Source organism: Saccostrea echinata, unplaced genomic scaffold, assembly GCF_033153115.1.
Source record: "Saccostrea echinata isolate AGI-Se365-2 ecotype Australia unplaced genomic scaffold, CSIRO_AGI_Sech_v1 ptg000009l, whole genome shotgun sequence".
Classification (NCBI taxonomy): domain Eukaryota; kingdom Metazoa; phylum Mollusca; class Bivalvia; order Ostreida; family Ostreidae; genus Saccostrea; species Saccostrea echinata.
In genome coordinates, this window is record NW_026889758.1 from 42102695 (window position 1) to 42246873 (window position 144179).

Below are 144179 nucleotides of genomic sequence, written 5' to 3' on the forward strand. Positions count from 1 at the left end.
TTTAGACGATCCATAGAAGTATAAAATAAACTGATATATGAAGCTTTATTACCCGAAAAAAAGAGAAATAGGATGATCAGGATCAATGAAATAATTAGTCTAGTATTCAGTAACAACTCTTTAAAAATTTTGGAATAAGCACCCTTGCTCATCATAACTATGCACTTTGTTTATCTGCTCAATACCCAGGAGCAGACAAGATTATAAAATAGAATTAATGCATATTACTCTATTATCAATAGATCCCACCCTTGCACCAGAACATCTGACCCAGGGGCAATGAAACTCACAATTCTGGAAGAAGCCTCCTTGTTCATCAAAACTATACACTTAGTTTCTGTGCTTTACAACCAGGAACAGAAAAGAATATTTTCAAAGAAATTATGCATTTTTACTATTTAATGCACTTTGTTTATCTGCTCAATACCCAGGAGCAGACAAGATTATAAAATAGAATTAATGCATATTACTCTATTATCAATAGATCCCACCCTTGCACCAGAACATCTGACCCAGGGGCAATGAAACTCACAATTCTGGAAGAAGCCCCCTTGTTCATCATAACTATACACTTAGTTTCTGTGCTTTACAACCAGGAACAGAAAAGAATATTTTCAAAGAAATTATGCATTTTTACTATTTAATCAATACAGCCCCCCCCCCCCCCTCCTCTTTCACCAGAACCCCGGACCCTAGGATCAAGAATTTGTTTACATAATACCCAGAGCAAAGAAGATTTTCAAAGAATTAATGCATTTTCACTATATATTCAATAGAGTTCCCCCTCCTCTTCAACACCAGGAACCCTGACTCAGGGGCCATGAAATTCACATTTTGGAAGAGGCACCCTTGCTGATCATGACCATATACTTTGTTTACATAATACTTAGAACAGAGAAAAAGATTTTCAAAAATTAATGCATTTTCATGACACAATCAATAGAGCCCCCTACCAACACCAGGACTCTGGAGACATGAAATTAACAATTTTTGAAAAAGGCACCCTTGTTGATCATAACTATATACTTTGTTTGTTTACATAATACCCAGAAGCATAGAAGAAGATTTTCAAAGAATTAATGCATTTTCACTATATAATCAATAGAGCCCCCCCCCCCTTCAACACCAGGACCCAGGGACCATGAAATTCACCATTTTGGAAGAGGCACCCTTGCTGATCATGACCATGTACTTTGTTTACATAATACTTAGAACAGAGAAAAAGATTTTCAAAAATTAATGCATTTTCACGACACAATCAATAGAGCCCCCTACCAACACCAGGACCCTGGAGACATGAAATTAACAATTTTTGAAAAAGGCACCCTTGTTGATCATAACTATATACTTTGTTTGTTTACATAATACCCAGAAGCATAGAAGAAGATTTTCAAAGAATTAATGAATTTTCACTATATAATCAATAGAGCCCCCCTCTCCCTTCAACACCAGGACCCTGGGACCATGAAATTCACCATTTTGGAAGAGGCACCCTTGCTGATCATGACCATATACTTAGTTTGTTTACACAATACACAGAGCAGAAAAGATTTTCAAAAAATTAATGCATTTTCATGATACAATCAATAGAGCCCCCTACCCAACACCAGGACCCCTCACCCAGGGGGCCATAATATTCACAATTTTGAAAGAGGCACCCTTGCTGATTATTACCATGTAATACAGTACTTAGTTTGTTTACATAATACCCAGAGCAGAGAAAATTTTCAAAGAATTAATGAATTTTCACTATATAATCAATAGAGTCCCCCCCCCCCCCCAACACTAGGACCCCAGGGGCCATGAAATTCACAACACTGGAAGAGGCACCCTGCTGATCCTAACCATATACATGTACTTAGTTTGCTTATAATAACCAGAAGCAGAGAAGATGATTTTCAAAAATTAATGCATTTTCACTATATATTCAATAGAGCCCCACCCTAACAACCGGAACCCCTGACCCAGAGGCCATGAATTTCAAAAATTTTGGAAGAGGCGCCTTTACTCATTATAACTATATACTTGGATTGATTAATAGACAGGAGCAGAAGAGTAGATTTTCAAAGAAATGATGCACTTTCACCATATAATCGATGGAGCCCCCCTCCCACAGAACCCCTCAGCCTGAGACCACAAATTTCACAATTTTAGAGGAACCCTTGCTCATCAAAACTATGTACTTAGATAGTTTGTTTAATACACAGGGGCAGAGAAGATTTTCAAAGAAATTTTCACTATATCATCTACATAGCTCCAGAACTCCTTACCCCGGGGCCGTTAATTTAACAATTTTGGTAGAGGACTCAATGCTTATTACAATCATGCCAACAGTTAGACTGCTTGTTGTCCAGGAGTAAAGAAGACTTTTAAAGATTGCATTAAATTTGGTGGTTTTAGCCCCACCCGTCAGGCCCCCCCCAGGGGGTAGGGAGCATGAAATTCAAATTCACATTCACTCATAAATGCTATATGCCAATTGGAATTGGCAGCAGTTCCAGAGAAAAAACTGAAAATGTTAACACACTGTGCACAACACACAGGGATGGATGAAAACGGATAGCAATAAATCACCTGAGTGACTCAGATGACCTAAAAATGAGTGCATGGTTAGAAAGAGCATGAATCTCTCTACTAAAATACTGGATTCAGGCTGCAGAGTGGGGCTAAGTTTGTCATATGTTGAAAATGTACTTTATCTTCTGAAATTTTTATTCATGGACATTTAGCAGGCAAAATGTTTGCTTGCATGATTTTAATGAGTACTTGCCATTTAACATGTTTTAGAAATTCATGACCCTGGATTTATATTATAAACCCTTATTTATCTCACCTAGAGGGAGACTCACCTATTTACTCAATGTTCTTCACATTGATAATCGGAGAAAAAATGAACAAAACTGTTTCTAAAATTTATCAAAATTGAGAATAGAGGTAACCAGTTCTTGGTGCAATACTCCCAGAACATATCTTCTTAAACGAAATGTGCATTCCAACCAAGATATACATGCCAAAAAATCCCATGCCTGAATCCTACAAATACAAAATTCTAAAACCAATCCCAACTTTTTGATCACTTGAAATTCAAAGACAATGAAAATTTGATAAATACAACTTTATTTTTATTCTAAAAAATAACATGCCAAAACAACAAACAAATATTAATATGATCTATTACACAACCATATTCTGATCTCTAGTCTGAAAAAAATAAAATGAACTTTTTTTCTATCCATGTTCAAATTTAGCACATCAGTCAGATATTAAGGCAAACTACTACATGTATATACAGGGAAATTTTCACCTCAACTTTATTTTCGCCCCTTCAACCCTGGTTGTCAGTGGGTGAATTCAACAGAGACTGTTATTTCTAGATCTGTTCTAACACAACCGTGTCTGTGCAAATTTGAAATCAGATAAAATCTTTTGGAAGTGTGTTGGGGTGAAAATAACACAGAAAAAAACTAACCATGTATGCATGTACATAGGCCTTATATGTACATATTGTAAATATGAAAAATCAACATTTTGAAAGGAAATTTTTTTTAAATACTACAATTACTGCACTTTTAAAATTGGAATACCCCCAAATTTTGTGTGTTCGGTACATTTAAAAATTAAATATTGTCTAACTGGCAATTTTTGTGGCTGTCCAAATAGAAATGCATATATACTCCTTTTAATAGAGATAACTGTTTATACATTCTAGCATTTACAGTTAATTACATTCTTTAAATATACAACAAACACTAATATATAGTACACGTATGATACATCTTCACCTTGAAAACAAAAGCAAAATCTCCATGTAATTTTTTAAGAGCAATCAAATCTTAACTGCTCTAAAATAGTTATCATTTAAAGTTCTTTAAATACTAGCATCTGAAACAATGTAATTGTTCCTCAATGCTACCATGCTAGAAAAAACAATGCATGTGATTTAATCCATGATCAAAAACATTTACTCAGTCATTGTGATAGTCTTGAAATCCTAGTGGCCTATTTTTACCCCATCCATCTGCACAGGGCTGCGTTCAAGATCATATTGGCTAATCTAGCAGCTAGGTTGTAGGTATCTATCTCTATTGAATGGACAGCTAACCTAGCCGCTAAGTGTTAAATTTCAAATATAAATATATCAGTATAAACTTATTTTTGGAGCAAAAAAGTTTATTTCAAGCGAAAATATGTATGTTAAATACATTTAATATGCTAAGATGTACAAAATAATTCCCATTTAGTTAAAATCATATGTGCTGCAAAGTTGTAACTAAGGAGGCCATCTTGGATTTGGTACTTAGCATCAAATATTTATGCTCGCTCTCCCTACATAGTGACTAGGCTAGCTCTCTATTCAAGAGCGTAGCTTTACGTAGATGCTACTGTTAAACAACCCAGATTACATGGAGTCTTGAAAACCTTGTAGTCTATTTTTACCCAATCCATCTGCACAGATTACATGGAGTCTTCAAATCCTAGTGCCCTATCTTTACCCCATCCATCTGCACTGATTACACAGAGTAGAACTGAGTAGCAGCTGAGGACTGCACCTCCACCTGACCCAGTTTGAACTGTATGCGCTTCAGCCATGTCAACAAGATATTAAAGGACGCCTGGTCCTTAGATGTACTGGGGGGTTTCCAATTCTCCACTGTCTGGAGTCTCACTTGTAAATGACCAGGCAACTGTGAAAATGAATAAGTAGCAATATAGAAGCCTGAGTCATTTTGAACAATGAGGCCCAATAGTCTGTAGCATTTCTATCAATAAGGCATAAGGGTCTTCAGACTCTCATGATGCAAATATTAATTTTGTTTTACCTTTACAAATGAAATAGATGATGGATATACACTATACTAAAACCTAACAATTTATGCCTATGAATCATCATATTTATACTTAGGAAATTGGCTAAAAAAGAGTAATGTAAAGGAAAAGAAATATATATAGGACCAGACTGAAAACAATATACTCTAAATCTTCAAACTTAGGTAAAAATGTGTCTGATGAGCACTATTTATTAACAGAATTCCTTACCTGTGAGTGGTAGGTGAACAAAATTGAGGTCCACATGGGGTACAGTTTGGCCAGAACAGAAGAATTGCACTCCCTTAAGGCCTCCATCAAACTTAGGAAATGGAGATTGACCATTTCTGCCAACTGTAAATGTAATATACAGTCAAGTACTATACATAAAGCTGTTCATCTGCATCTCAACAATATCTTTTAACCAACAAGCCCCAAATGTCAAGCACAAAAAAATATCGACCAAAACATCTGGATTTATACAAAAAATGCAAAGATATTTTTAAAAACAGAAGAAAAAAAGGCAAGGATTTTAGCTCAAACATATCAAGAAACCCAGATTTCCCTCATATACTACTAGTGGAATATTCCTCAATCACAAAACATTTCAAGGGAAAATTTAAAACACAGAACACAATAACCTTTGAAGCTTTGCTACAAAAAAATTCACTGGACCATACCATTTGAAGATGGGTCATCTATTGTCATGCATTTTTAAATGGGCAAAACATCAAACAAACCTGTCTCTGTGGTCTCTCATGCTATAAACCCCATGGTGCAATTAAAAGAGCAATACATGACTTAATATATTTTGAATAAATTGTGGTATGTTTTCTAAAATAAATCCTTTCTGTAAAATTATTTTGGTAAAGACAAGGGCTGCCAGAAAATAATGTATTCAAGAATTAGACATTTGAGTAAGTTCATATATGTATGTTATTGTGTTATTGTTTCGTTTAAATCAGTGACAACACTTAAAATTGCCTCTTTAAAATCTAATGATTTACCCTAGAAGCTAAATGAAAGTAATTATACCTCTTTAGGAGTGTTTAACATCTGCAGAATCCCTGGAGTGACACGCCCCCAAAAGTCCATCACCATTGTGGAGGCCAGTTTGTGGTTCTCACTGTCCACAGGATACTGGGCAGCAGTGGACTCGCAGTACATTGTCCACAGCTAAAAATAAATTTTAAATTGAAAGGAGTCTGTGATCCACGTATTACCAACAGATGTATCTTGGAAAATTATTATGGTATTGACTGTTTTATTATTTATGTTCACAATACCTGGCAGAGAATAAAAGCATGGAACAGGGAACTCATGTGCAACACCGAGTCCTGAAATCAGAAAAATAAAAAATGCTGTAACAAGTTTAATTTTACTTATACAGGTAGCATTGGGTACATTCAAAAATGCACATGCCATTAGAAATGCTAAAGCTAGCATGATTTACTAATAAAATCATGGCACTGATATAGGGTACATGAATATATAAATCTTAGTTTAATATACAGAGTCTGTTTGCTCATTATGCAAAATGAAACAACACAAATCTTTAAATAATGGTATTTACAAGAAATGGACTTATAAAATACATTAAGTTTTCAAATTGTTTTCCAAAAGAAGCAAAGGTTGAAAAAAAGAAGAAGATTTTATAGATCATCAAGTCATCACAGTGTATCAAGATTCTGTGTTAAATGGTGCAGTACACTTAGTTGACTACAAAAATACAATATCATTCATACCTTCATGTCCTTAAAATATGAAAATGCAATTTTCAAAATTAAAATGAATACAAAATTCTTAAATGTTAGAATTAAGTGTAAACATAAAGACATAACTAACACTATGATAGAAATGAAAAAGACAATAACATTTACAATGAACATCATAGATACTTAGTCAAATAATTTAATAAGTATTAACCTTTGATCTCTCATCAAAACCAGTCATGATAACCAACACATGTTCTGCAATGTAGGAACTAGCATCCAGAGGAATCGGCTGACAGGAAATGGGGGCAGTTCCTTCTGTCATTCCTGTGTGAGTCAGGGAACCAATCAAAAGCCAAGAAAGAAGACGTATGTGGCCAATACAGTCTGTAAACTCCTTTGGACTAAAATAAGGATATATTTATTAACTTCATATAAGTATCAACAATTCACACAAATTTTGCAATCAGATGGTAAAGTATATCTAAAACAACAGCACCACAAAATATCCCATATCTTATCTTCAGGTTCTAAAACATGTCATCTATACTTTTTCATTAGAACCTTCTCACTCTTGACACTGTTCAACTGTTATATATCCTTAGCATTGAACCTCTGTTGTAGAAAATTACTGTATCATCAGAACCTTACCCTTCTTGTACAGTAATATATCATCAGAACCTTATACTTGTTGTACAGTAATATATCACCAGAACCTTACCCCTGTTGTATAGTAATATATCATCAGAACCTTACCCCTGTTGTACAGTAATATATCACCAGAATCTTACCCCTGTTGTACAGTAATATATCATCAGAACCTTACCCCTGTTGTACAGTAATATATCACCAGAATCTTACCCCTGTTGTACAGTAATATATCACCAGAACCTTACCCTTGTTGTACAGTAATATATCATCAGAACCTTACCCTTGTTGTACAGTAATATATCATCAGAACCTTACCCTTGTTGTACAGTAATTTATCATCAGAACCTAATACCCCTGTTGTACATTAATATATCATCAGAACCTTACCCCTGTTGTACGGTAATATATCATCAGAACCTTACCCTTGTTGTACAGTAATATATCCCTAGTGTATAGTAATATATCACCAGAACCTTACCCCTGTTGTAAAGTAATATATCCCTAGTGTACATTAATATATCACCAGAACCTTACCCCTGTTGTACAGTAATATATCATTAGAACCTTACCCCTGTTGTACAGTAATATATCATTAGAACCTTACCCCTACTGTACAGTAATATATCATTAGAACCTTACCCCTGTTGTACAGTAATATATCCCTAGTGTATAGTAATATATCACCAGAATCTTACCCCCTGTTGAAATTAATTTATGACCAGAATCTTACACCTCTTGCACTGTAGTTTATCATCAAAACCTTACCCTTGCTGTACCGTTGAGGGGGGATGATAGAGCCAGGGTAGGTATCGAGAAATTGCTCTGTTGTCACGGCCATTGCCACGAGTGATCTCCAAGGCAACAAACTGAGCTATCCCCGACTTCAGTTGATTTCCAAGTGTGTCCTCATTCAGATAGCTGCTTCCTCCCCCTTTCATATTGTTCTGCAAATACATACCTATATACATATATTTAAGAAATGCACTGTCATTAGTTTTCTTGTAATGTGTCCAAGTAATGGGTAGCATCCAGTTCTAATCATTATTAAAAATATCTTTTCATGTTCACCTTAAACAGCCCAAGGTAAATGTGTCTGGATATTAAAAGTATGAGCTGTGAGTTATGAAACATTTTACCAGGAACAGTTGCTTAGTTCCATATAACTCATTCTATAATAATAGTTTTATAAAAACAAAAAGTAAATTACAAATTAGAAGTTGACCTTTATTTTGGTAAGTGTATGAAGATCAGCCACAAACTCTGTACATTCATGTAGGTGGTCCCTCATACACTCTGCTGCACAGGTGCTGATCAACATCTGACTCTGAAGATTGTACAGCATCAACATCTCACTAACGATGTTAGTGGACCCTAGTGTTCCTCCTGCATCTAACACTACAAACTGAAACAAGACACAAACACGAGTTAGTGGACCCTAGTGTTCCCCCTGCATCTAACACTACAAACTGAAACAAGACACAAACACAAGTTAGTGGACCCTAGTGTTCCCCCTGCATCTAACACTACAAACTGAAACAAGACACAAACACAAGTTAGTGGACCCTAGTGTTCCTCCCGCATCTAACACTACAAACTGAAACAAGACACAAACACAAGTTAGTGGACCCTACTGTTCCTCCTGCATCTAACACTACAAACTGAAACAAGACACAAACACAAGTTAGTGGACCCTAGTGTTCCTCCTGCATCTAACACTACAAACTGAAACAAGACACAAACACAAGTTAGTGGACCCTAGTGTTCCTCCTGCATCTAACACTACAAACTGAAACAAGACACAAACACAAGTTAGTGGACCCTAGTGTTCCTCCTGCATCTAACACTACAAACTGAATCATGACACAAACACAAGTTAGTGGACCCTAGTGTTCCACCTGCATCTAACACTACAAACTGAAACAAGACACAAACACAAGTTAGTGGACCCTAACGTTCCTCCTGCATCTAACACTACAAACTGAAACAAGACACAAACACAAGTTAGTGGACCCTAGTGTTCCTCCTGCATCTAACACTACAAACTGAAACAAGACACAAACACAAGTTAGTGGACCCTAGTGTTCCTCCTGCATCTAACACTACAAACTGAAACATGACACAAACACAAGTTAGTGGACCCTAGTGTTCCTCCTGAATCTAACACTACAAACTGAAACAAGACACAAACACAAGTTAGTGGACCCTAACGTTCCTCCTGCATCTAACACTACAAACTGAAACAAGACTCAAACACAAGTTAGTGGACCCTAGTGTTCCTCCTGCATCTAACACTACAAACTGAATCAAGACACAAACACAAGTTAGTGGACCCTAGTGTTCCTCCTGCATCTAACACTACAAACTGAAACAAGACACAAACACAAGTTAGTGGACCCTAGTGTTCCACCTGCATCTAACACTACAAACTGAAACAAGACACAAACACAAGTTAGTGGACCCTAGTGTTCCACCTGCATCTAACACTACAAACTGAATCATGACACAAACACAAGTTAGCGGACCCTAACGTTCCTCCTGCATCTAACACTACAAACTGAAACATGACACAAACACAAGTTAGCGGACCCTACTGTTCCTCCTGCATCTAACACTACAAACTGAATCATGACACAAACACAAGTTAGTGGACCCTAGTGTTCCACCTGCATCTAACACTACAAACTGAAACAAGACACAAACACAAGTTAGTGGACCCTAGTGTTCCTCCTGCATCTAACACTACAAACTGAAACAAGACACAAACACAAGTTAGTGGAGCCTAACGTTCCTCCTGCATCTAACACTACAAACTGAAACAAGACACAAACACAAGTTAGTGGACCCTAACGTTCCTCCTGCATCTAACACTACAAACTGAAACATGACACAAACACAAGTTAGTGGACCCTAGTGTTCCTCCTGCATCTAACACTACAAACTGAAACATGACACAAACACAAGTTAGTGGACCCTAGTGTTCCTCCTCCATCTAACACTACAAACTGAAACAAGACACAAACACAAGTTAGTGGACCCTAGTGTTCCTCCTGCATCTAACACTACAAACTGAAACAAGACACAAACACAAGTTAGTGGACCCTAGTGTTCCTCCTGCATCTAACACTACAAACTGAAACAAGACACAAACACAAGTTAGTGGACCCTAGTGTTCCTCCTGCATCTAACACTACAAACTGAAACAAGACACAAACACAAGTTAGTGGACCCTAGTGTTCCTCCTGCATCTAACACTACAAACTGAAACAAGACACAAACACAAGTTAGTGGACCCTAGTGTTCCTCCTGCATCTAACACTACAAACTGAAACATGACACAAACACAAGTTAGTGGACCCTAGTGTTCCTCCTGCATCTAACACTACAAACTGAAACAAGACACAAACACAAGTTAGTGGACCCTAGTGTTCCTCCTGCATCTAACACTACAAACTGAAACAAGACACAAACACAAGTTAGTGGACCCTAGTGTTCCTCCCGCATCTAACACTACAAACTGAAACAAGACACAAACACAAGTTAGTGGACCCTAGTGTTCCTCCTGCATCTAACACTACAAACTGAAACATGACACAAACACAAGTTAGTGGACCCTAGTGTTCCACCTGCATCTAACACTACAAACTGAATCATGACACAAACACAAGTTAGTGGACCCTAGTGTTCCTCCTGCATCTAACACTACAAACTGAAACAAGACACAAACACAAGTTAGTGGACCCTAGTGTTCCTCCTGCATCTAACACTACAAACTGAAACATGACACAAACACAAGTTAGTGGACCCTAGTGTTCCTCCTGCATCTAACACTACAAACTGAAACAAGACTCAAACACAAGTTAGTGGACCCTAGTGTTCCACCTGCATCTAACACTACAAACTGAATCATGACACAAACACAAGTTAGTGGACCCTAGTGTTCCTCCTGCATCTAACACTACAAACTGAAACAAGACACAAACACAAGTTAGTGGACCCTAGTGTTCCTCCTGCATCTAACACTACAAACTGAAACAAGACACAAACACAAGTTAGTGGACCCTAGTGTTCCTCCTGCATCTAACACTACAAACTGAAACATGACACAAACACAAGTTAGTGGACCCTAGTGTTCCTCCTCCATCTAACACTACAAACTGAAACAAGACACAAACAGAAAATATTCTAGCATACAAGTGAGTAAGTTGGGGTGATTTTTTTTTAGCTGCCTCAAGGATAAGTTCATTTTTAGCATTTTTCTTTTTGACCAGAGAGTTTAAGGTAATTTTAGATCTGCTTTTCTTACCTGTACCAAGAGCAGGAAATTTTCATCTGGTAAACTGTGTTTAAACTTGAGAGCCTGGGCAAGCTCAAAGATTACAGTTCTAGTCAAGTACATCTTGTCTCTCTCCTGTTCAACAGAAACAAAACTGTTACCCAAAATGTTTTATGGATAAGTTTGTATATGAATGTACCATTGTAATATCAAATTTATCACATGTTTGTTGGAAATATAATGCATCAGCATATCCCCTACCTTGACAAAGACCCTGTTACATAAGGAACAAATGTCCAGCACCTGTTGCAACTTGAATGAACAGTTCAAGATGGTAAAACTCAAGAGTTTGGAAAAGGGCTCCAATATTGACTGCAAAAGAAAACAAACCATACCTAGTAGTCTTTAAGTCTAATATGCACATCTTAAGTTTCTCTGTTACAATGTAAGAGCCAAAACACAAAAAAAGAATAAAGAGGTGGATGTAACACTGACAAGGTTATACTCCTGAATAATTTCTTTGTGTGAATAATAACAAATCAAGGACAATTTGTCAAAAGTCCTCACACTTTTATATCATATCATATACTAGTATTTCATTATTTTCATAGATGAACTTCTCCTGATAAGGAGTTATCAGAATTTCTGTAAAACCTACCCTGGAGTTACTAATCCCAGACACCTTCAGGATAGATATCATGATTTTCAAAAGTGAGGATGGATCAAAAGGTGTTGGCAACACAGTGTACAGCTTTCTCAAGAAGATTTCAAAACTACCCACAATGCTGTTCCACATAGGAGCAGACGTCTCCAAGGAGATACAATTCATGTAGTCTGCCAGATTGTTAAGCAATAAGATGATGGTATCAGAGGGCAGACTCTTCTTATTGTTCAGACCCTAGATATCAAACACAAAAGCAATAGAAATAGTATACACACCTCTGTCATACTCAATTCAAAGAATATGAATCCTGCTGACAATTTCTTTTGCAGTTCAATCAAAACTGCAAAAAAATTGAATTGCAAAATACAATATATCCAAATCTATTATGTTGAATGGCAAGTGAATATATGTTGTAGTTGCAAAAATTAAAAGCTACATTTATAATTGCTGCATTCAAACTTAACATTTTAGCCCATGGGCCTGAACGCTCACCTGAGTAACTTTGGCCCTGCTGTTCTTCACCAGATTTTCCCCTTGTAATAAATATTGTGTCCCCACCCTATCCCCGGGGGTCAGGATTTGAACAATTTAAAATCTACACTACCCCAGGATGCTTCCTTGTAAGTTTCAGAAGAAGATTTTTAAAGATTTTTCCATATATTTCAATGTAAAACTTTGATTCCCCATTGTGGCCCAGCCCAGCCCTACCCTGGGGGTCAAGATTTGAATAATTTAGAATCTTCACTACCCTAGGATGCTTTCACATAGGTTTCAGCTTTTCTGGCCCAGTGGTTCTTGAGAAGAAGATTTTTAAAGATTTTTCATATATATTTCAATGTAAACCTTTGACTCCCTATTGTGGCCCCATCCTACCCCCCGGGGCCATGATTTGAACAGTTTAGAATCTACACTACCAAAGGATACTTTCACATAGTTTTCAGCTTTTCTGGCCCAGTTATTCTTGAGAAGAAGATTTTTAAAGATTTTTCCTATATTTCAATGTAAAACTTTGATTCCCCATTGTGGCCCCACACTACCCCCAGGGGTCATGATTTGAATAATTTAGAATCTACACTACCCCAGAATGCTTCCATGTAAGTTTCAGCTTTTCTGGCCCATTGGTTCTTGAGAAGATTTTTAAAGATGTTTCCTATATATTTCAATGTAAAACTTTGATTCCCCATTGTGGCCCCACCCTACCCCCAGGGGTCATGATTTGAACAATTTATAATCTACATTACCCCAGAATGCTTCCATGCAAATTTCAGCTTTTCTGGCCCAGTGGTTCTTGAGAAGAAGATTTTTTAATGACCCCACCCTATTTTTGTCTTTTCTTCATTATCTCCCCTTGTAACTGGGCTTGACCCTTCATTTTAATAATTTACACTCCCCTTCACCCAAGGATGCTTTGTACCAATTTTGGTCAAAATTGGCCCAGTGGTTCTTGAGAAGAAGTTAAAGGACATATGCACCATAGTTTGAACTTTATTGTCTTCTTCCCTGGAGTTGAAGAGTTCTAGTACTTGAAGGAACTGTGTGCTACATTTTTATGTCTATATATGCTATTGTACATTTCTTCTAAAACAAGTTTGGATAAACAAAACACCTAGAGTATATGTTAAGTAAATTTTGTTTATTTTTCTTTGAATTTTCATCAATTGATATCTTTTCAAAACCCCTGGTAATGTATGCTGATTTTTCGTCTACGATCATCTAATGGCACTACTGTAGATTCCTAAATATACGCGAGGAATAAATTATCGCGTAATTACGCGAGAAGCACCACTCGCGAAATAAAATTACTCGCTTTTATTTTTATTGTGCTTTAATGTATGTAAAATCTCTAGATAAATCACCCACTCGCGAATTATTGTTCTCGCGATTTGACGCCATTGAGCCATTTCGCGATATTAAGTACTCGCGTAAAATAAGGAATCTACAGTATATAATCTTAAATTAAGAATATCTTGAAAAATTATCAGTACGTAAGGTACATTAAAGTGTCCTTAAAATGTGAAAAGTTTACAGATGGAAGGACGGATAGATGGACGACGGACAACTGGTGATCAGAAAAGCTCACTTGAGCTTTCAGCTCAGGTGAGCTAAAAAACTGCTGTCATGTGAAAAATATTTATATCTTTTTGAATTATAAGGGTTTTAAATCTATGTGCAAAAAATAAACATTTTTCTACTGATGCACTGGATGGCAAGTACACTGAATGGCAAGATTTCTGAACACACCTCCAGAAGAAGTTGTATGGGGGCATGACAGGGAAGCTCTGTAAAGTCTGCCAAAGCTGCAGCCATAGTCTTAAAGAAGTCTACATCTGAAAAAATGATTGTGAAGATTCAGGGTAATATGCTCTAACACTTGAAAATACAAATGAATTCCTTGGGTGCTATATCCTTCATAAAGAAACTCACCCTCAAAATTACTCTGGTACAGCATTGGGAAGATTCCATTGGGAGCCAGTTGGTGCAGCACACACCTGATGAACTGTCTGGCAATGCTGACACTATTTCCTGGGACCATGACATTGCTGAAATATTTCAATGTTATTCTTATAATGCACTTTTAAAATACTTTCCAAGACTTTTTTTCAAGATTAATTTCACATTTCATGGCCATGTCAACCATAACTTAGCTAAAAGCAAAACATGCTTATTTCAAAATCAGTAAATTAACAAAATAATATAAATATGGTACAAAATTTATGTGAAATTAAGAATATATAAATATTGAATAATTACCTGTCAACCTGCCAAACATATGGGCTGCTTGATGCAATTCTAGAGAAAAATTATATTACAACATAACTATCGTTGAACAACCTTTTTCTTGCAAACAATTCTAAACTTGTTCTAAAAACAATTTATCAAATAGTGGGTTAGTTTTTTTATGCTTTTAATTTTGGATTGTTGGCCAACATCTTAATTTTTGGCAACAAAATCCCAATTGTGATTATTTTATATATCAGGATTTCAACTATTTTATTAGTTAAAATACTGACAGAGAATGGTAAAAAATCATAAAAACTAACTTTATTGGCATACAACAAAATTAAATCAACAAAATTAATCATCTTTCAAAACATAAACAGTACTAACCTGGCCACACATTGCAGAGTCTCCAACAAAAGAGGTGTAGCTAAAGCAGGTTCTCTGTGTATGAAGGTTGCCAGGACGATGATACAGTAACCAATAGTATCTTCATCATACTGCTCCAGAACAGCATTGCATTCTGGGCAGCGTTCTACCATGACATTCTCTCCATATCTAGAGGATGAGGCTTTCTTGGCAGCTTTTTGTTTTGAAAGTAACTCACTTTTTCTAGCTCTTCTCCTGGTATTGAAATATTCTTGTTTATTTTTTCATAAACTATTCATGTAAACATATCTATATAAATAAAATATTATACCCTCATTATAAACCTTCAAAAATTGTTTATCAACAACACATATGCCCTCACCCTCCTGGTTTGATGACAGCCTCCTCCTGAAGCTGTTCATTCAGTTCTGGGAAGGCCTTCTGTAGCTCTACTGTGATCAGTCCTGTTTTTCTGGGCTTACGGGCTCTGAACCTGGGCTGACTACCTTTCAATACACTTGATGTCCGCAATAATGCTGCATGTATGAAAGTAATTTGAGAAAACTAATATTTGTCTTTAGTTCACAGTATGTACATATGGAGCAGCTATTACTGTTGATTTGATATTTAATTGCAATAATATTACTCTAAATATTATCTGACAACTGTACCTTTACCCTCCTCAAGTGTGTCAGCATCCCCTGAGTCAGTGGCTCCCCCTGTGTATTTCTCTCCATCAGTGTCTGATGTCGTCTGCTTCTCACTGTCTTCTGCACAGCTCTCCACCTCAGATGTCATATCATTGCTGTGTTCAGTAGTAGAGGTATGTCCAGTCAGCGTGCTGGAGGCGTCAGTCACACTGCTGCTGAACACAATTCCTTTACTAGTGTCTGTTGTCTGAGAGACCTCAGGACTAGTTAAATACGTATCTTTGAATGACCTGTCCTCCTTTTCACTGAATTCTTTCAGCTGTTTGGCCATTATAAGGTCCACTGATGGAGTGTCTGCCTTCACGTCAGAAGTGTGGGTCGTCTCTATACGAGCTGGGGATGAGGATCTTTCCGGAGTGGACATAATGTTCTGCTGACCCCTTCTGATCTCTGCAGCTCTCTAAAAAATTCAACAGATTTGCAAATTTCAACCCTATTTATTCTTACAGACCATCTCTCATGCAATTTATTGTTCCAGTTACTAAGTTTATGTAACTACATGTAATTCTGACAAAAAATATCAAATGTACAAGAATTGGAGAAGATAAGTCATTTAGTTCAGAAAAGCTGCAAAACTTCTCAGCTTCATACCCTTGGTGACTGTTTTCGGGACTTAAGACTTTTCTCCCCCTCAGGCTCTGTGTATTCTATAATCCTTCTTGGTTTCCTTTGTTTGGAGGGTCGTTTGGGGGTTTCAGACACCTCCTGCCCTTGTTCTTCCTCTGAAGGAGACACACCCCCAGTGTTATTTGTTTTGTATTGGACAGTGCTATACTCTGGAGGTGACATCAAGTTCACTTCTACTGAGTCCTTGACCTTTGGACTCTGTGGAGGTGTGTCCGTTTCCTGAATTTTTTCCAAGTCATTCAATTTTGTCGAATCTGCAAGAATAAAAATGTCTATGGAAAAAACTTTGTTTGGAAGTGCACACAAATTTAAACATGATTCCAAAATATGAAGAAAAAAATAATAGACATAGGGAAATCTTGAAAATACTCTACTTATTTTCTGAATCAGGCATAGCACTTAAACTCGAACCATAATTCCAGACATTCCTAGTAAGCATCTGAAATTCTCAATTTTTACTAAATTCAACTTTCTGTCACTGACTAAGCTTGTTCATGTTTCTGTAACAGTTTTCACTCTACCTTTACTTCTGAGCATAGAAGGACTCGGTGGAAGGAACCCCTCCTCGTGAGATTTCTTACAGCGGTGATGTTGGGCATCAATTGTGTTGATCACAACTCTTACCAGGGTCTGAATTATGGCAGACACTGGGGATGTGTAGAATTGGTACTGTGAAAAAGAGGCTGTTCTTATGTAATTACACAATGCACAATGGCAATATTTATTGAGCATTTGCACATGTATATGAGCTACAGACTATGTCATTAGAAAGGGTTTCAAAACTGCTTTCTCTTACTGTTCTTTCCCAGATATGTCAAATATCAATCTAACAAAAAAGTTTTCTATGCCAACTTGGGGAATAAAACTGTTCTATATACTGTACCATCCCTTGTACAGTTAAATACCACATACAGTGTATTATTAGTTAGAGTCAGTTTGGGACCTAATACAGAGTCATTCTGGGAGTGAAATGGAAATCTGTATTGGGCGAGGTGAAGACCTTGTGAAATGAAATCTTTGTACCGACCTTATACAGTATAACCAGCAGTGTGGTTAGCCAGGATATGCGAGTATAGGGCTCCATGTACCATAGTGTGTAGTTGGGGGGCTGGTAGTCACTGGCGTATCTCTGGGGGGAGGGTCCATACTGGAGTAACAACAGTGTGATGGGGAGTATCTGGTTCCCCAGGTCAAAATTACGATCCAGTACCTACAAAAGATAAGCTAAGTTAAAATATTCTAGGACCTAAAAGAACTAGGAAAATTGAAAATTTTCATGAAAGATTTGGGTAAATTGAAATTTTTCATGACTTTAAAGTTGAATCATGAAAATTGATTTCCTGGAAAACAACAATCTTCATTGCAAGAAGTGCTTGTTTACATTGTGAGATCTTCATGAAATGAGGAAATCAATTTTAACAGATTTTTTTATCAAGGAAATATTACAAAACAAAATAGATAACTCACAAATGGAACTCCACTCAAGAAAGCATTAAAAACAGCAGATGATCTGAAATGTAGAATTATGGAAGAAATTTGAACAGGTTCACAAAAATATGATGAGACGTGGATATGAAGGAGTATTTATGAGGCTATAAAAATTACAAGTAGTAGTTATACTGCTCTGTACCTGAGTTTATGAGGGGGTACACTGAAGGATTTCTCTGTCTGGTTGTATCCCAGGAGAACATTCAGGTGTCGTAGTACAATGTTCTACAAATTTTAGTGAAAAAAAGTACCGTGGGTTAAACATTCATTCTACACTTTTTTCTAGCCCATCTCTGCATTGGCAATTGTAGGATCAACCATAATTAACTGTTCATCCATCCTTATATTATTTTTACTAGGGTTTTTGAGAATGAAACTTGGAAATATTTGATTAGGTGTATTGTTGAATAAAGCATATGAGGTTTGTGTTGAATTCAGTTTTGCCTCAATTATGGCCCTTTATTACCCCAGGCCCATAGGAAGCAATTTCAGTTGGGGGGGGGGGGGACACACCCATACATTTTCAGTTGAGGGGGGCACAACCAACTACCAAAATTTCCTTGACAAGCAAAACAGGAGGGCCAGGGGCCACATCGCTCACCTGAGCACTATGGCTAGGAAAAAGCAGAAATCAGTTCAGTCTTGAAAGGTTGAAAAGTTTAAATATAAAAGTGGTTTGGGGGGGGGGGGGTTATGAATTGAACAAATTTGAATCTACACTATCTGAGGATGCTTCCATTTAAATATGACCAATCATGGCTTTGCTGTTCTTGAGAAGAAGATTTTTAAAGATTTTTCCTATATATTCCTATGTAAAACTTTGATCGCCCATTGTGGCCCCACCTGACTCCCGGGGGTCATGATTTGAACAAACTTGAGTCTACACTACCTGAGGATGCTACCACATAAATATGACCAATCATGGCTTTGCTGTTCTTGAGAAGAAGATTTTTAAAGATTTTTCCTATATATTCCTATGTAAAACTTTGATCGCCCATTGTGGCCCCACCTGACCCCCGGGGGTCATGATTTGAACAAACTTGAATCTACACTACCTGAGGATGCTACCATGTAAATATGACCAATCATGGCTTTTCTGTTCTTGAGAAGAAGATTTTTAAAGATTTTTCCTATATATTCCTATGTAAAACTTTGATCGCCCATTGTGGCCCCACCCGACCCCAGGGGGTCATGAGTTGAACAAATTTGAATCTACACTATCTGAGGATGCTTCCATGTAAATATGACCAATCATGGCTTTTCTGTTCTTGAGAAGAAGATTTTTAAAGATTTTTCCTATATATTCCTATGTAAAACTTTGATCGCCCATTGTGGCCCCACCCGACCCCCGGGGGTCATGAGTTGAACAAATTTGAATCTACACTATCTGAGGATGCTTCCATGTAAATATGACCAATCATGGCTTTTCTGTTCTTGAGAAGAAGATTTTTAAAGATTTTTCCTATATATTCCTATGTAAAACTTTGATCGTCCATTGTGGCCCCACCCGACCCCTGGGGGTCATGATTTGAACAAACTTGAATCTACACTATCTGAGGATGCTTCCACGTAAATATGACCAATCATGGCTTTGCTGTTCTTGAGAAGAAGATTTTTAAAGATTTTTCCTATATATTCCTATGTAAAACTTTGATCGCCCATTGTGGCCCCACCTGACCCCCGGGGGTCATGATTTGAACAAACTTGAATCTACACTATCTGAGGATGCTACCATGTAAATATGACCAATCATGGCTTTTCTGTTCTTGAGAAGAAGATTTTTCCTATATATTCCTATGTAAAACTTTGATCGCCTGTTGTGGCCCCACCTGACCCCCGGGGGTCATGATTTGAACAAACTTGAATCTACACTATCTGAGGATGCTACCATATAAATATGACCAATCATGGCTTTGCTGTTCTTGAGAAGAAGATTTTTAAAGATTTTTCCTATATATTCCTATGTAAAACTTTGATCGCCCATTGTGGCCCCACCTGACCCCCAGGGGTCATGCTTCCACATAAGTTTCATATTTTCAAGCACAGTGGTTCTTGAGAAGAAGATTTTTTAATGATGCCATTAATTTTTCACGAATTCTTAATTAACTCCCCTTGGAAGAAGGCGTGGCCCTTCATTTGAACAAACTTGAATCCCCTTCACCCAAGGATACTTTGTGGGAAGTTTGGTTGAAATTGGCCCAGTGGTTCTGGAGAAGAAGTCGAAAATGTGAAAAGTTTACAGACGGACAGACGGACAGACAGACGGACAGACGGACTACAGACAAAATGTGATCAGAAAAGCTCACTTGAGCCTTCGGCTCAGGTGAGCTAAAAAAAAAAAAGAAGGTCATCAGAGGTTTTTATTGAGGGGGCACAAGTATATACATGTAGTATCTATGTTTTCTATAGTACTCTATATATCAGCAAAATTATTGGAAGGGGGCATGCCCCCCCCCCCCCCCAGTTCCTACGGCCATGTACCCCTCTTCATGTAACTTCTGTTTTTGGCCATCCTTTTCAGATCATTCAATTTTAAATTCAATTTTTAAATTTTTTCTGTGTTTTCAAAACAAATCCAACCTCGCTCATGCAGTTTTGAATTGGTGGTTTTCTTCCATTTTTTCTATTCAGCTTTATTGTAAAACTATTTTCAAAACAATCTTGATATTGTGTTATTGTTCCTTTAAGAAAAAAGAGAAAATAAAATCGAAATGAAAATATAGCACACTCGTTCAGCTCATTCTACAGTTACAAGTAATATTTCTGTTTTCAGAAATGCATCATATTATTTAACCTCTTTAACATACATGCATTGCAATAATCTGATAGGGCCAGTAGTGAACATGAATTGCTTTGGCTCGATCAACTGTCAAAATGCTTGTTTGACTTGACAATTAATTAAATTACCTGAATTCTGTTATCTTTCTTTTTGTCATCATTTTGTTTCACTGTTACCATGAACTGAAAAAAGTGATACGAGACTAAAACATGTAAAACATGGAGCATTAATAACAACATCCACAGGCGTTTGCTTCAATATCAATTTCATAGTTCAACTTTTTAATTAAATATTTAAAGAACTATACGTACGACAGTAGCATTATACAAACTGTCCCCATATAAAATGTCAAATTTTGTAAATCTCTGAGAATGTGCATATTAATGGTATAAAGTGTATAAAAAATATGTATTAACAAAACATATCATGGATTGGAAACAAATAAATTGACATTTTTTTAGCTCTGTTATGACACAAATTATAAATTGGAATTTTGGACAAAATACATAAAGTTTACTCAATTTTGACCAAAGTATTTCCAAAGCACAAACTTGCTCAGGTATTATATTACCATAATTCATCGATATTATCATTATACATATTACTGTAAAAGTTGAAACTTTGACGAATTTATAATTATCGTCAAAGTTTCCACTCATCAACTTTCACATTCCTATTAAAGTGTACTGTTACCGTAAATACTAGAGAATCATTAAAGTTCCCACTCGCCATTTTTATAATATACCGAAATCATCAAACTTTAACAATTCAATAGAACTACTTTTACTGTATATCAAAAGATCTAGTCTGAGCACATCTGCACTAAATATTTTCAAATTAAAATATCCTTGTAAAATACATTATAATTTTTTTCAAAACCATTGAAATTTTTAATTTAGGTTATTTCCTTATTTCTTGGCGTCATACCGTAAATCTGGAAATTTTTACTGTAGATTAATTTTCAGCAAATTTGCGCTAGCACTGCATTCGCAAAAATATTTTTCTTAAAAATAAATCAACAAATAATGTAAACAGAAATTTTGCTGACAGTTGATGTCTTTTTTTTAACCCGATGAACAGGTGTTCGTAAGCAGTGGTCATTTTAAGAAATATGTTTATACTACAAGCTAATTACCCGTGATAATCTGTGCCTTAACTATATTCAATATCGTCCGATAGTTTGACAGGCAGTCGGTCTCTTTTTAAATTATTTCTCCAAGAAAGAAAGTCCTGTTGTTTTATCTAACGATGAATCCTTAGCACGACAGATTGTTAATAAAGAATTTACTCTCGTGTATTATGAAACCCCGACAAAATAAAGGAGATTACATATTTATGCGTAATTCATTGTGTGCACATACGTAACTTATAAACTGTTATGAAACGTTTAAGTGCTTTTTATTTTTAGCGCCAATGATAATTCGCAAAATTTTAAAACGTAAAAATTAATCAACACCTTTTTGACCCAGATTTGCAAAAATAAATCGACGTAAAAATTTCCAGATTTACGGTATCTAACTTGTGACGTCATGGTTGATGAAAACATTTAATGCTTTGAAGTATGCAAAAATTTCCCTTTTCTAGGACATAATTAAAGGTTTATTCATCATGGTTTGATTTTGGGGGGCAGATATTGGCCATTATACAGTATAGTTATATAGCATATATAGTTATTTAATATAGTCCCTAAGTATTCATTTAGCAAATTTGATCATCACAATGACTGATAGATACACTGTATACCAACCTTCATCAACAGAGCCACTAACTGGTACACTGTGTCTCGGTCAATACCCTCCAGATCCATGGCTTTCTGTAGGAGGGCAGTAAAATTACTCTCCTCATCTGTAAACTCCTTGATGTTACCTCCTTTTTAAAAACATCATGATTTTCACAAATTAATATAATTTCATGTTTACATAACTTTATTCCTCCAAAAAAATATACATGTATATATTAACCAATCTAATTAGAATTAGATCTTTCATTCGCTCCCCAATTTTTTTATGTCGTGACATATAAAAAACCGGGGAAAGTATGGAAGATCTAATTTTACTTAGATTGTAATATTAACAAGCCTCAATTCACATCTTAAATGAAATAAGGTCTAATAGAAAAAAAAAACTGTTCCTTTTCAACATTATATAACAAGGAGCTCATCATTCCTGGACAACCTAAACTTACTGAATTTTTTTTAGATCAAATGACAATAATGACTATCTGGTTTACATAGATTGTTTCTCTGCATTTTGGAATTTTTAGATGTGCTGAATTGAAAGTCGGTGCATATTTAACTTACGGAAAATGAGACAGGATCATGTGATCATTTTTGCATCGAGCTTATTTTCTTTGGGCAACTTAAAATCTGCCAAGATAACCTTATTGTTTACCCAAATCGTAAGTACCAAAATAGCAGGGGTGTCTACAAAGTCATAATGGATACTAAACCTGGAAAAATGTTACTAAATGCTCCAAACTGCATCCTGGTGGTCATTCGCCTCCCTAGATTGAAGTGAGGAGCTGACTGTTGTCTAATGCAGGATTTCTCTTTAGCTTGTTCCACTGAAATCAGGTATAGATACTTAACTTTTAAACAATAGTATTCTTGTGCATCATTCAAAACTACACTGTTTTGAACTTGTAGAACCAGTGCAAAAAATATTTAAATAATAGGATTCATTTTTACAAAATAATATTCATGAACAAGGGAAAAAATAACATGAACAAAGATAAAAAAAAACATGTAAAGTTACCGTAATTCATTATAAAATAGACAGTATCAAATATTAAACCTTAAAGTACATTACAGTGAAACAGCAATACAAACTGGGGCCAATGTTCAGTTTCGTACCACAGTATGAATGCAGATCACACAATATAAAGTTGGCACCACTTGATATTAAGTTGGTAAGTATCAAGGCAAGTTGCTAAATGCTATTCGAAACCAAGGGTTCATTTTCCACAGGCATATTTTGACCAAATGAATGTAAACAAAAAGTTCCAAGCAATTCATATTTGAAGTCCTGGTAATAAATTTGTTCAGATCATTTTGACCAAAGTTTTAAGGTGAAGTAATATTTGACAATTAGCAAAACTTAAGAAAACCTGTAAGACAAACATGCCCCCTCCCTAATTGAATTCTTTAAAATAAAGATTTAAGGGAGCCGACTGGGGTTTTATTGTGTGAAAACTACTATAGAGAAACTCTTTAATTTTATACCATGTGTATATTACATTGATTTTAGTATACATGCCAAGTTTAGTGAAAATCTACTGTCTGGTTATTTTTCGGGGACCATCTCAATATACAGGTACATTTACTATGATAGGATTATATAGGAAAATACTATTTTTTCGCATTTCGGAGCAAATTATACAAATGCTACTATAGACTTTTTGCTCGAATTATATCATTTGATGAGTAATACCATATTGTACATTTTATGCAAGAAACACAAAATTCTACCGTCTGGTTTCCAGAGGGGGCATCTGAAAATGTCAAAATTCATGATATTTTCCTGTTTTTATGGAGTACTACAAAACATGATAGATACCACAGATTTATATAAAAAGAATTACAAAAATGATTGTGAGATTCTCAATTTCCTGTTTAAAATTTCAAGAGCATCTATTTTCATGAACTACCGGTACATGTAACGATCCCTCTTAAAAACTTCGATTATTCATAATGTCAAAAAACACACTATTACGACGTCTATCTACCCATCATTTAAAAAATCGTTTTAAAAAATCAGTTTTTTAAAAACGTAATTAGATTTTTTAACCTCAGATTTCCTAATTTTGTTAATTTTAATAAATTATGTAAAAATAGTTGCCTTAATTAAAATAGTAAATACGCTTTACTTTACTATGCTGCGCGAAATATTGTGCAATGAAAACCCCAGTCGGCCCCCTTAATTATTACTTATTTGACAAAGCAAGCCTGTTTTTGAAGTTTGGTAACTAAAATCATCAAGCAAAACATTCCTATGATAATGGGACAACATTGGATATTGTACGTAGCAGAGAAATCTGCCAACCTTGTCCAGAAAATCAATGATTCACCTTATAGCCAACAAAGTGTGATGACTGCCAAGCAGGAATTGCCAGGAAATACTTAGTATTATGGGATGGATTACATTTGATGTTGGAATTTATGTTGAATGTAGAAAATCATCTGACCTGAAAATCAATTTAACTAGGGCATCAATCTAACACAGCTATTAACCAGTGCATAAAATTGGATTACAATCAAGCAGAGACTTCTATACTTATTGGTCAGAAACTGCTTGCTTGATATGGGTAAGTATGACATACCGAGTATATCAAAGAGGTAAACTGCTTATAACGGCCAACCTATGTAGAAAGTTTGTCTCTTAACCAAAGACTTCTAAGAAAATTGGTTGGAAATCACTGTTTTCCTAACATTTATGTATACAATAATCATGTCAGACAGACAAAACTTCCACCTGACTGATTATAAATCAAATTGATGTAGCCATATTTCATGGTTCATATTACTGTACAAAGAGAGTACTGAGAATTATTTTAACAAATTAACTCATGGTCAAAAAACAAACATTCAAGCCCAAACACTTTGCAATTTATTGCACAAAATCCAAATGCTTAAGCACAAGACACAACCTTTGACCTTATAACCCAAAAAGCAATACTAGCCTTGTCTTCATCTCATCAAATAACCTTTAATAAATTTCCTTACTGAAACCATTCTCTGTGTGGGAGCTAAATGCAAACATTCACATGAATTTACGTGGAATATTGTTTAACATTTACTCTTTCTTCATCCAATGAAAGTAACTGTCGGACTGCATCCAACATTGTGTTTGACTCTATTGGATAATTTCAAGAGTTAACGCACATGAAACTAATCCTACTTTTATGAGCTCTAATTTTGAACAGGTATAGCAAACCAATTTTCTCTCAAGTTACCTAGTACCCCACCAAGGTAACTTATTTAATATATATAGTCATGCACTGAAACTTATGCATTTTCTGATTGAACTTTTTTCCTAATTATAAAAAAGAAAACAAACCACCTTTTGTATAAATACAAAGTTTTTCAATTTTTTTTTTCACATGCAATGGCATTATTACACACTAATGCCATATAAAACAGGCACCAGGATCATGAAAATAAACAGCTCATAACAATTAAAGTATTCCTTGACTTATGTATTACTTTGTCTTTATAACACTGCTGAGGTGAACTTAAAAAGTTTTATCAACCATAATTCTGAGTTATTTTGACTCGGATATGGTTAATGTGTTTTTTTAAAAAGGTCTTTCATAACAAATTTTCATTACATTTATCTTGCATAGTCAGACTGGGCCTCCTAATTAATTAATCACTAATTAATTAGAAGGGAAAAATTTAAATTAAACTATGTAAAACAAACAAATTCCATTCAGAAGTTGATCTGAAATTTGGGTAAATCAAAACGTGCATGACTGTCAAACATTTTCAATAAGCCACAAAAGTTTAAAACAAATGCATTAATGGCAACCGAATGTTACTGACTTACAAAGGACTTTATGCATAAGCATCTTCCACTTATTGAGAATCTCTGTAAATAAGGTCACACTCTGTGTTTTAATTGTCATGTTTTGGTATTAAAAATACAGTAAAACATGCTTATAGCAAAGGCCAGAGATGAGCAATATTGATTCATTATAAACAAATATCATTTATTATTTCTGTTTAGTTCATAATATGTTTTAAAAGGTACAGAGAATGAAGATCTCTTTGCTAAAAGCTTTCATTCATTAAACGTGCATTCACTATAACTGTGTTTTACTGTATATTCTTCAACTAAAATAAAATAAATAGTAACTTAAAGCATAATTACATGTATTTTAATAATGGTTAGGATAATTGCATTAAAAAAATGAAAACAGATGAACTAAAAAGGGAGAAAAAAATCACAAATAAAAGCTGTTGGTGGTTTACTGTACACAGATTGCATACAGAGTTTAACTGCCTCATAATGTACTTGCAACATAAAGATCATAATATGTCACCTCTTCATTTATCTTTATCATATTTACTATACGTATCTAAGTAAGACCCCCCTTAACGTTACGAGTTCATAACCCTGAGAGAAATAGTGCAAGTGCTTCAAAAGAAATAGTGCTATGTTTTTCAAACCATTTCATAGTTTGGTTATCCTGAATGACGCATTTTTATCAGCTTAAAAAAAACTAAAATACAAAAGGTAACACACTAACTCAATCAGGAATTTATGTTCCCCACTCAAGGACAAAATAAGTGGGTGGAATATCAAAGAAAAAAATGCAGATGGAGAAAAAAAAAGAAGGATTGACCTTGACCTTTTGGCTTCAAATCAAAAGGGGTCTTTCTTCAGTTGGAAAGATTCATCACCTCAAGTTTCATTGCAAAAGCTCAAAAAGAACCACAGTTATCTTATGAAAACTACTATAAGGAATAAAAGAATCAATTTCTGACATTGGCCTTTGACCTTTTCATCTTAAAACCTATAGCAGTCTTCTTCAGGTCACAAGGAGTTATGATATAAAATTAATTGCAAATGGCCAAAGAAAACTATGTTATTATCTGAAAAGTACTTTCTGCAATATATGAATTTCTGACCTTGATCTTTGTCTGTTTGGCCTAAAAATCAATAAGGGTTTGCTTTTAAGTCAAAAAGAGTTAATATAAATGGCAAAATCTCAAAAAGAACTCAATTATTATGAAAACCATCTTATGCATTTTATGAATTTCTGACCTTGATCATTCAATCTAAAAATCAAGAAGTCTTCTTTAAGTGACAGGGAGAAATATAAAATTTAAGGACCCTCTCTACACTAAATGAAAATGTTTTTTTGGACATTGAGAAAATTATATTGTATAAAGGTGTAAATATTGAGCTTATTTATATCATTTTCAACATAGGGTGCCTGGCTTTTACCCCCAGGAAAAATGTTCAAAGTCAACAAAGTTTTGTTGAACAGAAATCAGTGGTTTACCTAAGTGGGGAAATAGCATGCAGATGAGGTGTTCAGTTAATTTATCTTGGCCTATCAAAATGTTAAGAATGCCTGAATTGATTAGAAATTGATCGATAAACTGTAGATTTCAATTCATTTTATTTTAGATCTAAGGGCAGATTACTCTAACTACATAAAAATACCACAGAATCAGAACTCTTTAGTGTGCAGTGTATAGAGGGTTCTTAATTGCAAAAACTCTAAGAGAACTTAAGCTATCATCTGGAAACCACTCTATGAATTTCTGACCTTGACCATTTGAGTCTTACGGGGTTATGATACAAAATCTGAATGCGAAAGCACAAAGAGATCTAAATGAGTATCATTCACAAAGAGATAGGTATGGTTTTGGCCTTATTGTACCCTAAAAATTTAATGTTTTCTAAAAGTTTTGAAACTGGCTTAAATATGAGTTGAATATATGACTATGATAAATCAAGAAAAAAATATGGCATGAAGGAGGACCAGTCTGGAAATATGACGTCATTAATTTGATGCATTTCTTTGTTTTAAATAGAAAAAGCTTCAATATGACCCATTTCAAGAGTTATTTTCCTTAAGAAAATAGTGTCCACAGCCGTTGCCCACTTTAATTTTTGGATATGTTTTGTAAAATTCTTTGAAAAATAACATATCTCAAAATCTTTGTGGGCGATGCATGTGGTCTATAATATCTGTGAGAAAATTTCATTGAAAATTGATGTCTTCTGCAACTTTTTATGAAAATACGGAAAATGCATAGGTTTATGATGTCACAATTAGTATTTAGAATGTCATGTGAGAAAAATGATTTGTATGATCTTTCTGCATGTAATTTCAATGATTCAGAAAGCATGAGCTTAAATTTTTTACATCACTTTCATATTCAAGAAAAATGCAGGGCAAGATTTGTATTGAAACCGTACCTTGTTCTTTCTGACCTTGACTTTCGACCTCAAAATCAATAGGGGTCTTCTATGAGTTATATGGAGTTTGATAAAAAATTTCAATGCAAAAGCTGAAGAACTTTTTAAGAAATCATTTGGAAATTAAAGTCTTACACACAGACAGAATGACTGATGGATGGACAAATTAATACCCCCCCCCCCTTTTTGTGAAAGCAGGGGAAAAATTTGTTTTCATGAATATCGACAGTATACCTTTGGGAGGTGTGGTCTTTGTCAGCAGGTGCATAGGAACAGACACAGCTCGTCTGTATGGTGGCTTTACACTTTTACTAACAGAGCGAATACTGTCTGTCCTTGCCAGGGCAAATCGAGCACGGTTCAACTTTCTTAAAAAATGTTCACTATCTCGATCACTGCTTGTCAAATCTGAGAAAATACAGAAAACATACTGAAATATTATGCAAACAATGAGTTCTGCTGTGAAAAAGAAACTCAAAATAAATACAATAACACACGAAAATCACTGATTTACACAACATGCACCTGACTTATAAGATACCAAATTATAAATACTGTTGCAGTTTCTTTCACATAATTATATGTTCCAGTACATTAAAAAATAAAAGGTTTCAAGCATAACAGATAGAAAGTGCCATATAACAGTGCAATGTAAAAAGCCGAAATGTCATACAAATCTTGTACAAATTCTTACTTACATACATTGTATCAATAACCTTAATGGAATAAAAAAAATTAAAATTTAAAAAGAACTGAGGAAAATACAGTATATCTTGTGTACATCACTTGAAGTAACTTTTTTTTTTACTGTCAGGCCTAAAAAGAATTCATTCCTGAAACTCAACCAATCCATTTTATTGACCTAAATAATTTTTTTCATTGAATTTGCCAAATCTGGGAGGAAAAACCTATTTGATTCCACCATTTTTATTTCAAATCCAGTCAAGCTACAAAGTTGGTTTCAGTAAACAGGGTATAATCAGACTATTTCAAAACAATTCGTGTTCAGTATTTTCCTTTAATTTCAAAGTAAAGGGTTAGAGATCAATTGTAACAGGCTAAGGGTAGATGTTTATGAACAAAATCTCTGTTGACCTTACAACAAAGTATTTTTAAATTTTTGATTTCTTTTTTATCAGTTGAAGTGGTCAATTTGGCCGGTAGCCGATTCTTAGGGAAAACACTGCATGTTTGGTATAGCTGCCCTTTTCCACCAATGAAATTGCTTTTTACACCCACTCAATGATTACTAACACATGCTCCGATTTCAATAAACTAATGAATTTAAAAATTTGATTCCTAGCATATAATTTTAATGTCTAGAAGTGAAATCACTTTCATTCTTGCTATTTTTCTTTAATGCCTGAGTATTTTATTTGAAATTTGATACCTCTGAGTTGTGTTCATCATAAAAAAATCTGAAAATTTATTACAAAATCAAGTCATAGGTACTCTGAAATAAAGAATGTCAACAATAAACCACATCACAGGAAATTTCCAAAGGCAAAATTTGCTTAATCTTGCAAAGAAAATCTAGCACTATGCAAATTTATTTACCATAGCATTCATTTCTGGGACAAATTCACGATGATTTTTGAAGCCCAAACCCACATCACTCTTGTTCTACATCATGCAAATTTTAAAGCAAAACTTTCAGCATACCCTCAATCTTAATTCTTGAAATGATAATCATATTACACTGTGCATACATGTACATATAGATACATCTTTCTAATTTAAACCTTCATTTCATATATAAACATATCTGCATTTTCAGAGTAGTATAAGCCATTTTCATACTAATCAATTAGAAAAATAATGAAGGAAAAAGTTCAAGGTACAAACTGTACTAACAAAAGAGCATGAAACCATCTAAACAATGCTAAAAGCAAGTAGCATTTATGAGCCATTCTCTGTAAGCATTGAACTTTTCTAAGCACATATGATCGTGATTTTCTTGAAACTCCATGCATAAGTAGGCATTCATCCTGCAGACTTAAACCAATGATTATACAGTTGCTATGGATTTCTGTTTCCATGTCATTAAGAATACAATTTGGTTTCCATGGTAACTATGCAGAAAAAGGTAACAAGAAGAAAATTCAGCATTTGTTTGCATTGTGGAATTCCTTCTTGAATTTAGATTGAACCATATTATTACTATGTGGAATTGACACCGTCTTCTGATTTATAAATATAACCATTAAAAAAGTACGGGGAAGTTTCCTAGAAAGGTACGTATCCAAGAAAACAAATGTTATAATTTATTTAATAGAATAATGGACTTTGTCCTCTTATTTCCACTGCAACATTATATATTCATACTTTTTTCTTTAATTTTTTTTTACTTTAGTTAATTAGACTCCAATGTGCACTTTTTATTAGAATCATTCGAGTTCATTTGTTGTTGTAGCTGATTATTTGGACTAAAAGTCTTGGCTATTACTTCTTTTATGGTTACATGTACATTTCAGTAACAACAATGTATCATTATGTAACCTTCAGTGAGTCTTAAATTACATTTTCTGTCTTTCGTATATCAATTGATAATGTCCAAAAGATCTGGGTTACCCCATGTATTGACTATATTCCCCATGGACTTTTTAGAAATATCTGCAAGAGTATGCAGTGAGATTTCAAATTGTGAAAAAATGGCATTTTTTCAACTTTAAGACCCTTTGCTATGGTAACCATTCATCCACAAAATCCAAGATTTCCCCCCAAATCTCTACATTATACCAAGTTTAGAAGGAAAATTGTGATCATGTGTGCCATGTACCTCCCTTAAAAATACTAGAAATATGTCCATAGGACATGAATGCCCCGCCGAGGGTACATTGGTAATGCAACATGAAAATTTGTATGTGTATGAAATTTGATGAGAATATCTTGAATAGTTTCTTTAAAATTGAAATCTAAAATGTTGGATATAGATGATAAATTCTCACCAAATTATGTATAAGTGCATAAGCTAACATAAATACATCTTAAATGGTTTCTTTAAAACTAAGCAAAATGCAAATTTAAGAAAAGTGAGGTCAAGGTCGAAGGAAAGGTCAAGGTAAAAAAATGTTGCTGCAGTTGCATAGCTCTCATCAATATCTATCAGCAAATGAAGTTTGATAAAAATATCTTGGATAGTTTCTTTGAAACTGAGCTTTGAACTGAGCTAAACACAAAGCCCGACAGAAGGACAGTCAGAAGGATGGAAGGACGGAAGATGGACATGACAAACACTATATGTCCTGGCCATATTCATGGAGGGGCATAACAAATCTTACAGAGAATGGCTCTAACATTTATTATTCTTATTTTTTATGATTTCTGGAAAAGATGAAAGCTAGCTACTTCTCAGTAGAAAATCTGACACTATACACACATGTAATTGTGTATGCTTTGACAGATATATTTTTTTCTATATCATCTACTGCATCATAATTTTTTTTACATATGTGCCATATGAAATTACATATGAAAACTGAGACATAATAACACAATTCTCATTTAAAACTTTTTAAGCAAAAAATATACGAAACATCAACACTGCTTAACTGAAAATTTAGACACTCTAAGTAACGTAAGCATATTATTGGGTCTCCAATTAGAGCACATCTTCAGATAAAGTGGTTAAAGAATTAAAAGTACTGGTAAAATGGATATTTCAAGTTTGTTACTGCTGATCTGCATGCAATTAATATAGTTATACATTAATATGTTAACAGTGAAGGTTTGTACAAGTTAATATGTATATTGACCAAGACTGAAGATAGTAAGCAAATGGTCCCTTCCATAAAGACGTTACTGTTCACCAATGTGAATGATTCTCTTGAATTTTTTTTATTACACTTAAAACATCAATTTAGTAGCAGTGTTGAGATTTCATTTCAACCACAACAAATCACAAGAAATGGATATATATGCAGTGTTCTGGACATTCTGACAACTTCAAATCTAATGTGCTAATGCCATTCATGTTAAAAAAAAAATTAGTGCCTGATAAACAAGTATGTGTACAGTTCCAAAGTAAAAACATTAAATAATCCTTGTATGCATGCTATACATTACAAGAACTGAATAATAAGAATTTAAGACTGAAAATATATGGGAAATATCGATAAAAATTATTTAGAATTTTTTTTAATATTGCAATCAGGTTGAATCAGCATGCGTTTGTCAAATTAACTGTACTTGGATATCATTTATAAAGAAAAACCAAAAAAGTAAATATATAGTTAATATATTAGAAATCAAGGTGGATTACTAAATTATTCATATATTTATACCAAATGTATATGTATTTAGCATTGAGCATTCATAAACTGGCTTGTATTCATGCACTTATGAACTATTAAAGAATACATTTACTTGCATACACAATGTACTTTTGGGATTTCTTTCAATGCTTGTAGATTTGAAAAAAGTCAGAATGTCCAATAAAAACAGCCAAACACCAAAGATATATTACTTGTTTTACATTCTAAATGGAGACAATATTCAAGAAGAGAGCACACCATTTAGAAGAAAAACACCACGGCAATGCTATAAACTCTGAGACCAGACCATTTCCTGAGAATTTGTTGTAATCATTATAACCTGTAAGACAAGCTAGTTCACCACTATTTTCCAGATCTATCTGAGCCTCGAGGGACAGGGCATCAAACCGAGCGAGGAAGAACTCCCAGTTGAGGATCTCCTGCTCCTTCATGATGTTGGAGAGGAGGTGAAGCCTCTGGAGGATCATAATCCGGTCACTGATCACATGGTCAAACTGGAACTCCAGACACTTACACAAACACTGAAAATATTCACATTCAGAGAGCTACACATACTTGAAACATAATTTTTCTCTCTTTTTTTTTTTTGCAATAGCAATACAATTTTCCAAAAAATTAAAAGTTTACATTATATAAAGAAATGCAAAGCAATTAAAATCCTTCCAAAATAAACCAGATACAAATATGTGTGATTTACACATATGATTGAGAATTCCATTTTCTTAACAAGTTGAATTCAGATCTTTTCTGATAAGAATGCTTTACATCTTTTTTTATATCAGAGAAATTTAAAAATATAATTAAAAAATTTTAAAGTCAAGTCACCTTGATTGCTGCAAATTTGATGGTCTCTAGATACTGAGTAGCCCTTTGGGCAACAGCTGCATTGATGTCCTCCACTGAGCCAATCAGCAAACAGAATGCATGAGCCAGGGCTGTCTGAATAATCTGGTTGTTCTGTAGACCATCTGGTTCTAAAAATCTGGCCAGTACTGTAACTTTCTCCACTATAGATAAGAATGGAGTAAAACATCAAAATGAACACTGTCAACTTACATCTACATTAAATTAGTTAATGATTACTCAGGAAAAAAGTTCATTGAATATTTATTGCTCTTTTCTCTCATTAGTTATTTATTTCAATGAGTAACTCAGTGAAAAGTATATAATTTGCACTCCCCTGCCTGAACATTCAAATTTTAATGAGATAAAAACAATCATTACTACATATGCTATGCCAATAACAATACATGTACCAGCAGCAAATCTGATCTTCCACTCATCATTGGTAAAGTCCTCCTCCACCAACTTCCAAAAGACATCTGCCCCCGTGGGGAGGGTCAGACAATGTAAAAGAAGTGGGACAGCTACATAAGCCAGCTGGGATTGCTTGGCCTTCAGTGATTTCCACAAACTAAACAAAGATTGCATAATAGTGTATCTCATGTATTTTTAAAATGAGAAAATGCACATATATGATAAATCAAATTCAATAGACAAGAGGCCCAAGGGCCTAGAAACCACTCTTCTGATAAACTGAATAACACTGTCACTGTGACCTTGTACTTATGGGTCAACCTAATCTGAGGCCCAAAAGCATCAATTCATAAGTTTTGATGATCCATTTAGACCCTTTCGTATGTACACTATAATATTTGAAAAACAAGTGAAAAAAAATAAAATTTAAAATACATGTCACTTTGGTCAACTTTTGGGTAGACACATTCCTGTGCTGCAAAAGTGTATCAATTTTCCAGTTATGGTGACCCTACAAAGTTTGGTAATTCCAAGAATCCTAGTATCCAAGATATATAGCATTTTTTTTGGAAATGGCTGTAACATTTGTAAGGTACATCATTGTGACCTACTTTTTATTTGACACACCCGAAGTCTTAAAGTGCATCAAATGACAAGGTCTGATGATCCTAGGTTTCAAAATGTCCATGATATGCATCTAAAACAATTTGAAAATGAACAGTCATAAAATACAAAAATTGTGTCACTGTGTCCAACATCTTATGTGACACACTCTGAGGTCCTAAGATGCATCAATAAGATTTGACAATTCTGGGCTTCACAAAGTCAAATATATGCATATAAAACGATTAAAATAAATGGCTGCTTAATTTTAAAAAGGTAGGTCCCTGTGACCTGGTTTTGGGGTTAAAATATCCCAAGATGCATCAACTGACAATGTTTGATGATCCTAGGTCTCTTAGTTTTAAAACTAGAAAGATATGACAATAAATAATGATAAAAATCAAAAAGTAGGTCACCACAGTAACCTAGTTTTAAGTAGACAATCCTAAAACAAACATTTTTAGCAACCACTACTTTTCTTTATATTTTCCTAATTTTCTTCCCTTGTTTAAGGGTCACATCCCTATCATTAGTACAAATGGAAGTCCTTGGCCCAAGTATACTTCATGACAATTGATAAAATTTGGACAAGGGCTTCTTGAGATATGGCCCACATTCCAAAAAGTTTACACACACTGCATGCCAGGCCACAGAATTAGTTCTTTGGGCCTTTGACTTAGCAGAGCTAAAACTATGAATCACCAGAATAAGAAATATGGACAACATGGTATTCATACAATCATGTTTCTATTTTGTTGTGAGGAAATAAAATTTGAATAAAAATAAACCGATGTAACAATGAAAATACAAGAATTCCAAGTACATGTATAATTAAGACTTACTTTGGAATCAAGAACTTGCTGAGGGAGAATTTGACATAATCTGGGAACTGTGTCACGGTGTAATTCAAACACTCTCCATTTAGAATCAAATACTTCATAGATGTCAACAAAGCAAACCCAGCATCAGTATCTGTTGTATTTTCAAGCTCCTGCAAAAGAAAATGCAATGAGAGAAAGGACGGAAGATGACTGTACAGTTTACAATAAAATAAGGACCATATGATTAATTAATTACAAGCTACGTATCACTTCATCTCTCTCTCTTCCAAGAACTACTGTACATGTAAGTTAGCCTTTGCTTATTGTAAAGCCTATGAAGTCACATTTATCATTCCGATTCAATGAATCCCTTTGCTAAACTCATGAGACCATGACCAATAGTCAATTAAAATATTTATATTGTTGCTTGCATTATAATTTGAAAAAAAACTGAATTACAATGTACTACTACTTGTGAAGTTCTAATCCTCTGCAAAATGTGGTCTCACCCTTGCCCTCAACATTTAAAACTCCACATGAAGTGTGTATATCAATGATATATTACTGCTTTGTTCCCTTCGGAAAATTTCTAAAGATTGATTTCTCTATATATTCCTATGCAAAACTGAGTTGAAAAAAAGATTTTAAATATTTTTCCTATGTAAATTTTGAATACTTCTTCTGACCCAACCTAAACTCAAGATTCATATAAATCATTATGATAAGAACAAATCTGAATCCATATAAATGTAGAGAAGATTTTACAAGTTTTTTCTCTTCTGTCCCTATTGTTGAAGAGATGTACATTTTTATGTGAACCCCTTTAATTTTACTTTAATTTCTATATTTTACCATGGAAGAGAGGTATGGTCTTTCAATTGTGTAATTTCCAGAACCCGTAAGCAAATGATGCTTTATGGAAGTTTGGTTAATATTTGATCAGTTGTTCTATAAAAGTCAGATGACACAGAGAGACAGACACTTGCCTTACACTCTTTGATATGAAAAGCTGACTTGCGTCTGGCTCAGATGAACTAAATACTGGGTACTAAGTAAACTACCTGTAAGAAGGCATGATGGAGTTGTAAGTGTAGTGGCATACTAGTCATGTCAAATCCTGGATATTCCTCTTCTTTCTCCCCAGGTGTACTCTCAACATCATCAGTGGAGGTAACTGAACCTAAAACACCTTTATTTTATCAGTATCAACTTTGTTATCATGATATTGTATCTGACATTCATCATCATAAAATTGATGCAACTATAAAATTGTCAACGTGATTTCAATTTAAGATTTCCTGAGTACATATTAAGAAGGCTTTGTCTGAATTCAAGAATGTTAAAAAAAATGAAATATGCAAAAACTTTTTCAAACTTCAAAAGCAAGACAGAAGGATGACTGTCTTTTACTTACTTTTCCTCGACATGCATGTTGGGGTGGTTGACAATCGTTTGGACTCGTCCACTCGTGGAATTTCCTTTGTTGGAATCTTGACCTGGCTCAAAGGACAGAAGTTCTGCATAACCTGTGAAGTGACCTGGTGCCATAGAGCTGTGTTCTGACAGAACATACAACTGTTAGCCTGCTGTTCATCACTACAGATGTGTGTGCCATCCCAATGGGTACCCAGCATTAGAGTCAGTAACTGCATGATTTGACGGCTAGTCTCATTGTACAGTCCAAGGTACTTAGGAAAGTTTTGAAGCTCCAGCTGGAATGTATTAAATTTCATCATTAAAAAACAAACAAGGGCCCTGCAAAGCGAATTTTCAAGAGTGCTATTCTTTTCACACCTGTTTTAAAATCAAATCCAGCATCATGATGTAACATGGCAGCACAAGTTCTGTCTCTCGATCATAAATTTCAAATGCCTCCACCACCACATGAGATTTAGCTGGGCTGAGAGGAGGAGGGCATTCTTCTTCTGGAGAATTCTGGGGGAAGGAGCGAGGCTGGGAGGGCTTTGCCTCCTTGCTGGGGGATTCCGGTTCACTTGTACTTTGTTGTTTAAGGAGCTCTGTCATGTTCTGTACTCCAGATATAAACATACTCAACAGCATGTGGATTGGCAAGTAAATGTCCAGTGTGGAAAGGATCTGAAAAGAGAAAATCAATTCTAAAAAGTTGATCCCCCTTTAAAAAAATCATCTACAGATACTTAGCTTAAATATGTATCTTCATATTTACATACATTTTTCTGTCAAAAACAATATGTATACAAAACTGTTAAAAAAAATATTGAGGCAAAATGAGTTGCAGACAAATCAATACCAATTTTCGTCTAGTTATCTTTTATCTCTGGGACAGGTTCGTCGTGTTCAACCAGCATTTGACATATTCTCTATGATGACAAACCTGTAGCCATTGTAAAGCTTGCTCCTGTACATATGCACTGCTGTCGTCAAATCTTTCTGATATAAAATGGTACATCTTGTCAGAGTCTGTTCCAAAGGGTAAAGGGCACAAGTCCATATCAAAAGACTTACTACAACAGAGAGTAATACAGTGTACTACATATGTACTTAGATACTACGGTTAGAGGTATATGTCACTTGCAAATGGCAAAAGAAAGTGCTCAGTCTCACTTGCTTAGGTTTGGATAACTATATTTTTATAAACCTACTTCAACAAAACTTTGAGATGGTGCAAATCTTCTGAAGGTACTTCAGTTCGGATTGCCTCTAACCAATAAGGCATCACATAGTCCCATATCTATAAGAGAAGTCAATTTTATTTGTAAACACTGTAATTAATTGAATAAATCAAAGCACTTGCATGTCTCCTTTTTTTCTTGAATTTCTCTTTTAGCTGTATGTTTAATATGTTATCAAAGAGGTTTTTTGTGAAAATAAATTTCACAATATATACCTCAAAAGTAATGACATCATATGGCACCAAACAAAAGAAACAATTGAGGCCTTCTTTGATTTGCACTGTTCTGGAACACAATGTGTCCCTGAAAAAAATGGATGACAGCAAATTATTCCAGCATCAAACTACAATGTGTATGCATCAAAGTGCTGAGAAAATAAAGTCATACAAAACTCTGATAATAATTATTAAAAATAAAAATGTATGGTAATCTGTAAATGTACAAATTATATCATAAAGATATTTAATATTTTTATTTTGTGTGTTTAACAATTCAGCAAAAGTCAAAAATTGAAAAAAAAAAAAAAAAAAAAAAAAAAAAAACACCCACCAAAATCCCCCGACTCTAGCATACTCTACTGGGTGTGGGAGCAAACAGGACACAATGACCTCAAAGTGAGTCTTGGCCACTTCATCCAGCCAATCACAGACATACTGTAACACAGTGAGTTAGTGTTAGAGATCACATTCATGGCTGATACTTCAATGTTCCCAAAGAATACATATCATTGATTAATTTGATACATTATGTAAAAAACAAGTAATTCATTTACTGATATATCAAAATATTGGCAATGTCTGCAAACAAAAGTTCTAAAATAATTATATTGAATTTCATTTATGATCATAGATCACTGATCATAATTCTATGAATATATACTTATGTTAACTTTTCATGAAAATCTAGACATCTCTTCTATTCACATGCTATGGTTTCTAGTTTTTTTCTTTAAAACTTATACTTACTTCATCCTTCAATCTCTCCAATGCATTTCCAACATTGTCTGAAAAAATATGATTTTGTTGTTAAAATCAATTTTATCACTGCAAAATAAAAATGCAGTATACTAGGATTCTCTGGTAGTTGCCACACTATTACATACACTGATGTTTTTCTTTTTTTGGAGAGTGAGGCCAAAATTCATACCCTCATAAACTTTTTAAAACTGAGAGACACTTCTAATGTACCTATGATAAATAAGCAGAATGTAAAATCTCACCATCAGGTAAATATGCTGTAGCATCAAACCACTGAAATAACATCCCTAATAAGCGTCCCAGCACCTCCTACAACACAGTCGTACTTTAAAGTCTATGAACCAAGTTTCACTTATGTCACTCAACAAAATTGCTTTAAAAAAACAAAACTCATAAGCCAAAAAACAGTGTTGATGTTTTGAACAAATCATGTACATAAGTTTTTTTTTCAATCCTAAATTCATGTACTTCAAGATATGAAAATGTTGTTTTACACTATGAAAGCGATGCATTGCCAAATAAAACTTTATTTCAAAGACACTATATTGCAGATCTAGACCATTTTTATTAGAAATGGTTGTTTGTAACTTTTACCTCTACAATGAAAAGTTAAATAATTTTAACAATTTGTCATAAATAAATCCAAATCCCTTTTACCTTTTAAGTTTACAAGCTTCAGGCACAACCCTCACACTAATTATTTCACTAACATCATCATGCAAACTGAAACAGAAGGGTATGCACAAAAGAATGTACAAAAAAGGAAACTTGAAATCCAGAAAAGATATAGAATGTTATGGTAATGCAACAGATCCATAGGATAGACAATAAATACATATTAGATATTCTGTGTACCAATCTCCCTTGAAAGCAAGGATGACTCATGACTATGTAACATGAAAAAACACCAAAAATCGTTCATTCTGTATACCAATCCTTTGAAAGTAAGCATGCCCCAGTCTATATGTATCATGAAAAAAACATCAAAATCATTCTTTTAGGGCCACATAAAATTATTTCTTATACTCTTAATCTCCTACTTTATAAGAAATAAAGGATAAAAGAAGGGTGGAATTCATAGCTTTAAAAAAAAAAAAAAACAAAAGAAAGATATCTGTTTGTGTAAAGAAAAGAATACAAATCTGCAAGGGATTGTTCTGTCAACCCATATGAATTAAAAATAGATAGATATTTTTAAATAAATATTTGAATTATTTTTATGCATTATTAAAAAAGATTCATTCCAAATGTGAAATTTACACAAGCCTTTAACTTCAGCTTTGAACAGTTTCAGAATTGAATTGTCAAAATTTACATATCAAGCAAACTATAGAGTACATGATCTGGAATATTTAAAAGTAATTTTTTAACACCCATGCCTTCATAGATGACAAAGCCAGGGATGAGCATCTTAAAACTGACTTTGTCAGATTTTTTGGACACAAAATAGCAAGTTTGCTTTTTAATATTTTGCTATTATGATTCAACAACATTTAAAGAATGTATGCATGCATAAGGTAGTTTAAGGATGAATCAGAATTAAATATACATGCAACTACATGATGCATTTCAACCTAATAGGAAAAACTACTCATTTTGGATGTTGGATGCAGGAGCAATGCACATGTATATAATATTCATTCTTTTTTTTTTTCCTCTACAAAATACATACAATAGGAATATCCTCTCTGGGGGTGCAAAGTTCCACCAGCAGCCAAATTCCATATCGACTTAGCAATTTTCTCTCTCCTGCTTCTTCTATCAGCAGAAGTTGTTCCTCCTCTGCTGTTGTCTGCTGGTAGTCTTCTCCCATCTCCAGCAAACGCTTGGATTCTATTGGCTGGGCCTCTTTTAGTAAGCTGAAGTCATATTAATTAGATTTCATGATACAAAGAGAAAATTTACTTATACCTCATGTTGTAGATGCAAAAAAGGTCTCCTTTCCAAACCCAATATCTAAAAAAATCAGTCATGATTCTTGAAATGAATTTCATTTTTCCCACTAGCTGATTCAATATCCACTCAAAAGAAAATGGCCTTTATCAAATTTGAAAATCAATCTTTGGCCAAAATTAGATCAAAAAATTGACTTCAGAAATCTACATTTAAATTTCCTTACCTTACAATGCCATCAGTAAGGTACCTCTGGACTTCCATGTTACAGTCCCATATTTCTGGAATACTGCGGTGGTAAATGTGGAGCTCCCCCTTTTGTCCGTGGTGGCGCTGGATGTCACAGTACTCACAATATCTGATTGGTCGATTTCCATTGTAGCTGGCACACTCGATAGAAAAACATGTACAAACGGCAAGATTGTCTTCTGACCTGCAGTTCTATAATAAGAATTAAAGTAAGTTATATTAAGCCTGTAAGGCATTTGCTGTGGGTTTATTGAGTTGCTTTTTATTGTCATTGTTATCCATATTAAGATTTACAAGAAGTAATGTTTATTTGGATTACTTCTTTGTCTATTATTCTAGTTTACAACATTTGTGTAAAACTTCAGAAAATAAACAGAATGCTCTGGATTTTTTCTTAACTGTTTTAAGTTTTTAAACAAATGTTAAGACTGACCTTATTTTCACACACTGTTGATACATGTGACATTGGCAGTAGAATATCTGTAATGTATTCACTGTGTTCCTTTCTCAGTTCATCTGCACAGTCACTACAGATATACAGAGGAGGGGGCTTGTCTCCAGAGTGAATAGCCAGGGCAGGGTTTAAACACATCTATTCAAATATACATAGAAATAAATAAAAGTTCACTAAGATGGAATAAAAACATCAGCCTAAATAATAACTAAAATATATGTATAACGCCTTTGATTCTTCTATACTTGTCAACTCGGGAAAGGGGCAATTATCAAAGAAAGTAGAATTGACTCTTTACAAGAAAATTTATCTATAATGTGACTGCAAGTGGACTTAGTATTTGTTACACAGATTATTGCTAGTATTTGAAGGTTTACCTTAACAGCCTGACAGTTCCCTGAGTTAACACAGCCTTGTCTCTGACACAGTACTGGAGGCCAAGCTGAAAAACAAAAACAATACAAAATACATACAATATACAGTTGAACTACGGTATCTTGAACACTGATACGTCGAATACCATGGATATGGTATTTGATCTGGAATTCCCAACAAACGATTCTTTAAGTATTTTACCCTCGATATTATGAATTCTTGGATGTCAAGAAGTTTTTTCTCGGTCCCACTGAGGTTTGAATGTATCACAATTTGAAATTATACATGTGAACTTTAATTTTAATTCACACATTATCAAGAAAGACAATCTTGTCCATATTTTCTAATTTACCAGTTTTCATATTTTTGGCATAATGATTCTTAATTTTCTTTGGCTTTACGAATATTCTCACATATTTACAATCTTTTGGTGTACCTGTGTACTTGTAGTGAATTCCTCTTCTATCTGTCAGTGCAGGATTAAGCTGAGGCCAGTAATAAAACAACAGATTGGCAGCAGGTGCCCTGGCAGTGAAAGGCCCGTAAGCCACAATACTAAGGATATCCTACAATAAAATGGTATATATATCAATGTGGAGATGCACGCTGACTGTCCAACACACACAAAAAAAACAATGCTATGAGATAATATAGTACTACTCCCTCTTTCAATTCATTATCAATCATGAATATGAAAATAAACAGGTGATTTGGCAGTCTGGTTAATTGTTATATACTGATCTTAATACTTTGGCAAAAAGCAGCTTGTGCCAAAAGGCTCAGCCTGATGCCCTCACACTAATAAAAATTTGATCAGACTTGTATAATATAGTTCAATAATATTCCAATAGGTCTAGTGAAAATTTGCATTATTTTACTTTTTTTTCAATAAGACATGAAAATTATAAAAAAGTTACCGGTAATATAAAAGATTCCCCCCAAAAAGACCCAACATGAACCTCAGTTGGTTTATGCAAGACATTAGATGAAACAAAGTATCCAAATACAGTGAAAGAAGTTTTAAAAAATAAAAGTAGACATGAAAAAGGACAAGGGACATATTTCAAAGTCCTTTTTTAAATAAAACATTATTAAATGAATGTACTTAATTATATATTCAAGTTAAATGAGCATGCCAGGGCTGGTCAAATTTGATTTGGGCTATTAAATGTTCTTCCAACTACCGGTAGTAGCTAAACTGGGCTTGTTTTGTGCACACTGAAACAGTATATCGGTACTGGAATGTAACTCAGAAACATTGGTTTGCCAAATATGGGCAAATTTAAAATATGAAGAGTGAGTTGTAAAGATTACCTTAATCAGGTCTCTTTTAATGCTCATAAAACATTCTAGAATCTGCGAGTGGAATGCTATAAAATAAAAATTAATGTACATGTACTCATGTCACAGAAAAAATATAACTTGACCCTATTTTCTTTTTCCCCCTTTTTTATTGGCTCCTTAATTTTTGTGCAAATTATGATATGTACAATGATATCAATAAACTTCCTACTACATTTTAAAAGTCTTTCACATGACAGCAATAAATTTCCCAAATTAAAAGAACTTACAGCCATTGTCAGTATGCTGGAGGACCATGGTAATAATAGCTGCTGCTGACTCACTGGCATAGGAGGGCTCAAAGCAGCCATCATAACCTGGAATTTTATTGACATAAGTTCATTGTTCATGAAACAGAAGAAGCCAATGGCCATGATGCAAACAATATGTATCACTACAGTACATCTCACGATCTGTCTGACAAAAAACTATATTGATACATATGCAACTTCATATTATTAAAATGCATCTTGAAAACAATCTCTAGCTATACATGTAAAATTGCAATCTTTAAAAAGGCAAAATACCTAATCCTCCATCTAATTTTGCTTTCTTATTTTATCATTATCATATACATGTACAGTATACTGCAGATGGAAAACAATGTGAGTGGACGAATGTACACAAGGACTGCAGTGTGGTCTTATAAATACAAACCCAAAGTCATTGGCAGCATGTTGCTACAGAGCAGATCGATGGTGTCCTTGTGTAATGTAGGAGGGAAGATTGCTAAGGTTGAAGCCACAGTGTAAGGGAGAGAATCCAGAAGATCATGCTCCAAAAATGGAACAAGGCATCCCAGTACTTTCAGAACATACTCCCCTATTTCTGTATTACAATAACAAGAATTACAGGTGTTGAAGTGATCAACACTTCTAATTGTAAATCAAGATATCAATTTATTAATGAATTCCTTGAAAAACTCATTATTAATACTCTAGGCTATCTTTAAAAAAAAGTTTGATTGCCCTCTCTAGACTTGGGATTAACAAAAAAGATGGCCTTGCATTCATAGTGTATCTCTTTAAATAAAAGTATTTTAGAATCATGATAGTACAATGTATAAGTAAAATTTCATGGGGAACACTTCTCTAAAATACCTTTCTATCTCAAATCTTCAAGTATTTTTCATGCATATCAAAGAAAGATTCATATGTTTATATCTCAATTTTTCAAGTACTTTTCAGATTTCAACATCTCAGTGATCAAAATACATCATTAGTTTACATTTTCAGATATCAAGCTCAGCTCTTGCAATTTAAGTTGTATTGTGATTGGTTGACATGTTCCTTCCCTTAAAAACTTTTATATCCTGTTAAACCTATAGTATTAATACACTTACCTATCTGTTTCATCTGCATCGTAGGTACAATATCTATCATGTTCAGGATAGCATAGTACAACCCTGTATAATTCAGATTGGGAAAAACAGACTGCCGTACACTGTCCCTCTGTCGTGGTCCATAGCTCTCTGCTGGAATGTTGGGAACATCTTTCAAAACACTGAAAATAGAACATTTTAAGAAAACATAGGGAAAACAAAAATTCACCTCAACAGATGCAACTTACAAAGGAGGCTAAGTCTCATACCAAATTAATGTTCCCTGAATACTGAGTTTTGGTTTTAATTTATCAGTACAAACTATAGATCAGTCAGAGCTAAAATACAAACCCTGTGAGATTTTTTTATCAAATCTACTCCACTCATTGTATTCTTGTCATCATAGCTGTAAAAATTATCACTCATTCATCAAGGTGATTCATATGCCAAAGATGATAGTTCTAGCAAAAATGATTTTGTTTGAGTGATTGCATAAACTTGTATGGGACAGATGTAGCATCTATACCAAGTCTGGTACACAAATTTGGTACAGGTATGCCTTATAGTTACTGTTGCATCTCAATAGCATTTCTTGAAAAGCCTTAACCATGTTTGCTGATGCTGCATCAAAAATGCTCATATACATGTATATATGCTCTCTCTGATGTTGTAAAGGTCATGTAATAGTAATGTTCAGTTAATGATTTGTAATCTTTTCTTATATAAATATCTGATCCAATGTAGGCAATTAGCAAGCAGCTGTTAAATATTACAAGCACACACACACACACTAAAAAATCACTCACCTTCTTAAAGTCTGGGAAAAGTACTTAAGTGTGTTTTCAATTTCAATTCCAGTGGGCTGTGGGGTCAAGTTGTTAAGAATCCGAAATCTGTAGTCTTTTAGATTCTTGATCTTTGAATTGACTGAAAAGGAGACATGATTTTTGTTTCAGCACAAACAGAAAAAAATCTCAAACAAACACACAAGCTAACCCAAATTCATTAGAGAGTTCCAAAGAGTGTGTCTTCTGCAAAAGCAACATTTAGGATTTGTTCCATCTTTCATACACAATTGAAAAGAGGTCAAAGTTTAGTTTTGTCATAGCATTGAAAAAAATTTTAATACTGAGGTCAAGCTCACAAAGTGGTTAATAATCTCTCAAAAGTCATATGAAAAATAAGCAACATATTAAACATATTAAATATCAAAGCCTATCTATTGGTTGTAAGTGTAATGGGTGAGGAGAAAAATGTGACAAACCAGACCAGGATTCGAACCCCGGTCCCCTGAATCTCCAGTCAGGTGCTCTACCAACTGAGCTATCTGGCCAACAGCAATCGATTCTGTCTGACTGCCACATTCCTCCCTCCTTAAAGGTCTTCAACCCCCACCCAGGCTCTTCCCTGGCAGGTCTTTCACCTTTCACTTCCAGTGCATGGCAAGACACCAAATGTAATGAGAGAGGAGAAAAATGCAATGGGACAGACCGAGATTTGAACATGGGCCCCCCTGAATCTCCAGTCAGGCGCTTTACCAACTGAGCTTTCTGGCCACCGGCAATCAAATCTGTTTGGGTTGGTATCTTCGGGGGCTGAAGACCTTTAAAGAGGGAGGAATGTGGTGGTAAGACAGGTTTGATTGCCGGTGGCCAGAAAGCTCAGTTGGTAGAGCACCTGACTGGAGATTTAGGGGGCCTGGGTTCGAATCCTGGTCTGGTCTGTTGCATTTTTCTCCTCTTCCGTAATCACTTTATAAACCTGGGGTAAATACAGTATGCTTTTCCCCCAAAAACTCCAAAAACAAGGTCAAACTCAAGACTCCATGGTCAGTAGACTTAGTACTTTAAGAAAAGTTTTGCATTAAAATTATTATAAAAGCCAAGGATGGTCATTTACAAGCAATATACATGCTTAATATCAAGCCATTTCTTTTGTTATTCAATGATACTAATCTTTGTGGAAAGAAGGTCAAAGATCATGTTCAAGGTCATAAGTCAATGATCTTTAAAGGCTTAATCAGCATTATAGATGCTATATTGAATCTCCCTAATGTTTGAAAGAAGAAAAAAAAACTACCATATAATTTCATTGTGAAAAAAAGTCAAAGATAAAGTTCACAAGCAATGTCACAGTTGTTTTGTCAAGGAATAAGCCCCAAAATGTTACATGCCTGCCTCTTACAGTTCAAAAGATACATGTATTAGATGTGATATAAACAGCTAATATTCAGCAGATAGACAAAGTGATGCAGGGCAAGCCAAATTTATACCCAATTGTCACATTTCTTTGCACTTCCAGAGCTCCCAATACATGCAAAAATTTCTTTATCTCTCTGTCATAGTTTTATATTGTCAAAAATTGTCATTTTGTTTTGAGAGGAAATATAGTCTGGATATTGCATATTCTTCAAACCTTTTCAATAAATGGTTTACAATAATTTATTATAAAATATAAATTAATTAAGACTGGTTAACAAAATGATACAATATACACAGAGAGAGAAAGGGGGGGATGCATCGTCATATGCTAAAGCATATATAACTACCGAAAAAGGAACGATCACATTAGGCCTAATCTGATTATCCAACATTTATGACAGCTCGACCGTCTGCACCCTTAAAAGTGACAGTCACCAAACGCAATACTTACATGTTGCTGCACGGGTAGTCATTTTTAGTTCCCGTTATCCACTTTCTTTAAGGTTAAAATATCATATTCGGTGAAATAACTCAGATTACAAACAATTTTGTATTCTCTTCATCTCATTATGGACTCTCAGAACAGACCAACGGAAGTACCGAATGGGTTCCGAAAGATTGATGCTGGAACTGAGGTTAACGGTGTAACCTGAAAATGATACCTAACATATTTTGTGTAGTCGACAGCACGATCATGAGAATCTATAAAGTAATTATTGAACATTTTCATTGATGTTTTACAATGTATTTTTTTCAAGATTAAAAGAGATTAATTTTTCTAACTTAAGAACTCTCTTAAGATATTTTTTTAAGATAGAAAAAGAAAATACATAGGCCAAAAAAAGAAAATATATGGGTCCCATTTGGATGTTTGAAATAATACTTAGTACATTGTATTTGGATTATCACATTATGGGAATCCAAAATTACAAACATTAATTAAGTATCTATTGAGTTGAGCCCTTTTAAATGTTAAAATTAATCATTAGCATTGAATCAAGTATAGACACGAATAAATTCTGAGCAAATTAACTTTTTACAATTTATATGTAATGATAAGTCTAGAGAATTCCGAATAAAATCCCTAGAAACGCGAGACTTGGCGTCATTTTGTCAAGATGGCGAAGCGAGGTGATTGGGTTTACGATGAATTACTGTGTTTCTTGGGAAATCCTTTTTTTCAAGTTCCTGTCTTGACTTTTATGGAGTCTAAATGTTTAAGTAAGAATTATTTCACATTATTATGAATACTTGTTTTATATAAATATGTACACAGAGAAGGCACATGTATGTCATTGTTATGCATGCCTATGCGCGACATCGATTTTTATTTTCGCCTGCTGCAAAATCTCAGCTAAATCTGCTCTCAATTTCTCACATGTTTGATTTTTATTTGCCTGAATGGATAGATAAAGAAGGCATCAGAATTTTGCATACGTCAATATTAAATATACTTAAATGAGTTGTATTTATCACAGGAGTTCGCAATTTTATCAATAAAGTCAATAAAAATCACTCGATTGACCAAGCCATGAGTTATGCGTTAGCATAGCGAACAGGAATGCAACGCATTTTTGGAGAAATCGACCAATTTGCTTTTACCCACCGCTTATTTAATACAACTCGTCAGCATTCATATCAAACAACATTTCTCTACTAAATTTGCTCTCTAACCCTTCTCGAATGCTGTCAATACCCATTTTCTTCGATTTTGCGTAAACATTCGTTTTACCGAGAAGCCATTGCGTGACGTCACATCAAACCCAAACCTGACAAATAATTATTAAATTAAAAAAAAGATAGAGAATAAACTTTAAATTATTTCCTGTTGCTTTGTATTATCACCAACTTACCAAAGTGTATCAGCAAAGTTGTTGGACGCGACAAATTTCCTTTTACTTGCTCAATATTTCAATTTGCGCGCACATGCAACTGAAATTATCGCCCTTTGTTTTTGAACAACTCGACATGGTTTCTCGCCATAAAAAAAAATAATCGGATGATATTAAGTATTATGATTTATTCCATTTAATTATAAAATAAAATATGTACAATAATTGAGAACCATTTAATTTTTTTAATTTAAGACAATCGAATAATTATCTGTCGAGTGATTTTTATTGACTTTATTGATAAAATTGCGAACTCCTGTGTATATATGCATCTAATTTTTTTCTGTAGAAATATCATGACATATTTGTACATAAGACCTTACATTTTTATTTTTCAACTTAGATAAATTTTGTTTGTAAAACTTGACCGATGGGATTAGCACAGTTGTATTTGTTATACAATGCCATATCTGCAAATGTCAGACAGTACCACTTCTTGGACAATCCCAATCTTTACCAAACCCCACAGCTCTTTCATGAATGATGAATATCAGTCATTACTGATAACAAGGATTTTTTTTTTTTTTTTGGATATTTGTAATTGTACAGAAAATGTAATGGGCTTTCTACTTTCACAGGGAGCCTGCATGTTTTAATTGACTGGTAGGACCTATGACAGAGCTCAAAATTGGGAGATATTAATATGCAACTAAAATTCTGATTTGGCAAGTGAAATTAAAAGATGATCACCATTTCACAATCAAAAATATTCTTTGACCTTTTATTATTTTTTGACACGGGGTTCAAGCTTAAGTCAAAATAGTCAAGATGGCAGACTTGGAGAAACAAATTGGTCTGGAATTGTTTGGTTTTTCCATCCTACAGTCCAGACAGGGAAGAAATGCGAAGACAGTGTACCAGATACTTTTCTGTCTGCAAATTCACAGACATTCAGTCCTCAAATCACAAAGGCAGTTTGTAGAATAATAGTCTATATTTTATTGTAGGAGTTTTGATTTAAACAATATTTTTATTCAAAATAATGAAGAGATTGGGCAACAGGCAATGTCTATAAATATCTTCTCTATACAAGAATCAAAGTTACAAAATACAATGGACTGAGTGAATATATATATATATATATATATATATATATATATATATATATATATATATATATATATATATATATATTACAAGGCAGGTAAACACACACAGACACACATACAGAAACACACACACACACACACACACACACAAGCACACACAGACAGGCACAGATCCAGATGAATTAAGCATAACACATAATTGTATTAATAAAATATAGTAAAAAATATATGTATCAAAAGGAAATGTATTTAAAAAGGTTTTGTTGACCTGATATATTCTTGTACATAATTTGTAATGTTGATGTTTGTTTTCTTGGCTCAAGTTTGTTCTCCCAGCATACCTGGTAGCTCAGATCCTTGTATCCTGAAATCTTGCTCTCCCAAATTATAAGACTGGTATAAAAGAAAACAATATTGTGATATAATAGAAAAGGAATGATACAATGTAATATATTATTATATAGTCTATTTATAGTCCCCATATAATATATGCAAATGGTTAATAACACTACATATTCACAGGATTTGAAACTGTAGGGTCTGTGCTTGTGCAGTGGCGATTTTGATGTCACAAATGAGCAGGAAAAGCATAAGGCAAGCCTATCATTGGTTTATTATCCAAACATTATTCTTACACACTAAGAAAGGAAAACACGGAAGTTATAACTTGTAATCTGGACATTTTTTTAATCTTTCTGCAACAAGTTGGTTAATGAAAGTGGCATTGTCATGCAGCCTCAATGTATTAGTTACTTGAATCTGGACTATATGATAAAACAATATGGTTTCTTTTGATGGTGAATTTGCTTTGATATTTATCAGAAAAAATATCAATATTGAGCAAGATGAAGTTTTGTCAATATTGATATTTTTTCTGGCGAATATCAAACCATATTTTCCACCAAAAGTCCATAATTTTATAATATGATATGTATTCATATATGCTAAATATACATTATTGAAAATTCGTAAATTTTTTTTAAAGATGGGAGTCACAATTTTCTAATTTTTATCACTGACAACAAAATTCCATAGAATTTTTCCCAAAAAAATACAAAAAAAACTATGTCGAGAAGAATGCTGTAAGAAACTGTTTAATTTCAGTTTTTGACCCAAGTATTGAAGACAGTGAGGAATACAAGAAGGTTTACCAGGAATACAAAGCTGTTGTAAGTTGTGATTGCTAAATAATATGTGGCAAAATGAGTTTTGTTTTTTGTTTTTTTTTTTACATAAAGACATTGGCAATGGGACTAGGGCCTCTCACACCATTTTTGGGACTGGGGCCGGGGCCATACAAATTGGGAAAATTGGTGACTATTTGGTAATTAGGAAAATTAGTTTACATTCAAATCATATTATATATTGGTTTACTGGTGTTTGATATTGCCTAAATTTCTGATCTGCAATACAGAGGAATATGAGTAGCAAAGTTAGTTATTATATATATATATACATCTATGTTCTGTAATCTCTGGTAGATTTGAATTTTGGGAAAATTAACGCAATTGGGATCAAAAGTATTTTTTTGGAATTGGGAATGGGGCCTTTGATTGCCTCCAATTACCGGTATAGACAATGGAGAGCCCTAGGGATTTCCACTTATTCTAGAAAAGCTTTAGATTTTTAATTAATTTTTTTTTTGTTTAAATAGATTCAGAAGTTGCTGGATGCCTTTATAAAAGATACAGGTATCAGCCATGACCAGGTCATTAAAGCTCTCCAAGACATGAACAAAAAAAAGGACATCAAAGAAATGTTTCAGGTAAGCATTCATATTTAGTCAACTTTTGTCTTTGCATGTAAAATCCTGAGAAGGGCCAAATACCTGTCCCAGTCATAATTGACAGATACATACTTTGCATTATGTTTATAGAGTATATTAAATGAAAGGAATCAAATACTTAATGAAATTAGTTGAAAATGGTGTTTTCTATGTGACATTAAAAAACTAAGTATATCTCTTTTATTTTTATAATATGCAATAAAAAAAGAATGAATTTGTTTAATTATGGTTTAGAACAATTTTTCTTAAATCTCTGAGGGATTGTAATGATATTTTCTTGCAAAATGGAAATTTGAGGGGTTTTTTTATGTAAACATTAGTGGAATGCTACTTCAAAGCTCTATAATGAAGTAGTATTTCACAACCATGATTTATTCCTGGTTGGAGCAATTATGTATTGTCGACCTATTCCCTTAATTGCAAATATTATTTGATGAATATTTCAAACACACTTTAAGTGGAAATTTTTTTTAGAAAAATTTTAGAAAATATATTTGATTTGCCCTTGGGAATTAACAAGTATTATTGCTGTTATCAATATGGAAGAAAAAAGTATAAAAAATATAAAGAGATAGATTGTCAAGACAGTTTCATTTATTATAGTAATGACCTTATTTAATTATCCAGAATTGTTGTAGTTGGTTTGTGGAGACTTAATGTTCATGATACTCCAAAATGAATAAGCCTTTTGTAAAAACATTTATTTTGAAAATTCACTTTTAAGATTAGCATATATATCATACATTTTCATTGTCATTTCCAATATATTAAGACACAATGGACAATTTGAAGCAATATATGTTGTCCAAGGTTAGCATAGAAACATATGCATACATTGTATATCTCTCTAGGCTTGTGTTTTGAATTTTGAAAAAAAAAAATGAAAAACAAAATGGAAGGATAGTTGATTGGGTTTTTTAGGAGGAGATCCAGTATTTCATAAAGCCAGTCTGATTTTATAATTAATTTAGTAATTATTATTATCTGGCAAGTGCAGAGAGCTTGGTAGAATGAAATTTTAATCATCACTTTATGACAACCTGATTTCTAGCTGCTCTTGCAAATTGAGCTGCCTGGCTGCCTCAAGTTATACTGACATAGACAGTTTGTATTGATTTCTGAAATAATTAATGTAAGTAGTTTATTAATAAATACTGGAATATAAGCTTGCAATGGTATGAGTACTTCAGATTATCTGGGAGCAACTGGAAATTTTTCAGTATAGTAATTGAAGCTGTTCTGATTATATATTTATACCATTTAATTCAGGCACACTCAATGGAGTCAATATATTTATCAGAAGAAATGGTTGCAAATGTCCATGCCTACACTTTGATAAAAATAAAAATCTCAGCCCGTGTTTAATCAAAATAAACTTTGACCACAAATGTTAATTAGGTCTGGAATGCAACTAAGGTATTTGTGCATATGATAAGTCAAACCTCATTAGATATCCAAGCTAGGGTTTGAAATATTGAGTTGAAGATTTAAAAAAAAAAATGTTAGGAACTTCCAACTCTCCGAAATATATCCATGGTATTTAAGATACATATGTATCCATGTTTAAGATACAGAGGTTCAGCTGTATTTATTGGACGTTTTTCATTTTGGTTATTGAGAGCGCTTGTTTCATTGATCAAGACATTTTACCATGCATGTATATACTGTGGAGGTACTTTACATATGCTAACTACGATCTTCAACATATTTTAAAAGACAATTTTAGACAACATTAATATAATAATAATTTTTGAGGCATTGAATTAAGGAATTAATCATGTTATATTTTTTCCTAATTATCTTTAAGTCATTTTCTTACCATATACAAATTTATGTGTGATATGTATACTCTCTCTCTCTCTCTCTCTCTCTCTCTCTCTCTCTCTCCAAAGTACCAACTGAATTTTCGTTGACTCAATGTATTATTTAATAAACAGGGAGAAATGGAGTACTGGCGAGTAAGTGAGACACTTGTGTTACAAATTACACTATAAGAATATATTTTAACAACAATGAATTTAAAATTAAAAAGAAGCTCAAACTACATATTGTTTTTTTTTTTTCACTGATTTAGTTTGTTTGACCTCTCCTCACTATCTCTGCATTATTTTCTTCTTTGTATGCAGCATTCTAATTTCCACACATTTAAAAAGTTTGAGTTTGATTTGAAATGAGTGTCATACATTGGTTCCACATTTTATGATTGCATTGAAATTTACACCCCTTCCCCCAAGATATGAAATTTGTGAGGAATCACCATATCCATCTGTCTGTCCGTCATACTGCTTGTCATTGTAAGTGGCAATAACTTTATCATGGAGAGACCCCAGAAGCTGATATTAGGCACAAATGTTGTTTATGTCTGATAAATGTGTTATGACCTTGAATCAAGGTCATTTGGACAAGGTCACTGGTTTCCAGAGTGTAAAATTTCTGCCCAAGGCATAACTTTGTAATGCAGGAATAATTGAAGCTCTTAATTGCTAGTGTGTCTTGACCCTAGGTCAAGGTCATTTTGGTCAAGGTTACAAGATTGAGAGGAGTAAGTGTTGCTAGGTCTTAGCAAAATGATGCAGAGATTCCAGAGGCTTGACTCAATGGTTTTTCATGATTAAATACTGGTACTATGAAATCAATATATTAAATAAATTTGGAGAAAGTCAAGGGACATAAGTTGGCAGTGATTTGTTTGTTTTTTTTTTGTTTTTTTTTTTGTAAATTTAAGAAGTTTTTATATGCAGATTTTTCCAACACATTGCATGTTTGGACTTTGATTGGCTTATCACAGTTGTCTAGATCACTTGAGTCACTTGGGTGACTACTACTATCTGTTTTAGTCCCTCGTCCTGCATTTTGTGTCTGGTGTGTCATCCATCATCATAAACTTTTGAGCATTTTCAGCTTCTTTTCTGAGACCAATTTTAACCAACTTTGGCATATAGCATCTATGGGTAAAGGAGAACAAAATTTTGTATTTTTGGTCCCTGTCCCCATTTGGTCTGAGGGGTGTGGCCAAACCCAGCAAAATTAATGCAATCTTTAAAAAATCATCTTCTTTACTCCTGAACATCAAGCAGTCAAATTGCTGCGTAATTGTAATATTCATTGGGCCCTCTACCAAGATTATGAAATTCATGGTCCCAGTGCATAAATTCTTTAAAAAGCTTCTTATCTCCTCCTATATATTTAGCACAAACTAAGTGCATGATTATGATGAGAGCAAGAATGTTTCATCCAAAATTGTGAAATTCCTGGTCCTTGGGTTGTGGTTGTGGTGTTAGGGAGGTGGGCTTCATTGATTATATAGTGAAAATGCATTAATTCTTTGAAAATTCCTTTCTGTCTTGGGTATTTATGAAATAACAAAGTTGTGTATGGATATGATGAGCAAGAGTGCCTTTTCCAAAATGGGTCATGGGTTCTAGTGTTAGGGCAGGGCTGTATTGACTATATAGTAAAAATGCATGAATTCTTTGAAAATCTCTGCTCCTGGATACTAAGTGTTTGGTTATGATGAGCAAGGGTGTTCAAAATTGTGAAATTCCTGGCCTCAGGTTCAGGAGTTCTGTTGCTAAGGTGCATGGAGCTCTACTGATTACCAGGTATGTGATGAAATTGTATTAATTCTTTGAAAATCATCTTCTCAGCTCCTGCATAATAAAAAAATATGGTTATGATGAGCAAGATTGCTTCTTTCAAAATTCTGAAATTCCTGTCCCCTTAGTCAGGTGTTCTGGTGTTATGGCAGGGTTCTATTGATTGTATATTGGAGAAAATACACTAATTCTTTGAAAATCTTCTCTGCCTCTGGGCATCTACAAGGCAAACAGAGTACAAAGTTGTAAGGAGCAAGGGTGTTTTTACTAGATTTGTGAAAGAGCTCAATTGTTCTTGTAGGGTAATTAATACCTTGCCAGGTACTTTGAGAGACGTTTACCCAATTTTTTTTTTATTCACCTATGATAATTAATCACTATTAATAATATAGAGCCAGGTAAGGCTAATAAGATAGGTCAATTGAATTAAGAAATTAAGCAAGAATTCTTAATGTTCTCATATAATCAGGGTTCTCATTAATGCAAGAATCTGTGTCCTAGACGCAGCAAAATTACTTGGGATGCAAGGTTCTTAAAAACGATGCGTCCGTGGACTCATGATCGGACCCATCCTTGTTAGCGAGAAAATTCGGGTGATTTCGAAAACGGGGAATTTAGATGTTAGGATTTGTCAAAGAAATATTTAATCGAAACCTTCCTGTAACTATCATAAAGTTTATCCAAGAAACAACTTTTCTTGTACTTATTTCTCTTTTTTTAAAAACAGGGATTGATCATAAGATATTTCATGTTTATTAGTCCATAGTCATAATAGTGTCGCATGCCAAACTCCGACTGCTGTAAACACACTGCAGCTTTTTTTAAAAAAAAAACACTTTCCAATCTTGAGTGCTATCTACATGTAGAAACCCATCCTCACAATGTCAAGGTTTTGTGATTTTGGAACTCCACACAAACCCTTGACATAAGTCGCTATTTAAAAATTGGGCTAGAAAGCTACTATTTCATTTGTTCCTGGTCTAGGACTGGAACCAATCAGAAAATAGCTTTTATTGTAGGTAAATTTTGTAAACAAATATGACTCATACTTAAATGGAAAGTGGCAGTATTGTAGGATTTGTGACTAGTTACTTTAAATGAAACATCGCAGATAAAATTTTTGAAGGTCGTCCTCCTTACAATCACATAAGATATGCTCTGGAAATGGGGAATTTGATAACGACGGATTTGAAATATATATTCTCATTCACCCATTACGTCATGTGTAACCACAAGCCCAACTTTTAAATAGTGACTTATGTCAAGGGTTTGTGTGGAGTTCCGAAATCACAAAACTTTGACATTGTGAGGATGGTAGAAACCATAATTACTGCTTGTATACACAATGCGGCTTGATTATCTCGTGAATTTCACCCAGTGCAGACAACCGACAGGATTAGTTACGCCTCATTGCACATGACACCTGTGATTGTATACAGTCAACTTTTGGGTACTAGTTGAATATGCAACAGTTAATTTTAGCTTTATAAACACCAAGTTAATTTTTATGGCAATTGATTACGCGTGTATTTTAGAATATGGCTTGAATTCATTACCAGTTTATATACTTGAATATGTTAATATTGTGTAAACAAACTGATAAAATGATAAAGATTTTTATTGATGTTTGGATAGAAGGATACTGCAATAATTTATGTGGAACGCAACATAATTTTTCTGGGACGCATCAAATTTAGCTGGGACGCAACCTTCTCAAAAATCTTGAGTCCTGGGACTTAAGTCAGCAAAATCCTAGTGAGAACCCTGTATAATACAAAAAGATGTTTAACAATAGTTTTTAATGGTCATGTAGACTTGTAAACGATTATATTTGTTCATTGAATATACTAGATCAAGAGAGGCCAATTTGAGAGGGATTGTGCTGGGTGTACTATATATGTATACTGTTTTATGTCCTCAAGCACTGTTGTATTGTTTAGTCTGGTGATAGTGACATAGGGGAGTGTAATACTTCTGGCAAGTACAGGCAGGTAAAAAAATCTACTTTATGAATTATTGCTGAGTACTATGCTATTTTGTTGATCTCTGGTTGTCCTGTTTCTCTTGTTTTTCAGCAACATATCCTCGCTTATCAGTTTACGTTTTTTATTGTTACTTCTTTGGATCCTTTACAGGGTTGTGACATACTCAGGTGACCATTAAGGCTCTTGAGCCTCTTGTTTTGTCTTGTTAGGACAGCTTTTGTTGTTTCTATGTATCCTGATATTTCATTAAAAAATCAGAAAATGGATTCACGATTATCTTTGAGGTCATAATTTATTTGGACTGTAATCTTTCATATGATTTTCTTAAGTCTTTTTCTTTTCTGGTTAGCATACTGACAAAGTAATGTATGCTAGAATTCTGCTTTATTCTGCAAAAAAGGTTGTATCAATAAATGCTTAATTTTCAATGTTGACAGTTTTTAAATTTTTGGGGTATAGTAAAACATTCAAACATACTGAAAACCAACCAACTACACGAAAATGTATAGAGGAAAACAAATGATTTGCAATTGTATATTTCTCAACAAAAATCACTCATGTATTTGCACAATCACATCGAATTTCAGTGTTGACTATATCACAATTGATATTAGATTTAATATAATTGACTACCGGTAATTTACTTTACATATAAATGGTCTCTGTTTTCAGAGCTTGTTTGAGCAGTTCTTTGCTGCTGAGGACTACGGGATTTTTGTTCGACTGATGATTCAGAAAAACATTGAGTTACAACAGCAGGCTCTAGCAATGATTATGCAGATGCAGGGAGCACTCCCTGACAGCCTCAGTGAGGGGGCACCAAAGGCTCCCTCCTCATCATCACCCCCTGCCCCCTCCAATGAGCAGTATGGGGCACAAAATGAGGAAGAAATCCTAAAGGCTGTGTTAGAGTAAGGCATAATGCTTCATCATTTTACATTCTATTAAATGAGGTCAGTAGAGAATAAAAATATTTTAAAATCATCTAAAAGGGAAATCATTGCTGATTAATAGGTAGTTTATTAAAAGCTCGTTATGTGTGATATTTTCACATCTGAAGCAATATACTTGTATTGTCATTAACAATGATCTTTGCAGTCCAATAAAAAATTATTTCTTAATTATTAGACAGTCCAAACGAGAATATGAGGAAGAACAAAAGAAGAAGAAGACAATGGAAGAAGAAGAGATGAAGAAGGAGATGGAGAGCCTGATAAAGATCTCCCAAGTGGAGCATTCCAGACTGGAAGAGGAGAAAAGTAAAGAGAAAACCAAGCTAGACCAGGTCAGCATAAAAGAAGACAACAGAATTTAGTTCTTTCTATGTACTGCCATTGTGCTTAAGCTCAGATTAACTAAGACATCTGACTCCAGTTAATTGCTTGTGCATCTCAGTTAAATGGTTCTGAAACAAGTTCTGTCTTTTAAACCAAACATAAGTCTTGACAAGATCGCATGTTTTAATTTGTGTGTGTGTGTGTATATAATTATATACAATTTTAGAAGATCCATATGCACTGTATTGTAGGCTTTGTTTGGAATGACATTGAATGAATCAGCCCCACAAACCAGTGTATCCAGTAAACCACCAGCAGGAAACACCAAACCACCGCCAGCAAAACCACAAACAGATCTCAAGTCAGCGGTAATTATTACATCACTAATAAAATCAGGAAACACCAAACCACCAGAAGTAAAACCACAAACAAATCTCAAGTCAGCGGTAAGTATTACATCACTAATAAAATCAGGAAACACCAAACCACCACCAGCAAAACCACAAACAAATCTCAAGTCAGCGGTAAGTATTACATCACTAATCAAATCAGGAAACACCAAACCACCGCAAGTAAAACCACAAACAAATCTCAAGTCAGCGGTAAGTATTACATCACTAATAAAATCAGGAAACACCAAACCACCACCAGCGAAACCACAAACAGATCTCAAGTCAGCGGTAGGTATTACATCATAATAAAATCAGGAAACACCAAACCACCACCTGTAAAACTACAAACAGATCTCAAGTCAGGGGTAAGTATTACATCATAATAAAATCAGGAATCACCAAAGCACCACCAGCAAAACCACAAACAGATCTCAAGTCAGTGGTAAGTATTACTTCACTAGTAAAATTAGGAAACACCAAACCTCCACCAGCAAAACCACAAACAGATCTCAAGTCAGCTGTTAGTATTACATCACTAATAAAATAGGATACACCAAATCACCACCAGCAAAACCACAAACAGATCTCAAGTCGGCTGTTAGTATTACGTCACTAATTAAGGTGGAAACACTAAACCACCACCAATAAAATCTCCAGCAATCACAAAGTATAAATAAAATACAATAAATCATCCAATAAAATGAACTGCATGGAAGTGACAGTGGTGACTCCTCCATCTGCAAGTACATCTCATCTAGTTACTACACCTGTTAGACAATATATTGGGAAAGTTATATATTTATCAGTTTAAAAGGAATCATGTGCCTTTTGAATCAAGATAGTTCAGTTACCTGGATGATTTCTTTCAAAACATTAATGTTTCTTTGTATTTTCCTCTGTATAAGTTTTGCAAAAGTTGGTGTTGTAGTATTATACTGGTCTTTATTCCACCACCTAAAAATATATACTATCAAGTGGGAGAGGGGATATTTTCCTATTAAAGGAGTTAAAGAATTGGTCATGATGTACATATGAATCTTTCTTTTCATATGTACATTTATGTACATGTATATACTAGTAATGGTTACCCAGCCAGTAAATGCATAGTTATCTAATTCTGGAGAGAGCATCTTTATCACTTCATTATCACTTCTGACATCAGATTTTACAAATTATTATCCCCATTGCTTGTATGTATTAATGTGTATGTGGGATTTTAAACTTGGATGTGCAGGATGCAAAGAATCAGGTCTGCATATGTTAATCTGGTCATACAAAAGTGTGGGTTATCTAGGTCAATTTCAGATATTGTAATCACCATAATTTATAATTGTAGAAGGGAGGCTATTGGTTATATGCCTGTCTGTTTCCCAATTAAAACTTAACATTTGATTAAGCCAATGTAAAGTTGTTAATGTTAGAGGTATGGGGGAAATCGTTGAAGTACATAACAGCACACTGACACAAAATATACCACCCTTAGGGTAGATGTTATGAGTGCATGAACACAGAAAACAAATTCATATTTCCACATCAGTACTGAAATTTAAATGTTTTCTCTTTGTTTGATGATGAAGTGAATTTTCACATTAATTTTTTCTTTCAATTTTTTCCATTAACGATCTGTATTGTTTTCCATGAAATGCAAAATATCCCAGTGAGAAGGTTCCTTCTGCATATTGTAAAGATCAATTAAACTGCTAGGCCAACATTAAGATGCTTACATTTTAATGTGTATTAGCTCATCTGAGCTGAAGCTCAAGTGAGCTCTTCTGATCACCTGTTGTCCAGTGTCTATCTGTCTACTGGTCTGTTCAGTTATCTAGCTGTCTGTCTGTATACTTTTCACATTTTTATTCCTTCTTGAGAACCACTGGGCCAATTATAATCAAAGTAGGCACAAATTATCCTTGGAAATAAGGGATTCTAAATTGCAAAAATAAAGGCCCAAGCTCCTTTCCAAGAGGTGATAATCAAGAAAAGGCAAAAATAGGATGGGGTCATTAAAAATCTTTTTCTCAGGAACCACTGGCTCAGAAAGTGAGAAACTTGTATGAAAGCAGTTACATGTACATACCATGAGCAAACTTGCACGACTTTCTTTAATATGTTGCACCTCTTGTTTAAGTTAAATTTGACCATTTGTTTAGTTGATCATTTTGTCTTCTGAGGTATATGTAAAGGTATATTAAATTTCATTTATATTTTTCCTGTTTTTAGCCCAGTATATCAGTGACCCCTGCTGCTCCTCAAAGTGTCGCAGCCCCTCCTAAACCGGCAGAACCCGCTGTCCCCACGGCTAGTGTCACTGCGGCAATTGCTTCTCAGAAATTACCACAGGTGGGTCAACAAAAACCCCAAATGTCCAGTGCAGAGGCTGCAGCTAACTGGTTAAAACAGACAGATGACACTCCTTCTCAGAATAAACCATCCACCTCAGCTGTCCATGCTGCTGCAGTGAGTACCGTGTTCTATAATTCTGCATTGTGTATTTGTGATAGGTTCTTCAGTGGTTATATTTTTGATTAAATTCAAAATAAATTTAATAACTACCCGGTAAGCCATCTGCATTGGAAAGACTACTTGTGAAACATTTGCAAAATTTTGGTCAAAATGGCAGATACAGTGAAACTGCAAAAATTCTTTGTCAATTTTTTTTTTCTGTGCTTTGTTGAATGGAATTGCAGTAGCTTTAAAATAGCAAAAGATTAAAGGATCTTATTTTAATATTTTTGAACAGCATAAATTTCCCATGCATTACATGTAGAGAAAATGATACTATACATGTATCTAGACATGTTTCAGCTAAGTACTTGTCTTTTCTTTTCAAATACAGGCAGCCATGTCAAACATGAACCCAGAGGAACTGAAAAAGAGACAAGATTTTTTGAAGCAACAAAGAGACAAATTGCTAGAAATGAAGAAAAAAGAAAGAGAAAAACAGTTATTAGCTGCAGAAAAGTCCCAACCAAAACGTCCTGTATCTGCTCGCATGGCCAAGTCAGCCATGGAGGATGGAGTGTCAGAAAAGTCCAATAAACTAAGTCCAGAGGAGGAGAAAAAGATGGCTATGAGAAAAGCAATTGCTGACCGTCTGAAGGCAGAAATGCTGGGAAAATAGTGCATAATAAAAACAGTGACCTATGTGGTATTGACAAAACTTTGATCTGTTATATATTTCCTAAAGGTTTTTATGCATTCGTGGAGAAAAAATGTCATTTTTGTGGTCTTTTGTAATGAATGTGATAGATTTGAATGAGAAATAAATATCAGTTAAAGGGAGATAAGTGAATTTGAATTGACTCGTTTTGAAGATTATCATGTTTGATCTGTATAATGTATTTTGAGGTTTACTACAAGTTGTGGTGAAATGTTTTACTTTATTGCATCATGTGTACATGTATATATTCATGACTGATATTCAAGATTGTTCATTGAGGAAAATAAAAATTACTGGTGGAATAGTATAATGAGCCTAGGTAAAAATGAACCCCCAGTGATACATAATGTATCAACCTTTTAGTCTATTATTTTATTATTAATAATATACTGTTGAGTAGGTACTATGCCCAAACCCTTTAGTTGTTATAGTTCTACTTAACAATTACTAGTATTTTCAGGTTGTGTAAGTTATGTTTTAATAGCAAATATATCTTTAGTGTTCCGAGTTATGGATTATTTTTAAGAATATTGTGTTGATTATTATACAACATAACTTTAATACTGTTCTTGGGTTTAGAGCACAGTTGTATAATATTTTTTAAAGTACATGTACAATAGTACATATATTGTACATGTACTTGTGCCAGTTGTTTTATGTACCGGTAAAGCTGCATATGAGAGGAAGTTCTAAATACATTCAGCTGGATACTGTATTAATTTTTTATATTCTATTATTGAACACTCTATTGTGTTGCTCCTCTCTGTATTGGAATTTTAAAGTTTGGTTGTGAAAGTCTCTCTACTCCAGTCAAATATCACATGACCTCGTTCCTCTACTCCAGTCAATTATCACATGACCTCGTTCATTCCAGTTTTCTCTCATATTAAGTCAGCATTTTTGTAAAATCAAAAGGGTTAGTGCATTAACTCCTTAATCAGACATGCTTCCTACTTGGGAAAATATGTTTTTATCTGGAAAAAAAAAACTTAAATCTTATAACACTCTGGCATTTTGAGAATTTTTTTAAGTTGACTTTTTAAACCTGTATGCAATATTTATGCACATGCATCAATCAATGCACAATGCTCCTTTATCGTTGCAGTGTTCCTGATGAGGAATTGATGTTGAAATTTTTTTCTGCACATACCAAGTCATTATATATAAGAGTTCACATTTACCTTTGTTCATTCACTTATGTAATATTTTTAGTTTGGAGGAGGAAAGTAAGCAGAAGAAGAAATTTTACCAATATGACGTTTTGCTCCTTCAACAATTCAAACATTGATATTTTGTCATTCTTATTTTTTGTTTTCCAGTGATTTGTGTAATATGGTGCTTTGTTTGCCATTATGTTTTTTGTCTTATCATGTATGTATAGAGCAGTGGAGGTTGTATTCTTCATTTAAGTGGCACATTGAAGAGAAGAACGAGTGGTTCACATTTCCTTATATGTTAATTACTTCAAGATTTCCGAGTAGTACATCTGACTGACAATTAGGGGAAAAAAGATTCATCATATGACATTTGGTTTATGAATTGTAACAGTTACTGGACTTTTTTTCTATTCTGAATCACATATTTCAGATGTGTAGATAAATATTACTTGTATATAAGTCTCATATATCATAATTAAAATCACTATTGTCCAAATGATAGGCAGTATAACAGATTTCTTTGGCTTGTAATTTTCTTAATTTTATCCTTCAAATGTACCATTCAATTTTTTTTTTCCAATCCAGTTGCTTTGTGAAAAAGCGAATGATGCAATTTAAACCTGAATACCATAAAAATTTGAAAAATGCAAAATTAAACTTATACACTAAATAATGTAATAAATTGTATAATCTACTACAACACATAAAAATGGGTCTCTTTCTAATTATAAAAATCCGATCCTGGAAGAGTTTTACTGAACTATTGTGTGAATATTTTGTTGCAACATTCTTGACATAAAATTCTGTGATAATAAATGCAATTGAAATATTTTATGGGTTGTCATTATACATCCTTACTATTCCAGTTGGTAAACATTGGAAGCTTTCTGAGGAAGTGTAGATTCTAAATTGTTCAAATAATAAACCTGGGGATTAGGGTGGAACCACAATAGGGGATGATAGTTTTACATTGAAATATATATGAAAAATCTTTAAAAATCTAAGAACTACTGGGCCAGAAAAGGTGAAACTTGTGTGGAAGCTTTCTGAGGTAGTGTAGATTCTAACTGTTCAACTCATGGCTCCTGGGGGTAGTGGGGCCACAATAAGGGGGATCAAACTTTAGCATTGAAATTATTTTTGAATTTTTTTTTTTATTTAAATATTTTCTAAAGAATCACAATTGAACCATAAATTTGCAAACATTCCATTGTTGTGTGAATTTAATTTTTTTTTTTTACATTATGGACCCCAGGTTCGACTTGATTTCAATTTGGATCAAATTTTACATAATGCATCTATACAGGAGAGAATTTTCTTCTCAATAACTGCAAGACCATGTTAGTCATATTGATATTGAAGCATCCCCATGGTGTGTGGATTCAGAGACCCCTTAGAGTTGATGTCTTCTAACCTTGTACCAAGTTTAGTTGCAATCCAATCAAATCTGTATGTGGAGTAGGATTTTTAAAGATTTTCACGTATTAACTTAAGTAGCTATAACAAAACTGATGAATAAAATTATGTGTCTTAAGGTATTCTACTTGTGTGCCAAGTTTGATTGAAATCAGACCAAAACTGCAGGAGGGGTTGCAATTTAAAAAAAAAAAAACAAAAAAAAAAACAAGATGTGTTTGTGAAACGTATGGCAACTTATAGCAAATGTTAAACTTTCTCAAATGCAAATCAAATATGTTGTTATCTAAAGTAAAGTCTTGCCTGTAAAATATGAAAGCCCTAGCAGCAACCATTGAATAGATATGGAAAAGGTTAAAGTTTTTTCAAAAGTATGTCAAACATCAAGGTCAAATGATCAAAATTAATGGTGCCCAGGGAAAGGCTTTCTCCCAAGAAATACACAGGTGAAATATGAAAGCCGAAGCACCAATCATTTAAAAGTTATGACCAAGGTTAAAGTTTTCTAGGTCAAACTCCAAGGTCAAGGTCAAAGGGTCAAAGTTGTTGGTATCCAAAGGAAGGTCTTGTCACAAGGATTAAACATGTGAAGTATGAAAGCCCTAGCACCAACCGTTCAAAAGTTATGGTCAAGGTTAAAGTTTTTCAAAAGTAAGTCAAACACCTAGGTCAAGGTCAAAGTTGTTGGTATCCAAAGGAAGGTCTTGTCACAAGCATTACACAGGTGAAGTATGAAAGCCCTAGCTCCAGTTGTTCAAAAGTTATGGCCAAGGTTAAAGTTTGGTAAAATTTTACAAAACTGGGTCAAACTCCAAGGTCAAGAGGTCAAATATGGTGGTACCCAAAGAAAGGTTATGTCACAAGGACTATACATGTGAAATAAGAAAGCCATAGTTCCAACCAATCAAAAGTTAAGGGCAAGGTTAAAGTTTTTGCGGACAAACAGACGGAAGGACAGGGCAACAATTATATACCCTGAATCTTCGATACGGGGGCATAAAAAAAGAGACGGACAATAGACAGATGGACAGAAGACACCTTACCATCACATAAGCTTTTTTGGTCTTTGACCAGCACATCTAACAATGAAGACCAAAAACATTTATCAATCAAAGACTACAAATCAAAAATTCAAATCTCAGTCCTTTAATACATCATATCCAAGTCATATAATTCACAAGGGAACAAAACTTCATGGAAAATAGGTATCATACAAACAGGTACGAAATGCTGATCTTCTGGAAACTCCTCTGTTCTTCAGTTTAATACCTTATACTGAAAATTCCTGTCTAGTGCCTTTACAGTTTCCTCCATTCAATGAATATAAAAACCTAATACATATATGTAAGCAGTCATTCAAATTAGCACCATAGTTCATCAGATGAACTTGACTTATTTGTGGATAGTTTAAAACATCCTTTAAGTTATCTTTTTCTCCTTTTTTTTGCCGGTGGTTCTGTCATCTTGGGGTCTTTTGTGTAAGATGTATCAGCTGTAGAGGTGGATGGAGCTGAAAATCACAAATATTCACTCGATAATATTGATCTTCATAAGAATTCAGGACTAATGAACAATGAACAGAGATCCGTGAAATACTACTACTATATAAAGGCCATTAGAAGATTGTTAAGAAGCCTTTGGTTGATTAATACTTGTCTGATCTCTCAACAATCTCTGAAAGTCTCAGAAAGTCAGTTTTTGTGTAAATGCTAAAGGAGATCATGATGCGCTTGTTGTGTGATGAAAAATTGAGGATATTGCTAGAAGTGGCAGTCTACCACCAGTCTCAAGGATCTTTCCAAGATTTCGATGATCTCTCACGAGACATTAATCTCCTGTATTTTTATTTTTTTAACAAGGACGTGATGGACAAAACTATTCAGAGTTTTTTTTCTCCCAGACAATAAAAAATGCTTACAAATTACTGCTAGTAAACTTTACAGTTTACTGAAACTTCACGTTATCAACTTATGAATTTCACACATTGATTTCTTCCATCCAAAATTTAGGGTCAATCAAAATGTCCCATTTTCCATCACCTTCATTCCTTGACCATTTTTGTTTGTGGCAGATATACACAATGTTTTACAATTTAGTCTGCATATATTTCTTCCAAATTGACATTAATGCCTGATAGAATGCATCAAATTAATACTGCATATGAATGTATTGCATTTTAGCCCTTTCATAGTAACAACACTCAATATATAATAGCACACATTTTCCTGACTTTTCAATGACAATGAATACTGTAAACATAGATAAATTAGCACACTCAAAATTTAGCACAAATGTTCTCTTCATGTGCTTAGTACAATCATAAATTAGCACACTAAGAGTTTTAACAACAAGTATTAGTTTAATCATTTAAGCATGTACATAAATTAGACAAGAATCAGTGCAAAGGGGTGCTAAAATATGATAACCACTAAAATACGTATGTTTACAGTTCATTCATTACCATAAAAAAGTAAGAATTCTATCAAATGATTTTACAGGACTTCTAATCCTCAAACATGAAATTACAATCTGTAAGGAAGTGTATGATTTCATACCATCTTGGTCTTGAGATGATGAAGCAGGAGTATTTGCCCTTGCATCATCTTCGGTGCTTTGTTTTTCTGTCTGTTTTTGAGCAGCTTTCCATAAAGCACTCTTTACAAATCTCTTTGATGCTGATTTGTCAACTCTTGGAGCTTTTGCTCTGTCTTGTATATTTTTTGCTCTATCCATGTAACTTTTAATTCTTTCCTGAAAGCAGAGATACCATTTATAATTAAAGCTTGCAAATGAAACTTAATGTACTGTGAGCCCCACCCCATACGAGTATAATGGCAAAGTCCATGTTTTGTTATGGGAAACCCAAAGATCTCCCCAATCAAAACATAAAATAGGAGGTCACAATGACACTAACATAACTAATATAAGGAATCTGTGAAAGTCTCATCAAATCTTATTCAGTGCTATAGGAAGAGTTGTGGATAAGAGATGTCTACCCCTAATTATTATACCCCCATGGTACATGTATAAAGTGATGGGGTGTCCATCCTTCTGCAAATAAGTCCTTCTGTTTATACATCCTTCCATCCATAGGGAAGGATGTATGGACTGAGGAACAGAAGGACGGACATCCCCATTCTGGGGGGGGGGGGGGGGGTAATCTTCAAGTATCAAAATTGATTTCAGTATTCAATATTGACCACATTACTTTTCTTGTAATAAGAACGCAACTTTATTTTTAAAACATTAACATGTATATTACAATATCACAAGTCAGTGTGGAGGTGTTGCAACACTTCTAAAAACAGAACTAGAACCAAAATAGAGAATGAAAAAAGTTACCAATTCTTGTTTTATGCCATGTTCTTTGGGGTTTACTCCACAAATATTTAGGTACACTGAAAAAAAAAATAATTTACATCCCATGAACTACAGTATAACAGAAGAGTAAAGTTGTGTCACAACTGAATCAAAAGGACCTAATAATATTACAAGCACAATTTAGACAGGAGCAAATTAGGACTTACCCCAAAATAGTGAATTGATAGAGTAAACTCCTGCCAATTCTAATTTTGCTTTTTCCATTGCACTTATCTGAAAAAAAAAAAATGCAAAAAAATTATATATTATTCCCTTGATACATGTACAAAAGGGATCATAGCCAATTGAATGCCTGTAGATTAACTGAACAAAATGTACCCTAACTTAGAAGTCTTCAGTAGGGAGGTTTTCTTCCCCATAAATTTCCTATTTAAAGCAAAACTTCAGACCACTGTTTTGACCTAAAATCCTTGTTCCCCCCATAAATCAATATGAGATTTGGGTTCATATTTGGGTTAGTCCTTGCATACCACCTGAGAGATAAGGGTTAGTCTCGTGTTTTTTACAGATTGATTAAGAAATTCAGTTGCATCTGTATTTTTGTGCAAGATCCTTCAGCTTCAATGATATCTCATTAGTTTGTTTAGATGAAAAAAATGGCTAAGTATGAAAGAAACGGCACTAGGCATGCGCTGCACATGCTTCATTGACAATTATTTATGTCAATTTTTCACTGAATAAACAACAATATTTATTGAATACTTTTAGAGAACAAAGTTAAAACTTTCTTTAAAAATAAAGTTTTAAACTACGATATTAACCATAGAATTCGATTTTGTGGTCAAAAAGGGCCAAAACCCCATACTTTTTATTTTTTCAATCACTCACACGATCTCCTATATACTGAAGTTGCCTACGACGACACTATATTCTCGAGTTTTTTTCTGGGGACGGTAAAAGTCAAGTCTTTCCCATTTGTTAAATGTTTTTAGAGAAAGAGGTAAACTTTTCATGGTAGATTTCGATGTTGGGGTCAAAAAGGCCCTAAACCTCAATTTTTATTTTTTTATTGCTCTTGAGATCTCGCAGAGATTTTTTACTGGGTGGTAAATTCCAGGTGGGAGAGGGGCTTATTTTGTACAGGTGTGAATGCCTTGAGGGCAAGCAGTCTACCTGTGGTTGTTTGTCTCCTAATCCCTTTACACAGGAAGTGATTTAATACATAGTAGAGTACCCAAGAAGTCAACTTTACCTGTGTTGGGATTTTGAGATTATTTTAAATTAGAAATAAAAAGTTGTAAACAAAGTTTAATCTCAACTTTTATTAATTTGTAATTGAATGTGTGTCAAAGCATCCCCACCCATTAAAAAAAATTATTATTCAAAGTAGTTATTGAGCTTTGAAAAAAGTTATACCAAATTTTGATAAATATTTTCATAAAGAATATCATAATGATTTCAAATACTAAAGGTGTGTGTGTATATATATTATCAAACTAAAAATTCCATAGTAATACAGCTTCTCTATTGTTATACCATGTGTGGTAAATATCAAAGGATCAAAAGTTAATTTGAAGGTCCCCACAAGTGCCAAACAAGGTGTACAGGGTAAACACAGGCACTAGTAAGTAAATGTCAATCAACTTCTAGCATCCAATGATGTATCTTAATGCACTTGATTGACAGCCCTCCAGGGTACACAGACCTGTTATTCTGCCTTTAAATAAGAATCTCCTACAGCTACTATATATTTTAGCGCGTTTTTCTGTGGACCGGTAAAGCCGTCCCAAGAAAATATGTCATCTTCGCTAAAAATAAAATCTTACCTTTTCATAAAGCTCTGACTGGTTTGTTTTGAGCAAAGGCTGGAAAACAGTTTCAATCTGTGTCAACGCTGTATCTAAGGACGCCAGTTTTTCTTTTAACTCATCTGGTATACTTGATGTACTTCTGGATTTTGCCATGTTAAATTATTGCCTAATTTTAGTTAAACAAGTTCATATTTTCTTTTCAGCCTAAAATACAGGGAAAACAATGTGGCTTAACAAACCGGAAATAGCTTGATATGAAATAATTTTAGACATATCAAAATAATGGTTTCAATCCCGGAAAGATTACAATCATAAATTATGTTTTTGAACTACTACACATTTTCTCTCCGTGGTAATCAGCTAAATATGCATTGAAACAATTTACTACAAAGAAGAAGAAGAAATTTAAAAATAAATAGCTTACAGCACAGAAGTGTTAAGAAGCACGACTTATCTAAAATACTCGAACCGGAAGCATATTACTTTGGATGTGATGGCGGGAATACGAAAGTAACAGACTGTAAAAGATTAATGAAATATGGCATCTATTTTAGAGTATGTGCTGAGCGGAGAACTGCTAGTGGATGCTCTAGTGTCTTTCCTGAAACGAGATTTACGTGATACTGGTTTTGTACCTAAAGTACGTGATTTCACGTTCACTGTGAAAAAAGGGGGAGGGGTAAAATTAGATTGCAGCGGTAACGTGCTTTTTTTTTCTCCAGTTACCATGGCATTACCATTTAAATCATTGTATGTAATTATTCTGCAGAGGTGTCATTTAAAGAATTTTTCTCATAATTGAAGAATGCTATATAACGAGATGTTTTTACAAAGTCTGTCCTAATATGTTACTGTTTATACGTGTAATTACACAAGACGGATTCATTTCAGGAAAACATTCCAACACAGCTGACAGAGTTTCAACATATTCATCAAGAATTTATTCCCTTCTTCTTAAATTATCTTCGAGATCAAACAATACATCTTCTGCAGAGTTCTAAATCAGCAACCCCTTCTCCTGCCAAAACCCCCTCAGCTCAGAAGTTAAAGAAAAGCATAAGTGAAAAGAAAGGTTCATCATCCTCTAAGAGAATTCAGTTGTTTGGTGCCAGTCCTGGGGATGGAATTGATGACATTAAACCTACGAGTGGTTCCTTTTTTTCCCCTAACACGTCGATCGATGCTAAACCTCCAACTCTGAATACTCCTACAAATGAAGGGATTGTGGGAAAAGACAAAAAATCTACTCCAAAGGGTCATTGCTCTGTGGAGAGGAATCAGAATTTCTCATCTGTAGGTGGTAGCTCTGTTGACAGAGATCATAGATCTAAGGGTAGTAGAAATACTACGCCACATAGTGGTAGCAAAAATAATCAAGATGGTAGATCTAGACACCGATTCAGTCTTGGAGAGTTCATAATATCTCCAGAGGTTACATGTACATCTGCAAACAAAAGAAAAAATTCTCCATATTCATCAGGAAGGAGAAATGATAAATCAGATGAAAACTCACCCTCACCTGCTCCAACTAACCTGAAATCTGGAAACAAGAAACGTCATTCAGTTGAATCAGGGAGTCGCAGATCATGTTCCCCTGCTCCAGTGTTTAGTTTGGGCAACACTGATGAGTTTCCACCTGTAGGTGGTGATGGTAAACCAGTCACTCCAAGGTAGAAATTACAGTAGTTTTTATTTTAAGACAAAGTTCATATGATTGTTTGTTTAACTCATGTGAGTTGCCTATATTCATATTAAGTTTTAAAACTTTTTTCACATTACAATGAATGACTGTTTTTGAAATGATGATATGCTTTTTCATAGGGATGTCAATTTCACTCAGATATCCTGGTTGAATAATTGGGGGTTTTATTTGAACAATAGTTGATTACTTAATAAAACTATTTTTCTCATGTCAGTTTATGTCCTTCTCAGACTGCTTGTACATGCATATGAATATTCAAATAAAGCTACCATAACATACAAAGTATATGCATTTCTAGATACAAATAGTAGCTAGAAGAAATATCTGTGTCTAAAATGGTATTAATTTTTTTTTTTTACTGCATATTTTATGTCTAAATACATGTTTTCAACTACTGTCGAATGCTATGACTTGTCAATTCTTTTCCAAATGCTAATATATGTAATCGATTAATCTTTCATGGGAAGCCATTGAATCATGTCTAACTCAAGTTAAATTATTGTCCGGTGGCTGGTAAACAGTTGAAGTGTACTTTATATCAAAATGTTAAAAGCTTGCTTTAAGTATTGATTTTGCAATTTTATGCAAACACGAAATCCGGTCATAAAATTGATTCATATTAGATCTAGATAGACATGAAAAGAAATATCAAAATGTACACACATCTATCTGCCAAATTATACAGGTATGCTTGATTATGTAATCATTCATGTTAAAAAAAGATAATTTGGCCCACATAATAATTGACAACTATACTTTTAATGAGTAATTGAGTGAAAAATAGTTGATAGTCAGTATTACTGAACAATAGTGGAGTACTCGAATACTCATTGAAATCCCTACTTTTTAATTATTCCTAATGGTTAATGTACCATTTTATAAAATGTACATGTATGTATCCACATTGTTCACCTCTGACATTAAGTTTGATGTCGTTTGTGCAGAGTACCATGTTTTATTTACAGAATGCATGATCTGGCAGTGGAAAAGGGAAATTTGACAAATATGATCTTAAAAAATTCTCCTAACTTTGACAACACACCAAGAGCAGTGAAATCCAACCCAATCACAAAATCTCGTAGGATAAGTTTCACCACAATACCACAGGAGGGATCCTCAGAATCCCCTGCCCCACCCTCCAGAAGAATAAACCCCACCCCAGTGTCTGGGAAACCATTCAGGAGACAGACAAATGCCTTCATAGAACAACAGGACTCAGAAAACAAGGGCAGCAGCTCTAGTTTTGACCAGAGTCATTTAGAAGAGGAGAGAGAATTACTTAGGTAAAATTTATACTCACTTATAATACATACATGTGCATATACTTGTATGTGTAATTGATAAGGAGTCCAGAATAAAGGAATACATGTGTATGTTCATAAATAGATGAAAGCAAAAAAATATTTTCCTTCAGGTCAGAAATGCAGGTTAAAATAAACTCCAATTAATTTTGCAGGAAAGAAAAGGCCAAGCATCTTCAAAACAAAGTTGAGAGTAAGTTAGATGACTGCAGCTCAGCATCCTGTAGTACACCAACCAAGCTAGCCTTGGATCGTTCAGTCAGCACAGTGGAAATAGTTACTGCTGACATTAAAGAGGTCACACACAAGATTGAACTTGATAAATTGGTACAGCTGTACTCAGAATGTCTCAGTGGTAAGATCAAAAAGATTCAATCCAGCTGTAGTTTTATAACCCTATATGTGATAGAGAGGAAGTTTTTAGTTTAAAAAAAGAAATTGTCTTCTTCTTTTTTTTAACAAAGTCTGCTGTTAATGAATAGGATGCATGTCATATGAATTGCTACATGAATGGAAGTTACTGTCAGATGCTATCATTTTTTTTTTTAAATTAAAAAAAGTATAATAGCCTGCTGAAGAGAAGGTCTTAAAAAAAGATAGGAATACTTTATTGATGTTTTTCCTTTCTTTCTTTTCATCAATTTTTTGTACAGAAAATCTGTTTCCTAACCTGTCTATGGAGCTGTACTTCCTGATGCAGCTGCTGACGACCCGTAGTGTAGACCTGGAGTTGATAGCTGTCTGTGGAGAAGGTGGGTGTTACAGTGTAATGTCCATACTGTGTTAATTTTGTCTAGTGCTCTCACATGTCCATACTATTTACATGATATACAGCTTTGTCTCTCCCCTTTGCTCTTGTCAGTCAAGTGATAATTTTGAAAAAGGGAACTAAGAATAAAGTGTACATGATATGAATAAAGTGTGCATAACATGGCTGATAATTTGTGTTCTTTGCAGATGTTTTGGAGAATAATTTCTTTTGCTCTGTCCACAATGCTGTATATTTTGCTGTCGGTGTTTTGCAAGAACAGAAAAGGTAATAATTATGTTTAAAAAGATATTTTTTTTTTTCAAATGATAAGGCTTCTGTCATTATCCCATCAACCACCACCTGTCATTTATTTCCCCACAAAGAAATAAAAATGAAATTGTGATAAAGTGAAAATTGATTAATTTAATGGATGGTATTATCTAACCATGGCTAAATACTTGTGTGTGTGTGTGGGGGGGGGGGGGGGGGGTTGGAGACACATAATGAGATCTTTTCTGTCTTCTCCCCTCAAACAATTTAATAGCTACATGTTTTTAATGATCAATACAACAGTTAAACTTGTATTTATAATTGTAAATGTTTATGAACCAGACACAATGAATTCCACTTGTGTGGTAAATAAACATACAATTTTTGATGTTCTTATACAGATTACTTCAGTGTCTTGATAAAGTGACCCTGCGACTGTTGTCAGAGAACACCAGAATTTCTCATTTTTCTCCTGATCTAAGTAATTGGTTATTGACCATTGTTGAAAGCAAGAATCAACAGGTAGGTGAAGATTGTTACAAGTATTTAATGTATACCAGAAACTATTCTGATGTATTAAATGTACTTTTCTGTATTGTGTAGCATCTGTATGTATTACATGTGTAGCACCGTGTATTACGTGTGTAGCACCTGTATGTATTACATGTATAGCACCTGTATGTATTACATGTATAGCACCTGTATGTATTACATGTGTAGCACCATGTATTACATGTATAGCACCATGTATTACAGGTATAGCACCTGAATGTATTACATGTGCAGCACCTGAATGAAGTTAGTGGTGCATCTTGCCATTAACATGTTCAGTTGCATAAAATTTCTGTCAAATTTTTCCAAAGACTTGAAAAATACAATATCCTGCTTATTGTGCAGTAGGGAGAAATGTTTAAACCACGAGAAATATTTTGACAGGTTGGTCCCATTTATCCCAAGTCTCCTATTGGTAGTGTGTCTTTCCAAGCTGAAACTGACAATAGGAAAAACTTTCCTGATGACAGAACATTTCATTTATTCAAAAAACAAAGGTGAGACTCATAATGTTTTTTAAATCTCCTATCAACTGTATTTTATATTGTGAACTGGCTAGTATGAACATACTGTACAATTTAGGAAATTTAACAAATTTGCTATATTGTGTGTGTTTTTTGGGAAAGTCAGGGATTTCAATTAGGGATGGCAGGTGGAAATTTATCCCCATTTCAGTGATCAGAATTGAATGCTTCAAATTTCATAATTGGCAAAGTGAACTATTGGAAATCATTCTAAAACACCCTCTCCAAATGAATGAATTTATTTCTTCACTTCAAAATTATTGAAATATCTGGAAGGTCATTATTTCTTTCAAAATGTGTACAAAATACCCTCAACACTGTATAGGAAAAATGGCAGAATGAGTTAATATCAAATTGTTTACATTAAATGGTGTTGCAAACTTTAAAATTATCATATGTTGTATTACATTGTTTTAAATATTTGCACAAATTTAAAAGTAAGCAGTAGATACCTAAATATGGAGGTGGAGTTAGAAAAATTACACACACCTTCAAACTAAAATCTCAATACAATTTTAATCAAATGGGGAATGGGACTGAATTGTACTGACAACTATTATTCATGATTAGTTTTATGGCAAGTCTCATGAGATAAGAACACTTTTTGACGTAATAAACATACAGCTGTAATTATAGGATTGACTGTTTATAAATAAGTCGATACTTACAGGGATGGATTCTATGAGATTTTGAGAGAGTGGGAAACACATCACATGATGCCAGGCTGGTCCGTCAGTGAGGTGCTAGGAAACAAAATCCGGGCCTTGGTCAGCTCCAAGACAGAACTTTCCAATCACCTCCACTTTGCCAGACTGTTTCAATCTCAGCTTATTGCCGTAAGAAACCTTTCTCGGTGTTGAATCAAACCAAACAGTCAGATTCCATATATTCTTCACATACACTGTATTTGATTGTACTTTTGATTTTAATGTTGTATTGAAGTGTTATATTTACTGAGTATGATCTATTATTTATACCCTGGCTTGAAAAGGGGGGACATCTAGTGATGGGATGTACATCCATCTGTCTATCTGTTACACCTGGGGGTACCCATCTCTTATCGCCAACTCCTCCTATACCACTGAATAAAATTCAATGAGACTATCCCAGAATCTTTATTACACTGTGCCATTGTGCATCTTCTATTTCACATTTTGGTCAGACAGATATTTGGGCTTTCCCATAGCAAAAACTGCACTTTGCCTTTATACTCATATGGGAACAGGGGTATCATTTTGAGAGCTCAGTGCTCATTGTACCTCTAGTTATACTACTAAAAGCTGTTTTTATCCATGTCTTCAGGCTTTACTTACATTTACAGATGTGTAAAGGAGACAGTGGTTTAATGGCTGAGACTGGTGATGACAATATTGCTTTGTTAAGTCAGTTAAAGCGTTCCAATCCAGAAAAGTTTAAAAAGTAAGTCTTTGGTATTCAGCTTCATTATTTTTTTTTAGGGTACTGCTCTACTGATGGCCTATCGTGGCTTGTCTATCCATATCTCCAGTATTACTTGACTGGAGTGTATTCTGTCTCCCCTTGGTCCATTCTGGCTCTTTCAACAGGGTTTTTTTTAGGTCTTAAAAACAAGGGCCTGGGCCTTTCCATTTGGGAAAAATTAGCGACATTTGGTTGAAATTGGAAAAAATGTCATACTTAACATTTTTCTAAATAATGTTAAATAAGAATAACTTCATCAATTGCAAGGCATTTATTAACATGTTTTACATGTACATGAATCATTCTCAGACTCACTACTGTTATTGTTCGGTGGAGGCCGACAATCAGCATCGGAAGTGGTGGGTTGAGTTTCACTTTGGCAGACTTGTTGAAATTTTGAAATCACTGTCAGACATTTAGTCTGACAGAGTCAAATGTTCTGTCGGACCGGACGAAGTTTTGTCAGACCAGATCTTATTTTGACGCTGAGAAAGCAAAATAAATAACAGCACCAAAATGCCCTTTAATATTTTTCAACAGCCTTCAATCTCACAATTTTCTTTTCTTAGGATAGAGAGTCTTTGATAAGCGACATAAATAACATATTTTATGTCTTTCCTGTAACAATTTAAATTGACCATCGTCACTACGCCGCGCACACGGCCATCTCGTCTGACTACGCCGCGCACACGGCCATCTCGTCTGTGTTTGTGACGGAAGAGTCTATTACTTAACTCTACCGTTTGTGACCTTCAGTTACGGATCCCAATCTTTTTTTAAATTTGCGTCACGCTCGATTTTTTCAAACGGTCATTTGGACCGACGTTTTCTTAAAAGATATTAGTCCAGACAATTTTTTACCGGCCTTGCCGACAGGACCGACGGGTTTCGACAAGTCTGCTTTGGCTACTCTGACATTCGGCATCAGAAGTCGTGGTTTGAGTTTCACTTTGAGTATGGTTGGAAAAGTATGTGTAAATCGGTTTAACTTGCTTGGTATCACCTAGTTTAATTTTTTTTTTTTTCTATAATACTTTGAATTGTGTGACATGGTGACAATATGGCGGCCTTTATTTGGAGCATGCGTTTTAGATTTTTTTTAACACCGATCCCGATTACTTTTCACTAACATCGGGATTTTTTTCTGAAATGATAATTATTTTCCTCTTTTGGGAATTTTCTTCGATGAAATTGGGAAAAACACACACTTTTTACCGTTGGGAATGGGGCCGAATACAGGCCCCCTACGACCCCTAAAAAAAACCCTGTTCAACCACGAGTTGTCCTTTAGTAATAATTGTGCAGTGACCTTGATCAAAGAATCTACATAACAGGTCATGGTAGAAACAGATCTTGAAGTAAAATCCTCACTAGAACATATTTTCTCTCCATTTGGCACAATCTGTCTAACTGCTTTACCTTACGAGTGCCTTTTGGTAAAATGGGTGCTGTGACCTTGAACATAATTTGTATATAAATAATCAAGGTCAAATCAGATCTTTTTGTAAAATTCTTGTCTTATGCATACACTGTTTACTCTAGAACCAATTGTGCTTGGCCTTGATTTAAGTTTCTGGGTTAAAGGTCAAAGTCCAAACAAGTTTCAGTGTGAAATCCTTATCCAGAATCAATTTTCTTGTCTCTTGGTCAAATCTAGGACATACATGTGTTTTATTTAAAGCGTACCTTTGTTTAAAATCTGTGGGGACATTAGGTAGGATTAAGGTTAAAGGTGAAAGTCGATGCAGATCTTGCAAAATCCTTGTCTTGAGTATGTATTGTCATTGACAAATTTAATTCATATTTGAGTATGTATTGTCATTGACAAATTTAGTTCACATTTGAGTATGTATTGTCATTGACAAATTTGGTTCAGACTCCACCCATAGAATACACATGTATCTTGTATCAATGATCCGCAGGGTTTGAACCAAGACACGACCAAAGTACTTGTAGATCTTTCGTAAACTTCTTGGAGGTTGTGATGATTTTCAGCTACCTATGAATAATTCTGGTAGTCATTAAAATTTGAATTAAATTTTTGGGGGAGGGGGTTACTTCTTTTCAAAAATACTTCCAGCATATTGTTCTCTATACAATATACATGTACATCAAGAAGAAACTTTCCTTTTACAGTCCATTACAAGTCTTTTGTATCCTTATGGGTTTTTTTTCATTTGCTAAAAGTTGGATCCTTTGAGATGATCAGTTTCTCAATGGTATCATAATAGATTTAAGGTATTATTTCTTACATAATTTTAATTTATATTTTTAAGTATGTATTTTTTAACATTTGCCAATAACTTAATTTTTCCTGGCTTGTTTTTCAACCTTCAGACTACAGGAAAGATTTTCTAAGCCATTAAGTTTTGGAGGGCCTTGTCCTGTCCCAGCATTCCCTGGGTGTCAAGAATTCTTCCATGATTTCATCATTGCTGCATCCAGCACTATTTTTAACCAGCACTTGAGTGATACTTTTGCATCAAAAATTCTTGAGGTATAGTGAAACTATTTTGAAAAACATATTAAACTATTTGAACCTTTTTTATGGACATGATTAGGCATGGAAAATAACTTTATTCCAATCAGTTCATTACAGTTTAGTTAACATTCAGGTTTTGCTATCTTTGAAAAGGACAATCTCTTTAACATACATGTATACAAAAAGTTATTAGTAAACAGTAAATTATATGCATATCTGAAATAATTTCATTTTTCAGTTGAACTCCATTTGTTTTCTCCCTGAAGAAGAAACTGGAAATGAAGATTCTGATGATGTAAGTCATAGATGTAAAACATTGTTTCTGTACCTCCTGAACCATTTCCTGGAGATAACAGCAAGTTACATGTATAACAAATGCATTTGATATGTACTTTAGTCACTATATTTTTGCTATATAGCTTTTTGATTATAATTAGGGAGATAAAATTTACATTATAATTAGGGAAATAAAATTTACACAAATTGTTATATATAATCCTTAACAATATAAACATTCGTGAGAATGAAATTTTCGTGAGCAGACTGTCTCACATAATGATGTGAAAATAAACCTCTCACAAATAAAAAGTGATTTACAGTATACTGTGATTAATTTATTCTTATTAATTTCAGGAACAGAAAGAGTTATTTTTATCCAGTCTGTTCACCCTGAGGCTGCTAGGAAAGTTCCTTGGCTTTGTGACCTTTCTCCCATACCAAACAACCACAAAACTGCCAGATGAAATGGAGGTTATGTATCTGTCAATAAGGAAAAATGTAAGTCCTACCAAACCACTTTTGGAGCAAATGAACATATTTGAACTATCTTTCCCTCTTGGAGTTTGAACACTTCACATAATGATAACCTTTCAAAATGCTTAAGTGATTAAATAGTAATTATTGAGATGTGACTAATAATATAAGTTGTTTTGACATTCATACTTGATTGTATAATTCTGAAAAATGATTACAAATTTCACAAATCATACCCGAGATTTTGAATCCGAGAATCTGTTAAAATAAGAATTGTTTGTGAGATTGATATACATTGTGTAACCACATTTACACATGAAATCAGTTTTCAGTGGTACATTTCTACTGTAAAACTTGTCTACTCCTAACACCAACTGATTCCATAATTGGTTGGATTAGACAACATTCTAGATTAGACAACATTTTAAACAAGAAAAATTATTGAAAGGGACTTAAAATTTACATCATAATAGGTAAGATTTCAGAATACACAACACCTGGATTAGACAAGCTTCACTGTATATATTTTATGTATTTCAGCACCTGCCATACTTGGACCTTGTGGAGTGCATTAAAGAGGCCTTGTCCCTCCATCGTCTTACCCTCACTATCCCCTGGGTGGTGGAGTTCCTCAGTATGATGGATGTGGTAGCCCCTAAAATTGACCACTTTCAGCTGACTTTATTTTTACTGTTACTTATTCATAGGTGAAGACTTCGCATATATGAACTTATTTATTTTATTGCCAGGTTACCAATACTTTAGGGGGGGGGGGGGGGGGGCTTTTAGCTGAATTTCTACTCTTTTATATATAAACTTGTTACTATTGAACAGTTTTTTTGGAAATACATGTATGAGTTCACTTGCTACTTTTTTTTATAAGTGTGCAAATCCACCCATTCATATGGGTTTCATAGCACAATAATGGAAAATTCTTTTATTTTTCAGATCATGTTGGAGAGAATTGAAGCATGAAAATTACAGTTGTCTTCTTATTGTAACAATGATAAGTTGGTTGTTAGATGTAAGTTTAGTTAAAACTGCCTTTGAACTTTCTAATTGACCTTTTAAAACACAGAGAATTGATTATACATTAGCAGCTTATTTAAAAGGTAAATATAATCAAGTAATGTACAGTATTTAATTTGCATATGGTGGTACTTTTCAGCTTTCGGTTATTCCTGAGGGCTTCTTCTTTGTTGAAATTCCTAATGATGTGGTGGATATTTTGCCAATTGTTCAAAGGAAATCTACATATCAGCTGGTATGTTTTTTTTCTTATTATCTGAGATATTTTAAGCCTTCTATTTATCTATTTATTTTTTTTTTTGGGGGGGGGGGGTCGAAAATATAGTTTTGAATTTCTCAACTTAATTCACAGTATTTATGCAGTAGATAAAAATAATTCTTTCATGGACAATAAACACTTCCAATATGTTTATAAGAACTGGTAAAATACTGAGTTGCCCTTATATTTAATTTCTTGAATAGGACACCATGGGATTTATTGATCAAAGCGTCTTCTACTCCTGCTGTCCTTATTTATGTAAGTGACGTATATTACAAAGTTAAGGTATTGTTTTGTTCTTATTTTGGCTCACTTGTATAATCATATATCTGATAGTGTAGCTCTCTGTATATATTTTTATTATCATGGTTGGTAATGTTTGAGCAGTAGAACTCAGAACCCTGTTGACAGAGTTTGCTGTGGGATGTAGCAGTAAAACATCTACCATCAGAAAAATCACCCCTGTATCAGCTGATGATACTAGCATACCTAAGCCATCAGATGTTCAAATTCAGGTATTTCTACTCCTCAAGATTTTTGTTGATAAAGTGATATAAAGAAGATTGTAATATTTCTTGATCATATTAAATAGCAATTTTTTTTTTTCAAAGTGTTTCATCTCAAGAAAGTTGAATTCAGATTATACTTTAGTAAATATCTTTCACTATATAATCAGAGTCACTAAAGAAAAAATAAATATCAGAATTTGATGTTTATTACAGTTGGTTTTTATTCTTAATTTTTCCCCTTTCAGTTACAACTGGAGGAGAATTTCTTCCACAATCACCCAGCATCTCTAAGGAGATGTGTAGATTTTGTAGCAGAGAGAACAGCATCCAACTTCATCAAGAAGTTCCGCTCCACTTCCTTACAAAAATCTCTGAGGGACAGTAGGGAGGCATTGAACACGCATCTTATGTCACAGTCAGGAGGTTCTCCTAGTGGGAAAGCAAAGGTATATGATTTCAAGTTATAAAGTCACATATTGTTTTGCCTTGGACTAGAATGTCGCTCCGATAATGGATGCTTGCCTTAAATGTTTGTTTGGACAATGAGGAACAAAATTTTGATGGCAATATGGCAGATAAAATGACAATATCTCATCCAGATTCAAAGAAAAAATCATGCAAGTTCTGTTTTCGCTTCATTACATCCTTACCGATTTGGCAATGCTGCAATTAAATTTAGAGTAGAACCCCTTTTTAGTGATGTATCAGTAAACAACAAGATGAGAGAAGGAGATTTGCACAGATTAGAAAATCATTTGATTAAAGTAGGTTTGTTAACTATTGGTCTGCAACGAAACAAAACATGTTTGTTACTGACTGTCCACAGGAATACATGGAGAATTCTAAGGCCTAAAAAAATTAATAACTTGGTTCTCAGGCCAGTTTTCAGAAAAATAAATGAGGGAGGGAGGCTTTTTTTTCCTTTTTATTTCGTAGAAAACGGATGCGGGATTTTTGATTTTTTTATGTTTTAAATAAAATTATAAGAAAAAGAGATACGCTGAGAATTTATACAAAACAACAATTATTATAGTGTTGATATAGCCATGAAAATTGTGGACTAGATATGATCATATTAGTACATGTATGTAGTATGTCAGCTTTGCTATTTTTCACCATAAAATGTAAATGCTGGTACTTGCATGCATCAACAATTTTATCTATCTGAAACAAACCCTTATGAAAATGTCTAAACTCCACAATTTTATTACTTTTCAGTCATCAGCGTAGAAATATGAAAACCATAAAATTTTATTTTTATGAAAGGAGACTTTTAAATTCTTACTGATTAAATGTCAAGTTTCCACCATCTATACTTATAAATTAATAAATTTTACAAATAAACTCCGAAACGGATGCACCAGAGTTTTTACTTGCTCCTCTAAGAATACACTAGATACAATATGATGTACGTAAACTATATTTAGATTTCACTCGCAGTGTAAGTATCGTACATTAAATTAAAATTCTACTTTTATTTTCTATAAAGAGCCATGAAATAGCAAAAACGTGAGTACGGTGGGGTTTCCGGTTGGCGGATCTAAGTTTCTGGCAATTTGTTATGAAACTGACAACAATCAATCGTTTATTTATTTCATAAAACGTCATCACTGAATTATTCAATCAAAACTTGATTTAAATGACATAAAAGAAATAAGTTGTGATAACCGATTAAAAAGGGAAATGTGCAAATTATTTTTGTCATTCACCGATCTTGATATTGACGGAAGCTTCTAGAACATCATATAGCATCGAGCCCGATGTTAAGAAGAAAAACATAAGAAAAGCTAATGTGTGAATGATCATTGAAATAATGGTAAATCATTGATAACACTATAAGTTGTGAATATATTTATATATCGAAAGACTATTACGTATATGTAGTAGGTTTTCCTAATAAATTTATCGGTAAAATGTGTATATATTCCTCACTACTTACATGAAAAGAGAAAACTAATGAATAAGATATTGTTCAAATACAATTAAAGCTGTAAAATTTTGTGCTTTAATCAATACATTTTTTATACAGTCTTTTGTATCAAATACTCGGCTTATTCATAGGGCGTTAAAAGCTAATTTTTACACAGATACTTGCGTCTTGGTTTACTGATATATATGTATGAACCTTATTGATATGTAAAAAAGGTAAAGTACATTTTTTACATATCAATAAGGTACATACATATTTATAAACCAAGACACGAGTACCTGTGAATTTTTAAACCCCCCAACCCCAACCCCAACCCCCCGCCCCCCCCAAATCAATTTATCAGTAAAATGTGCATATTCGCTGCTTTTAATTTATCCTTGACGGAAATGAAATAAGAGCATAGAACATATCCATAACATAGTATAACAGGTTTCACTAATAAACATCAATTAATGAAATCGTTATTTTTTCAAGTTTTTACAAAAGGGGTTGGGTGGGAAGGGGGTGGAGACGCACATGTGGGATTTTGAACAAAGTATTTCTTCCTGCTATAACCCTGTAGGCTGTCAGTAGAAACTACAATATATTTTCTGTCGGTAGTGGTATAAATTCAATTCTCCGCGCTTGCGCGGGATTTCAACTAGTAAGAATAGAAAGCCATTGTCTACCTTTATACCATCTACATTTGATGGAAATGAATGGAAGAAGGGTTGGGCACAACTAATTGTTTTATAAGTTAGCAAAAAGACCAGTGAAGTTCATGATAGGATGAACAACCATGGGTCCAGAAAACTATTTTAAGAGAGATTTTAAGAAGACAAATGTTTCAGTACATTTTGGAAAAAAACAACAAAAATCTAATATTTTGGGGTGATATATTTTAATGACATATGAATAAGCACTATAACATTTTATTAAAGAAATGACTTGAAACATTAATCCACAAACATGAAAGTTTCACTGTCTATGAATTACGTGAAAAAACACAGAACATCCTTGTTGCTTTACACACAAAATTATCCACATCAGTTAGTCTTGTTAACACCTCCAGTGGATCCTCCACAGAAGAAACCTGAATCCCTGGCTGTAGAATACAAATGATTTTATGAGACAAAGTTTGGATTTCCTGTGCGGTGTTTTCTTTGAGATGTTGGTAAATTCTCTTGATGCCACAGGCTACAGATTTTCTCAGAAGTTGACTGTTATGTAGGCCTTCCTGTTCTTGTAGATGAGAAGCAAAGATTCTTGTAGACAAGCTTTGGATGTGGCACTCTGGAATTATAAGCACAATATTATTTCTAAAAAATGTTTGATTTAAGGGAGGGGATTAAAAGAGGGGAGTACAAATAATAAGTATACAATGTATAGGCCTCATACCATGTTGTTAAGCTAACATGAGAAAGTTAGGAAAAAATCAGTTAATTAAGAAGGAAGTCCTTAAAAGTTTCTTTTATACAAATTTCATAATAGTTTGAATCATTTTTTTTCTCTTACCATTCAAAAAAAGAAGAGATCTTAAGGTAAAAGAAGGTAAAAATTTAGATAACCTGTTGCATTAAGCTGTTCTTCATATTTCTTGCATTTTTCAAGAAGTTTCTGCAGCTCAACTGCATAGGCTATCAGCTGCTCATCGTTCATTGTAGAGTTTTTACAATTTCTGTGAAGAAAAAAGTCAAGAAGTATTTATACCTCCACCACTTAATCACTCTAGCTAAACCATACAAAATTATTAAAGGATCAAAAGATAATCCTGGTAGATCAGAGAACATGGAATCTTTGATGTATTGGGATTAAGTATATAATTATTGAGTAATTAGGGCAATTATGTCTTTTTCATTACTGTGGTAGAACAGGTATTATTCAACACCTTTCTTTGTAGATAACTGAGTAACTGAAGCAATAGGTGTGATAAGATTAAGATCTTTAATAATTGTGTTCAATGGGAAACTACTCAGTTGTCTTTAAAATAATTTTAAAAAAAAAATAAAAAATTTTGTTGTATCAAATTTTTTTGAAATTTGATAACTTAATTATTTTACATGAAAGTTTCAATTTTAAAGATCACATTGAAAAGTAAAAAAAAAAAAAAAATATGGGCAAAAAAGCACTAATTAAAAATATGTATATTACCTACAAACTTTTAACTTTTATTTCAGGACAAGTTGCAGCATGATATCTTGAAAATTGCACAAGATCATGTTGCACAAGCCAAAGTCATGATAGCTGAAAATGTAGGCAGGTTAGCAAGATATTTGATTTAAAAGTGCATGTTTTCACTGATTAAAGTCATATAATTCATTGCAATATGAAGCAGTTGAACACAGGCTATAGCGCAGTTGAGCCTTGTTAATCTGGATGCTAATTGTCTGGATTAATGAAGTGTCCAGATTACTGTAACATAATGTACTTAGTATATATAAATATACATGTATTACAACATGTTACTTGTTTTCCAACTGTTCTGTTGAAGGTGAAATGTCTGGATTATTGGCTTGCAGATTAAGGAGGTTCCCTTTTTTTTTTGGTAGTTTATATATTTGTATTTTTGGGGGGATTTATCCAGGACAAAGCCAGTATTTTTCCTCTGTTATCATTATCAGTTATTGTTTGCATGATTACAGTTATTGTGAAGAGAGAATCAGGGCTCTGGTGCCATTGCTGTTACCAGATGAACAGTCTGATTCTGTCAAGCAAACTTCTTCAGGGATTGCCACCCGAATGTCACAGGAGAAAGTTCACTCTTGGATCAACAGGCACATCACTGTCCGTAAGTTAACCTAGAGAAACGTAATTCATCTTCTAGTGAAGTTATAAATTCTGATGAGGTAAACATTATACGGTATGAAAATGAGTTGTCTGGAACTTCTGAAGTATCAATTCTAGTTCAAAAATTAAACTTTTTCCTGTCATTTTCAGAAATGTTTCAGTCAGAATTGACATTAGAGTTGGACAGAATACTGAAATCACAGCTCCTTAATCAGACTCGGGCCACCACGACTGGTTCAGAAATGTTGATCCCCACAAATGTTGAGTCAAGCTTCGAGGTCAATGCCAAGGAACATGATGACAATACGAGACTCCCATCGGAAGTTCTCATTGACATCAAAGATATGGTGAAGCTGATTATTCTGAAAAATGTTAATCCTGGTAGGAAAGCTGTGAAGGATCTTCTCATGGAGACTAAGGTCATCCTGGAAAGAAGACAGGTATAAAAACTTCTGAAATAATAAATTACCGTGTTTTATCTTTTAGAAAGAGAGTCATAGAAAATCTGTATCTCAAACATCCATGTTGAATAACAGAAAAATGTCAGTGTTGATGGTCCCAACTGCAATCTTTCATGCACTTGTATTTTATTCTTCCAAAATTATCGATAGGAAAATCTTCCAAATGTTTACCTAATTTGACCATGCAACTATAGACTGTAGGAGATGAAAATTGACATGTTTCACTTGGGATTATATGGTCAAATTGAAGATTTAAGGTTTCGCACCAAGTCAGGGTTGTACTTAACCATCAAAATTTAATCATGAATTTGTAAAAAATCAAAAACAATTATTTTACCTTTGTCAATGAAATTCAAACTATCTTTTTATCTATGTTTGTCTGTCATTTTTCTTGGAAAACTTCATCAAAACTCAGGATAAATAGTACTTTTTGTCAAGAAAGGAAAAATTTATACTGTTTAAGCAGATTTTTATTAAAAGTTGGATGTAGATTTTTTTACTATTATTATTTCACTACCTCTGCCAACTTTTGTCAAGATTTCTGTAAAAATAAATGAATTGTTTGAAAATGATGTGCCTGGCTTGAGGAAATAACACAAAAATTGAAGTGTATCTGGTGAATTATATGGTTACTTAATTTTCATTTTGTTTGCATTAAAATCAAACCAAGGAATGTTTTCTTAACTTTGTTTGACTTTTACAGGACTGGCTTCCTGGAATATTTAGATCCTATGGTCAGCTGGTAAAAGATCTCTGTCTTTCATTATGTAAGATTTTTTTTTTTCTGTCACCATGTTGAAGTTTTTTTAATAATTTTTTTATCTTTCATTTTATTTAAGTTATACATGTATGTGTATGTACATGTAATAGCTTTGTCATTTCATTTATGTGTTTAATTTCACAACATTTAATTTATAAAAAGTTTAAGACTTACATGGTATATTTAACTTTGTAGTTTCTTAGAATTTGACCTCAGTATTCGGGACACATTATGAAGTAGATTTAGGTTTTAAAAGCTGCACAATTAACAAATGACATCTTGTTTACAATCCAGTTTGTCATTTTCCTGAGGAGTGGAATATTGAGGACATCGAGGATTTTGAGGAGCTGTGGATTGGTCCTTTGAAGTCTGCCATCCCTCTCTCTACAGTTGTGTGTAGCTACTCCCTGAGAATGGTAGAAGAATCTCCAAATCCAAAGGTCTGTCACCCATATGAACTGTAGCTTGCTTATGTTTGAGTAACTAATGACTTGCATAGCAAGCCAGATCATTAAATTAACTGCAATCCATCAATGTAGTGCAGAGCAACCTATCAATGCAGATTTCTTAATCTGATCCATTTTCAACATGTATGCATGCAGTGAATATTTTTTTTTTTTCAGTTGGCCTGGACCAACTTTGAGAACTTGCTCCTGCTGTTGATTCAGCAAACATTACTGACAACTAGTGAACTACAACAGAGCTGCTTAAACATTCTGGCAGAAACTCAGGTAGTTGAATTGCACCATATTTATTATGACATAAGAAAGTAGTGTTTGCATGTATTAAATGGGAAAGGAAATGTTTAATGCAATGTTTGATAATGTATTTTTTTTAAATTTGTTTATTTTGCAATTTGTAATGCAAGTTTTGAGAAAAATGGAGGCAGCTATGCACCTGTAGTTTACTTTTTGGGAGCCTGGCAATTGAAAATACACAAATATTTGATAATTGAAATAAACAGATACATGCAAATGATATGAAGACTGACTCTTCAGGCTTGGCTTTAAAGTAAGTATGTAAATTGCTCCTCCAGCTCACTTTCAATTGCAGATATTATCTAAAGCCAGGAAAGACTGGTACAGTTACATCGTTACTGTTAGCTTTCAAATTACCTGAAGATTATGAATTACCTGTTACAACTTCATAAGCTCTGCTCACAAACAAAATTCTGAGTCCTAGTATAACATAAGAATCAATTTTCTGATGTCTGAATAGTTTTTTCTTAAAATTATCTCAAGTAAATAATAATAGTCTTTCATAGCTATCATTTTCTATGAGAGGGACTGTCGTCAACAATCTGACCTTTGTACATGGAAAGATCTTGTCAAAGAATTTTCATCTTATGTTTTGTTCTTTGAGCATTATTGGAGGGAAATTTTCCTCTTTGCATGGGAACTTATCTCATTCATGTGTTTACCATGTACTTTTCTAGGACAGCATTGAAAACCTGGCAGTGTGTTTGTGCCACATAATGGAAAAACTTGACCTTGATCCAGAGTTTACAGAGGAATGTGAATTAGGCGATATTCTGGAGTGGATCTACCAGATTTGTGGGGCGGAGGCTCCAGTGTCAAAGTATATATTGCAGACTCTGAAATTGGATATACCACCAGGACAAGTGATAGTTGAGCCATCTTCTGAGCAAGTTCAAACATTTTCTACTGTACAATGTAATCAGTGTCAAAAGGATAAAGATAGTGAGTCTGAATCCAAGACTGTGCACTCTGTTCAACAAAACAAAGGTGTACTTGATGGTGATTCAATAAACAAGTGTTCACAGAATCATTTTGAACAGATGGACAGAGTTCATGTGAATTTAGAAAGCATGGCTATATCTGTTAAGGATCATAAAATATCAGTTCATGATTAAGTGAACTATATAAGAATTGATTCCTGTTTAATGTCTTTCAATACAAGTGGAAAAACTAGTCCATTTCACAGTGGAAAAAAAGTGAGATACATGTATATGTACTTCTCTATGAAATTTCCATTTACAAGCTAAAAGTTGACATATTTAAGTGACAAGATTATTAATGAACTAGTGAATTTTCATTATTTTTCCATATCCATATGTGTTTGATAAAAGTTTAATAAAAAGAATAATTATGAAAATAAAAGTACATGTACTCTATTATTTTGGAGTTTGTGTTGTATGTAGTATAGGCATGCAAGATTTGGTTAAGGCTATACACATTAAAATGGAAAAGTGCGATGAGAGTGTGTGATCCAGGTGGTCACGTGACATGCTCCGTAATATTCTGTTCACAGAAGTTTTCTCAAAGTCATATTTCTTCCCATGCAAGTTATTTTTTATAACAAGAACAGTCCATTTGTCCCAAATGGCCAAATCTCGGCAATAGGATGAGTGGACAATGGTATCTTTTCCCAGAATGAGCATGGTCACCATCACAACCCTACTCCTTTGTCTTGGGTGCATCATTTATCCATTGTGGATAAAGTATGGGTGCCTTCTTATTTTTATCATATCTGATATGTTTAAAGTCTTAAGTTAACTATATTTTAGGGGTTTAATAACTTTATTATTGTTAAGATTCTGTCTGTAGCAATCTTTCATAAGAAATTGCTCAACAGTACACAGCTCTTCCCCAGCTTACTTTCACTGGGCACCAGAACAAACATCATTTTTAACGATCTCCCTTCATTCACTAAATCAATCAATCCAATTAATGACTGAACTTCTGGCAAGTCTTTTGTCTTCATAAACCTTATACAAATTATTATGCTACTGCAAAGGAATTTCCAAGATATACGTTCAACTTTAAAGCCATTTGTTGCTCGAGTACAACTGAGTCAACCATTTTTTGTCACAAGTCATCTACATACTGAGGTCATTTTCACATTGTGACATCACAAATGCATTATGTAATTCTATTTATAGAACATTTATTACTATGTGTGGCAAATTTCATTTTGATCTGAATTTTGGTTTTGTAAATAAAAATAGAGACGGTGGACTTCTTGATCACCCCTTGTACATGATTATATAAAGTAGAACATTTGCACAAAAGCAATGTCTTGGTGCCATGAATCAAAACTTAAGCAACAATACATTACTGTCGTCATGAATTTGACTTGTATTTTCCAGTATTCTGTTTAAATAACTTGATTTTTAAAGATGCTTTGTTTAGTCAATCCACGTTTTTCTTCTTTGATAATAATTGTTGACTTCATATTTTGAAACAAAATTAATTATGAATGTTTATTATATACACTGTCGACCAGATGACAGGTGTACATATGTATTATCAAACTGTTGGTGGTACTCTTTTTTGTTCAAATATATAACCCATTTTTTTTTTTTTTTGGAAGTTCTGTAAGAACAGCTCTAGTTTAAAAATCTTGATGAATCTAATGGAGAAACATAGTCCTATATATAAAAAAACATTTTATTAGAACAGATTACAATTAAAAAAAAAATAAGTCATTATTCTGATACATGTGTAAATGACTTCAGGTGTAAATAAAGGTCTTGAAAACAGAAGAAACAGTACAAAATGTTAAACCATATCTATGGTATACAAAAGCATGAAACATTGGTGATTAGAACTGGACAGGTTTAAAATTGAATGCAAAGAGGCAGTAACATGAATCATAACATTATGTAAAACAACAGATATAAAAATAAATAAATCACTTAAAAAAATACTTGCAAGGTATACACATCAAGGGCATATATCTCTACTTCCTCAATATAAAAACATAAAAAGGGAGGGCATTTAGTGTATATACCATACAACATTATGCACACACACACAAATAAACTATGAGGCAAAGTTTAAGTTTTGCTGAGGTATATTTTGGTATCACAAAATGATTTGGGCCATTCCAAGTTTTTCCTCTGTTTAGCATCCACCCATCTATCAAAAACCTTCCTTATACCTATTTGCAAAAAACACACAAACCAAAAAAAAAAAAAAAAATAAAACACAGACTTTATAGTGAAAAAAATTACTTCATTAAAGGATTTAACTTCATTCATTTATTTTTCTTGTAGAAAGATCTTATGGCTATTCTTTCCCCAAATCAAGGTACTAAATGCTTAAAATATCCTTTATATGACAAATTATAGACAGATGTTTAGAGAAATTGACAGAATTAAAAAAATTTGACCAGAATAATCAACTTCAGGACTCCTGATTTTGTTTGTTTTTCATGATATTGGGTGTCGGAAACCAAGGCGCACACAGACACTTAATATAGGAAAAACTTGGAATGGCCTTGTCTGATATAAAAAATTTCATATTCTGATGTCAGAAAATCATTTTTGATTTCAATTTCTGATATCAAAAAATATATCGAAAATTTATTTGATTTTTTTTTTAAATTCAATATTAGAAACACAATAAACATATTTGCTCAGGTTCATCAAAATAACGAGACTCGATCCCCTTAACTAATCCACAGTTTTCAGGTTTTCATCGTTCAGTATTTATAATGAACGATGTTAACATTCTCATAATTTATTTTCAAATTTATACAAGAAATTAAAGTAGGTATTCAAAAGGGGTCCATACTGCATGCAATAAAGTATGAATTTTACTTTAAGTATTTGAAGGAAATTGTGAATTTCCTCACAGGGCTAAAATTTCTTCCCAGAGTCTGAGGATTATTCTTGACTTACTACATGGAATCACTCCATACAGTATTTGTCTATTTTGAATGTGGATGTTTTATTTACTTCTATGCTTTTCACAAAGTTTAAACACAAGAGTTTTAGGCTTTTTATACAACCAAATAATCAAATACTGAATTGAATATATGAGAGGGAACATCCCAGGAAGCATTAATTAAAGTTATCCTATTTATGTTACCAACATTTTCTGATTTCAAAATAATAAAATCTTATGATATCAAAGATTTTCAAGCTTTTATTCTATATTAAAAAAAAATCATTTTCTGTTATCAGAAAATGATTTTTTGATTTCGAAAACTTAGATTATAATTTCTTATTTCAAAAATGTTATTTTTGTTGATACAATTTCCTATTATCAAAATTGAAATTCTTGATGTCAAATATTTTTTTATTTATATTACAGCATATTTTGATAGACTTTTTGGGGGGGGGGGGGGGGGGTTTGCATACCTCAAAAATACTAAAACAGTGCTTAATGAAAACCATGGATTTCTCATAAACATTTACTTAATGAAACAATAATGTAAGGTGCTTATATATATCACAGAATTAAGAGTACATGTACAATGTATACTAATTTTGTTTCAATTTTTTTACCATTGTATAAGTAGAAAAACTACCAGTGAAAAAACTTTTTTCAGGATTTAAGTTTAAAATAATTGGATTTATACAAAATTAAAGTCATACAATGGGAGTCCAAGATCATTGTAAGCAGCAGCAAACAATTCAAGTGAATTCAACATTAATTTTATCAAGCCAACAATTTAAAGAGGAAAAAAACCTAGCTGTTAAATTTCACCAAAAAATTTAATGAAATGGTTCATGTTTGTTGATATCCATAGTATGCTTCTGAGAGTGCCTTATTTTTCTCCACACGTCTCTTGACGTGCTGCATTTTATTGGATGCCCCAGATAATTTGCAGGCAGACTTCATGACATTGGTCTGCAGAACAGCTGTGTCCAGGTCTGAGAAACCACAAGCTGACAAAGAACTTGCCTGTGAAAGAACAAAGAATGCTAAATACAAGCAATATGCATACAAAATTTCTATTAAAAGCAATATTCATTAAAATCAATGACATGATACAAGTTTAAAATACAGCTTTTATATGTCAACACTCAAATAAATGTTTTTTTAATTACATGTGTATCTGTGTCAACATTCAAATAAATGTTTTTTAATTACATGTGTATCTGTATTTCATCATTAAATATAATTTAAGGTATCTGTCTTCATTCAACCATGCAAATTGTTAGCAGAATGTATTAGCCATTTTTAGTTTGTTTTATTAGGTTTTATTCTGTTTTGAGCCAGTTTTCCACCTTACCTGTCTTTCCTTATGAAGCTTATTAACTACTTGTGATAACGATCTGCTCTCCTCAATAAATGCTACTTTGTCTTCCCGCTGTTGTAAATTTTTGGATCCTTTGGAAATCATGCTTCTTGAAGACAATCTATCAATATGAATTAAAGGGACGACTTCAGAAAAACTTTGAAAAAAAACTAGAGATGTGTTTTGTTATTTAACTAAAACATACATTACACCTTTATTGTAAATCAAAGATCAAGGTCATGCAAGAACATCATGATAGCATACATAAAGCATCCTTATATGATGACTAGACGTCTAGATTAAATTTAAAGACAAACAAGCAAATTCAGCGAAGTGTAATCCTAGGCTTTCGGTGTCTTAGTGGTTGGGATGCAATTGTTTATGGCATATTGTAACTGTCTTGTTTGTGTGTCCTGTCTTGTCTGTCCCTCATACAAAGAAGATATAAATTTTTGAACGAATAAAAGATTAAAGCTTCTCAAAACTGTATCAATCATCAAGGTCAAAAATAATAATACAATCTGAAAGATCTTCTCACAAGTAATGCACATGTGAACAAATATGAAAGCCTCATCTCTTCTGGAGCAAAAATTATGGCCAAAGTTAAATTTTTTGATAAGAAGGTCAAGCTTCTAGGTCAAGGTCATAAAGTCAAAAATGATAATTCTTTCTGTGAAGTGTTGTCATAGGTAATGTACAGGTAATATATGAAAGCCCTATCTTTTCTCACTCAAAAAAAAAAGGACTGTAGGTTAAACTTTAAGGTCAAGGTCAAGAGGTCAAAAGCCAAAGTTCATTTGGAAAGGTCTTGAAATAGGTAATGCACATGTCAAATATAAAAGACCTTCACTCATTCAAAAGTTATCAACATTGTTCAATTTTTTGAAAATTAGGTCAAACTTCAAGATCAAAGTCTCAGGGAAAAAAATCATAGTACATGTATGTACATTTAGAAAGGTTTTGTCAAAGGTAATGCACATGTGGCACCCTATCTTCTCTAATTCAAAACTTATCATTAATGTTATAATTTTTGAAAATTATGTTAAAGTTCAAGGATATGAGGTTAAAAATAATAGTACATTTTTCTTGTCACAGGTAATGCAGTTGTAAAACTGTGGATGCCTTATCTTTTTCTCCTTCAACAGTAAGCAGCAATATAATTAATGATACATATTTTTTAAATTAGGTCAAATTTCAAGGTCCTAAGGTCAAAAATCATAGCATGTTCAGAAACATCTTATCACAGGTAATGCACATGTTAAATATGAATGCCCCGTCTTCTCTCATATAAATGTTATAAGCAATCCTATTCTATTCTTGACAAAGAATTCCATACAAAGTCCCTGAGAAGGATCCTAAGAATATCTTGGCCCAATACCATCTCAAATAGGACCTTCTCAACAGGTGTCAGCAAGAGGATATGGCCACAATCATCATCAGAAGACGTTGGAATTGGCTTGGCCATGTACTTAGAAGGGACTCAGACAGCATTATAAAGACAGCTCTCTTCTGGACACCAAAGGGAAAACGGAAGAGAGGAAGGCCCAAAGTCACTTTGCGGCGGACAGTGGAAGCCAGAATAAAAGAACAAAAGAGAAGTTGGGGCACACTCCAAAAGCTAGCCAGTGACAGACATGGATGGAGAAACCTTGTTACTGCCCTATACACCAAAGACATCACGAGCAGCAAGAAAGTAACTGTAAAAGAGATGTTAACTTGAAATTCAAAGAATTGTTGTCCCCTGCTTGTAAGGTCTGATTGCTTGAGGTGCAATGAGGTCTGATTGGTTGAGGTGTAATGATCAATCTATGGCATATTGTAACTGTTCTTGTCTGTCTTGAGGTCATAGTACATTGAGAGGTCTTTTCACAGGTAATGCATATGTGGAAAAAATATGAAAGCCCTATCTTTTCTTATTCATAAATTATGACCAAGTTCAAAGTGTTTTGTGGGACAAGTTTGCTCAGATAATCTTTCTTGTCGAAGAAAACAAGTTACTTGATTCTGAGTGAAACATCAAGATTATGCAGGTCATGATAGATGTATAGTACCACATGACACAACTTATAAAAAGAAATAAAGGAACACAAATGATTATGAAAGAGAACCAGAGGTTTCTGACAAGACTGCAGCTCTACTGGTGTGTACCTATACTAAAGAAAGATGTATCTTAGTATAGTCTTCTTATATGTCAAGTCTAAATGAAATCCAACCAAAACTGTAGCAAGAGTAATGTTTTGAAAGAATTTCACAGACATTTCTATACACAGTAAAACATGGCAACTTCCACTGTTGAAATCAAAAACTGATATATTGAATTATTAATATTGTCTACTTGTGTACTAAGCTCAATTCAAACTTGGATCTATTTTTAGTAACCATGGCACCACCATTTGTTGAAATCAAAAATATCGACTGATGCATCTTTGCATAGTCTACTTGTGTACCAAGTCTGATTGAAGTTTGACCAAAACTGTAGGAGGAGAATTTCAAAGAAATTTCTATTTTTAGTATTCATGGCAAAATCCTTTGTTGAAATCAAAACCTTACATAGAATTATGTATCTTAGTATAGTTTACTTGTATACCAATTCTTATTGAAATTGGGCCAGAACTGTAGTAGGAGTAGAGTTTTGTTTTCGAAAATTTGTTTACAGACAGATGGATAGAAGACAGACCAACAGGTGGACAATGGACACCTAATTAAATGCATAAATTCTTCTGGTCTCTGACCAGTAGAGCTATAAAATGAAAAGTGAATGGAAATCACCACCACCACCTGAATAAGGTGTAATAAAAAAATCAAATTAAAACATTAATTTTTTTTAACTTACAATTTTGAGCGAGCATCTTCAATATCTCCTTTACTGGCCAAGTAAGCAGTCTTCTGGACTACAGCAGTGCCAACCACATTTACATTCATTGCCTATAAAATTTAGTAGTGGATATCTGTTAATTTTATATATATATGAGACTGATATAAAATATTTTTTTAAAAACTGATTTAATTTAAATTATACTTTTAATATCAGTTATTATGATGAAACAAACTATTGGCAAGATAACTCCAAAATCTCTCTGATTTTAAGAGGAAATTAAACATTTCTGTTCAAATGTGATTACTGATAAATGTAAATAATGGAAAGTGTTTGTTCTTGGCTTTATAACAGTTTAAAGTTGTTGTTTAGTTTGATGATTTCAAAAATATTAAGGTCTTCATTGGTGAGATAATAGCTCCTGTCACTTACTTTTCATGTGAAGGCTAATTTTTTAAAGATATTTTTTTATTTATGCCAGATCTAAAAAAAAATTTCAAAACTATGAGTTTACATACTTCCTCCATGGTCTGTCTGTTGTCTGTGGTAGATAGTGCTTTACTAATGGTTCTCAACATGTTTCTGCCATCCTTTAGTGTGTAAGAAATCTGTACCTATAGAAGACAAAAAGAATAAAATGTGCTGTAATTTGTAAATTACTAGATCAAACTTAACAAAGAGTGAATGTAATGAATCTAATACAATGTACAAAGTAAAATTACAACAAAAAACAAAACAAAACCAAATAAAAAAACCCAAAAGCCTGCAAACTTTGTCAAATTAACACCTGTATCAATAACTAGATTACTGTGAGCAAGCTCACAAAATTATACCCCTCACTGCAATTAAAAAATGCCTATATACAATTTTCTAAATGTGACTTTGAACTTGCCAAGATGCCTTGGTTTAAAAAGAGACACCCTCTTGTCAAAAGCAATCGTTGTGTGAAATATGGACATCCAATCTTTTTCATTTGAATTTTACATTTTTATTCTACCAGTGACCTTGAACTTGCCAGAATGATCCTTGATCAAGGTTACAACATACCCTCAACTCCATATAATCTTTTTGGAGTATCAATGAGAGAGTTATGAACTGGGCACATTTTATATGTTTCTGCCAGTAACCTTGAATTTCCCAGAATGACCTTGGGAAGGTCATGTCACACCCTCGGGTCATAAGCAATCTTTGATAAGTATGAACTTCTAATGTTCTGCATTACAAGATATGGTCAGTACATGAATTGAACATTTTGTAAAGGTGACCTTGAACTTGATAAATTGACCCTGGGTCACTCAGGATCATGACATACCTTCAGGTCATAAACAATCTTTGTATGAGGTATTAACTTCCAATGTTTTTCTATGAGGAAGTTGAATCTTAAACTTTTCTGCCAGTGACCTTGAACTTGCCATAATGACCTTGAGTCAAGGTCAAGACACACCTTCAGGTCATGAAGAATCTTTGTATTACAAGTATGAGCTTCCAATTCTTCTCCATTACAAAGTTATGGCCCAGACATGATTGCACAGACAAACAGACAGACAAGGTGATTCCTATCCATCCCCCAAACTAATTTGCGGGGTCATAAATATTGGCTTCAACAATAAGTAGGGATTTATATACTATATTAAGTGGGCATAGAAACATATCCATTGGATACATTCCCAAATGGTATTTGTACTCCAACATTAAAGGAATAATTAAATGTACTTGAATTATTAACTGACCTAGAAATTTTGAAAAATGAAGTTCAAGATCATAAAAAAGGTCAAGGTCAGAACTCTGTTGTGTAGCATTCACAAATATATACCTTAGTATGAAATTTGACTAAAATATCTTGAAAAATACAGTTAAAGGTCGTAGGAAAAGTCAAGGTCAGAAAATTACACATACAGTATGACACAGTTGAATAGCTTTCCTAAATTTGTATTATCAAGGTATGAAGTTTGATGAAAATAACCTGGAACAGTTTCTTTGAAACTAAGGTAATTGCAAAATAAGGAATAATGACATCAAGGTCGAAGGAAAAGTCAATGTTAGAACATTATGACAGTTGAATAGCTTTCACCAGAATGTATCAGTGTACGAATTATGATAAAAATATTTTGACCAGATTCTTTTAACCTGAGCAAAACACAAAGTGTGATGGATGCACAGAGAAATGGAAGGACAGAAGACAGACATGACAAACACAATATGTCCATGCCATAGTCATGGTGGGTGGGCATAAAAATGTTCACAGTAAACATGCTTATAACAAAGTACCAGGACAGAAGATTTTGCTTCCTTATATGCATAATTCATTATATTGGTTAACAGGTTAAGTTTACAATATTTTTTTTAAGTCATGGGGAATGAAAATTACTTCACCATAAGTATCAATTCATTACAAGTGTGTTTGCTATAAGCATGTTTTATTGTATCTAGCTATGGGGCTCATATAAAAATTTTCTTTGTTGCCTTTGGTGAAATGCAACCATTTTCTCCTATATGTTTGTAGATAAGGATGCAAATGGTAAACACAAAATATTTTCATTTTAGCCAGATTTTGAATTCACTTAGACACTAAAAAACAGGTTTCTGATTTCCTTACTTGGAATGGTATTTTTTCAATGTCCAATTTTTTCCCAGGATTTTTCAACTTAAATGAGAATGTCATATCAGTATCTTTTGTAGCACTGCCCACCTCCTTAATTATCTTGCTACTGCCCTGCAAAGAAAAAATATATACCTGGTACATTTTAGTATCTATGTATTATTACTAGGGATGGCAATTTCTAACCGGTTAACCGATTACTCGGTCGGAACGATGGCAATCGGTTAGATAAACTGTAATCGGTTAGTCGAAAAAATTTTTAATATGTGTAAAAATGAAGGCAATCTTCTTAAAATCCATTTTTAAAAAAGAAATTCCTTCTTAAACGTTGATAAGTTCGCGTTTTCATATATATATATTTATTTAGGCTGATTGGGGGGAAATTATGGCTCTCCAGATTAAAATTATGGGGTAATTGGTCAGTCCGAGATGTGTTAATTACTGTTCAAACATCGTTACCCCGACTGTCCTCTAATTCTTTAATGATACTAATCGCCGTTGGGCACCGTGAACTGGTGTGTGTATCTTTTGCAGTTATTTATCAAATTAAATTATTAAACAAACATTGTAAATTAAGAGATACAGTTTAATCTTAGTTTTGATTATGGTGACAATGAAGAATGAACTTGTGTGACATCCGCTCTGGAAAATTATCTACGATATCTCAGGCATGTTTCATAGTTTTCTGATTTTTTTTCTTGTCTACTGTAATAAAAAATATATGCTTGTACATGTAGTTTTCTGATCAAGAATGTTTTTGACCTCTAAGATGTTTTTTAATACTTCTTGTGCGTGGGAATAGAACTTCCTGAAAAAAGTCAAGAAAATGTATAGTTTGATACGATTAACCGGTTAATCGGTCAGAACGTTTTGCGGTTAACTGATTAGCAATTCTGTATTCGATTGCCATCCCTAATTATTACACTGAAAAATTTAGACAAGAGGCCAATGGACCACAATGCTCATCTGAGTCACTTTGGCCTGCTGTTTTTCATCTCCAGTATCTTCTAAATTTCCATCTTTAATTTAACAAAATTTCACTGTTGAGTACTGTGAACTGAGTGCAATGTGCATCTATCTTTTGCAGTTATCTGTCAAATTATATTTTTAAACAAACATTGTAAATTAAGTAATAGTTCAGACTCTGTTTCTTTTTTATGATGACAATGCAACCATGGCCTTGTGTAACATCAGGTCTGAAAAATTATCAATATCTTTGATATCTAAGGAATGTTTCATTGTTTTCTTGATTTTTTCTTGCCTTCAGAAATTGAAATAAAATATTATAATATAAAGAACACTTACCAAGCATAAACAGACTCTTACTAACATCTTTGTTAAGTTTTTTCTTAGGGTTTACGTGATAAAAAAAGGTCAGGAAAATGTGTATTTTGATACGATTAACTGGTCAGAATGTCTTGAATTAACCGATTTCCAATTCTGCATTCAATTGCCATTGTATTTAGACATCTATTTTATAAAAAGAAGTTTTACTGAATGTTAAATGTTCGGTGAAAAGAGTTTTTCAATTTTCTATTTCAAATACAGTTGAACTTCTGTATCTCGAACACCGATATCTTGAATACAATGGATATGTCAAAATGATTAAGAACTCCCAACCACTTATTTTATAGGTATTTTCCCCTTGATACATGTATCTCGAATCCTCAAATATCTCAAAGTTTTTTCTCAGTCCCATCGAGTTCAAGATAAGGAAGTTTGACTGTTTGTTAGGAATAATAACCTTAGGGAACCTAGGGTCATCAACTTCCAGCTCTGGATGGAGAAAAAGAGTGACCGTTACATATGTAGCGATGACATAATTTTGCGAGATGAGTCGAAGCTGCCGAGAAATTTCCAGGGGATTAAGCACATTTACAGTGCCTCCAGAAATATCTGCACATTTGCTAACTTTCTCCAACCCAGTTCTCTCCCCTTCCACAGCAAGAATGGAAATAGTTATGTTCTTCTTTTTGGCATATTGCCCAGCCTTCAAAAGAGAAATGTACATTGATTCAAATATGTCATACAGGAAACTTAATATTCTTTCTATCAACAGCAAATACATCTGTATATTTACTAATCAAGCAAAGACAAATTCATCAAAGCATCAACTCTGTGATTTATCTTACCTCCACATAGAAATTTGGATCCCTGTTCAAATTGCCTATGCCTCCATTTGGTGCCCCATCAGTACATAAAATAATCTCAGATCCCACAGAACCATTGACAATCCCCAAGGCAGCAGAAAGGGCAGGGCCGAGACTGGTACAACCCTTCGGTCTTAGCTTATTTACTTCAGTCACTATTTTCCTGAAAAGTGGACATAAATTTTAAGTAAATTTAAACAACTGATATAAAATGTATGTCCCTCTGTTATATAATCTTAACTTTCCATATAAATAAGTGTTAAAACATGAAGTTTCTGATTTTTTGATTTGCATGGGCATTGCCCTTAAAGTTACTGGTAATATGAAAGGGGTCTTGAGTTGCACAGTTTAATTATTTCAAATTTCTAAACATTACACATTCAGTAGATACTGATCAACTCAATAAAGTGATCATACATTTTAATATATCTTTATACCTATAGAAATGGATGTCCCTAGTTTTTTTTTTTTCTAAACTACATGTCCTCAGTACATGTATTAATATATACATTTAAAAAAACACAGATAATTACTGGTAGGATTCTGTTAAAGGCTTGATCTGATGTTCTGTGGAATACTTTTCTCCGTAGTTCAGTAATGGCTCAAACTCATTATGGATGGTGGAAGGCACAGTTTGTATTGTGTTGTCTGAACAATCTCCATAGACCTCCACCTTTGACTCAAATGTCAAGAAGATCACTCGCCGCTCTGGATTGTCCAGGTGCAGTCGCTCTAGCTGCCTGTATAAAATCATTATTATTGCTTTGATAAAAGAGGATATACTCATTTCTTTATCAAAAAATTATTGCTGAACCCTTTTTTCCATCATAAGTCTTTCTTCATTACCTTTTTCACAACAATTAAAGTAAAAGAGGAATAAAGAAACTACTAGATGCCTATTTACACTCTATCCATGCATTTGCTTATTTGCATCTGTGACACAAATATGTCACGTAAAGGTATCTATGTAATGTAAATTTGACATACTGTATAGGGGATTAATTTCACGGGTTGTAATTTTCATGTTGTTCTCTCCTCGGACACGATCGCGGTTTGTTGAATTCGCGGAATCGGTATATAATAAAAGTAACCTCCTTTGTCTTTATCCGTGTAATCCATAGTATAGCTAGAACGACATTCATCAGCGTTATGTATTCACTTCACGAACAAGGTAGGTTTATATAAAATTATTAGATTTAGTAGTTAATTGATGATTAATCAAAACAAGTGCTGTTATTAAAATTTTTTGACTATAAACATCAAATGACTTTCCTATATGCTTTTACGATGAGTGCACATCTTTCCGAAGGTATAACATATTGCAGCGGGGAAAAAAAACACTGGACGCTAATAAATATATTGATGTAGGTAGACATAATAATATCCTTTCATATCTTCAGCATATTCGATAGTTATCCGAATGATATTTTTTAAACCAAAATTTCCATAAAAACTAACACGCATAATGCTAAATTGCAGGTAACAAATACACGTACGTGGTAACGTTACGCACGGGTAATCAAAACCCATGTCCCATGTGTTTTGATTGATGAAACATGCATCTATTAAAACAGCTTTTAAACAATAAAAACAGGTCATTAGCTGCTTATTTGAATTAAAGTAAAGCGTGATAATTAAGATAATTGAATGACAACTACGCATACGTGTACTACTCGTAATTACTGAAATAAATGATCACGTATCGTACGTATATATACCTATCGTAGTCTATTCTCAAATTTCCAAATAAAACATTGAGGTTTAATATTTAAAATTTATTCACTGTTTCTTGAATTCACGGATTTATTAACACAGTGAATATAGCAAATATTTACACCGCAAGTTATTTTCCCCCTATACAGTACATATACTTATTATGCTGGACATTGTAATTGTGCCTGCATCTATTGTGTTGAAAAGGCCACCTACTCCATTACCTTAGGAGTGCCTCTTGTATGGCCTGAAGTCGAGTAACACTGTTACTGCCAGAAGCATTCTCCCCGTCTCTCTGTCTCTTCCATTCAGCTTTAAAACAAGGTAAAAAAAAAAGTGTAGCTTAAATTGAATGGAAACATACAACACTATAGTACTGTAAACCAACATTAATTTGCCCACTCAAAATCTAGCACTGTGACAGTCTTTCTCATGAACTGTGTAGCGTAACCATAAATTAGTGCATTTGGAGCCAAGCTTCTGTATACTGGTCCGTATTTATTTTAATCATATACGGTCAAACCTCGTTATCTTGAACTTGATGGGGCCAAGAAAAAAAACTTCCCAGAAATCCAAGGGTTCAAGATATTGAAGGTAAAATACTTCAAAGATATGGTTAGGATTACCCAGTCACTTTGACATATCCATGGTATTCTTTGATATCCATGTTCGATTCGAGATATTTGAGTTCAACTGTATTAGCATCTACTTAAGTTAGTTGAAAAGAAGAAACACAAAAGGCACTAAAATATGATAATATTTCATTATTATACCACTAAGTAAGTTTACAGCATGTCAAGATGCCTGAATTATTATTTAAATCATAATAAACAATATGATTTATTTTTCTAGTTTTGTCTTTAGGAGCTAAAAATCGCACATTAACATAAGCACAAATTGATACATGTACATCTACAAGGTAAGTGCTTTCCTAAATTTCTTAGGTTGGTTATACAGTTGAACTTCAGTATCTCAAACTCCAATATCTCCAATATCATGGATATGTCAAAGTGATTTGGTTCCAACTGCTAATTGTTTAGGTATTTTACCCTCGATATCTCAAATCCTCAGATATATCAAAGTTTTTCCTTGGCCCCGTCAAGTTCGAGATGACAAGGTTTGACTGTACTTGTCTGATTAACTAGAAATATGTCCATAGGAAATGAAAACCCCACCCAGGGTTCATCAGTAATGCAACAAAAAAAGAAAAGTATCCTGATCACTTTTTTGTTTCAGATAAGGGTACATTATGATCAATAGTAAGGTCAAGGTCATGGGAAGCTTAAGGTCAGAAAATTATGACAAAGTTGAAAAGCTCTCACTTACCGATATATGTATCAAAATATGAAATTTGATTAAAATATCTTGATTAGCTTCTTTTAAATTGAGCTAAACGCAAACTGTGAAGGGTGGATATATGGAGGGAAAGAAGGATGGAAGGTGGAAAAGACCAAAGGAGGAAGACAGACATGACAAACACTGTATGGCCCAGCCATATTCATGGCAGGCATAAAAAATATACATTTAGTTCAGTTTATGACTCCACTGATTTAAATATGGGCTTTTTCAAGACAACCATAATGTATGATATAAATTTTGATTTTAAAATTATTTCAAAATATTTTACATTACAGAGTCTTTGAATTGTAAGGAGAGCTAGTTTAACGATTGAAATTAAAGACCTTTCCCTCTTATTCCATTTAAAATCATCAAAATATTACCTGCCAGTGAAAAATAATATGATTGTTAAACATTTGAAGGTTACCTTGTAATTCGGGAAGCTGTGTGACTCCCCCCATAGATCCACTGATATCCAGACAGTACACCACGTATCCACTTCCTGTTGTTGCTGGTTTTGTAGCCTCTGTCTTGTCAGTTTCTTTTTCTGTAGCAGCTTGCTCTTCTGGTGCAGAAAGGGCATAATCTATGGTGTCTGATTTAGGAATTTCTTCTTTTCTGACCTCTGTGGAGACATTTTTATGTCCACAGAATTCACTGAAATGTTACAATGGTAAACCCAAAATGAAATAGCAATTCCCTCTCAGAGTAACAAAAGATGCACTGAAAACAGTTGTTCACAAATATTCATCTTAAAGAATAATTTCCAAATGTTTTACCCAAAATGAAATAGCAATTCCCTCTCAGAGTAACAAAAGATGCACTGAAAACAGTTGTTCACAAATATCCATCTTAAAGAATAATTTCCAAATGTTTTACCCAAAATGAAATAGCAATTCCCTCTCAGAGTAACAAAAAATGCACTAAAAACAGTTGTTCACAAATATTCATCTTAAAGAATAATTTCCAAATGTTTCATCTTATAAAATGAGGTTTCTATGTGGATTTTTTGGGGATTATTTCTGAATCTTTCTAATATTGTTTATGTGTTTGTGTATGTTAATTACATCAAATTGAGAATTTCAATGTAAAATGAAGCAGACATTTACAATTCATATTTCTTAATTTCTCATCGTACAATTTAAGAGATTGCAGATTTGAACAAAAGTTCCAAATCATTCATATTTTAGAATTCAGTGACTTTAGTATTACCAATTCCACAACAGTTTGTCTCCATCTTGTTGTGTCTCAGAGATACAAGACAACACAACCTGACATCCATCGCAATACACCGGGTCACCCGTAGCAACATTGTCCATCTGATCAAGATCCTTCATGGACACCAGGATGACATTAGTGTCTGCTTTCTGACATTTTATGGTTTTCTTGGACTTGGTAGGTGATCGTATGGGTGGGGCTGACTTCCGTCGACTTGGGGGCCCTCTCCTTGTGTCACCTCTCCTCTGCTGTACGGGTAAGTCTTCTGCTGTGGCTGACCTTGGTCGGGACAATCTACGGGAAAAGATTCCACTAATGGAGGAGATGAAACTTCGTACCCTGGACACTTGTTTTCTGGGTCTTCCTTGTTCTTCTAAAGTCAACATTTTAAAATTAAAGTCTACAGTGCAAAGTTTTTCTTGGGGGGGGTGGGGTGTTTTGGTTTTTTTGGTTTTTTTGTTGTTGTTGAGAAAATAGGAAAATCAGCACAAAGTGTTACTTTACCTCATAAATATTTCATTTATTCATGCTGCTGTGTACTTGGTAATTACATGTATTTTCAAGTGAAAAGAAAAAAAAAACTTTTGCAATTATTCATGCAGAGAGAAATGAAAGAGAAATTACAATGGCATCTTAAACTAATTTAATTCATCAGATTGAAAATACATGTAAATGGGAGAATTATCAAACGCTTATATCTTTAACTTAATTATACACCTGTGTGTATTATTTATATTTCATAAATGAAATACCTTCCTCAGCTTTTCTTCGTTTTCCCTTCACTTTGACCATTTTACGATAAGAGTCTTCTATGGTTGGATCATAGTCCTCAACAAATTGGTCTGCTACAAATCTAAGTGTCAGTGAAGATTTTCCTACAGCACCAGCCCCGAGCATGACAATCTGTGATAGACAATAAAAGTCATCTCTAATTTAGAGAGTGAAATAGCATACTTTTGAATTTGCCTGACAATATGCATTATTGTAAACCTTCTGAGATGTGAGAAAAAAGTTCTCTTACGTGGCTTTAAAATCTCATAATTAGGAAAACTGCATTGTGATTTTCAAAAATATTTTTCTTTTTATCTAGTATTTAAATCATTTTAGTTTACAAATATCATAACAGTGATTTTCTTTTAAGTAAATCAAATTGTCTTATTTAGCCAATCTGCTTAATATGCACAAGTTAAATATATATCTTCATTTACTTTGTGTGTAGCTTTGTGTTCCGGAATTTCTAAAACCAGATTCTCAAATGCCTCCTGGACAAGGCTTCCTGTTTTTGCAGATGTTTCTGTAAAAGGAATACCCAAAGTATCTGCCAATTTCTTCCCCTCTTCAAATGATACCTCCCTCTGATGTTCAAGGTCACTTTTATTCCCACAAAGAATCTGTAAAATTAAATCTTAAGCTTAGCATAATTTTCCTTTTTATTTTTTTTTTTATACATACATGTATATATAATCATAACCATGAACAAAACCTCTCTTAAGATTCTATAAATACTTTTACTGGGCATAAAACACCACATCACATACTGATCAGTTTGCCCTTAACAATCACATTTACTTTATGCTTAATTAAAATTTGAAAAAAGAAGGTTTTTAAATAGGGATGTCAAATTGGTCATCTTTTGATCATCAGTTATTCGGACTATTTTCTGATCGAGAACCATGATTAAATGATGTTCATTAAAAAAAAAAACTCCAAAAATAAAGGGCCACTATAAGTGAGAAAAGCTGTGTTCTAGTATATACACAGCCAAGGCCATGCAATAACATATAATTACTGGTGTAGGTAATGCTAATTACTGTATAGACATGGACATAAATTATTGACATTTTCTTAATAAGTTTTTGATAAATATATTTATACTTTGAAATATGAAAAATAAATGAGTACCAATTTTAGTATTCAATACTCAATTGCTATCTAATAGACCTATGAACTCTTTGTCTGCCATTTTTCAACCTACCGCAGGTGAATTTTCCATGCCTTTAATTTTCTGAACAAGACGATAAATGGCTGAAGCTTCATTGAAGGATGATCTGCTTGTAATGCTGTAGATAATCATAAAGCCGTCCCCTGATGTCATGTACATCTCTCTTGTAGAGGAGTACTCTTCTTGGCCTGCTGTGTCCAGAATATCCAAGCAACATGTCTGGAATCAAAGAATAAAAACCATGAGAACCATGTGTCCATGATCTCCAAGCAATATATGTTAATCAAAGCATAGAAAGCATGAAATACATGAGTCTATGCATGATCTCCAAGCAATATGTGTTAATCAAAGCATAAAAAGCATGAAATACATGAGTCTATGCATGATCTCCAAGCAATATGTGTTAATCAAAGCATAAAAAGCATGAAATACATGAGTCTATGCATGATCTCCAAGCAATATGTGTTAATCAAAGGATAGAAAGCATGAAATACATGAGTCTATGCATGATCTCCAAGCAATATGTGTTAATCAAAGGATAGAAAGCATGAAATACATGAGTCTATGCATGATCTCCAAGCAATATGTGTTAATAAAAAAGCATAGAAAGCATGCAATACATGAGTCTATGCATGATCTCCATGCAATATGTGTTAATCAAAGGACAGAAAGCATGAAATACATGAGTCTATGCATGATCTCCAAGCAATATATGTTAATCAAAGGACAGAAAGCATGAAATACATGAGTCTATGCATGATCTCCAAGCAATATATGTTAATCAAAGGACAGAAAGCATGAAATACATGAGTCTATGCATGATCTCCAAGCAATATGTGTTAATCAAAGCATAGAAAACATGAAATTCATGAGTCTATGCATGATCTCCAAGCAATATGTTATTTTAATCAAAGCATAGATAGCATGAGACCCAGCTTAAAAAATGCTCCTTCACACCATGCTCACTAGCCCATTCCTCCTCCCCCCGAGATTTGTTTGAAGTTAAAAGTCATGAATACCAGAGTAAATTGATTCTGCGGTCTTTTTCTTCATTTTTTAATACTTTATTTACTGTAATAAACAATCTGTTACAACATTAAACAAATTTTAACATTTTTACAGACTGTGAATTTTGAGAGAGTTGGCATAATTTGTTTTCACATCTTTCATTTACATGAATAAAGATTGATTTTCTTCTTATTACAGATTTTAGCATAATAATAATTCCTCAGAGACCCACAGGTGATTATACCCTTCATTCCTCCCTAAATTAAGGTGAGAAGAATGAAGTTGAACTGTTTAGAGATCATGGGACCCAGGTTTGAATCCTGATCTGATTCTGTGGCTTAAGGCTGTATGCCTTCAAACCTGGGCCCCACGATCTTACCAACAATACTATCCGGCCACTGGTGATTGCATGAAGCTGCCTGTCCCCCTATTTTCCTCAAATGTATTTATACCCCTGCAATTAAGACACCAACCAAACCCTTGAGTTTCATCCCTAGCAGGTTTTGTACCTGTCACATCCATGAAATTACACATTAATATTAAATGTAACAGGGAGAAAATATATAGGACAGAATTGACCAGAATTCCAGCCTAGGCCTGCTGAACTCTAGACTTCTGAGATTTCTGACTGTAAGTGATCAAATTTGCCTAATTTTATCTACATTATTTCTTAATATTTTGTTAGTATATGATTTAGAAAATAAAGCAGTGTGGCATAACATGTTTTAACTCCGGGCTTTTAATAGTTGGGTGTACATAAATTTACACCAAGCAAAATTTGTCTTACTTAAGCTACATAGGGAATAACAAATAGTATTTAAACTCTTCAGTAAAGGTATTTATAAACTCTTGACTTTTTTTCTCTCAATAAGCTATATGCTTACATTTCAAAAGCTGTGAGCTGAAATGTGATCTCACTTGACTGAATTTTACCCGCAAAAGGTAAGCTATATGTATGCAATCTCTGTACAATAAAAACCATAAATACCAGGCAATAAAAAAATTAAAATTCCGACGGATTTATGTATACTTCAAACTTCAAATAATCAATATGTTAGATTTCAATCTAAAAATGAAAACCATAGGAAATTAAATGATAGTCTTAACCTATTGCAAACCATTAGAGAAATAAGTACATGCATATAAAATTGTTTTTCACATGTTTTCTATTGCAAACTGTACAGTAGCAAATCATGCATTTTTAGTATATGGAAAGTCATGAATAATCAAACCTAACTGCTTCAGTCTCTGTACGTAAAGCAATTAAAGTGTAATGATAGAGAACAATTAAACCTTTAATGGATGTTTGACCTTATACCATGTCTGTACATAAATATAAAGCTCTGTTAAACCATGCATATACAGCCAAACCTCATTATCTCGAACTCAATGGAACCGCAAAAAAACTTTGAGATATCCGAGGATTCGAGATATCCGGGGTAAAATACTTAATAAGGGGTTGGGACATATTCATGGTATTTGATATATCGAAGTTCAACTGTATATTGAATTAATCATGCCATGAGTGTACAAACCTCTTCATCTCCATTTTGAGGATCAGCTTCTTCTTCCTTCTCCTCAAGATCATCTTCCTCAGGTATGTCCTCTTCCTCGTCTGTCCGACCAACGTACACAAGGTTTCCTCCAAACTCCATTACACTTAACACAATTTATTTTCTATAAGGAAATATTTACATTTTAATTTCTTTGTCCGAGATAAAACTACAAATAGTAAAAAATACTATATTTCTACATAAACTAAAAGCTACTGGTTCATCAATAGGCATGGTTAAAAAAACTGCGTGCAGTGTGGGACAGAGAGAGACAGAAGTATGGAAAGCGGGGATTGTACATAGCATGTGAATTTACGAAATCAAGAGCATGTAAATATAAGGAATAACTGTCTTTTTTTTGGTTTCAAGAGATCATGATCATGCGATTGGCTTGCATGATAATTTTACACATAAACACCTTCGGTGTTTATGCAAATTATCATGCAAGCGCTAGCCCATTGTTTGATCACATCATGAAACCAAAAAATTAGACAATTATTCCTTCAATAAATTCAAACTGAAGAAAAGTCGGTTAATATTAACTGCTCTTAAATGGGCCAGGGGGAATATTTAATTACATTATAACTGAATAATAAAAACAATTGGTATTCAATGGACATCAAAATCCATTAAGATCCTAAAACATTAATGAGGGAGTTGTTATAAATCCCAGTTCCCTTTTACCATGCATGACTACATTTCTCTAGACTTAATGCCTTGGGAAACAAGTCCTGGCCTTGTGGAAGTGGAATAGATCTCAAATTGCTTAAAACTCACACAAAAATATACTTTAAATGTACTATAATATATACCTACAATTTATTTATCACAACTTGTAATAGTATTGGTTTAGCTCAATGATCTATGTCTGACTTCCTGTTTTACTTCTGGATAAGGAAAAGGATAATACAAATGATATGAATAGTACCTTAATTACAATGTACACATACTTCATTTGAATATTTTTATAACATTTTGCATGGATGGTTCGTGGTTTTAATGATACCATGTAATGCATATGGTGTTGCTTTTAAACTACGTGTAACGTGTTTAACGAATTTGCACAACAAAAATAAACATTGCTCATTTCCCTATTGATTGGTTATAGCCCACCACAGTAGACACCAAGATAAATGACATAGCTAACAGGATATTATACTGAAGGGTGTTAAATTGTTATCTGTACGCCTCGTGTATATTTACAACAACTTTATAGATTTATTACTAAAAAAAATAAATATAAGAAGAAACTTAAGATAAACACATGTCTCACCTGTCTTGCAGTCGTCAACAACGCTGAAAAATATTTCGGTTTTTCCCATCGATATCGCCTATAAATATATATTACAAGGAATATTTGATTGGTTAATATAAATAACCTAACTAAAAATAGAAAACGTTGAGTTGCTGACGGCGCGGATATAAGTTTTTTTCCGAGCAATTACAAACATACAAACGATTTTCTTAATCGTACATACCGAATTTCTAAATCGTTCAAACGAATTTCTAAATAGTTTGTACGATTTAAAAAAAAATCCTTAACATCTTACCAAACATCCTCACAATGTCAAGGTTTTGTGATTTCGGAACTCCACGTTTGTGTGGAGTTCCGAAATCACAAAACCTTGACATGTGAGGATGCTTACCAAATTAAATTTTGATTTGGGAGAATTCTCCTCTTTTTTTTCAGGGGGTAGGATGGGAAGGGCTAGTCAAAGATTTTTTGTATGTGAGTTGTTCAAAATCAATCATATAATACATGTCTGACATGTATTTTTTTTTTCTACATTGCACCTAAAAAAGAATTTAAAATTCCAAATTAATGCAACTGGTTATGTTATATTTAACCCCGTTTCTCTCATGTTTGGCTAGTACTTCAGTAAATGTAAACAAGATGGCATGGATTGCTTAAAGAGTTTTTGTCATTTGTATAATAAAACAATTATTGCTGTTTTTTTTCGGTCAATACGATGATTTAGCCATCTTCGAATTAGTACAATATATATTCACTTCGCCATTCGGGTTCGGTGAATATTGTACTCCTGGGGTGCTAAATCATCGTATTGACCTCAGAACTAGAAATAATTGTTTAATATTCCCATCAACCAAGTTGAATTTAAATGGTGTGTATTAGAGAACGACTTTTATGTCAATCTGACAACTAGACTTAATGATAAACGTGATAACTTCAACTTGTCTCTCGTCAACCTCTCTAATTTATGTAGAAATATACCGGTATATGTATCATTATTACCTGCATATTGAGTTTATATCTCTCAGTTGATTCGATCCGCAAGATCGTTTTACAAGCAAACAATTTCTAAAATGAGGCAGGCTGTTGACAAATAAATTGATGATACAGGGATATCAACAATCTCGTTTAAAGCAACATTTCGAAAGTTCTATGGTCGATACAATGTCCTTGTCAGCAAATACAATCTACTAGTATCATAAAGTCGAATGCTGATTGGCATTTTTCATTCAAATTGTCAGGCCTTTATTTTCACAATTCATTTTCATTTACCCGATCACGACACGGAGGACACGGCTGATTTGAATGATTGTCATAGAATGCTTACTCCTCCATGGCACATTATCCTATCTAGCTCTGTTTTCAGTTGTTTTATTTCATTTTAGTTTTAGTTAAGCCACGAATTCCTAAACATCACTGCGCATCTACAGGACACCTCTTATCAGATTCGGCTTCTAATTTCGCTAGTAAAAGGAACATGAATGCTTTTTGTGCTAAAACAAAATGTTTTTCGATCCCTATTTGCTCTTCGGAGTGAAAATGGAGATCATGAAACTTTATTACACATCTACAAGACACCATCAGTCAATAAATCATATTCCAAAAGACGATTGGTTATTGCTTAAAATGTCAGAGGAGTTCGAGGAAGAAAAATTTGCTGTAAATGAAAAATTCTGAAACTTTGTTGCACATCCATCGGACACCAACTACTACATTCCAGAAGATGAATTTAATATTGCGCATATTGTAAGAGGACTTGAGGAATGAGAATTTGTAGAAAACAATGTCGTTTTCGACCACCCCCTTCCCCCTCTTCCTACACACACAGTTAACCTCTCAAGGGTGAAAATGAAAATTTAAAACCTTATTACACATCTAAAGGACACCGCCAAACATGAAGATGAATTGGATACTACATAGTACTACTCTTAAAAATGTAAGAGGAGTTTGATGCAGAAGATAGTGTGACAGATGGACGGATGAATGGACCGAAATAACAACACATAATTTGTATATAATATTATACATGTACATTTACCTGCCCCTCCCCCCCCCCCCCCCCCAAGTCACAAAATTCTGTAAATTCCGGAGGAGGTTACTCTATTCCTTTCTTCGTTACATGTTTTTATACCAATTTACACCATGCTCCCCCCCTCTCTCTCTCTGTGTCCATAATGTGTGTAATTATTTTGCCATTGTGCACACAGGTGCTTGAGGACAGGACCCCCCCCCCCCGATATAGACCCCCGGGCATTTTCGACTTTTTTTTCTCATAAATTATCTTTCAATGACATATTTGTGATATAATCTATACCAACAATTGGAAAAATTACCTAAAACAAACATTTTATAAAATCTACCCCACTCTCTATATATAGGGTAGGAAAGTAATTTTTTATAAAATGTTTGTTTAAGTCAATTTTCCGAATTGACGATATAGAGATTATATCACAGATGTGTCAGCCATATATGATTTATGAGAAAAAAGTCGAACAAGCCCGGGGGTCTGTATCGGGGGGGGGGGGGGTCCTGTCCTCAAGCACCTGTGATTGTGCATTATAATCAGGGACAGAGTAGGTTTTACATTAGTTTGAGGGTGTGTTAAAATAAATGGATATTTTTACCAAAAAAAACAAAAAAACAACTTCTTGCATTTTAAGCACCATTTGTGAAATGAAACCCACCCTATTAAATAATTTAAAAGATTTGCATCGTCATATTTTATCTCGCTTCAATTATGATTAACTTGCAAAAATTGCTTCTGTAGTATATAGTTAGAAAAATTATCACTGATGATTCAACTTTGGCAATGGAATTTTGTTTTTATACCGAAGTATAAATGAATTGGCCATTCAACTGCTCAGCTGCTCAGGCCAAAAGGAGTCTGGTCGGGGGGTGGGGGTCATTTCACAAGTATATACTTTAGTTACTTTACAATAGATCCGCCTCTGGGAGTTGACTGATCAAGATATATTTAATTTCATGCTTGATTTCATCTTTTGATCTAAGGCCCATGCGTGATAGTTACAACTTCCGGTAGATCGTGAATAGTGTTCTGTGTCACACCTTTGATCCCATGGTCGGATGCATTCCATTTCCCGCCATATCACTGATTCTCGAAAAAACCGAGTTACTCATGAAAGGTAGCGTTTCTTTTGGTATATTTACAAAAAATTATTTGTATTTAACGCTTGTAATTACTAACCAACGTTGAAATGGGCTTAACGGTAACATTCAGCGAACAGTCAGACGAGACTTAGGGCCAAGGTAAATCATTTTTATGTTTAAAAAATGAAAGTGAAATATGATTGTACTTGTTCTTTTATTTACACTGTTGATTTAACCAATGCTGCCTTTTGGCACACGTCACTTGAGAAGCAGCATCTGAAAGTTGTTTGAATGTTTTGCAAAAAAACTGTTCAATATTAATACAAGCTTCACCAACCTATTTATTATCATCTTCATCCCCCCCCCCTTTTTTTTTTACAATTTTAAGCCATGCCGATGTCAGATGTGATATTTTTTTATTAGGATGTCTGGTTTTGTTTAGAATTTGATAGATTGTTTGAAAATTTTTATAGAATGTTGACATTGATATATGTCACTTGGAAATTAAAGCAACAATAAATTCCTGGAAACTTCTCATATAGGCTTATTAACTGGTCACATCCAGGCAAAAAAAATTTTCAAATGTTTTTAGCTCACCTGAGCTGAAAGCTCAAGTGAGCTTTTCTGATCACATTTTGTCCGGCGTCCGTCTGTCTGTCCGTCTGTCTGTCTGTAAACTTTTCACATTTTCAACTTCTTCTCAAGAACCACTGGGCCAAATTCAACCAAACTTGCCACAAAGCATCCTTGGATAAAGGGGATTCAAGTTTGTTCAAATGAAGGGCCACGCCCTCTTTCAAGGGGAGATAATTAGGAATTAGTGAAAAAATAATGGCATCATTTAAAAATCTTCTTCTCAAGAACCACTGGGCCAGGAAAGATGAAACTTATGTGGAAACATCCTCAGGTAGTGTAGATTCAAGTTTGTTCAAATCATGACCCCCGGGGGTAGGGTGGGGCCACAATGGGGGATCCAAGTTTTACATAGAAATATATAGGAAAATATCTTTAAAAATCTTCTTCTTAAGAACAGTAAAGCCAAGATTGGTCATATTTATATGGAAGCATCCTCAGGTAGTGTAGATTCAAGTTTGTTCAAATCATGACCCCCGGGGGTAGGGTGGGGCCACAATGGGGGATCCAAGTTTTACATAGAAATATATAGGAAAATATCTCTAAAAATCTTCTTCTTAAAAACAGTAAAGCCATGATTGGTCATACTTATATGGAAGCATCCTCAGGTAGTGAAGATTCAAATTTGCTCAAATCGTAACCCCCGGGGGTAGGGTGGGGCCACAATAAAGGATCCAAGTTTTACATAGGAATATATGGGAAAATATCGTTAAAAATCTTCTTCTTAAGAACAGTAAAGCCATGATTGGTCATATTTATATGGAAGCATCCTCAGGTAGTGAAGATTCAAATTTGCTCAAATCATAACCCCCGGGGGTAGGGTGGGGCCACAATGAAGGATCCAAGTTTTACATAGAAATATATAGGAAAATATCTCTAAAAATCTTCTTCTTAAAAACAGTAAAGCCATGATTGGTCATATTTATATTGAAGCATCCTCAGGTAGTGAAGATTCAAATTTGCTCAAATCGTAACCCCCGGGGGTAGGGTGGGGCCACAATGAAGGATCCAAGTCAAGAACAGAAAAGCCATGATTAGTCAAATTGATATGGAGGCATCTTTGGGTAGTGTAGAATGAAATTTGTTCAAATGAGGGCCCCCATGGGTAGGGTGGGGCCACAATGGGGGATCAAATTTTTACAAATGAATATATGGGATAAAAATCTGCTGCTCAAGAACAACAAAGCCATTTGTTATATTGATATGAAAGCATCATCAGTTTGTTTAAAATTCAACACCCCCCTCCCTGTAAACTTTTCAATACTGTACTGATTTTTGCTTTTTTCCCTAGCCAATGTGTGCTCAGGTGAGCGATGTGGCCCATGGGCCTCTTGTTGTATTTCTTTTGACCCTCAGAGAGCTACAGTTCTGCAGCTAACCCTTTGGTGTGTTGTGTTTTTGAGAGCTATTAACTGTGGCAATATTTTCTGACCTTGACTTTCCCTCTGACCTTGGCCTCACTATTATTTATTTTGCACTTACACTCTTTAAAAAAAAACTTTCCATATTAATGTCTTCAAAACTTATAGACTGATATATATTGGTGGGTCTATAAAACTATATATTATATCATAATATTTTGACCTTGAGTGTCCCTTGATGTTAAACCCACTTCATTTCATGTAAAATTTTCTTTGTTTAATAAAAAATAGTTCAAGATATTTGTAGTTTACAAAAAGTTTATTCTTTAAAAAAAGAAAAAAAAAGTATGAAACCACATGTTTTATCTATTTTCTTATGGGTTAATTTGTCTAAATGCCATTACCTGATTGGTCAGAGGGATGAGCACCTTGTTTATACTGTGTAGTTATAGCAATTCATGGTTTACTTATCATTTTTGACTTCCATATTTGGAAATCGTTCAGACCTGTTAAAAAAAAGGTTCAAGACATTTTCATCAAACTTTCTTTACTGATAAAATTGGTGTGAGCAATTTAAGTTATTCAATTTTTAGCTCACCCAGGGATTTTCCACTGCCCTGTGTAGGGCAGAATTTAAGCCCCATTCCCAATTGCAAAATCCCTCCCTTTTTCCCAAAAACTGAACTGTGTTCAGTTTTCAAATGCACAAAAACTAAAACAAGCTTTACAGGGCCAGAATATGTGTAAAACAAGCATGGTATTAGTCTAAAATCAATGGAATGACAAAAATTTTAAGAGGCATGGTCCTGTTCATGACTGGCAGTTTGTTAATTTGTCTAATCTTTGATTGATAGTTAAATAAAAGATCAAATTTATTCATCATTGTGTCTATTTCCTTAAAATTTCATGTAACATAATTTCCCAATAAGTGATCAAATTTCATGAAATTCTCAATTCAAAAGGCCCAGGCCCCATTCCAAAAATGGAGATGAAAATCCCTGTCACCTCAACAAATTGGGAGGGGGGGGATGGCTTATGTTATACCCTCGGTGTTGGTGTTGGTGTCCCGGTTAAAGATTTTGGAGCTTTATAAATATGTTTTCAAGTACTTCTATGTCCTACATTAATCAGAGATGCATGGAAGCTGCTTCTAGTATGTTTCATTGAATCATTCAAGGTTTCAGATGCTGCAATTTCAGCTAAAGAATGTCTAGGTTAATGTTTTTGGAGCAGGTTAAAGTTTTTGGAGCAAGTGTCATTTCCAAGTAACTATAAGCCCTATTTTGACCAAACTTGCATGGATGATACTTCTAAGGATGTATACTACCAGGCTTGCTTATGATGCTGGATCTGACCTACATTTTCCAGATGAGTGACCAGGTTAAAGTGTTTGGCGCAGGTCTCATTTCTAAGTAACTATAAGCTCTATATTGAACAAACTTGCTTTGATGATACATCTAAGGATGCACACTATTGGACTTGCTTCGGATGCTGAATTTGACCTACCTTTTCCAGATGAGTGACCAGGTTCAAGTTTTTGGAGCAGTTTCTTTGTAGAGTTACTATAAGCCCTATGCTAAAGAACTTTTTACTGATGATACATTTATTGAAGCACACTACCAGAGTTGCCTCAGATGCTAGATTTGACCTACATTTTCCAGGAAAGTGACCAGGTTAAAGTTTTTGGAGCAGGTCCATTACCAAGCAAATGAATGCAAGAATGAAGCAGATGAAAGCAAGAATGCTGCATCTAAGGATGAACACTACCAGACTTGCTTCAGATGCTGGATCTGACCTAAATTTTCCAGATGAATGACCAGAATAAAATTTTTAGAGCAGGTCCTATTCAATTAACTTTAAGACCTACCTGAACCAACTTGCATGAATGATGCATCTCTAGGTATGCACACACTACTATATTATTAGTTTACTGTGTGACTTAACCTTACTTAACGAGGTTCGCTCCTGAGCTTTTGAGCAGATTCTTATCTTAACCTATATTTAAAAAATTCTGCATAATGTTTTAATTCTTACAATAAATTTAGATTCTACAATGCCAATTTAACTATATTCAGTTAAAACTCCATGATTAAATTCCATACCAAAAACATTAAGTGAGGAACTATATTTTGTGGCAGAAGGTTTTTTAGAAGAAAATGATCATTTTTTTCTCTTTCAAAGTATTTAAAGTATGTTAAGTTTGGATTCCTATTTTTACATGCAGGCTGCACACATAGTTATTTTGTGCAGTGGACTGTTTTATACTGGTCCTAAATTATCTATTAAATAAACTGTCATGAATTCTATCGTCATATTTGATAAATATAGCAAATATATTGTGGAAATGAAGAAAAAAATAGCCCTAATTTAAGCTTAAAATTAGCACTATTTTAGTAATATCTAAAAATTAACATCACAGACCCCCACTTTTAACTTTCTTTTCTGAATATATACGATACTTTTAACCATTCTTCTTAACGTCAGTAAAATGTCATTACTTTCAAATGATTTTTTTGCTTGTTAAATTTTAATGCCAGAAAAATGAAAATGTGTGAGTGCAGAAAGGTCAAATAATTGTACATGTGGAGTAATTCGAAAATTTCTTCGTTGTTACAAATTTTAATGTGTTCATTTAAGATGAAATAAGACTGTGTTTGTTCACCATAATTTATTTGAACAAAACAGATTGAAGGAAAAACTTTAAAAATTGATTTATGTGTAAGACGTATTTACAGTGCAAAAAGGTCAAACTAAATGCTCTGTAGCGCCAAAAGAAGCGCATTGACCCCCATTTTTTGTTTTGATTTTTAATAAAGCTATGTGTATAAATTCTAAAAATATACTTGATAAAAAATTCTCATTACTTTTGATGGCGGGGTCCAACCTCCTTAAAGACAATTCGTTCATGTGAGCTTGGTAATCTCTGATTACCTATGGGTTTTTTTTACCTTGGCCTTCCCTATGAACTTGAATTTCACATTTTTTTCTCATATTCGTCTTCATTTACCCTGTTTAATTCTATAAAGGATTACTTCAGAAATCTCTATTCATCAATAAATCTTATGTAAGGGCATTTTTACTATACATATTGAATAGGTCATATATCTATTTACTAAACATGAGATAATGAACAAGAAACAACAATGCTTTATTTAGGTATAAGATAAAAGAATTGAGATGAATCAATCTTGGACCAAAGAAGGTACATTTCTGTTTTCTGTTGTGATACAAATGTGCTTTAGACAGGACATTCATTTCATGTGGACATATCTTTATATATCATATTTCTTTATATAAGGAATAACTAATTTTTTGTTTTCATGATGTGATCAAGCAATTGGCTTGTGTGATTTGCATAAATGCCGAAGGCATTTATGCATAAAATTGATATCATGCAAGCCAATTGCTTGATCATCATCTTGAAACCAAAAATTCTGTTATTTATTCCTTATACCTGGTATTTACATGCTCTTGATTCCGTAAATTCACGTGCTACAAACCACCTACTTCTGCCTCTGTCCCACCCCGCACATGATTTAATTTTACCATGCCTTCAATGAACCAGTAATTTCATGTAGAAATCAAGTATTTTAATTATTTGTAGTTTTATCTCAGACAAGGAAATCTAAAATTGTAATATATATATATATATATAGAGAGAGAGAGACATATATATATATATATTTATATATATATATATATATATATGTATGTATATTAGGGATGTCAATTTGTAATCGGTTAACCGGTTACTCGGTCGAAACAATGGTAATCAGTTAGTCGGAAAAAAATAATATATGTGTAAATCTGAACACAATTTCATAAAAAATTCAATTAAAAAGATACAACTAAAAATATCTGAAATGTCAGCATTTTCACCTATCTATTTGATTTGGAGATAATTAAGGTTCTCCAGATGGACACCGTGGGGGTAATTAGTCAGTTTTTGAGATGTTCATTGCTGTGTAAACACCATGTCGTTACCCAATCTGTCCTGTATTTCTTTAATGATTTTAATTACATGTAAATGATCGTTGAGTACTGCGAACTGATTATAATGTGTACCTTACCTTTTCTATCCTTTGCAGTTACCCATCAAATTGTATAATTAAACAAACATTGTAAATTAAGCAATAGTTAAGTTTTAGTTTTGATTATAGTGACAATGCGGAATTGTTTGCACGGCATCTCTTCTAAATTTTTTTATGTAAGTGATACTTCAGGCATATCCCGTTTTTTTTTGGGGGGGGGGGGGGGGGGCTTATTAAAATTGAAATTATGTATAAGGAAATAATGTATAAATCTGATAGATTATAAACATACCAGTAATATTTATTTACTATATGTAACATTTTTATTGTCTTGTTTATGTAAATATAGTTTACAATGAAGAAATATCGATCCCGAGAAGTTTTGATACTATTAACCGATTAATCGGTCGGAACGTCTTGTGGTTAACCGATTGACAATTTGTATTCGATTGCCATCCCTAATATATATATATATATGTATATATACATATATATATATATATATATATATATATATATATTTCTACCTTCATTTTGAATGCTTGTAGTACTGACTGTTGTCTTGCAGGGAAAGCAGTTTGTTATGAAGTTGACTGATGGTTCCCCAATCAAAACAAGACACAAGAGTCCATACCCACTGGTCCAAGGTTGAAGCTTCAAAGAAGATTGCTGCAGACCAGCAACTCCAAGAAGAGCTCCCAAGAGACCTAGAATAAGTACTAGCTCACCTGACCCAAAGGCACAAGTGAGGTTTTCTGATTAAAATTTGTCTGTTGTCTATCGCTGTCCTTGTTGTAAACCGCTGGGCCAGTTTTAACCAAACTTGACACACAGCATATTTGGATGAAGGGAATTCAAGTTTGTTCAAATGAAGAGCCATTCCTTCTTTCAAGAGGAGATAATAAAGAATTAGTGAAAATTTAATGGCATCTTTCAAACATTTTCTCAAGAACCACTGGGCCAGGAAAAAATGAAACTTATGTGAAAGCTTCTTTACATAATGTAGATGTAAATTTTTGTTCCAATCATGACCCCAGGGACAGGGTCGGGTCACATTGGGTGATCAAAGTTTTGGAAAATCTTTAAAAATCATCTCAAGAATAACTAGGCAAGCATTAAGTAAAAACAAATGAAACTTCATGAAACGTTTTTAGTACCACACTAAGAATGAAACAAAAATCTGTACATACCAGTCCAGATGGGATGCATAAAGAAAATGGAAGCTATCCCTCCTCTGCCCTAAAATCTGACTGTATGTTTCACTGAGGACAAAAAACCCCCATACAAACATCAGATAGAGAAAAGGTATTTCTTAGTTCTTAAGAAATGTAAGGTAAGAGTTTTCCCTTCAATCATTGTTTTGTGTTTGCACCACCCACTAAGTACTAACCCATCCTCCTCCCTGCCCTTTGCACTTGTTCTACCACTTTCGTTTCAGAGCCACAGTCGTCGATGGATTCAGCGCTGGAGTGCTAGGGCTGGGGGCGGTCTATAAGGAGGAACAGCATGCCAACATCGATGGAAAAGAGGTATTTCTTAGTTCTTAAGAAATGTAAGGTAAGAGTTTTCCCTTCAATCATTGTTTTGTGTTTGCACCACCCACTAAGTACTAACCCATCCTCCTCCCTGCCCTTTGCACTTGTTCTACCACTTTCGTTTCAGAGCCACAGTCGTCGATGGATTCAGCGCTGGAGTGCTAGGGCTGGGGGCGGTCTATAAGGAGGAACAGCATGCCAACATTGATGGAAAAGAGGTATTTCTTAGTTCTTAAGAAATGTAAGGTAAGAGTTTTCCCTTCATTCATTGTTTTGTGTTTGCACCACCCACTAAGTACTAACCCACCCTCCTCCCTGCCCTTTGCACTTGTTCTTCCACTTTCGTTTCAGAGCCACAGTCGTCGATGGATTCAGCGCTGGAGTGCTAGGGCTGGGGGCGGTCTATAAGGAGGAACAGCATGCCAACATCGATGGAAAAGAGGTATTTCTTAGTTCTTAAGAAGAGTTTTCCCTTCATTCATTGTTTTGTGTTTGCACCACCCACTAAGTACTAACCCATCCTCCTCCCTGCCCTTTGCACTTGTTCTACCACTTTCGTTTCAGAGCCACAGTCGTCGATGGATTCAGCGCTGGAGTGCTAGGGCTGGGGGCGGTCTATAAGGAGGAACAGCATGCCAACATCGATGGAAAAGAGGTATTTCTTAGTTCTTAAGAAATGTAAGGTAAGAGTTTTCCCTTCATTCATTGTTTTGTGTTTGCACTACCCATACTAACCCATCCTCCTCCCTGCCCTTTGCACTTGTTCTGCCACTTTCGTTTCAGAGCCACAGTCGTCGATGGATTCAGCGCTGGAGTGCTAGGGCTGGGGGCGGTCTATAAGGAGGAACAGCATGCCAACATCGATGGAAAAGAGGTATTTCTTAGTTCTTAAGAAGAGTTTTCCCTTCATTCATTGTTTTGTGTTTGCACCACCCACTAAGTACTAACCCATCCTCCTCCCTGCCCTTTGCACTTGTTCTACCACTTTCCTTTCAGAGCCACAGTCGTCGATGGATTCAGCGCTGGAGTGCTAGGGCTGGGGGCGGTCTATAAGGAGGAACAGCATGCCAACATCGATGGAAAAGAGGTATTTCTTAGTTCTTAAGAAATGTAAGGTAAGAGTTTTCCCTTCATTCATTGTTTTGTGTTTGCACCACCCACTAAGTACTAACCCATCCTTCTCCCTGCCCTTTGCACTTGTTCTGCCACATTCGTTTCAGAGCCATTGTTTTGTCGATGGATTCAGCGCTGGAGTGCTAGGGCTGGCGGCAGTCTATAAGGAGGAACAGCATGCCAACATCGATGGAAAAGAGGTATTTCTTAGTTCTTAAGAAATGTAAGGTGAGAGTTTTCCCTTCATTCATTGTTTTGTGTTTGCACCACCCATACTAACCCATCCTCCTCCCTCCCCTTTGCACTTGTTCTGCCACTTTCGTTTCAGAGCCACAGTCGTCGATGGATTCAGCGCTGGAGTGCTAGGGCTGGCGGCGGTCTATAAGGAGGAACAGCATGCCAACATCGATGGAAAAGAGGTATTTCTTAGTTCTTAAGAAATGTAAGGTGAGAGTTTTCCCTTCATTCATTGTTTTGTGTTTGCACCACCCATACTAACCCATCCTCCTCCCTGCCCTTTGCACTTGTTCTGCCACTTTCGTTTCAGAGCCAGTCGTCGATGGATTCAGCGCTGGAGTGCTAGGGCTGGCGGCGGTCTATAAGGAGGAACAGCATGCCAACATCGATGGAAAAGAGGTATTTCTTAGTTCTTAAGAAATGTAAGGTAAGAGTTTTCCCTTCATTCATTGTTTTGTGTTTGCACCACCCACTAAGTACTAACCCATCCTCCTCCCTGCCCTTTGCACTTGTTCTGCCACTTTCGTTTCAGAGCCACAGTCGTCGATGGATTCAGCGCTGGAGTGCTAGGGCTGGGGGCGGTCTATAAGGAGGAACAGCATGCCAACATCGATGGAAAAGAGGTATTTCTTAGTTCTTAAGAAATGTAAGGTAAGAGTTTTCCCTTCATTCATTGTTTTGTGTTTGCACCACCCATACTAACCCATCCTCCTCCCTGCCCTTTGCACTTGTTCTGCCACTTTCATTTCAGAGCCACAGTCATCGATGGATTCAGCGCTGGAGTGCTAGGGCTGGCGGCGGTCTATAAGGAGGAACAGCATGCCAACATCGATGGAAAAGAGGTATTTCTTAGTTCTTAAGAAGAGTTTTCCCTTCATTCATTGTTTTGTGTTTGCACCACCCACTAAGTACTAACCCATCCTCCTCCCTGCCCTTTGCACTTGTTCTGCCACTTTCGTTTCAGAGCCACAGTCGTCGATGGATTCAGCGCTGGAGTGCTAGGGCTGGCGGCGGTCTATAAGGAGGAACAGCATGCCAACATCGATGGAAAAGAGGTATTTCTTAGTTCTTAAGAAATGTAAGGTAAGAGTTTTCCCTTCATTCATTGTTTTGTGTTTGCACCACCCACTAAGTACTAACCCATCCTCCTCCCTGCCCTTTGCACTTGTTCTGCCACTTTCGTTTCAGAGCCACAGTCGTCGATGGATTCAGCGCTGGAGTGCTAGGGCTGGCGGCGGTCTGTAAGGAGGAACAGCATGCCAACATCGATGGAAAAGAGGTATTTCTTAGTTCTTAAGAAATGTAAGGTAAGAGTTTTCCCTTCATTCATTGTTTTGTGTTTGCACCACCCATACTAACCCATCCTCCTCCCTGCCCTTTGCACTTGTTCTGCCACTTTCGTTTCAGAGCCAGTCGTCGATGGATTCAGCGCTGGAGTGCTAGGGCTGGCGGCGGTCTATAAGGAGGAACAGCATGCCAACATCGATGGAAAAGAGGTATTTCTTAGTTCTTAAGAAATGTAAGGTAAGAGTTTTCCCTTCATTCATTGTTTTGTGTTTGCACCACCCATACTAACCCATCCTCCTCCCTGCCCTTTGCACTTGTTCTGCCACTTTCGTTTCAGAGCCAGTCGTCGATGGATTCAGCGCTGGAGTGCTAGGGCTGGCGGCGGTCTATAAGGAGGAACAGCATGCCAACATCGATGGAAAAGAGGTATTTCTTAGTTCTTAAGAAATGTAAGGTAAGAGTTTTCCCTTCATTCATTGTTTTGTGTTTGCACCACCCACTAAGTACTAACCCATCCTCCTCCCTGCCCTTTGCACTTGTTCTGCCACTTTCGTTTCAGAGCCACAGTCGTCGATGGATTCAGCGCTGGAGTGCTAGGGCTGGGGGCGGTCTATAAGGAGGAACAGCATGCCAACATCGATGGAAAAGAGGTATTTCTTAGTTCTTAAGAAATGTAAGGTGAGAGTTTTCCCTTCATTCATTGTTTTGTGTTTGCACCACCCATACTAACCCATCCTCCTCCCTGCCCTTTGCACTTGTTCTGCCACTTTCGTTTCAGAGCCACAGTCGTCGATGGATTCAGCGCTGGAGTGCTAGGGCTGGCGGCGGTCTATAAGGAGGAACAGCATGCCAACATCGATGGAAAAGAGGTATTTCTTAGTTCTTAAGAAATGTAAGGTGAGAGTTTTCCCTTCATTCATTGTTTTGTGTTTGCACCACCCATACTAACCCATCCTCCTCCCTGCCCTTTGCACTTGTTCTGCCACTTTCGTTTCAGAGCCAGTCGTCGATGGATTCAGCGCTGGAGTGCTAGGGCTGGCGGCGGTCTATAAGGAGGAACAGCATGCCAACATCGATGGAAAAGAGGTATTTCTTAGTTCTTAAGAAATGTAAGGTAAGAGTTTTCCCTTCATTCATTGTTTTGTGTTTGCACCACCCACTAAGTACTAACCCATCCTCCTCCCTGCCCTTTGCACTTGTTCTGCCACTTTCGTTTCAGAGCCACAGTCGTCGATGGATTCAGCACTGGAGTGGTAGGGCTGGGGGCGGTCTATAAGGAGGAACAGCATGCCAACATCGATGGAAAAGAGGTATTTCTTAGTTCTTAAGAAATGTAAGGTAAGAGTTTTCCCTTCATTCATTGTTTTGTGTTTGCACCACCCATACTAACCCATCCTCCTCCCTGCCCTTTGCACTTGTTCTGCCACTTTCATTTCAGAGCCACAGTCATCGATGGATTCAGCGCTGGAGTGCTAGGGCTGGCGGCGGTCTATAAGGAGGAACAGCATGCCAACATCGATGGAAAAGAGGTATTTCTTAGTTCTTAAGAAGAGTTTTCCCTTCATTCATTGTTTTGTGTTTGCACCACCCACTAAGTACTAACCCATCCTCCTCCCTGCCCTTTGCACTTGTTCTGCCACTTTCGTTTCAGAGCCACAGTCGTCGATGGATTCAGCGCTGGAGTGCTAGGGCTGGCGGCGGTCTATAAGGAGGAACAGCATGCCAACATCGATGGAAAAGAGGTATTTCTTAGTTCTTAAGAAATGTAAGGTAAGAGTTTTCCCTTCATTCATTGTTTTGTGTTTGCACCACCCACTAAGTACTAACCCATCCTCCTCCCTGCCCTTTGCACTTGTTCTGCCACTTTCGTTTCAGAGCCACAGTCGTCGATGGATTCAGCGCTGGAGTGCTAGGGCTGGCGGCGGTCTGTAAGGAGGAACAGCATGCCAACATCGATGGAAAAGAGGTATTTCTTAGTTCTTAAGAAATGTAAGGTGAGAGTTTTCCCTTCATTCATTGTTTTGTGTTTGCACCACCCACTAAGTACTAACCCATCCTCCTCCCTGCCCTTTGCACTTGTTCTGCCACTTTCGTTTCAGAGCCAGTCGTCGATGGATTCAGCGCTGGAGTGCTAGGGCTGGCGGCGGTCTATAAGGAGGAACAGCATGCCAACATCGATGGAAAAGAGGTATTTCTTAGTTCTTAAGAAATGTAAGGTAAGAGTTTTCCCTTCATTCATTGTTTTGTGTTTGCACCACCCACTAAGTACTAACCCATCCTCCTCCCTGCCCTTTGCACTTGTTCTGCCACTTTCGTTTCAGAGCCACAGTCGTCGATGGATTCAGCGCTGGAGTGCTAGGGCTGGCGGCGGTCTATAAGGAGGAACAGCATGCCAACATCGATGGAAAAGAGGTATTTCTTAGTTCTTAAGAAATGTAAGGTAAGAGTTTTCCCTTCATTCATTGTTTTGTGTTTGCACCACCCATACTAACCCATCCTCCTCCCTGCCCTTTGCACTTGTTCTGCCACTTTCATTTCAGAGCCACAGTCATCGATGGATTCAGCGCTGGAGTGCTAGGGCTGGCGGCGGTCTATAAGGAGGAACAGCATGCCAACATCGATGGAAAAGAGGTATTTCTTAGTTCTTAAGAAGAGTTTTCCCTTCATTCATTGTTTTGTGTTTGCACCACCCACTAAGTACTAACCCATCCTCCTCCCTGCCCTTTGCACTTGTTCTGCCACTTTCGTTTCAGAGCCACAGTCGTCGATGGATTCAGCGCTGGAGTGCTAGGGCTGGGGGCGGTCTATTAGGAGGAACAGCATGCCAACATCGATGGAAAAGAGGTATTTCTTAGTTCTTAAGAAATGTAAGGTAAGAGTTTTCCCTTCATTCATTGTTTTGTGTTTGCACCACCCACTAAGTACTAACCCTCCCTCCTCCCTGCCCTTTGCACTTGTTCTGCCACTTTCGTTTCAGAGCCACAGTCGTCGATGGATTCAGCGCTGGAGTGCTAGGGCTGGCGGCGGTCTGTAAGGAGGAACAGCATGCCAACATCGATGGAAAAGAGGTATTTCTTAGTTCTTAAGAAATGTAAGGTGAGAGTTTTCCCTTCATTCATTGTTTTGTGTTTGCACCACCCATACTAACCCATCCTCCTCCCTGCCCTTTGCACTTGTTCTGCCACTTTCGTTTCAGAGCCAGTCGTCGATGGATTCAGCGCTGGAGTGCTAGGGCTGGCGGCGGTCTATAAGGAGGAACAGCATGCCAACATCGATGGAAAAGAGGTATTTCTTAGTTCTTAAGAAATGTAAGGTAAGAGTTTTCCCTTCATTCATTGTTTTGTGTTTGCACCACCCACTAAGTACTAACCCATCCTCCTCCCTGCCCTTTGCACTTGTTCTGCCACTTTCGTTTCAGAGCCACAGTCGTCGATGGATTCAGCGCTGGAGTGCTAGGGCTGGTGGCGGTCTATAAGGAGGAACAGCATGCCAACATCGATGGAAAAGAGGTATTTCTTAGTTCTTAAGAAATGTAAGGTAAGAGTTTTCCCTTCATTCATTGTTTTGTGTTTGCACCACCCACTAAGTACTAACCCATCCTCCTCCCTGCCCTTTGCACTTGTTCTGCCACTTTCGTTTCAGAGCCATTGTTTTGTCGATGGATTCAGCGCTGGAGTGCTAGGGCTGGCGGCGGTCTATAAGGAGGAACAGCATGCCAACATCGATGGAAAAGAGGTATATCTTAGTTCTTAAGAAATGTAAGGTAAGAGTTTTCCCTTCATTCATTGTTTTGTGTTTGCACCACCCACTTAGTACTAACCCATCCTCCTCCCTGCCCTTTGCACTTGTTCTGCCACTTTCGTTTCAGAGCCACAGTCGTCGATGGATTCAGCGCTGGAGTGCTAGGGCTGGGGGCGGTCTATTAGGAGGAACAGCATGCCAACATCGATGGAAAAGAGGTATTTCTTAGTTCTTAAGAAATGTAAGGTAAGAGTTTTCCCTTCATTCATTGTTTTGTGTTTGCACCACCCACTAAGTACTAACCCATCCTCCTCCCTGCCCTTTGCACTTGTTCTGCCACTTTCGTTTCAGAGCCACAGTCGTCGATGGATTCAGCGCTGGAGTGCTAGGGCTGGGGGCGGTCTATTAGGAGGAACAGCATGCCAACATCGATGGAAAAGAGGTATTTCTTAGTTCTTAAGAAATGTAAGGTAAGAGTTTTCCCTTCATTCATTGTTTTGTGTTTGCACCACCCACTAAGTACTAACCCATCCTCCTCCCTGCCCTTTGCACTTGTTCTACCACTTTCGTTTCAGAGCCACAGTCGTCGATGGATTCAGCACTGGAGTGCTAGGGCTGGGGGCGGTCTATAAGGAGGAACAGCATGCCAACATCGATTTCTTAGTTCTTAAGAAATGTAAGGTAAGAGTTTTCCCTTCATTCATTGTTTTGTGTTTGCACCACCCACTAAGTGCTAAGGTTTTTTTTCTGAGTTTTTTAAGGGGCTTGGACTCAGATTTGATGTTAATATTTTCTCATATTTTCAGTTAACTAACATGACTTTTACCTTGTTAGAGCATTTCACACCTAAATAATAAAAGCATGATTAGAATCTTCTTTTATCTGGAAATTATTGAAATTAGGAGTTTTGGGACATGTTTAATTGATACATATCCTTGCACTGTGAGGAAGTAAGCTTTATCCTTATTGCTTAAGAATAGTAGATTTTTTGTATTAATAAAAAATATTAGAGCTAAAATTCAGAAAATTCGAATCAAAATGTGAGAAAACAAAACCAACTCACCAGTATTGTCAGTCCATGCTCAGCGATGTCTGCAGAGTAAACGAAATGAACACCGCAATAACACGTAAACATAAACAATATCAGAGCTCATGCCCTGTTTACAAAATTTATACAGATGCTTGACCTGATGTAATAAAGAATGTCATTGTCATTGAATTCTAAGAATATTCATGCAAGTTCAATTCATTAAACTGAAATAATTTTTTGAATGAACATAGAAATTTAAAATGTAAAGATTGCAAGTGTGTCCAGGCCCCTTTAAGAAATATTAGATAAGAATTTTCCCATCATTCACACCTGCCTTTTTTGTGTTTACACCACCCACTAAGTACTAACCCATCCTCCTCCCTCTCCTTAATTTGCATGTATTATTAACCACTTTGTTTTCAAAGACACAGTTGTCGATAGATTCAGCGCTGGAATGCTAGTGCTGGCGGCGGTCTATAAGGAGGAACAGCATGGAACAAGGAGAATCCTAGGACTTGGCATGATTCTGTCTTATTTCAGTAGGTCAATCTCTTTTATTCTTCAAAGTTTTTTGTTAATTATTTCTCAGGATATGTTTAATTGACCACTTATTAGATAACTTAATTTTTGCAACACCTTATTTTTGTAAGATACTATTTATATCTAGTGAAGCAAAAGAATCTTCAAGAATTTCAGTAATTGCTATATAAAATCTTCAAATAAGACAAATACATGCGAGAATAAAATTTTTGTGATTAAATTGAAGGTCTTGCATAATTACATTAATTAAGATAAAGTTCTCACAAATAAAATTAAAAAGCTATTGATTTACAGTAATGTATGTGAATGTTAAGTATATATAAATTATCCAGAATAAAGAAAACTGTAGGCACTATACTGTGGAATCATTTAAATTCGTGGGGGTCAATGTTCGTGGGCAAGCAAAATTTTATTGGTTCGTGGGGATGTAACGTCGTGGGCAGCTCGTTTATTTAGTAGATTTAATTAATAAGTACATTGACAAAATAATTGTTCGTGGGGATGTTAATTCGTGGGTAAGGGTTACCCACGAAATCCACGAACATTGATCCCCCACGAACAATGATGATTCCACAGTAATATGTTTATATGTTCATACATGTAGTTAGCTCTGCATGAGCAGTAATGATAAGTAATAGTCCTAACTCTAATTTTAGCATTTTTTTTATGTCGTGAGGGAATGCTGTGCTTGACAGTACACAGATCTTCTTCATGCAGTTTTGTGTCCTCACACAGAGCCAATAGACTACAAACTCCTGGATAAGAGGAAGAACACAGCAAGAAAAGACCTTATCTCAAAGGATCTACACCTTTGGAAAACAGAACAAAAGTAAGTCTTTGGGCCCTCTATACAAGCAGATATAACACTGTGTAAATTGATCCTTAGGATTTCTATAATTGTTATACTAGAAGTAACTGTAAATCAGCAACATCATTTAATTCTCTATAAATCAGTTTAAAATATCTTTTGTGCTTGAGGAATTTTTCTACATAAATGCACAATAAAATAAATATTTTGTTGCAAGAAATATTTGCAAGTAAAAGAAGTTAGCCAAATTCCTGGATATTTCTCGCATGCGAATAAAAATGGTTTACTGCAATTCCTCATGGCAATGTAATATAGTATTTATACAAGTATCCTTTTGTCAATAGGTTAACTTTGACCAGAGGGACTACCTGACCTGACCTTGATAAACTAATGTGTAGTACAGTAAATAACAAGGTCTGCAGTGAGTCTCATAGTAACATAATATTATAGTCGTAATTTAATGCCTTAATTGCTTCAGTGTTAATTTCATTTATTAAATATATTCTATCTGATTAGAATTAAAACTCAGGTATAAATAAAGTCTTTGCCAACATAAAATCTACTAAGGTTTATTTTGGTGAGTGTGTAGAATCCTGGAACAAGTAATAACTTTTTTTCTTTCTATTAAGCATTCTTAAATCAATTGTAATGAGTTTATCATCTGTTATTGTCCGTCATCTGTAGTGCCTCATTTGTCAGTCAAAAACTTTTAACATTTTCAGCTTCTTCTCTTGAACTACCAAACTAATTTCAACCAATTTGGGTATATAGCATATATGGGTGAAGGTATACAAAAATTGTGAATTTCATGGTCCCTGTCTTCCAGGGACATAAAAGGTAGGGCTAAAACCATCAAAATTAGTGCTATTTCTAAAAATCTTCTTTGAAAATCTTTCTGCCTTAGGGTATTTAGCAAGCATAGTTTATGATAGTGTGTAATAATGATGAGTAAAGGTGTCTCTTCCAAAATTATGAATTTCTCTGCCGCCTGGGTCTAGGGCCAAGGCAGGGCTCTATTGATTATACATGTACATGTATAGTGGAAATATACAGGTGACTCTCGAAGTTCAAGGGTCCGTAAGCAAAGTTCGAGAGATCAGGGGGTTCGAGAGATAGAAAGTGAATAAAATCCGGAATTTTCAGTTCCGATCATCATTGTTCTACTATTATACATACCGGAAGTATATGTTGATAATGTCATTACACGTTTTCATTTGTATTTTACAGGTAATTCACTTGATTTCGACAACAGTGATCGTGTTTTGAATAAATAAAATGAATAATTCAAGTTTCAATATTTATTTGTACTCATTTCATGATTACATGAAACCTGAATTGCAATTGTTGATTTTGCTAACCCCTGGGCGCGGGCTTGATCGGTCCCGTAATCGGTATACAATTCCTTGTGCAATGTTTGCCAAACTGGGATTGTGTAGACTCTAATAATATTAAAAGTTTATAATATATGGAAAATTACTGACACTTCCCTAAATTATTTTCTCAAAATTATCGTCTCGTCCAGTCAAAACAAGTTGTGAAACGATTTGTTTATAATTTACAAATTAACCAATTGATTTTATCAACACTCGGATGACTAACAGGTGTAGTATCATCTATGTAAACACCCATTTAACACGTCCATCCAAGCCACAGGCGTTCACTGTTATCCAGATAAGTCCAAGCTGAATTAATTTTACGCTTGATTGACATGTATACATGCTCAATCAAAACTTCGAGAGATAGAGAGTAAAAAACAATGAAATATGTGTAACGGGACCCAGGTCTTGGTTCGAGAGATAGAGAACTTCGAGAGATCGGGAGTGTGAGAGATCAAAAGTAAATTTGCTTAGTTATATAGAGGAAAAAAACGGTACCGGAGGTTCACTTCGAGAGATCGAGAACTTCGAGAGATCGGAGTTCGAGCCATCGAGAGCCACCTGTATATTTAACCTGATGTGTTTGTGAGACACTATGCCCCCGATGGTAACACATTTCTGGAGTGGGATGTAGACTACAGTGCAATAGTTATGGCCAATGTTAAAGTTTTTCAAATGTAGGTCAAAGGTCACAGTTGAGGTCACATAAAAAATTTTTGTACCAATGGAAAGGTCTTGTCATAATGAACACTCATGTCAAATATTAAAGCCTTACCCTTGACAGCGCAATAGTTATGGGCTAGGTTAAAGTTGACAACAGACAGACAGACAAACAGGACAAAAAACAATATACCCCCAGGATCTTTCGATCCGGGGGCATAAAAATCTTCTTCTCAGCTCCTGCTTATTAAGCAAACAAACTTGGTGCATAGTAATGATAAGAAAGTGTGCCTCTTGCAGAATTGTAATTGTAAATTGCAAGGGGTTCTGGTGTTGGGAGGGGCTATGGTAAATCTATAGTGAAAATGCATTATTTGTTGAAAGTCTTCTTTGTGCCTGGGCATCTAGGAATACAAAGTTGTAATAAGCAGGGTATTTTAACCAGATTTTTGAAATTGTTGACAATTTGGTCAAGTGTTCATGTGCTGGATAGGTAAATTAATTTGTAGTCTACTGAGAGAAAGTACATGTATTCTCCTTTGTATTTCACCAATGATAATTTATCACTGTTGTTAATGTAATTGAAAGGTCAATTGAATAAGATAATTATAAAAGAATTTTTATAATATATAATCCAAAAAGTACTTTGATCATTTTTAATGGTCAGGTAGAGGATGAGATTGGTTTTCAAATTAGTGCTCAGAATACTATTTTGTTTAGTCAAAATGGTGATAGTGACTCGGGGGCAAGTACAGGAGTACAAAGTACAGGCAAATAACTAGATCTAATTTTAAAAAATTTTACCGAGTACCAGACTGATTCTTTTGATGATCCCTGACCATCCTATTTCTATTGCTTTTGGGCTACATTGCTTCATGTTTTATTTTATGGATTCTTTACAATGTTTCATTTATAATACTTAGGTGACTGTTAAGGCCCTTGTGCCTCCTGTAATTGAGTGTTAGTATCTATTTGCCCTCTCACCCCTTCCCAGAAAAGTGGTTAAAAAAGACACTTGTATCTGACAGGTTGAAGAGGAGACTTCCATGGATTGTGTTGATGACAGTGTTTCTACAAAGATGTGGAAATGAGCAGTTACAGTTAGACAGGAATTGGTGGAAACAACTGGAAAATGCTGTGCTGATGGATGTTAACCGCGCAGGCCACAGCTAGGTTAAGGACACTCATAGGAAGTACGCATTCATATATTCCATAAAAAGATTCAATGTTGAGAAAAAATTTGGGTCATTTAAAAAATAATTGATAAATAAACTTGTTTAATTCATCTGAAATTATCGATCGATGAGAGATTACCTGGTTTAGAGAGGTGTGAAATTCAACCGATCTTGGAGCGATTAATTAGTGTTATTAGGGACAGCCATGCACCTGGCAAACACTTATGTTAATGAGCAGAAAATTGACCAAACTTCAACATAAGCTCGGTAATATTGGTGCTTTTGCCAAAAATTTAGTTCAAGATAACTGGGGTATTTGAGATTTCTGTATTTGAGCTATCCGAGGTTTTTTTTTTAATCATTTATATAGTAAATACAGCTTGGACCGAGGACTAACTTCAACATATCTGGGGTATTCGACATATATGTGCTTGAGATACCAAAGTTTTCTTGTATATAGGGGTCACTGCTGAGTTTGGCCAAAGTGACATCACTTACAATATGACCTGTTTGCCACGTGACAGCTACTAAGGTTAAAATTGGAAAATATATGTACAGCTACAAAAATTGTGAAAGTTTCAACACGATATGGATACATTTTTATTTTGAAATTGACCATTTTATTTGAGACAAATTTCTTAATGTGAAAAGTGCTGGGAGAAAATTTCTCATGCTTGGGAACTATGTTAATTTAGCCATCTTTCTATAAAATGCCAAAAAAAGGCATAGTATGCATTGAAGATATATTAAACTGCAGAATGAAGTGACAACACACAACCAGCTCCCAACTCTTTTTAAAATAGTAGGAATAAAAGCTATATGTGATTAAAAGCTCAGTATTTATAATGAAGCAGATAACGTTGAACTTTGGGATTAATGAGAGCTGGACTCTGTCATTTATCTTAGTACAGTCAAACCTCGTTATCTCGAACTCAATAGGACCGAGGATAGGACAGAGAAAAACTTTGACATATTTACATATTCAAGCTATCAGGGGTAAAAATAGTTAAAGAATTAGTGGCTAGGAATTTCAAACCACTTCGACATTTCCATGGTATTCGACTCACTCGGATATCAGTGTTCTATATACTGAAGTTCAATCGTATGTTAATGTAGAGGTATGCTTATGTGTTCATAAATTAGGTCTATACATGCCTTTTCAATATACAGTAGTTGGAAAATAAATATTGATTAATTTATTCAGGAAAATGTCTCTATCTTGATCATATGCTTGTTTCATATTAATTCCGATACTTATAAGCTACAGTAATTGCCTGATCCATGCCTACACCACAGAGAAACTATGTCAAACTAGTCAGTGATGTTATCTCAGTACAGATCATTAGCTTTCATTCTATATTCAGTTAATGATATTTAGGCAGGATAAGTTGCACATCAATTTATATTATTTTACATTATCTATGGAAAACAAAAATGAGAGTTAGGGAAAAGAACAATTATATTTATCATTTAGTTTTGTTTCAACTCTGAACAGGTGGATGTGGAATAAGGGAGTCCTTAATCTAGCTGCCCCTTCAAGAAATGTGGAAATGAGCAGATACTATCAGATTAGAATTGGTGGAAACAAGGGGAAAAGACAAGACTAATGGATGTTGCCCCTCCAAGGTGTGGAACTGAGCAGCTACAGCTGAACAGGAATTGGTGGAAACAAGTGGAAAATGAGACTGAAGGATGTCGACCCTCCAAGATGTGGAAATAAGCAGCTATAGCCAAACAGGAATTGGTGGAAACAAGTGGAAAAGGCAAGACTGATGGACATTGACCCTGCAAGAAGTGCAATTGAGCAGCTACAGCCAGACAGGAATTGGTGGACACAATAGGAAAAAAAAGAATGATGGATGTTGACCTTCCCAACAGCAAGACTTGCCACAGTGGATAACTGTCACTGATCAGGTATGTGACATAAGTAATAATACAAGATATTTTTTGGACAAAGTAAAGCAAAAGAATATTTTCTTAGGTTATATAATATTTTGCTTTTTTTTGTCTGTTCTTTTCTTAATTTCTGTTTTATACTTACTTACATGCTGAAGTATTAACTTCTATTTTATAGTGTGCTTTGAAGATTTGGTGACAGTACCCTGTAGGAGAAGATAAAGCCATGTGGATGTGCTTGACATTATGAATGACAAGGATCCTTTAGGTATGGGAATAAGTTACCCAAATGTGCCATTCTGTAAGACTCTGTTCTACTGTTTTACTTCATCAGTTCTAATGGTTACCCTTTTTCTTACAGCCAAACAGGAATTGATGGAAACAAGTGGAAAAGATAAGACTTATGGATGTTGCCCCTCCAAGATGTGAAAATGAGCAGCTACAGCCAAACAGGAATTTCAGGAAACAAGTGGAAAAGACAAGAATGATGGACATTGACCCTCCAGGATGTGGAAATGAGAAGCTACAGCCAGACAGAAATTAATTGAAACAAATGGAAATACCAAGACTGATGGATGTTGACCCTCCAAGATGTGGAAGGAGCAGCCAGACAGGAATTAGTGGAAACAAATTGAAAAGGAAAGACTGATGGATGTTGACCTTCCCAACAGCAAGACTTACCACAGTGGATAACTGTCACTGATCAGGTATGTGACATAATTAATAATCCCAGATATTTTTTTTGACAAAGTAAAGCAAAAGAATATTTTCTTAAGGTTATATAATATTTCGCTTAATTTGTTTGTTCTTTTCTTAATATCTGTTTTATACTTACTTAGATGCTGAAGTATTAACTTCTATTTTATAGTGTGCTTCGAAGATTTGGTGACAGTACCCTGTAGGAGACTCAGATAAAGCCATGTGGATGTGCTTGACATTATGAATGACTAGGATCCCTCAGGTATGCAAATAAGTCACCCAAGTATGCCATTCTGTAAGACTCTATTCTTCTGTTTTACTTCATTGGTCCTAATGGTTACCCTTTTTTCTTATTCATTGACAGAAAATAAAAGTATTGAAGAGGCATATCCTTGTGATCATGTTTGGAGAAAGACAAAGAAAGATGACAATGCAGAAAGCCATATTCATGATGCACACACAATCACATCCAATTTACAATGTTATTATTTTATTATCCAAAACAAATCTTTTTGAAACATTTGTTTTGGAAATGGGTGTCTGAGTTGTAAGAGGGTGTGGGGTCGCCCACTCAGACACGTGGGTTTTCTCCGGGTGCTCCGGTTTCCTCCCACACTGACCCCATTCTTTTTCTCTAAGCCAATGAAATAATTATGTTAACTTTGAAAATATTCTAAAGGAAATATTTTTTATTATCTATTGTTTTGCTATAATTGTGATTAGTCTGTACAAATTCACTCGAGCTATTATAACAAGATGGTTAATGGTGACTACTAATTTATTGTGTTATTGAATGTAAATAAGCATTTATTATTCATGTGACTAATTCTGTGGTGAAAATACATGGAAATGTTTGTTGATTGTACATGTATTAGTAAATGTTAAATGACACGAGAATGGTGAATTGTGATGAGTTATTATGCAGTGAAAGTACATGTAAATGTCAATCGTTTGTATTAGTAAATGTAAATTTGTGACAGTGAATGGTGAATTGTGACTAGTTCTGCAGTGAAAGTACATGTCAATGTTAAATTAGTAGTGAATGTTAAATTGTGACAGTGAATGGTGAATTGTGATTAGTTCTGCAGTGAAAGTACATTTCAATGTTAAATTAGTAGTTAATGTTAAATTGTGACAGTGAATGGTGAATTGTGAATAGTTCTGCAGTGAAAGTACATGTCAATGTTAAATAAGTAGTTAAGATTAAATTGTGACAGTGAATGATGATTGAGACTAGAAATGCAGTGAAATTACATGTTAATGTTAATTGTATTAGTAAATGTTAAATTGTGACAGAGAATGATTAATTTTGAATTGTGCATTGTTAGATTTTCTGATCTCATTAGCTAAAGTTTTGTGCAGTGTTAAAAAAAATCACAACCAAAAAAGGGGCAAACCAAAAAAAAGAAAAAAGAAAACAACACAAAAGAAAAAAAATGTAAGAAAAAAATGAAAAAAAAAAGCAAGAAAAAAAAAAAGAAGCCAAAAAAAGAGAGCAAAACGATAGAAAAAAAAGCACAAAACTTTTAATGCTGCCTGCTTGGAAAAAAACATTGCTTTCATCTTTGCATTTTTTCAAGCAGAAGGTTCCAAGCCCTTAAAAGCAGAGGAGAAGTTTTTTTGTGTTATTACACAGTGTAGTACCTAAACAGTTGCTATCAGAAAAAAATGTGCCTACATTACTGCTATCCCAAAATTGTGCGGTTGCTACTGGAAAAAAATGGACGAAATGGTAAGTATTTTTCTTCACTGGCTCAACAAAATGGTCAATAATTCAATTATTGAAGTATAGTTGCTTAGTATTTCACCCTTACGGAATGTAACATACCTTTTAAAACTAACATATATCTCTAAATTTTTAATGAATAAAAGGATTGTTGAGGTATAGGACGAAAACTATCGAAAGCCTAAAGCACATTGACATGCATATAAGAAATACATGTATATTTAATTAGCATCAAAATGTTTAGATATTTGATAAAAATGAACCGACAGATTGGTGTATATTTGTAAAAAGTATTGATTATTTCATAGCATTACCCATTTTAATTGGTTTCTTAAAAACAAAAGCGTTTTTATGCGGAGAAACTTATGTTATGGCTACAGCTACACCGGTTTCTTTTGGAATTAAATGTCTTAAGTTTTCAAATTTTAGTGAAATCTTACGGAATAATTTAGAAAACTGTATTTGAAATGTTCATTCTATTTCCTTTTTAATAACAGACTTGTATATATTAACTTGATTTCGATCCTATAATGACAAATTAGTTTATTTCTATATCTATAGGTGTATGATACATGTATGGGTATGGCTAATTATAATAAATTGTGGTGTTTGTAAATACCCTGTACATATATAGAGGGGATACAAACTCACAATGAGTTTGATAGAAAATCATATCCAACCACAAACCATGCCAGGGGAATATTCTTTTTATCAAATGTTTTATGGAGCTCACCTCAGCAAATGATAACATAATCTAAAAGGTTAGATCAAAGTTTCAATGTCTAAATGAGAATTAAACAGTTTGGCAGAAAGGGGTAAAATCCACATCAGGTTTTGCTGTCTGACATTGATAATGACACAAATAAATTAATTATACCCCACGCAACTAGTTGCGGGGGATATAATGTTTTTGACCCCTCCGTCAGTCAGTCAGTCCGTCAGTCCTGTTTTTTTGTCAGCGCAACTCCTCCTAAACCGCTGCACAGAATTTCGTCAAACTTTGCAGATATTTAGGACACAGAGTGTAGATGTGCATATTACCAGGAAATTCCGATTCCTTTATTTTTTCTGGGAATTTCGGAACTTTTCAACTTCGATTTTTGGCCATATCTTGAATATAGCAATGAACAGTTTGTCAGCACAACTCCTCCTAAACCGCTGCACAGAATTTCGTCAAACTTTGCAGATATTTAGGACACAATGTGTAGATGTGCATATTACCAGGAAATTCCGATTCCTTTATTTTTTCTGGGAATTTCGGCACTTTTTAACTTTGATTTTTGGCCATATCTTAAATATAGTGATGAACAGTTTGCCAGCACAATTCCTCCTAAACTGCTGCACAGAATTTCATCAAACTTTGCAGATATTTCGGACACAATGTGTAAATGTGCATATTACCAGGAAATTCCGATTCCTTTATTTTTTCTGGGAATTTCGGCACTTTTCAACTTAGATTTTTGGCCATATCTTGAATATAGAGATGAACAGTTTGTCAGCGCAACTCCTCCTAAACCGCTGCACAGAATTTCGTCAAACTTTGCAGATATTTCGGACACAATGTGTAAATGTGCATATTACCAGGAAATTCCGATTCCTTTATTTTTTCTGGGAATTTCGGCACTTTTCAACTTAGATTTTTGGCCATATCTTGAATATAGAGATGAACATTTTGTCAGCGCAACTCTTTTTAAACCACCGCACAGAATTTCGTCAAACTATGCAGATATTTAGGACACAGTGTGTAGATGTGCATATTACCAAGAAATTCCGATTCCATTATTTTTGCCCTAAGAGTTTTGCCTATTATTGAAGAAAGTTTCCAGCTAGGTAATAAGGAAATCCACACTGGAATCAGCCTTTGTAATGACATTTTATGTGAAATATTTTATGACCTTAAAAGACCCCTATTGATTTTGAGATCAAAATATTAATGATTTAACTCACACACAAAATCTTGAATCTTGGATAGTTCTCAACCCACCCACCCCCATTATTCCATTATTTATCTAGAAACACTTCAGCCCAATTAAATTTGTAACATACAAAGATTTAAATGTCCTTATGCAAGAAGTTTTGATGTGATGATTTTTTGCAAGTAATGCCCCTTTTTGAATTATACTGTGTATTTAAAATGCACTGTACTATTCAGTACATGTTGCATTGTCGAGTTTTGGGGGAGCGTGGGGTATGTGAGCTTGCTCACTTTTTCTTTCATTGCACATTGTACATAGAAGTTTACGCTATTAATTGTACATGCTATATTGTGCATCCCTAGGTTCATTGTTCTTCCAAACTTTGTCATATATGAAGGTAAATAGTTTCTTTAGAATAGACCTGCACCAAACACTATTCAAAAATTGAAGGCCAGATCGAGCATCAGATCCTATGTATAAGCAATGCATCCCTAGATACACCATCCTTACAGGTTTGGTCCAAGTGTGCGGCTTGCTCGAATAACAGACCTTATTGGATGCTATTATATTATACATCTAGTTCAATCAACTACGATACTGCTTGGCGTATCAGAGGACTTTTCCCCTCCCACTTTTTCCTACTTTTTTCCAAGAAGAGTCTCTAGCTGTTAATGATAGCTTTTTTGGTCAAACACTCCTGTTGTCCAAAACAATATGTACATGTATTGAAAATGAGAACGAAATTGGAACTGGACACAGTTACCCTCCCCCTCCCCCCTTCTATTTCAAAAAAGACTACAAATGTCTGTTAATAATTGTAATGCTCTTTCCTTTAAATTTACATAGATATTACTTACTGGATAGAATTTTAGCCTTTTTCATGTTTGGATCTACAACTTTTTTTTCCAAAGGGGGGGAGGGGGGGACAGAGAGAAATAGAAGTAAATTTAAGAAAATTGACAAGCAAAAAGGTGGAGACTTCTGTATCTGAAAAACATCTTTCTTTCGTGGCTGGGGGGGGGGGGGGGGACGTGTCTCTTCTGTCTGTATAAATTAAATAATTCAGAAAATCCAAAGGGGGGATCGGACATCCTCTCCATTCAAGATCCGATGGTTTGAGTATTGTGTGTTAATTGTATTTTCTGTAGCTAGAGCGTACCAATGCACCACCGTCAAAGGTTACACTTAAATTTTTCTAGCTATTATTTAGGTCTAAGTATACATGTAGGCCACAAAAATCCAAAAAGACTCTAGCTTTGCAAAGGTTTTAAAGTACTGATAGTAAAAGTTCTTTCATTTAATTTAAAATTAATTTTCCTTACCTTCGTATAACTTTCTTTTTGATTTCGTATAGTGATGCCTTTTGAAGATCAGTGTTTCACATGCTGTTTGGGATATCGATGTTTTAAATATATTTTTTAGGTCTGTGCAGGCAAGTACGTTAATTTTCTCTTTCTTGATGTGAAAGAATTTATTTTTCAAATAGCAGCCGGTGCATTATTTTCAGTTTATAGCCGATGTATACATACCAAGATTTTGTTAGCAACCGTAACTTAAGAAGATCATGTTTTGTCCAAAAATCTCTTTCAAAATACACTTTTTAAATAATTTTTATTATATCTACGTATTATTATAGATTGACACATCTTTACACAATGTAACCTATATATTATGAAAAGAAGCATGAAAACTTGCAGTATATTGACTTGCGAATGAGTACAGGCTTCGGAAATTTTACTATATCTAAATTTTTAGATGGTTCTTCTACAAAATACATCTGGCATCATTGAAAGAAATTCCATACTTGTTCCGTGCACAAGGATTTATCTGAGACTTAATTGATTTGGGTCACTTTATGACAATTTTGCAACTTGTTCCAAGTGTCTCCAACATTTTTACTTCAGCTAGCAGCCGTACAAATTTCTAATAGAAACATTTAATGCTTTTTTGTTCTGATAGTAACCGTTTAGGTACTACACCATGTATTAGGTCATCCTTATTTATAGTCACAAATGTGACCTTTGCTACTTTTCCTCTATCGGTTATAAAAAAACATTTACCGGTAAACATTTTCAGCTTCCTCTCTGGAACCAGTGAACCTTATTATTTATTGAATCAATGTCTAACTTTGCAGATAACAACATTTTTGTAAAGCAATACTGTAAAAGAGCTTAATTTTGGCCTGATTGACTTTTACAACATATTAGTACAACATAAAGATTTTGACTTAAGCTTAAGATGTTTCATGATCCCGGGGCCTGGACATCAATCAGTCAAACTTTCAGCTTGATTTCCTTAAAGCAGAACATGATTCGTAAAAGAAATTTGTCCGCCATATTCAGTAGGTTTCTCACTATATCCGAGGGCCCCTATATAAAGCCGCTGACTTGGTCACTGTTCAGTGTAATCAATTATCACGGATGTAGATGGACGTATGCTATATAGCACTTGTTAGCGACAAAATATAACTGTGTACTTCTTCTAATGCAGGAGAGTAAGATATCAAAGAAACCTACAACAGTTGCACAGGTCAGTGCAGTATACATTGAACAAACACAAATACACGTAACTGCAATAAAATGTAAAACAAAGGTAATGTAAGATAACCAGCATGAACATGTGTCGACATTCCACGCTGATACCCATGACAATAAAGCATTCAGGTGTAACGAATGTGAAGGGTATATCCCGGTGCAGATATCGTAACTAGTTGTATCGAAAATGGTGTATGCCCATTTATGAGTCGTGTTCAGCTTTAAGCCTCGAGTCCTCTGCCAAAATCATGAAATTCATGACTCATTGTCTCACAGGTCTTCTTGGTTTGGTGGAGCTCTATTGATCATACATTGCGTAAATTCTTTAAAATTCTTTAAAAAGCTTTTGCCCCCTTGTATATTAAGGACAGATGATACAAACAAAAAATTGAATTTCTGGATTGGTATATGCTTTCGGGCCTATTTTTGTTGTACATGATGCAAATAATAAATTTCTAAAATATCAAGAAATTTTAAACCTTCTATATGTTCAAAATTCTACTTATCTGCAACCATCCTTATTACTCTATACAAATTTTTGTCACTTTAAATCCCATTATTGTTAAACTTTGCTTGAAAAATTAAAAACTATTTAAATTTGTTCATTTTACTTATGTAAACATGACTCAAGTTTTTATTTTCAAATTTTTTGATAAAAGTGTGTATCATTATTCTTAAGCAGAGGAACTATGTGCATGGTTATGATGAGCTAGGATTCCACTTTCAAAATTGTGAAATTTAGGGCAGGGCATTATTGATCATATAGTGAAAATGCATTTTTTCTTTGAAAATCTTCTTGTATTAAGCAAACAAAGTAAGTGGTTTTGATGAAGAAAGCTGCCTCTTCCAAAGTTGTGTCAATACATGTATCATGGTCTTTGGATCAGAGGTTCTGGTGTTTAGGGCTGAATCGGGTCTGATGTTTAGGTGTGACTCTATTTATTATTTAAAGAGAAAATGCATTTATTCTTTGAAAATCCTTTCTGCTCCAGGGCATCTATCAGGCAAACAGAATACAGTTTTAGTGAGCAAGTTTTTTTTAACAATTGTTTGGGTACTGGCCTGGGCTCTATTGATCTTGTAAGAAAACAGGTTATTTTCCTTTGCTATTCACCTAATGACAATAAATAGCGAGGCTAATAGTTTGCCAGTTTGTTTATGGTATCCTAGTTGTCTCCCTTGACTCTTACAAAATTTCCGGCCATTTCCATCCAACATTTTGTGTATTGTACTATAATGATATGATTGCTTAATAAATTTATGAAAGGTTAAAATTGGTGTTGTCAGTTCTCAACAGTAGCTGGAAGACAGTACAGTATAAAATATGAAAAGGTAGAGAAAGCAAAGCTGTGGTTGGCTGCAATATTCAATTGAATACTGAAATTAATAAATCACTTGAATAGAGGAATTATAATATACAAGAATTTAAATGTATAATACAAAATTAAAGAACATAGTTTTTAATGGCCAGGTAGACCTACTCTGCCTGGTGATAGTGACAAATGGGAGTGTATTAGCACTGGCAAGTGTGACCAAAAAAATTGATTTACTTTTTGATTTGTTACTGAGTTATACATTAACTATTTTGTTCATCCCTGATCATCCTATTTCTCTTGCGCTTGTGCAGCATATCTTTATCTATCAGTTAATTTTATTTTATATTATGCTTCTATGGAACCTTTACTGTGCTGCCCTAGACACCACAGGGTGTACAA

At 34.5% G+C, this 144179-nt stretch overlaps 5 protein-coding genes and 1 long non-coding RNA gene across 9 annotated transcripts; 3 read left to right on the forward strand and 3 right to left on the reverse strand.

Annotated features, from left to right (window-relative positions):
* Nucleotides 1–3100: 3100 nt before the first annotated feature.
* On the reverse strand, nt 3101–47695 carry LOC133182405 (protein unc-79 homolog). 4 transcript variants are annotated; one of them, XM_061317240.1, is made up of 50 exons: nt 47600–47695; nt 45754–45874; nt 44969–45129; nt 44284–44454; nt 43857–43943; nt 43600–43655; nt 42722–42851; nt 42288–42352; nt 41890–42048; nt 41434–41648; nt 40987–41173; nt 39557–39623; nt 39303–39340; nt 38887–38990; nt 38553–38640; nt 38308–38396; nt 38040–38169; nt 37478–37780; nt 37098–37395; nt 36745–36863; nt 35705–35853; nt 34259–34416; nt 33828–34009; nt 33343–33523; nt 28963–29136; nt 26341–26382; nt 23246–23359; nt 22545–22666; nt 20926–20979; nt 18161–18243; nt 17998–18040; nt 17558–17740; nt 17052–17199; nt 16495–16784; nt 15865–16303; nt 15576–15729; nt 15215–15448; nt 14858–14896; nt 14531–14646; nt 14348–14433; nt 12101–12340; nt 11704–11814; nt 11473–11577; nt 8392–8571; nt 7935–8113; nt 6733–6922; nt 6093–6143; nt 5842–5982; nt 5038–5160; nt 3101–4685 (listed from the first exon to the last, which is right to left on the reverse strand). In XM_061317240.1, exons 1-50 carry the CDS (start codon nt 47619–47621, stop codon nt 4512–4514), a joined length of 7095 nt encoding a protein of 2364 aa, XP_061173224.1. In that variant the 5' UTR covers nt 47622–47695; the 3' UTR covers nt 3101–4511. The 4 variants fall into 4 exon arrangements, with proteins under 4 accessions (XP_061173224.1, XP_061173222.1, XP_061173223.1 ...); XM_061317238.1 differs by having other exon boundaries at nt 33322–33523; XM_061317239.1 differs by having other exon boundaries at nt 33322–33523; nt 35705–35850; nt 36742–36863.
* Nucleotides 47696–48266: 571 nt separating this feature from the next.
* LOC133182413 (cilia- and flagella-associated protein 36-like) lies at nt 48267–64272 on the forward strand. The gene is made up of 8 exons (XM_061317255.1): nt 48267–48369; nt 51194–51258; nt 51744–51854; nt 58129–58367; nt 58585–58741; nt 58985–59101; nt 61346–61582; nt 61962–64272. The coding sequence occupies exons 1-8, from the start codon at nt 48267–48269 to the stop codon at nt 62244–62246; spliced, it is 1314 nt and encodes a 437-aa protein (XP_061173239.1). The 3' UTR covers nt 62247–64272.
* A 1716-nt stretch (nt 64273–65988) lies between these two features.
* Nucleotides 65989–70214, reverse strand: LOC133183746 (nuclear nucleic acid-binding protein C1D-like). The gene is made up of 5 exons (XM_061318656.1): nt 70006–70214; nt 68386–68452; nt 68201–68256; nt 67414–67609; nt 65989–66368 (listed from the first exon to the last, which is right to left on the reverse strand). The coding sequence occupies exons 1-5, from the start codon at nt 70141–70143 to the stop codon at nt 66283–66285; spliced, it is 543 nt and encodes a 180-aa protein (XP_061174640.1). The 5' UTR covers nt 70144–70214; the 3' UTR covers nt 65989–66282.
* A 299-nt stretch (nt 70215–70513) lies between these two features.
* LOC133182409 (codanin-1-like) lies at nt 70514–89542 on the forward strand. The gene is made up of 26 exons (XM_061317252.1): nt 70514–70630; nt 70882–71660; nt 72658–72975; nt 73149–73348; nt 73647–73745; nt 73951–74029; nt 74416–74536; nt 74951–75063; nt 75761–75926; nt 76412–76509; nt 78868–79027; nt 79251–79307; nt 79646–79789; nt 80306–80472; nt 80714–80789; nt 80934–81029; nt 81257–81311; nt 81441–81568; nt 81808–82008; nt 85649–85731; nt 86114–86259; nt 86409–86698; nt 87423–87486; nt 87774–87919; nt 88103–88210; nt 88915–89542. The coding sequence occupies exons 1-26, from the start codon at nt 70529–70531 to the stop codon at nt 89350–89352; spliced, it is 4434 nt and encodes a 1477-aa protein (XP_061173236.1). The 5' UTR covers nt 70514–70528; the 3' UTR covers nt 89353–89542.
* A 3387-nt stretch (nt 89543–92929) lies between these two features.
* Nucleotides 92930–109915, reverse strand: LOC133182411 (circularly permutated Ras protein 1-like). Its single transcript, XM_061317253.1, has 15 exons — nt 109789–109915; nt 107279–107464; nt 106512–106694; nt 106056–106206; nt 105298–105676; nt 104513–104742; nt 102972–103059; nt 101568–101774; nt 101017–101197; nt 100629–100874; nt 98882–98998; nt 96804–96899; nt 96304–96395; nt 93465–93591; nt 92930–93133 (listed from the first exon to the last, which is right to left on the reverse strand). Exons 1-15 carry the CDS (start codon nt 109906–109908, stop codon nt 92957–92959), a joined length of 2580 nt encoding a protein of 859 aa, XP_061173237.1. The 5' UTR covers nt 109909–109915; the 3' UTR covers nt 92930–92956.
* A 25864-nt stretch (nt 109916–135779) lies between these two features.
* Nucleotides 135780–137675, forward strand: LOC133183747 (uncharacterized). Its single transcript, XR_009720721.1, has 4 exons — nt 135780–135857; nt 135951–136296; nt 136458–136550; nt 136653–137675. It is a non-coding gene; the product is annotated as an uncharacterized LOC133183747 (long non-coding RNA).
* Nucleotides 137676–144179: the final 6504 nt, after the last annotated feature.

Bases quoted from the DNA above. Each gene is read 5' to 3' on its own strand.
- LOC133182405 (XM_061317238.1), bottom strand. From the start codon at position 47,621: ATGACTACCCGTGCAGCAACAT. The intron at 45,130-45,753 runs GTGAGTGATTTT...TTCTATTTTCAG, and splicing joins TTTTCCCAGACTTTAAGAAG to TGTTTTGAAAGATGTTCCCA. The intron at 38,641-38,886 runs GTGGGTGTTTTT...CATTTTTTTCAG, and splicing joins GCTAGAGTCGGGGGATTTTG to GGACACATTGTGTTCCAGAA.
- LOC133182413 (XM_061317255.1), top strand. From the start codon at position 48,267: ATGGCGAAGCGAGGTGATTGGGTTTACGATGAATTACTGTGTTTCTTG. The intron at 48,370-51,193 runs GTAAGAATTATT...GTTTAATTTCAG, and splicing joins TATGGAGTCTAAATGTTTAA to TTTTTGACCCAAGTATTGAA. The intron at 58,368-58,584 runs GTAAGGCATAAT...CTTAATTATTAG, and splicing joins ATCCTAAAGGCTGTGTTAGA to ACAGTCCAAACGAGAATATG.
- LOC133183746 (XM_061318656.1), bottom strand. From the start codon at position 70,143: ATGGCAAAATCCAGAAGTACATCAAGTATACCAGATGAGTTAAAAGAA. The intron at 68,257-68,385 runs GTAAGTCCTAAT...TTTTTTTTTCAG, and splicing joins TATCAATTCACTATTTTGGG to TGTACCTAAATATTTGTGGA. The intron at 67,610-68,200 runs GTAACTTTTTTC...CTCTGCTTTCAG, and splicing joins ATGGCATAAAACAAGAATTG to GAAAGAATTAAAAGTTACAT.
- LOC133182409 (XM_061317252.1), top strand. From the start codon at position 70,529: ATGGCATCTATTTTAGAGTATGTGCTGAGCGGAGAACTGCTAGTGGAT. The intron at 75,927-76,411 runs GTAAGAAACCTT...TTACATTTACAG, and splicing joins TTCAATCTCAGCTTATTGCC to ATGTGTAAAGGAGACAGTGG. The intron at 81,312-81,440 runs GTAAGTGACGTA...ATGTTTGAGCAG, and splicing joins CTCCTGCTGTCCTTATTTAT to TAGAACTCAGAACCCTGTTG.
- LOC133182411 (XM_061317253.1), bottom strand. From the start codon at position 109,908: ATGGAGTTTGGAGGAAACCTTGTGTACGTTGGTCGGACAGACGAGGAA. The intron at 105,677-106,055 runs GTATTTCATTTA...TGTTGACTTTAG, and splicing joins ACGAAGAAAAGCTGAGGAAG to AAGAACAAGGAAGACCCAGA. The intron at 101,775-102,971 runs GTAATGGAGTAG...GATTTTATACAG, and splicing joins ATACAAGAGGCACTCCTAAG to GCAGCTAGAGCGACTGCACC.